This window comes from Engystomops pustulosus, chromosome 1 (assembly GCF_040894005.1).
Source record: "Engystomops pustulosus chromosome 1, aEngPut4.maternal, whole genome shotgun sequence".
NCBI classification, from domain to species: domain Eukaryota; kingdom Metazoa; phylum Chordata; class Amphibia; order Anura; family Leptodactylidae; genus Engystomops; species Engystomops pustulosus.
Genome location: NC_092411.1, coordinates 117921659 through 118046906, shown reverse-complemented (window position 1 = coordinate 118046906; position 125248 = coordinate 117921659). Strand labels below are relative to the sequence as shown.

At 40.5% G+C, this 125248-nt stretch overlaps 1 protein-coding gene across 2 annotated transcripts; it reads right to left on the bottom strand.

Annotated features, from left to right (window-relative positions):
- Positions 1-19976: 19976 nt before the first annotated feature.
- APBA1 (amyloid beta precursor protein binding family A member 1) lies at positions 19977-112261 on the bottom strand. Of its 2 annotated transcripts, XM_072151146.1 has the most exons (13): positions 111932-112260; positions 64077-65265; positions 50691-50786; positions 49146-49185; positions 44215-44360; positions 42566-42598; positions 40639-40725; positions 39659-39844; positions 34182-34361; positions 32513-32725; positions 31832-31951; positions 28459-28599; positions 19977-24690 (listed from the first exon to the last, which is right to left on the bottom strand). In XM_072151146.1, exons 2-13 carry the CDS (start codon positions 65226-65228, stop codon positions 24619-24621), a joined length of 2466 nt encoding a protein of 821 aa, XP_072007247.1. In that variant the 5' UTR covers positions 65229-65265; positions 111932-112260; the 3' UTR covers positions 19977-24618. The 2 variants fall into 2 exon arrangements, with proteins under 2 accessions (XP_072007247.1, XP_072007257.1); XM_072151156.1 differs by lacking the exon at positions 42566-42598 and having other exon boundaries at positions 111932-112261.
- Between the last annotated feature and the right edge of the window lie 12987 nt (positions 112262-125248).

The following is a 125248-nucleotide window of genomic DNA, read 5'->3' as shown; positions in this document are numbered from 1 at the left end:
GTGAAGAAACCTGAGTGATGTGCCATGAGTGACATATGATACAGAATATAATGCCTATTCCATATACTGTGCTTGGTGCATATTACGTATAAATGCTAAACTTAAATACGTGAAGATACCTACTATGATCGAGGGGAAATTCTGACCCCTAATATGATAAAGTATCCACCAAGAAAAAAGTGAAAGGTGGAGAGAAAAGGTAGAGATGTAAAAAATGGAATCTCTATGCATGTGAAAACTAGATAAAGGGGGGGGGGGATGGTATGTGTATGTAAACATAATGCAAATAACACATAAATGTCACAAAAACGCAAACTCCATGTAAAAGCAAATGCCACAAGAACGCAAATGCACTACAAAAAGCACCTAAATGCAATTGTCATGTAAACAAAAGTGCCACGTAAACACAAATGCCATGTGAATGCAAATGTGCCACAAAGACAGAGTAAATGCAATGTAAACATAACTGAAATGCCAGGTAAATGTAAACGCCAGGTAAACGCAAATGCAAATTAAACTCCACATGAAAGCTAATGCAAAGCAAATGCCACATGAACACAATTGCCATGTTAACCCAAATGCCATGTGAATGCAAATGCAAAAGAAACGCCACAAGAACGCAAATGCACCACATACAGCACATAAATGCAAATGGCATGTAAAGGCGAACTCCACATTAACGCAGATGCAACCAAAAGACACGTGAATCCAAATGCATTGCAAGCGCCATATAAATGGAAGTGCAACATAAGCGCTGAATAAACACAAGAAAAACAGCACAAAATTACAAACACTAAAATGCAAGTGCAAATGTAAAAGTCCTGATTGCGTAAATGTAAAGTAAATATATTTACATTATGTTTATGTTTATATTGCTTTTGCAGTAAAATTTTGTTTTGCGTCTGCGTTCACATCACTTTTACATGTCATTATTTGCATTTACATCACGTTTGGGGAATGTGTGTGAACTCTGCCACTAGATGCACATCGAAAAATCACAGCTCACTATTGTTCACAGCAGCTTTTCTGACGTTGCCTGCTGCTGACTGGACAGTGTAAGAGAAGATTATCATAACACTCCTCCAGCTCCCCATCACTGACAGAACATAGATTACAATGGTCAAATACCAGGACTGATATCTCCGCAACTGTGAGGGCTAGAAAGATGCTCGGATGCTCCTCTTCTCCCTGTGGCTCCAGGCTCGGCTTCCCGGCAGACTGCAAGAGGCACTTCTATGTGCGCTGCCAATGCACACATACCATGACGCAGTTGATTACATCATAGTATGTGTCATAGACGTGCCTTTTGCAGTCCGACAGGAAGCCGGGCCTGGAGCTGCAGGGAGAAGAGGGGTGTTAGAGGTGAGAATAGAGTTCTTTACTTTAAGGTCTTTTGGATGCGGCGAAGACCGGGCCGTGGAACACCCACAGGACCACTGATGTATATTACACGGTTACAAAAATTATATGTCTGGGTATTGTCTGAACTGAACAAAAGTTTTAGTTATTTTAGCAACATTGCATGTTTTGCATGGTTAAGTACTAGAGATGAGCGAACATGCTCGTCCGAGCTTGATGCTCGGTCGAGCATTAGGGTACTCGAAACTGCTCGTTACTCGGACGAATACTTCGCCCGCTCGAGAAAATGGCAGCTCCCGCCGTTTTGCTTTTTGGCGGCCAGAAACAGAGCCAATCACAAGCCAGGAGACTCTGCACTCCACCCAGCATGACGTGGTACCCTTACACGTCGATAGCAGTGGTTGGCTGGCCAGATCAGGTGACCCTGGGATAGACTAGCCGCTGGCCGCGCTGCTCGGATCATTCTGTCTCTGGATGCCGCTAGGGAGAGAGCTGCTGCTGCTCAGGGAAAGCGTTAGGGTGTTCTATTAGCTTACTGTTAGGCAGGAGTGATTCTCAAAGAACCCAACAGCCCTTCTTAGGGCTACAATAACGTTCTACTTTTTTTATTTTAATTTGCATCTTTTACCATTTTGTGAGGAATTAGCAGGGGGACTTGCTACCGTTGTGTTTAGCTCTTAGTGGCACACATATCCATAGCAAAGACCGAAGTGGGAAAATTCAGTAGGGGTTGGATTTCTATTAGGCAATAACTCAGTGTCATCTCATCTGGCATAGTACTGTGCTTCCTTTGATACTTGGCTAGAAAATAGCCATAGGAGAATACAAACAGCTTCTTGAAGCCTACAGTAGCGTTCTATATATTTGATTTCTGGTTGATCTGCTGGTGGCTGTAGTTTCTGCAGTGCATGTACTTGCCAATTCTGAGCAATTTGTAGTGAGACTTGCGACCGCTGTGTTCTGCGCTTAGTGGCGCACATATCCATAGCAAAGGCTGAAGTGGCAAAATTCAGTAGGGGTTGGATTTCTATTAGGCAATAACTCAGTGTCATCTCATCTGGCATAGTACTGTGCTTCCTTTGATACTTGGCTAGAAAATAGCCATAGGAGAATACAAACAGCTTCTTGAAGCCTACAGTAGCGTTCTATATATTTGATTTCTGGTTGATCTGCTGGTGGCTGTAGTTTCTGCAGTGCATGTACTTGCCAATTCTGAGCAATTTGTAGTGAGACTTGCGACCGCTGTGTTCTGCGCTTAGTGGCGCACATATCCATAGCAAAGGCTGAAGTGGCAAAATTAAGTAGGGGTTGGATTTCTATTAGGCAATAACTCAGTGTCATCTCATCTGGCATAGTACTGTGCTTCCTTTGATACTTGGCTAGAAAATAGCCATAGGAGAATACAAACAGCTTCTTGAAGCCTACAGTAGCGTTCTATATATTTGATTTCTGGTTGATCTGCTGGTGGCTGTAGTTTCTGCAGTGCATGTACTTGCCAATTCTGAGCAATTTGTAGTGAGACTTGCGACCGCTGTGTTCTGCGCTTAGTGGCGCACATATCCATAGCAAAGGCCGAAGTGGCAAAATTCAGTAGGGGTTGGATTTCTATTAGGCAATAACTCAGTGTCATCTCATCTGGCATAGTACTGTGCTTCCTTTGATACTTGGCTAGAAAATAGCCATAGGAGAATACAAACAGCTTCTTGAAGCCTACAGTAGCGTTCTATATATTTGATTTCTGGTTGATCTGCTGGTGGCTGTAGTTTCTGCAGTGCATGTACTTGCCAATTCTGAGCAATTTGTAGTGGGACTTGCGACCGCTGTGTTCTGCGCTTAGTGGCGCACATATCCATAGCAAAGGCCGAAGTGGCAAAATTCAGTAGGGGTTGGATTTCTATTAGGCAATAACTCAGTGTCATCTCATCCGGCATAGTACTGTGCTTCCTTTGATACTTGGCTAGAAAATAGCCATAGGAGAATACAAACAGCTTCTTGATCTTGAAGCCTACAGTAGCGTTCTATATATTTGATTTCTGGTTGATCTGCTGGTGGCTGTAGTTTCTGCAGTGCATGTACTTGCCAATTCTGAGCAATTTGTAGTGAGACTTGCGACCGCTGTGTTCTGCGCTTAGTGGCGCACATATCCATAGCAAAGACCGAAGTGGCAAAATTCAGTAGGGGTTGGATTTCTATTAGGCAATAACTCAGTGTCATCTCATCTGGCATAGTACTGTGCTTCCTTTGATACTTGGCTAGAAAATAGCCATAGGAGAATACAAACAGCTTCTTGAAGCCTACAGTAGCGTTCTATATATTTGATTTCTGGTTGATCTGCTGGTGGCTGTAGTTTCTGCAGTGCATGTACTTGCCAATTCTGAGCAATTTGTAGTGGGACTTGCGACCGCTGTGTTCTGCGCTTAGTGGCGCACATATCCATAGCAAAGGCCGAAGTGGCAAAATTCAGTAGGGGTTGGATTTCTATTAGGCAATAACTCAGTGTCATCTCATCTGGCATAGTACTGTGCTTCCTTTGATACTTGGCTAGAAAATAGCCATAGGAGAATACAAACAGCTTCTTGAAGCCTACAGTAGCGTTCTATATATTTGATTTCTGGTTGATCTGCTGGTGGCTGTAGTTTCTGCAGTGCATGTACTTGCCAATTCTGAGCAATTTGTAGTGAGACTTGCGACCGCTGTGTTCTGCGCTTAGTGGCGCACATATCCATAGCAAAGGCCGAAGTGGCAAAATTCAGTAGGGGTTGGATTTCTATTAGGCAATAACTCAGTGTCATCTCATCTGGCATAGTACTGTGCTTCCTTTGATACTTGGCTAGAAAATAGCCATAGGAGAATACAAACAGCTTCTTGAAGCCTACAGTAGCGTTCTATATATTTGATTTCTGGTTGATCTGCTGGTGGCTGTAGTTTCTGCAGTGCATGTACTTGCCAATTCTGAGCAATTTGTAGTGGGACTTGCGACCGCTGTGTTCTGCGCTTAGTGGCGCACATATCCATAGCAAAGGCCGAAGTGGCAAAATTCAGTAGGGGTTGGATTTCTATTAGGCAATAACTCAGTGTCATCTCATCTGGCATAGTACTGTGCTTCCTTTGATACTTGGCTAGAAAATAGCCATAGCAATAGGATAGCATTGTTTGGTTTTAAAAACTCAAAAAAAAACAAAAAACACAAAAAAAAAAAAAAAAAACACAAAAAAAAAAAAAAAAAAGTAAAAAAAAAAATAAAGTTATAACTCTCATTTTAAAAATGTTTAACCCGAGGGCTAGGGGTAGAGGACGAGGGCGGGGACGTGGGCGTCCAACTACTGCAGGGGTCAGAGGCCGTGGTCCTGGGCGGGGTGAGACACCACCTGCTGATGAGGGAGCAGGGGAACGCCGCAGAGCTACACTCCCTAGGTTCATGTCTGAAGTTACTGGGACTCGTGGTAGAGCACTGTTGAGGCCAGAACAGTGCGAACAGGTGATGTCGTGGATTGCTGACAATGCTTCGAGCAATTTGTCCACCACCAGTCAGTCTTCCACGCAGTCCACCCATGTCACCGAAATCGCCACTCCTCCAGCTCCTGCACCTCAGCCTCCTCCCCCCCAGTCTGCCCCCTCCCAGGAAAATTTGGCATTTGAACCGGCATACTCTGAGGAACTGTTTTCTGGACCCTTCCCACAGTCACAAACCACTTGTCCGGTTGCTGCTGAGCAATTTTCCGATGCCCAGGTTTTCCACCAGTCACAGTCTGTGGGTGATGATGACCTTCTTGACGTAGTGGAAGTGTGTAAAGAGGTGTCCGACGATGAGGAGACACGGTTGTCAGACAGTGGGGAAGTTGTTGTCAGGGCAGGAAGTCCGAGGGGGGAGCAGACTGAGGGATCGGAGGATGATGAGGTGACAGACCCAAGCTGGGTTGAGAGGCCGGGTGAACACAGTGCTTCTGAGACGGAGGAGAGTCCTCGACCTGAACAGGTTGGAAGAGGCAGTGGTGGGGCCAGACGGAGAGGCAGGGCCAGAGCTGGTGCATCAGCGCCACTGTCAACTAGTGAAGCTCCCGTGGTGAGGGCTCTTGCGGCGAGGGCTAGATCTTCAGAAGTGTGGAGGTTCTTTAAGGAAACACCGGATGACCGACGGACTGTGGTGTGCAACATTTGCCAAACCAGGCTCAGCAGGGGTTCCACCACTACTAGCTTAACTACCACCAGTATGCGCAGGCATATGAATGCTAAGCACCCCACTCAGTGGCAACAAGCCCGTTCACCTCCGGCCGTGCACACCACTGCTCCTTCCCCTGTGTCAGCTGCTAGTCAGCCCCCTGCCCAGGACCCTGCCACAAAAACCCCATCGTCGCCTCCACGATCCTCCACAGCATCCACCAGCGTTCAGCTCTCCATACCCCAGACGCTGGAGCGGAAACGCAAATATAGTGCAACCCACCCGCACGCCCAAGCCCTTAATGTGCACATCTCCAGATTGCTTAGCCTGGAGATGCTGCCCTATAGGCTAGTAGAGACCGAGGCCTTTCGCAACCTCATGGCGGCGGCCGCCCCTCGGTATTCGGTCCCCAGCCGCCACTACTTTTCCCGATGTGCCGTCCCAGCCCTGCACCAGCACGTGTCAGACAACATCATCCGTGCCCTGACCAACGCCGTTTCTGACAAGGTCCACCTGACCACGGACACGTGGACGAGTGCTGCCGGGCAGGGCCACTATATATCGCTGACGGCACATTGGGTTAACTTGGTGGAGGCTGGGACCGAGTCTGACCCTGGGGCTGCTCATATACTGCCGACGCCGAGGATTGCGGGGCCTACCTCGGTCCAGGTGTTTCAGGCCTACTATGCCTCCTCCTCCTCCCACCCCTCCTCCACCTCCTCCTCCGAACTACCATCCGTGGGCACGGCGCCATCAGTCGGTAGCTCTAGGCACAGCAGCAGTGCCGTCGCTAAGCGACAGCAGGCGGTGCTCAAACTGCTGAGCCTAGGCGACAAAAGGCACACCGCCCAAGAGCTATTACAGGGCATCACGGCGCAGACTGATCTGTGGCTGGCACCGCTGAACCTCAAGCCGGGAATGGTTGTGTGTGACAACGGCCGTAACCTGGTGGCGGCTCTGCAACTCGGCAGACTGACACATGTGCCATGCCTGGCCCATGTGTTAAATCTGATAGTGCAGCGTTTCCTCAAGACATACCCCAATCTGTCTGATTTGCTCACGAAGGTGCGCCGCATCTGTGCGCATTTCAGGAAGTCCAGCCCAGATGCTGCCACTCTCAGGGCAGCGCAGCGCCGCCTCCAACTGCCCGCTCACCGACTGTTGTGCGACGTGCCCACGAGGTGGAATTCAACACTGACCATGTTATCCAGAGTTTACCAGCAGCGCAGAGCGATTGTAGACTGCCAGATGTCAACTTCCACCAGAACTGGTAGTCAGGTCAGTCAGCTTCCTCAAGTCTACAATGAGGAGTGGACGTGGATGTCTGATATCTGTCAGGTGCTGAGTAACTTTGAGGAGTCAACACAGATGGTCAGTGGCGATGCCGCCATCATCAGCCTCACCATCCCGCTGCTTGGCCTGTTGAAAAACTCTCTGGTCAGCATGAAGTCGGAAGCTTTGCGCTCGTCACAAGAGACGGGGGAAGAATATTCCCTTGTTGATAGCCAAAGCACCCTGAGGTCTGTTTCTCAGCGCATATCGGAGGAGGTGGAGGTGGAGGAGGATGAGGAGGAAGAGGAGGAGAATGTTGGCGAGACACAAGAGGGGACCATTGTTGAGTCCTTCACTGTTCAGCGTGTATGGGCAGAAGAAGAGGAGTTGGAGGAGTTGGAGGAGGAGGAAATGGACAGTCAGGCCAGTGAGGGGAGTGAATTCTTACGCGTTGGTACTCTGGCGCATATGGCAGATTTCATGCTAGGCTGCCTATCCCGTGACCCTCGCGTTCAAAGAATTTATTCCAGCACCGATTACTGGGTGTTCACTCTCCTGGACCCACGGTACAAGCAAAATCTTCCCACTCTCATCCCTGGAGAGGAAAGGAGTGTGAGAATGCATGAATACCAGCAGGCCCTGGTGCACAAGCTGAAACAGTATTTCCCTTCTGACAGCGCTAGCGGCAGAGTGCGTAGTTCTGCGGGACAAGTAGCGAGGGAGAGTAGGCGAGCAGGCAGCTTGTCCAGCACTGGCAAGGGTACGCTTTACAAGGCTTTTGCCAGCTTTATGTCACCCCAGCAAGACACTGTCACCTGTCCCCAGTCTCGGCAGAGTAGGGCTGATCTTTACAGAAAGATGGTGAGGGAGTACGTAGCTGACCATACCATCGTCCTAAATGATCACACAGCTCCCTACAACTACTGGGTTTCAAAGCTGGACATGTGGCACGAACTGGCGCTCTACGCCTTGGAGGTTCTTGCCTGCCCTGCCGCTAGCGTCTTGTCCGAGCGGGTTTTCAGTGCAGCTGGTGGCATCATCACCGATAAGCGTACACGCCTGTCGACTGACAGCGCTGACAGGCTGACGCTTATCAAGATGAATAAAGCATGGATTTCTCCTAATTTCCAATCTCCAGCAGGTGAAGGAAGCTCAACCTGAATAATTTATCCACTCCTCCTCCTCCTCCTCATTTTCCTCCTTCTCCTGCTCTTTGTACAGTAAAGCAGAGGAAACTGGCTATTTTTTGACAGGGCCCACTGGCTCTACCTATAGTACTTTATGCATTTAATTTTTCTGGAGGGCCACCTACCCGGTCCTCTGTTTGAAACAATTTTTGTGAGTGCCACATACAGGCACTCAATCTATTCCATTTTTCTGGAGGGCCACCTACCCGGTCCTCTGTTTTAAAAAATTTTTGGGACTGCCACATACAGGCACTCAATCTATTCCATTTTACTGCAGGGCCACCTACCTGCTCCTCTGGTTTGAACAATTTTTGGGACTGCCACATACAGGCACTCAATCTATTCCATTTTACTGGAGGGCCACCTACCTGCTCCTCTGGTTTGAAACATTTTTGGGACTGCCACATACAGGCACTCAATCTATTCCATTTTACTGCAGGGCCACCTACCTGCTCCTCTGGTTTGAACAATTTTTGGGACTGCCACATACAGGCACTCAATCTATTCCATTTTACTGCAGGGCCACCTACCTGCTCCTCTGGTTTGAACAATTTTTGGGACTGCCACATACAGGCACTCAATCTATTCCATTTTACTGCAGGGCCACCTACCTGCTCCTCTGGTTTGAACAATTTTTGGGACTGCCACATACAGGCACTCAATCTATTCCATTTTACTGCAGGGCCACCTACCTGCTCCTCTGGTTTGAACAATTTTTGGGACTGCCACATACAGGCACTCAATCTATTCCATTTTACTGCAGGGCCACCTACCTGCTCCTCTGGTTTGAACAATTTTTGGGACTGCCACATACAGGCACTCAATCTATTCCATTTTACTGCAGGGCCACCTACCTGCTCCTCTGGTTTGAACAATTTTTGGGACTGCCACATACAGGCACTCAATCTATTCCATTTTACTGCAGGGCCACCTACCTGCTCCTCTGGTTTGAACAATTTTTGGGACTGCCACATACAGGCACTCAATCTATTCCATTTTACTGGAGGGCCACCTACCTGCTCCTCTGGTTTGAAACATTTTTGGGACTGCCACATACAGGCACTCAATCTATTCCATTTTACTGCAGGGCCACCTACCTGCTCCTCTGGTTTGAACAATTTTTGGGACTGCCACATACAGGCACTCAATCTATTCCATTTTACTGGAGGGCCACCTACCTGCTCCTCTGGTTTGAAACATTTTTGGGACTGCCACATACAGGCACTCAATCTATTCCATTTTACTGCAGGGCCACCTACCTGCTCCTCTGGTTTGAACAATTTTTGGGACTGCCACATACAGGCACTCAATCTATTCCATTTTACTGCAGGGCCACCTACCTGCTCCTCTGGTTTGAACAATTTTTGGGACTGCCACATACAGGCACTCAATCTATTCCATTTTACTGCAGGGCCACCTACCTGCTCCTCTGGTTTGAACAATTTTTGGGACTGCCACATACAGGCACTCAATCTATTCCATTTTACTGGAGGGCCACCTACCTGCTCCTCTGGTTTGAAACATTTTTGGGACTGCCACATACAGGCACTCAATCTATCCCATTTTACTGGAGGGCCACCTACCTGCTCCTCTGGTTTGAAAAATGTTTGGGACTGCCACATACAGGCACTATCCAAATTAAATTGTCTCCATAGCAGCCTCCACACGTTGTCTCCATTGCTACCTCCAAAAGTCGTCCATATAGCTGCCTCCATACATCGTCCCTTTATCAAACGAGGTGTGTCAGGCAGAAATTTGGGTTGTTTTCATGGATTCCACATCAAAGTTGTTAACTTTGTCGCCACCCTGCTGTGTAATCCCCAAAATATACTGGCAAACTTTTACCATTTAGGGATATTATTTCAGCGCTTCTTGCGCATCTGTTTACATTCCCCTCACCCGGCATATCCTAAACTTATAAGAACGCTACTACACTTGATCTTATACAAAAGGTTCTTAGAAGTGCTGTTTGGGGAGTAGCCTAGAGACAGGGGCTTGGATTGGCGAAAGCTCGCCTGGCAGCGGAACGCCAGCTCCATGCGCATCATGCGCTTCTTGCGCATCTGTTTACATTCCCCTCACCCGCCATATCCCAAACTTATAAGAACGCTACTACACTTAACTTGGTGCAGGCTGGGACCGAGTCTGACCCTGGGGCTGGTCATATACTGCCGACGCAGAGAATTGCGGGGCCTACCTCGGTCCAGGTCTCAAAGGCCTACTATACCTCCTCCCACCCCTCCTCCACCTCCTCCTCCTCCGAATTACCATCCGTGGGCATGGCGCCATCAGTCGGTAGCTCTAGGCACAGCAGCAGTGCCGTCGCTAAGCGACAGCAGGCGGTGCTGAAACTGCTGAGCCTAGGCGATAAAAGGCACACCGCCCAAGAGCTATTACAGGGCATTCCACATCAAAGTTGTTAACTTTGTCGCCACCCTGCTGTGTAATCCCCAAAATATACTTGCAAACTTTTACCATTTAGGGATATTATTTCAGCGCTTCTTGCGCATCTGTTTACATTCCCCTCACCCGGCATATCCTAAACTTATAAGAACGCTACTACACTTGATCTTATACAAAAGGTTCTTAGAAGTGCTGTTTGGGGAGTAGCCTAGAGACAGGGGCTTGGATTGGCGAAAGCTCGCCTGGCAGCGGAGCGCCAGCTCCATGCCAAGATCCAACTAACATAGTTTTAACTGCAGCACCTTTAATCTACTACTAGTTCACTGCCTCCATACATCGTCCCCTTATCAAACGAGCTGTGTCAGGCAGAATTTTGGGTTGTTTTCATGGCTTCCATGTTAACTTTGTCGCCACCCTGCTGTGTAATCCACAAAATATACTGGCAAACTTTTATCATGTACCGATATTATTTGAGCGCTTCTTGCTCACCTCCTTTGGTTCCTCTCTGCCACCCATTGGTTTGAAGCCTGAGTCCATTTAGGGTATGTCGCCATGACACTCTCTAGCCTGCTGCCGCTGCCTCTGCATGCCGTCCCCTATAGTGTCAGGGTCAATTATTGGATGTTTTAGATGCTATCTAGCTTCATTCTGTCACTCTGTCATGGCCATGCTGTTGCCCATAATTTTGGCATAATGGTGCGATTATGCAGCCTCAGAGGCATCCATGCATGCTGCCCCTGCTGTTTCCTGTCCATTTCCGTGGTGTTTCCATCCTTTTCTGAGGTTCCCAGGTGTTTGGCCAAGCTTCCCTGTGCAGAGCCTTGGTCCCCTTGAAAAATGCTCGAGTCTCCCATTGACTTCAATGGGGTTCGTTATTCGAGACGAGCACTCGAGCATCGGGAAAAGTTCGTCTCGAATAACGAGTACCCGAGCATTTTAGTGTTCGCTCATCTCTATTAAGTACCAAATTTAAAGAACCCTCTCATACGTAACCACATGTTACTTATTGAAGAAAAAATACTAGGTGAAATGATATTGCCTATTTTAAGTGATCTCTTAGTTACTATTCTGCATCCTTTCTAAAGTATGACTATTAATTTCTCATCCTCCACCAAAATAAAGTTATTTATTTACTGTTTTTAAATTGAGTAAACACTTTGTTGTATTGTAGTTTTTTTCTTAACAGTAACTTGTTTCTGTTGTAATTACTCCTCTCTATTTTTCATACAAACTTTTGCTCTTTGTCACGACCACCTTAGATATTTTCCTTTTTTTACAATCTTTTCTCAATATCATTCACTTTCTCCTCATAATCTGCAGAATGACTACAATTTCTTTTTGTTTGTGTAAATTTATGAAATGGAATTGCCTTAATTGTGTGGATGGGATGTGCACAAAGTGTGAGTAATGCAGTTATAGGAGTTATCATGTAGCTCTTTGATGAACACCAGTACAGTAGACATATTGCCACCCCCTCCATATTATCAGAATATCTTCTATGTATCTGCCGCACTGGTTTATAGAGTTACAAAAAGGGATGTCAAGGGTGTTTATATTATTATTATATTATTATTATATGTGTTATATTGCTCCTCCCACCACGCCATTACCAGGTTGGGCAATAACAGGGAGTATTTTTCACCCATTGTTTGAAGATGAAAAGTAGAACTGAATGAGAAGAAATTATGGGTCATTAAATACCATGTAAGTTTAGTCATGAATAGTTTGTGGTTTTGATCATACTCACTGTATTTATTCAAATAATGGTCAAATGCTACGCTATCGGGTATGCAATTATATAAAGACACCACATCACACCGTACCCAACAACAAGTTATGTGTCCATGTCATGACTCTCATGACACTAAGTACGCCTCCTATATCTTGTAAATATGCTGATATCCTTTTAACTAAGGGTTGTTATTGTATATCCAGGAATTTACAAACTTTCTCATTTAGGGAATTTATCCCAGATATGATAGCATTCATTCTAGACTGAGCTCTTGATAAAAATAGGAGTTAGGAACGTAAAAAAAAAAAAATATCTTTTGAGTTGCATATTTTTCCCGCATTCATCCAGCCCAGTTATAATGATTATAGACCTTTGTTCAGCAAAATTAAAGCCTGAAAAATTATTTGTCAGCATAACATGATTATCATTTATTTGTTTATTACATTAATTTCCAGGATTGGTCAAAAAGGTCTCTCTCTGTATGTTCAGGTATGAATTTGATTTTTATTCCACTCTCAAGCATATAAACAATGTCTTTTGATAAAAATGTTCAGGAGCAAGGGTGTATGTGACATATTTATGATGTCCATCTCTACTTTATTTATTTCTGGATACGCTGACTCCAAAGTTTCCACTGGAGTCGCGGATAAGTTTTTGTACTTCCTTCCTCCTCACCTTTCTTGAGGGTCAAGAATTAAGAAAATATCAATATATATTTATTCCAAAGAAAAAGTGTAAAAAAATAATTTAATTCTAACTTACTGCCAGATAAAATTGATGAAGCTTACAGTGGAATATGAAGAAAATAAGTTACAAGAGATATAGACAGAAATTTATCAATTTAAAGCACATATACAGACACAATAAGACTCAACTACAATGGAGGAAACTCCGGAAAAAAAAATAATAATAAATGATTTTTAGAGTGGAATAATGACAAGTAAAAAGAATAGATGTAAGAGTGACTGTTACAAGTATCTTCACAACCACATATATGAATGGGCTAGGAGAGATTATCCAGGATCTACCTCAAAATCAATCCTTAAAAATGTTATAGAAAAACTAAAAGATATCTAGCAAAGTGAAATTAAATTCTTCAGAAGCTGAAACATCAGAAGTTAATGTATCCACATGGATATACAAACATCAAAAGGCATCGTCTTCTTATTACAACAAACCCAAAACAACAAGAAAACCTAAAAAAAAAGGTGGGGGGATTGTAGTACAAAAGGAACTAATCAGTGGAAACTTGTAAGAAACGCAACCAGAAATAAATAGACTTATAGACTTATTTTCCACTCTCAAATAATAGCAGTGTTAAAATGCTAGCAAACACTGCACTGCCATACTTTTTTCCAACAGTGAATAAAAGTGGTCCAGTCAGAGAAAAGTTAAGGATATCATAAAAATAAATCACAACATACTGATCCATAAGATTTCAAAAGGTATCGTTAACAAACTGTTGGAAATTGCAGGTGCCACCAAATATTCAAAATGGCCTTTTAGAGTATTAGACATGGCCATCTCCTTCTCTGATTTTAGGCCCTCGTGGAGGTCACCAACTAGTAAGAAATCGGAGTGGATATTGGTTTTTCACCATAATGTTATTTAGTCCACAGTAGTCAATAAATGTTCTGCGTCCACCCACTTTCTTGTCAACAAACCCGACCCCAGGGACAGATGTGCCCCTTCTGCTGTCCCAGATGTACACGAAGCTGCTTAAACCCTCACAGATGACTATTCACATTCCCATTTGGACTTTCCTTAACTTGGAAGGTGTCTTCAATACGTCTACTTGTCAGCAGTCTGGGCAACCCTGGAGTTGTGGGATATCTCCTTCCCTTATTTTCTAACACTTCAGAGGTTAGCTACTTAGAAGAGTCTCTACCCTTCGCCTCTACCTACTGCCCAATTCTGTGATACCCTTAATCTATCACTTTATAATAACCCAAAGAATAGTTCAACAGGCGGCATTATTTTTTCCAAATTCAGAGCACGCTTACTTTTAATTGTTGCCAAAAAAAAACTTACTGTTTTTGAAGTGAAATGATATTCTGGTTTATCAGCTGTAATAATCTCTATTTCTCAGAGAGACACTAGTTGCTGTCAATAGAAGTCTTACTGAGAGAATCTACTTTACCACTAGATGGCATGGGGGAGCCATGTACTGAGCCAGTAATTTCAGTTTACTATATTCTAATGTGTAATACAAACACATCACTAGGAAGGATTAGTGCAGAAAAATCATGATAAAACCTAGGGTCCATTATAATAATAGTTACCAGCAATCAATAGACGGTCATATGTTGTTTTTATGTATATATGCCTGAACAGGAAATATGACTGGGATTTTTTTATTGCCTTCAATTCCCTTTTTCAAAATATGAAAACAAATGTTTTGTGTTAAGGTATAGGTGCAAATTGTACCCTTCTACCAGTTTAGCAGCGCACTGCTTGTACCCTCCTCCCCAATGGAGGAAAGAAATGTGATATACACTCACCGGCCACTTTATTAGGTACACCATGCTAGTAACGGGTTGGACCCCCTTTTGCCTTCAGAACTGCCTCAATTCTTCGTGGCATAGATTCAACAAGGTGCTGGAAACATTCCTCAGAGATTTTGGTCCATATTGACATGATGGCATCACACAGTTGCCGCAGATTTGTCGGCTGCACATCCATGATGCGAATCTCCTGTTCCACCACATCACAAAGATGCTCTATTGGATTGAGATCTGGTGACTGTGGAGGCCATTTGAGTACAGTGAACTCATTGTCATGTTCAAGAAACCAGTCTGAGATGATTCCAGCTTTATGACATGGCGCATAATCCTGCTGAAAGTAGCCATCAGATGTTGGGTACATTGTGGTCATAAATGGATGGACATGGTCAGCAACAATACTCAGGTAGGCTGTGGCGTTGCAACGATGCTCAATTGGTACCAAGGGGCCCAAAGAGTGCCAAGAAAATATTCCCCACACCATGACACCACCACCACCAGCCTGAACCGTTGATAAAAGGCAGGATGGATCCATGCTTTCATGTTGTTGACACCAAATTCTGACCCTTCCATCCGAATGTGGCAGCAGAAATCGAGACTCATCAGACCAAGCAACATTTTTCCAATCTTCTACTGTCCAATTTCGATGAGCTTGTGCAAATTGTAGCCTCAGTTTCCTGTTCTTAGCTGAAAGGAGTGGCACCAGGTGTGGTCTTCTGCTGCTGTAGCCCATCTGCCTCAAAGTTCGACGTACTGTGCGTTCATAGATGCTCTTCTGCCTACCTTGGTTGTAACGGGTGGCGATTTGAGTCACTGTTGCCTTTCTATCAGCTCGAACCAGTCTGCCCATTCTCCTCTGACCTCTGGCATCAACAAGGCATTTCCGCCCACAGAACTGCCGCTCACTGGATGTTTTTTCTTTTTCGGACCATTCTCTGTAAACCCTAGAGAGTTTCTGAAATACTCAGACCAGCCCTTCTGGCACCAACAACCGTGCCACGTTCAAAGGCACTCAAATCACCTTTCTTCCCCATACTGATGCTTGGTTTGAACTGCAGGAGATTGTCTTGACCATGTCTAGTTGCCACCATGTGATTGGCTGATTAGAAATTAAGTGTTAACGAGCAGTTGGACAGGTGTACCTAATAAAGTGGCCGGTGAGTGTATATATATGCACAGAGAGGATGTTACCTACCTACGGCTTTCACTGTGTGCTCCAAATAACTTCAATTAATTATTCGGGCCAGTACAATAATAAAGCAATTTATATATGTTTTATTAGGCTTTAACCCCTCCCGGACAAGGACCATACTATTACAGGCTTAGCCCTCTCACCCACCCTAACACCTGCGATTGGTGCCAGCAGGAATTTAAAGCTGCCGGAGGCATTTAAATCCCACATGCTCGCCACCATATTGGTTTTTATCACCGGGTGGCGGCAATTGGTTACTGGGATAGCCAGGAATCTATACTAGGCTCCCAGACCTGTCATTCAACCTGATCTCTAAGCATCTTAGCAAATGCTAAGAGGTCACTAGCAAGGCTGCCATATACTGCGATACTGCAGTTAAAATAGCCCTTGGAAGTCTAAAAAATTTGAAAAAAAAAATAAAGTTAAAAAATATAAAAACCTAAAAGTCCCCTTGAACTGATGTAAAAATAAACAGTAAAAAATCATAAACATGTTAGGTATTGCCGTGTCCCAAAATGTCAGATCTATCAAAATATAATAATGGTCATATTCCCAGCGTTTAGCCCTGTAACCAAAATTAGCTCTCAAATGTTCAAAATGCTACTTTTTTTGCCATTTTGCAACATATAAAATTTTTTATAAACAGTCATCAAAAGGTTGTGCAGTCCTCAAAACCGTAGCAATGAATACGTAATCTCCTCTTGCAAAAAACAATTCCCCAGCTCCGTACACCGAAGTATGAAAATGCCATTAGCACCAGAAGATGGCAAAATGAAGATCCCCGTGATCGCATTGACCTAAAGAATAAAGTAGACATGTCATTTGGGGCTCACAGTGAAAGCCGTGAAAAACAAGCCTGCAAGAAAATGTTGCTAATGAGTTTTTTAATTAAATAAAAAAAAAATTGGAATGTTTTTCCTGCTTCCCAGTACATGGGAATAATAAACAGTGAAAAAAGGGAAAGATGTGAAAAAATTAAAATCTTTGGTACAAAAAAATGTATTTCTTTTGCCATCTTCGCATAACTTTTTCATAACTCATTGACCTGGACAAGGTATCATTTTTTTGAAGGACGAAATGACGTTTACATTGGTACCATTTTGAGGACTGTACGACCTTTTGAACACTTAAATGTTTTATGTGTTGTAAAATGGCGAAAAAGGGGCATTTAGGAAGTTTAGGCACTATTTTTCCTTACGGGGTTCACCATCAGGAATAAACCTTTTTAGATTTTGCTAGGTCAGGACTGGGATGCGCAATACCTAACATGTTTATGATGTCTATTTTTATATCAGTTTTAGGGAAAGGGGGGCGATTTTTATTTTTAGGTTTTTTAATTTTTACATTTTTTATTACTGTATTTGCAGACCTCCTACCATATACTTCAACAAACTGTATGCAGGCTTTCATACGTCTTGCACTGAGGAGAGGCTTATGTTTGCATTCTCTGCCATAAAGCCCCAACTGGTGGCGGGCTACAGTGAACTTTTTCCCATCTCCCTCCTGCATCTCTGGAGCTCTGCCACAGTGATGTTGTGGGTTCTTCTTTACCTCTCTCACCAAGGCTCTTCTCCCACGTTTTCTTAGTTTGGCTGGATGACTAGGTCCAGGAACAGTTGTGGTCCTCTACCATCAGATTAGTGATGGTGGATGTGTCCTAGGAATTCTTTTATTATAACTCTACATCCTGTGATTGCAGAAAAATAGAGTTAAAGGAGTTATGCAAATTAGCCAGGGCCTCTCAGGCTACATCACCCAATCGCCGTAGGGAATCTAGTATTTTAATGTACACCCTTTGTAGTGCTTGCAACCACACCTGTAAACCTATCTATGCATGGGGCGGCCAGGGGGGGGCATAACCAGGCAGGGCCTCTAGCATTATGCAGGGTGTGCATACAATAAAATACTAGGCTCCCTGAGTTGCTTGAGTGATGTAGTTATGCTAATTTGCTGAACTTTTATAGCTCTATATTTGTGCGATCGCGGTATAAAGAGTACAATGTTCAACAGTACAACTAGGACATATGTATCATCACTAAAGTGATGATAGATGTCCTTTAAAGTGATTGCTGGGAATAATTTTTTTTTACATATGGCTTTGGGAGCTTTAAAAATAATAAATCTCTTTTCACAGTCCTGTTCAGCCTTGGTGTCATCCATCACTGCCTTTTTTCTATTTCTATACAGAAGCCAGTGGTGCCCCTCAGACCACTGCTGGACAACCCCTTTAAGTTGAACATTAGATTATCACTTTCCTCTGTAATCAGCATAAACATGGAGAAAATACAATACAATTGGAAGGAACTTCTTTATTAACCGTAACAGGTGTAATTAAATAAATAGAAAATTCCCATTATGTTGTTCTTCCCTGGTCAAACCTGCCATTTCTATATTTTCTGTTTCAAAAAATTGTTTATTTCTGTTATGTAATTTAAATGTCAAATTTTTCATATCCATTTTTATTAGATGTCAATTAAAAAAAATAAGCCAAATGAGAACCTCTATAGTAGTGGAAGTGACTAAACCACAATTTTTAATCATTGTAACATAAAACCAGTAAAGAATTAGGGATCTCCCCCTAATATGCTGGATAAAGTAAGCCTTGTATCCAGTCTAGAGGGAAATCAGACTACTGGTGGCAAGGGTCTATTCACTTCATTAAAAAAAAATTAATCCCCCACAAGGTGAGGCTTCATGCATTTACGTCTTTGTGGGAATGCTTTCAGCAAACCTAACAAAGATAAAATCGAACCATAAAACCTTTAACTATACTAAGGAAGAAATTGACACTATATTCAACCCAGAAAAGGACAAAGGAGTCATAATAAAACCTTTTGATAAGGGGGGCAACATTGTTGTTCTTGACGGTAGAAAGTACTGGCCCATACTCTGAATGGGTGACATAAAAGGCAGAAGAAGGACCCAGTCCCCTAATAACATACAGAAAGTCACAATCCATTCAGGATCTATTAGCCGAAAGCCTTTTTGTGCCCCCAAAGATGGCAGGTACATGGCTCAACAGGAAGATCAGCGGTTACTACATATGTGGGGGAAGTATAGCATGCCGATACTTACAGACTGTTAAGTACTGTTAAAGAGGGAAAATGTTCACGATCAATGACTATATTATCTGCAAAAGCTGTGGGGTGATCTACAGAGCCACATGCAAGTGTGAATAAGAGTACGTAGGAAAAACATCCAAAGAACTTCGTAGAAAACTCCTGGGAGACATAATGCATAAAAGATATAAACCTCTCTCTTTGCACCAGTTTTCCGCCTGACCTTGAACTCGAAAGAATGTGCAAACTGCTTGCACATGTACTTATAAAGTGTCTGCGCCAGTTTTGTTTCACGGTTCCACCGTGTCCATTAACTAGTAACTGCATTGAGAAGAACCTCAGAAGTAACTGAAGTAACTCAGTAAATCCAGTGAGATTGTAATGAGTTCTGCAAAGTGTGTGGATAGAAGACAGTATAAGGATTATCTTGACAGCTTCCATCACATGGAGGCACATTGAGCATGGAAGAGGTAGTAGAAACCAACAGTGAAATAGTTACATGAATTGTGTAGTCTGTGCTGTGTGTGCACTAAAGGTAAACAACTTTCCTGCTGTGCAGATATTGTTAGAGAACAGAGGCTGGGGGGAGAGGTGCTCCAGAGGAGTATATGACACAATTTTAGGTGCAGACAGAGACAGAGAAAGTTCTGCAGAACCGCAAACTGGAATGAAGAGGCTGGTAGGGAATGGGGAGAGCTTCTACATCACTATTCTTTGCTGGAGACTATTACATCCACAGATCTGTACCACACAGCTTTTCAGCTAGACAGAGAAACGCATGCTGCAGATTCACAAGCTGTTACAATGTGCAGGGAGCACAGGGAGCTTTGGTCTAGTACTTTATCTATATAGTATGCTTGGGACTAGTACTGTATTTAGGTAGTATGTGGTTTGGTTTTGGTATTGTGTCTATTTAGCAACTACAATGCTGTGCTTGAGTATACTAATGATTCAATTGTCTGTCAAGTCTGTAAGGCAATAAAATAACTCAGGTAGCATAAATTTACCTATGTGGAGGCAGGGAGGAAATGTTCTAAGAGTGAAATAGACAAGACCATTCCATAGAAGAAGTTACAATACACAAGGACACAACAGTAATTCTGAACACTATCACTTGTACTCATCATTTTTCTTTATTATTATTATTACTATTGTTGTTGTTGCAAATGTTACAGACATCAGCAAGCGCTCAGTTAAATAAAAGATATATAGCAGAGTAGATACACCACAACAATCAATGCGAATCAATGGAACCGTTACAGCTGCATCACAGATAAAAAGGGGTCAGGGATCTGTGACAAAGCCGTCAGAGGAATTACATTCAGTAGTTGTGCAGTATCAACATTCCTGGCTCACATTGATTCCTTTTATGTTTGCTGTTTACAAAGAACAATATTGTTACAAATACATTACTTTCCCAGCGATTTACAATAATTTCTATTCGACCCTCTTTACAGAACAATAATATAACTGCATATTCTAAGTACTCTGCTAGGTATGTACAAAACGCCTGTTGATGCAGCTGGGATTTTATGAGACAAAAAAAAGAAATGACCAGGATTTCTAAGCTGTTTATACCCAGTCAGAGTCACGTAAACTTAAAACTGCATATGAGTAAAACATTACATAATCGTATAAGGAAGTTTAAGAAATGTGAATAAGACAGCAGTGCACTGGTTGTATAAGAGGCTCATGGTGGACTGTAAAATAGAAACATGAACTATTGCAACTTTATTCGGATGGGCTGCGGTTTGTACAGCACTGTGCTTCCCTGTGAGGATCTTAAGACAGTGACACTTGTGCTCTTCATTGTGACAATGACACAATTAAAAAAAACAGCAAGTTCTTAAAGTGGTATACATTTTATATTGGGCAAGCGATCAGCATTCATGCTTGCAACAAATGTTACAATACACTTTGATGATGGAAGGTAAAATAATCAGTCAGAAGTTCTGCTTCTAGACCTCCATCTATTATAACTTTCCAGGGCAGAAATTAGGCTGAAAACACTTTATTCTGATTTCATTATGAATATTTTACTAACTACATCCCTATTCTCTTCATGTAGCAAATATGTCAGATATTGCACAGAGTTACAACCTTTGAACATAAAAATGAAGTGTGTACAATAAAAATGAGAAATATAGGTAGAAACCATTTTATAACCATGGTAGACTAAAACCCAAAATAACAACCTGGGTAAGTTAAAAAAAAATTCATTTCTGTTACCCTTGAGGCCATACATCACACTTGATAATGCAACAATAGGACAAGACCCCTACTCAGCCATTGTCTCTTGGCACACAATGTAGTAAATTGTCCTATTTCTTGTGTTAAAACATTATGTGCATTAAATATATTATTAAGAAAAGAAAGCATTCTGGATTTCATTTTTTTTGTGTGGATTGGGTTATTATGACAATGGTTTGTCCTGGGCTCTTAATTCAACCCTATTTATATTGCAGTTGACCCCAGGCATTAGAAAGTCTACCTTAAGAGACAGTGGGCCCAGTTTTGGTTGGACCTATCTTTGTTACTATTCCCATAACAATTGAGTTTCATCTTTAGTGCAGTTTTTTGTTGCTCTCTCTTGTTACTTATGAGTAGATAGCCAAGTAGATGTTAACAATTGGAGTGCAGGGAGAGCCTAAATGGCCGTCTGGCAGTTTTATTGGTGACAGGAACTGTGCAGGGAAAGACCCAAATTGTTAATCACCCAGTTAGTAAATGGCTCAATTTCTAACAGTAATTACAAAGGATCTGCACAAAAAGATAAATCAAAATTGTATTAAATTATACATTTCAGGGTAGATGACAAGTCCTCCTAAACAATTAAGGGGGTCTGGAATCCGGCCAGAGGTTACAAAAAGGGTCGTGGAGGTGGATCTTTGCTGCTGTGTAAAATAAAACCCATTTTTGTACAAGCAGAAAACAAACTTGAAATTCATACGTTTGAATTCCTTCCCAGTGGATTGATCCCCTCAATATAACCATTTATATCTGACATGTCAAGTCAAAAGCTATAACCATGAACAGTTTTTTATGTGTTCTTGAAGGAAACTTGTTGGTCTGCTTTAATCAATGGCAGCATCAAACCTTGGTCCTTACTTACTATTAAGAGTAAATTTATCCTTGGCACTGCCTGACAGCTCCAGGTCTCTTAGATTAACATGAACCGTTATTATTTCGGAAAATACCCTAATAAATAAATAAATACATTACCAATTCTATCAATAGCAACACTCCAAAGGAAGCACCAGCTCTCTAAGAAGCTAATAAATGATCTTCACACCTTATTAATAAACCCTGTTATACAGTTGAACACAAATATCTACATCACAATATAAATATTAATTGCATTATATCAACTTGGTCCCCTTTAAGTTAAACCAAACATTTCTTTCAGTTTTAAATATTATATTTTCTCTTCCTATTAACCCACAGTTATGATTAAACAGTATGACTATTTAGTCATATTGCTCCCAGCTGAGGGGACCAATTAGTCATGTAAGTGGGATGAAAATTACTAAGCATCATTTTTATGTAAACTTGTCCTTTTAAAATCAGAAAAACTTCATCCTAATAGTGTTTATTTGTATGCACATAATATTGCATATCGATGACATGTACACAGTCTAATTATTGTGTAAACCAAGTTAGCTGGAAGCAGTCAAATACTATGGGGTCTACAGCCTCACATTCTGCAATGTCAATACAGAGATATTAGCTTAGAGCCAGTGATAATAACTGAGCTTATATAAGCTTCATCATTAGAAACTTGTATAAATATTTGGGGTATAACCCTAGTAATAATTTACTGATTTCTAGACATACAGCCCAATGCTGATTATTGAAGGAAATCTACCACTTAATTTAACTTCTACAAAGCACCACCAGTGCCGGCTCATTCCATTTAAAAATTACTTTATTTTTTATGTAAATTTTGCTGAAGGGCTCTGAGAGGATGTTACCGTTACCCGCTGCCTCCTTCTGTCCTCCCCCTAAATGACATCAATGCTGGCTACATTAGCAGACAACAGGAGGGGGTTAGAGGGAAGAGGCATTGGGCAGGTTTTAAGTGGAGGGGCATAATACCGGAGCCATTCAGTGAAACTGTCATAATGTTAAAAGTGATTTTTAAAAGGAAGACGACAGCTTTTATCTAGGATAATGATATTCCGGCACTGGTTGAGCTTTATGGAGGTTAAATTAAGTAGAAGTTTTCTCAAGTGGAAAATTTTCTTGTGAAACTTGTGAAAAGACGTGCTGGCTCAAAATTAACATGCCACCTATATTCTCAACTCTCAGGCCTAGTAAACAGATCACCCCCATTCTGCCGGAGCCTACATGCCATTAATGCAGCTTGTTATATTAATCTATTAACATTAACAATAGTAAAAGGTAAACAAATCCTAAACATTGTAACAACAGTCTAATTAAGCCTAATTTATTATGTCTGGCACCGCTTCTTAAATAGAGCAAATCACACTTGAAAGGGTAGTTAATCAGCAGCATTTGTAGGGCTTAACTGCACAAAAAAAATGTGTGATGGATGTCCATAACCACACAAAATAATATATATATGGAAACAGTATTCTGTTCAATGTAGACAGAATGTACAACAGATAATCTGATACAGCGGTCTTTGATCAGAATTAGACTAAAATTGCCTGGTTCTGCTTTGGGGTCCTTAAGATTTTGGAAACAATGAACCCTAATAGTTTACCAACATATCCTGTTCCATGAAGATCAATCACTTGGTATCTAGAGTGATAGATGTAAAACCACACAACCATGAGTTCCTAAAGTGTCAACATCTGAAAAAGAAACTATTCTTAATTCTTTATTCTGCAGCCTCCTCAAATGCATCCAACTTTATGTGGAGCCTACATATCCAGCTAAATTACCGTAATCATCCACAGTATGGATACATTATATTGTGCAAATAAGCCATGTTTGTTATTTGGAATTTAACTTCACTATATGTGATAAGCAAACAGAGCCAGGTTCAAACATTTTCATACCTTGTATGAAATAAATGAAGGTAGAATTATATATTGAAGAATAGTAAGTGGTTGTCTATTCATAGAAATATGATTTGATATCTACATCAAGCTACTCATAGAATGCCACCTGTTACTGAATCATATTGCAAGATTCTCCATTGAGTTTCAACAGTGCTTTGATACAGTGAACACCACAGAAGCACACAAAGTATAACTTGTAAATTCGAGGTGACCCAGAGCTTCATGCACAGCCTTCCGAGTTGTAACTAAGATTCAGTCCTGCTACTTTATTATTGTGACACATGCATTAGGGCTATTTTTGTTACGTATGATATTAAGAACTGGCCAATTTCGGATGTTAGAACTACAGGTGCATGAGACAACACGATTATATCAACCAAGTGTGCACAATAAATAGTAGCCCAAAAAGCCTATTAGAACAAACTCCTTATGGACCAGTTACAGGCATGGGACCTTCTGAGGCTCAAGACATTCTATAGCACACAGAAGCTGTAAGGTGTCCTTCTGACATCATAAATTAGCTTAGTCATTAGTGGAGTATGTTTCCTTCAACGTCATGACTTTGTGTAAGATATTCATTTCATGGGCATAGAGAAAATGGGACAAAAAAATAAAAAATAATAATGTTCCCGGAGATGTTACTGTAGACACAAAGGCAGCACTAGGAAAACAACCACAGGTGAGGCCAACTGTCCTCCATGCATGTTGTAAAGCAGCAGAGAGGTCATCAGATGTAAACTGGTTGCTCCTGTGCAGTCAGAAGTCGGTACATGGCTGCTGGCATGGTCTTCATATGTATCTAAGGAGAGAAAGAAAATACAAAATATAGCAGAGAGTTTTGTAAAAGCTTAACTGCAGGATCTCATAAATGTTTTAGAGAGTATATTATATCTATATCTTTCATGATAAAATAATGGCCACCAAATGGAGTTGGTCCATACTTTGCTGAAGTTGCTTCCAGAGTAAAGAACTTGGTAAACAGTGTTGAAATAATAAATAGGAGATTTAATTGTTTCATCATGTGGCAGTTGTTTCCTATCAGTTTTTGTGGCCTATTGGATCCTAATGTCTGTTTGATCTAAATATCCACAACATAATATAAGCTTTTAAGAACAAACAAAAGATGGAATTATTTGTTGGAAATGTGGTATCCTAAAGTTAACCATATATTTCCTATTTGAACTATTTCCTAATTGAACCTTAAAGGACATCTACCACCAGATTAATGGTGGTAGGGTGTCCTAAATAGGCTGCTTGTTATGTCTGCTCCCCCTGCGGAAGGCCGGGGAACTAGAATCCTGCCGGTGAAGCTGTGAGAGCTGTGCTCTCTCCTAGTTCCCCGGCAGTCTGGGGAAGGGTGAGGCGCTTGGGCGCCGTCTGCCTGAGTTCCCCTGGCACCTTTACAAAGTTATTATTTAGGCAATAAAAACGCAGAAATACATGTAAAGCACAGTTCCCCCATCCCCTATACATAACAAGCAGCCTATTTAGGACACGAGCACCAGTTATCTGGTGGTAGATGTCCTTTAAAGAGGACTGTTTAGTCTTCTTAGTAAACAAAAAAATTCTCTTCCTTATAACAATTTTGGAGCTTTCTTAAAGGAAATCTGCCATTTCATGCATTATGAACAAAACATACCTTGAGAATAATGTAGCTACACTGATGCAGAAACATATCTTTTTTAATCCCTGAGTTGAGTGGTTTTGCTGAAAAAACAATTATAAGATTCAGGACCTTGGGAAAGCTGCAGTGCTTTCAGCCTGCAGTTCTTAAACACATTGGATGGAGCTTCCTGAACTGTTCAGACATGACTAAACAACCTGAGCAAGATCACTCTTACACAGCAGCTGGGGGATTGATTACTTCTGCCTGTGTCAGGCACAACACAGTGATTAGATCATTCTCTGAAGCAGTGCATACTTAATGTGAGAGGAGAAGTACCAGAGAGTCACAGAAGTGACATAGCCTAATTATCATAATGTTATAATGTTTTTTTCACAAAAGCCTCTCATCTCAGGGATTAAAACAAGATATGTTTCTGCAACAGTGTAGCGACAGCATTCTCAACGTATGTTTTCTTCATAATGCATGAAATCAAATCATAGATTTCCTTTTAGGATCTTCATTGTGCTGTTTCTCTGGTATACTTAACTCCAGATCCAGAAAGTGCCATGTGCAGGATTTCCAATTTTTTTACTTCCTCTACTTTTTAGTTTTTCTGTTTCCAGAGCTATATGATGTCTGTGGGATAGATTGCATATGGCCGCTTTGTGGTTCATAAGCTCTCTCGTACAGTCTTAATGACAATATGACAGTCAGTAGGGGATTACAATCAACATTGACAACTATCAGTCACTATCACGATGTGTAAGGATGTGCTAAGATCAGTAACTCATTTATTGATATCTCTATATCTGATGGTTTATCACACCATCTCCAAGACTTCTAAGTGTAGTAAGTAAGTAAGCAAAATCTTGTTCTTGAATCTTTTCCTACAGAACCATTTATCAATAACATGCTGCCCGCAGATGACACTGTATTTTCATGGGGATAGGTTGCCTTTAGACATGCTCTGCTTGGGCTTAATGAGGAGAGTGGAATAAGCCAATTTCAAACTCCTTCATCTTCTGCAGTAATAGATAAACTGATCAATCAAATGATTGGGAGGCCACCATATAAATTTGATGCCAAAATAGGGTTCAGATAACTTCAAGGAAACAAGCACTGACAGAACCCCAGTGTAAGCCACCAAGCTCGTTAGTACAGCCCATACCACTTATGTTTGCCTATGTGGTATTATGTTTAGCCCTTTGTGTGGTAATACTGGTTAATCTACTAAGTTTAGTGTATTTGGCTATTAAAAGCATTTACTATCAAATACTGTATATATTCCTGTATAAGCTGTATTCAGCACAAAAAATTAGCTGAAAAATGTCACCTCATTGACCTCAGTCAATAAAAAAAATAAACTTATATACTCACCCTCCGGCGAACTCGATGCTCAGTGCGGCTCCCCGATGTTGGCATGGCTCCTCTTATTTCTTTGGTCTTCTGTAAAAGCCGGCATAGACGCGCCATGTTATCTGCCAGCCGGCGCATACTATGCCGTCATCAGCGGCCGCATCATAGTATGCCCCAGCCAGCAGATAACATGGCCGCGTCTATGCCAGCTGTTACAGAAGACCAAAGAATTAAGAGGAGCCTCAGGGAAGACAGAAGAGGAGCCGCGCCGACATCGGGGAGCCGGGCTGAGCATCGGGCCGCCGGAGGGTGAGTATATAAGTTTATTTTTTTGTAAGTGCTTGGTGGGCTGGCTGTATAATACAGGGGGAAGGCTGGGTGTATACTACAGGGGGCAGGCTGGCTGTATACTACAGGGAGCAGGCTGGCTGTATACTACAGGGATCAGGCTGGCTGTATACTACAGGGATCAGGCTGGCTGTATACTACAGGGAGCAGGCTGGCTGTATACTACAGGGAGCAGGCTGGCTGTATACTACAGGGAGCAGGCTGGCTGTATACTACAGGGAGCAGGCTGGCTGTATACTACAGGGAGCAGGCTGGCTGTATACTACAGGGAGCAGGCTGGCTGTATACTACAGGGGGCAGGCTGGCTGTATACTACAGGGGGCAGGCTGGCTGTATACTACATGGGGCAGGCTGGCTGTATACTACATGGGGCAGGCTGGCTGTATACTACAGGGGGCAGGCTGGCTGTATACTACAAGGGGCAGGCGGGGTGTATACTACAGGGGGCAGGCGGGGTGTATACTACAGGGGTCAGGCTGGCTGTATACTACAGGGGTCAGGCTGGCTGTATACTAAAGGGGGGTGGTTGGCTGTAGACTACAGGGGGCTGGTTGGCTGTAGACTACAGGGGGCTGGCTGGCTGTATTATACAAGGGGCTGGCTGGCTGTATTATACAGGGGGCTGGCTGGCTGTATTATACAGGGGGCTGGCTGGCTGTATACTACAGGGGTAGGCTGGCTGTATTATACAGGGGGCTGGCTGGCTGTATACTACAGGGGTAGGCTGGCTATCTACTACAGGGGGCAGGCTGGTTGTATTCTACAGGGGGCAGGCTGGTTGTATTCTACAGGGGGCAGGCATGTTGAATACAATAGGGAGCTGGCTGTATACTACAGGGGGATTGCTGGCTGTATACTACAGGTGGCAGGCTGGCTGTATACTACAGGGGGCAGCCTGGCTTTATACTACAGGGGGCAGGCTGGCTGTATACTACTGGGAGCTGGCTGGCTATATACTACTGGTGACTTGCTGGCTATATACTGGGGGGGGGGCTGTAACCAATGCATTTACCACCTTCGGCTTATTCTTGAGTCAATAGGTGTTCCAAATCTTTGGTGGTAAAATTAGGGGCCTCGGCTTATACGCAGGTCGGCTTATACCTGAGTATATACAGTAATTATCAGCTAATAATAACTGGGTATAAGTACGTTCATTCTCTGTGTAAGAGTAAATCCTATGAGTGAAATAGCTATAAGATCGAGTAGGCACTCTTAACTACACAATATGAACAATAATAAGGACAGGTCTTTCCTTACCTCACCAACTGCATTGGAGAGAATATGGACTATCTTCTCATGAGGAGTCGCTACAACACTCTGTCCATTAATTTCTATAATACGATGACCCACTCGTACACCACCTCGTTCTGCAATACCTCCTCGCATCAGGCTGCAAATCTGAACAAATGAGAGTGATAATTAAGCACATAGGGATTTGCCAAAACAAGTTTTACTTTGCCTTGCTTATACGTTTAGGTACTCTGACCAAAAGCAGTGTAATTGACAAGTAAACGCTATCATGCCATTTTATTACAGGCTTTTCTTATCCGGCTTTCCCTCTGCATGATAAGTCCTACCTTATTGCTTAGATCAGTACGATCATGAAGATGCCAAAAGTATATAGTTTTGTTAAGGCACACGAACGTGTCCCCGCCATACCATAGCATGGCGGCCACACGTCGGCACCTGGAAGAGGAGGAGCGGTGAGCACCGCTTACCCCGCCCTCTCCGTAGCAATTTATGGTGCATATCTCCCGGCTACGGAACAGTATGGCGACGCACGTGTGCTGCACCATACTCTCCCGTACGGCGCCGTGAGCCCATATATACAGACCTATTTTCTTTAAGAATATAGTATGAAGAAAGATTTTTACATGAATCAAGCTTATGTGGTAGATTTGAGGAGGATGCCTCTTCATTGGCATACTGGAGATGGCCATTTGCCATACTCTGCAATCCTCATCAGCCCACAGAAATAAAAGACCTAGAAGTGTGCCTGTGCGAGTGCCACTTCATTTAGAACAGTAACAATGACCCTTGTCATCATCATTATGGTTCCAGTGGTCCTAGCAATCTACAACTTATCTATCATCCTATGCTTAGAGTGTTATTTTTAAGGCCCAAAAGGGACTCTATTCTATGGTAAGGGGATTATTTTAATATGTGGGCAAATAAAACATATCCTCTAACCTTAAGGCAACTCTTATACTGGTGGCAGGCCACGGAATTTGATTACACTGCTTCTTTTTAGTTAATCTAACTTAAAATAAGTTGTGTAATAGTTAAAGGGGTATTCCAGGAATATGAATCTCTGATACAAAACCCCATAATGCTGTAATTAAATGAATACAACAAAACTCAGTTTAATTTACTCAATAGTTTACTTTTATGATATACAAAATGTTAAAATTAGATGGAATTATCTCCACCCATGGCCACCACATTATACTACATCTCACATCTCACATCTCAGTAACAGCTCCTGCCATTCAGGCTCTGCTCCAAGTGATGATGTAACAGATTGTCCTGCTCTGTTATCATAGTAATGATGTGTAACTACACATTCCCTCACTGATATGTGTCTCACCAGCACACTGACCATACTGGATGCACTGCAAGCAACCAACTGCAGCCCAACATCGTGATGATAACATGAGCTGCCCAGGTTGGTGCAGGACAAGTGATGTGGAGATGTGACCAATGCCCTTCTTTTCTGTGTCTCCTCCACAGGGACAAAATCCCAGAACTGATTAAAGGGCCAGTAGCATTTTAATTCTCCATTATTTAAGCAAAACAAATTACATAAAAGCTTATATTTTAAAGACCCATTTAAATATGACTTATGCATATTCCTGGAACACCCGTTTAAAGTGTCTCAACTACATGGCTCCCAGAGATGTGGACAAGTGTGTTCAGGATCTTTTCTTTGAAAATTTGCTTTTTTCCCTGAAGACCTGTTAAGATAACAGTCACCAGAAAATTGATATTCTCAAACACATGAGTGTCCTGCCTGTGTAATCAACTGTCTGTGCTTCTATTTAAGTTTTAGCTTTTTCTCACCAATGCTGCGGCATAATAGACAGCACTAGCAGCGTGTGAACAAAAGCTAATAATAAACCCAGCAAATTATTCATATCTGCATGAGAATCTTAGTTATAAATACTCAAGGGAAAGCAATGGCGCTGTGAATCCTTCAGTGCTCAATGTTCATTTCAAGCCACAAATTGCAGTTTATGAATATGATGATTATATATGTTTGGAGCACTGATTATCCAGGTAGAAATTACTTTTAAGAATAGTACAGATGTCCAGTTGTGTTTTTAAAATTGGATTTTGATTTTCATAAAGTTGCATTTTGTAGAAAACTGATCTGTACTTTCCCGTTTGGGCACATTCTCAATTTAGACTAAAAAGACATGCATTTGAATCCCTATCCTCTTTTCAACAATAGTGCGGAAATCATGTGTGGGTCAGATATATCACATATGTTTCTAGTCAATTAAGTGACTTGTAATGTAGATTTTCTAGCAGCTCTCACCTTATCTAGAAGCAGTGGTGACCTTGCTGTTGTTACTCACTGCTTTCCCCTATCTCTTCTTAAAACCTCTATGCAAGCTAACACCTCAGTGCACTTCTGTCCATCTCTCCAGCAAGACAGAGCAGAAGCCCACTGTATCTCCTGTGCTGCAGCAGTGAAAAAAAACCTGTGATGACATTATGATGGGGAAGCGGAGAGAATCTTGCTCTGGCTTATGCATTTTTACAAATACAGCTTTTTCTTCACTGTTACAGGAATCTATACTGATCTGCAACAACCAGATCAACAGAGAACCATGGAGAGTAAACTCTGTTTTATTAATTTGTACTCCTGCTCTCTGAAAACAAGAAGTAGGGCACTCAACCATGCCAAATCATGATGTCATCAAGGTCCTTTACAAGTTGAAATAATTTCCAATAGGTCCCTAAAAATATTACTATAAATCCTAAATTTAGTTATCCCTTTAATGAGTAGAGACAATAGGGGTCATTTACTAAGGGCCCGATTCGCGGTTTCCCGACATGTTACCCGAATATTTCCGATTTGCGCCGATTTTCCCTGTATTGCCCGGGATTTTGGCGCTTGCAATCGGCATGCGCGCAACGGAAATGGGGGGGGCGTGGCCGAACGAAAACCCGACGTATTAGGAAAACCCGCAGCATTTAAAAATGGAAAATGTGTCGCTTGGGACGCGCTTACCTTCAGTTGGTCCGGGTCGGGGAATTTCAGGGCATCCGGATGCTTTTCAGCACAGCAGCGCCACCTGGTGGACGACGGAGGAACTACCTTGATGAATCCCAGCCGGACCCGAATCCACCGCAGAGAACGCGCCGCTGGATCGCGAACGGAACGGGTAAGTAAATCTGCCCCAATGAGAAGGTTTATCATTGCTTCTTCGCCATTTTATGGCATAGAAGCACTGAAATAATCATCATTTCTTGTGCACTGCAAGAAATTGCAATTAATGCTGGGACTAAGCCATCTCCACACATGTGGGCCTGGAGAAGGTGTGACGGGGAAGCAGCTGTAGGTGGAGACGGCCAGCATGGGCCGCAGGTTTATATGCAAACCTACAAAGTATGGGTCACTCACAATTCCATTCTGTACACTGAAGCCCAGCTGGTATCTAAGGTCAGGTCTTCGAATTAAGACAGTTGTAACTGGAGGACATCTCACAATATTCAGCTTCACTCTGGACTGGTTCTTTAGGCCCTATGAGAGATACAATATGAAAGTTATGTATGCCTATGTTCATTTAAGCAGATATTGACCCTGTGCAGGGGGATTGTGGTAACTTACCCACCCACGGGTCCTTATAGACTGGTGGTTTAGTGTCACAAATCGCCCTGTACCTCCATGCCCACAATTAAAAAAAAAATCTTTGACACTTTCCACATTTGGGTAAGGTTTGGGATTTTTTTGACAGCAGCAACAGAATGATAACACACAGGGAAATGTGGGACACTAATCAACAAGTCCGTAATATATCAAGTGGGTGGCTGCACTGGTGTACAAGGGGATATAAAAGGGAAATAATCACAATTCCTGGTGGTTCGCAAGGAATGGCGACTATTTCAGGGCTTGTATGCCAAGAGTGCTTTATTATTCTTTTATATATTGGATAACAATCAATATTGTTATGCTGACAAATATAATATATATGCCTTTTATCAAATCATGTAAATATACTGTATGGCCTATAGTAAAAAACCAGCCAAGAATGGACAATAGACAAATTGATTATAGTGAATTCATAGTGAATTAGTATTTTACCTTTATAATGCTCTGACAAGTGGATAGTGGTAAACCAACTAAACTGGTGCCATTAATGGACATGATTTGATCCCCAATATTTAATTTTCCTGATTTCTCAGCCGGCCCTCCATGCATCATATTAGCAATAATAACTGTAGGTAGAATGGAGCCCCAACCAGATTCTACAATCACAACACCAAGGATTTCACCCTTTTGTTTTTCTATAAAAACCTGAAAGACAAAGTGAAATGATGTTGGATTTATACATAAAATATTTAGCATCATAACAGAAAATTATGAACATTTCAGGAGGTTTACTGAGCATTATAAATCACTGGCATATAAATGTTTTTACCGTACTTTATAGGCAACAAACCAAGAAGAAATCAAAAATTTAACACAACTATGCATTCTGTAATGACAGTGGCCTGCTAACTTCATCTAAAAGTCTCATATGAGTTTGACACCATAAGGTACTTTTAAAAAGAGCTGGTACCTAAACTGCAGGATCTTTACCTTATTATATCAAGGCATGAATAAGATTATATATTTTCTGAATCAGATAGCTGAAATGGTGATGGCTAGAAGGTGTATTTCATTATGTAGTGATTAGAACCGCCACAAAAGTGTTCCTACTAGTAAACCAGAAACCAGTTATGGGTGTCAAAGGATATGTATGAACAACAGCGGCTAGCTGCCTCTGTCTGCTGTGATCCTACAGAGATGCTGATGCAGCGACCTCAGAATATTAATGATGGCTATAACAGAAAGCAGTAACAGTTCATCAGAGCTTGTTATACACCTCATATGGGCACATGAACTGCAGAGCTTCATCATTAAGCAATAAAAAAGGCATTTAGTGATGAAGGATGTTTTACATTTGATTATATTGTCAGCTCCGGGGATTGGGGTTACATACCTAGGGAACATATGGAACCAGGATAGGCTATGGGAGAAAGCCAAACTAGTAGAGAAGAAATGGTACTCTGGAAAACCTCTGCTGGCAGCAGGACTTTGGCAAATCAGGAGGCCATGCACATATTACTGTATGCAGACTCCTCTGTAAACACCACTCCCATATCACTGGTTGGATGGGTGTTTGGGGATGTCCTTGGCATGCTCCTCTTACACTTGACATGGGAGTAGTGTTTACAGAGGGGCATTCATATAGTAATGAATACACAGCCCCCGTGGGAGTGACTGAAAAGGGAGTGGTGGTGTGGGGAGCATTTGCTATAATTTGCAACAAGATCCTGGAGCAAATGAAAACAGAATTCTTGGCCAGGCGGGTCCAGGGGTAGAATTCTTCTTTGCCTCATGCACCAGATTTGGAACCTCTTATTATATGCAGCTCGTTGTGCATCAGCAGGCTGAATGTCAAGACTGGTACACGATGAGCCAGCACACGATGCATCTGAAATAGGACCAGACTATAGCAAACATTTGCAAATACAAAGGTCCGCGCTCCAGCCAGCCCCACTCCCCGTATGCCCCCTTGGTGTGAAGGCATAGGCAGAAAAGGAAAACTGGTGTACAAGCCATAATAAATGCCCCATTGCCATAATGTGTAAGCATTGTTTTGGTATCAAGACGGGGATCTACACAACATGAGGCAGATTATAAATGCCTGACTTGTTTCCAGTTTTACATGGGGTAAGCACAGCATGCAGTAGATCAGAATACCTACATCTTTGCAGTTCTCAGACTTGGAGAAGTGGATGAGGTCATCATTATACATATCCTGGGTATTGAGCAAATCGCTGTATTCCTTCTGGCTCAGATCTTCTGGGTTGATGCCATTAGCTCTCAGGAATTCCTGGTAAGCAACGCTAAAGGCCTGACCTATAGACTGAGCAATAAGCTGGGCCTGCACATAAAGAGCATAGAAAAGAATTAAAATACAGAAACGTGGTGTTCATCCCATGTGTGTACAATTCAGGTCATGTCCCCTTTATTCACAATAAAACATATGTGGAAGTCCATGCTGAGAAATAAGGAGATCAGTAGGAGAGAAATCCACAGTGGTTAATTTAATATGGCTTACCGACCAGTTTCTTATTTACACAACGGCAATCTGGAACTTCCACCTCATTTATTATTGCCAAGCGCCAAAAATAGTTATACTATTTTTTTGGCGCTCATATAGTACATCTGTGTACCAAGTACAATACGTCTGTGTGCCACAATCTATTACAGTGTAGAAGCCAACAGTTAGTCGGAAATACCACTATTGTGTCCTACGACACGGGAAATAAATTCTGCCCAGTGTTTTTAACACGTTATCTTATTATTAATAAGGAATCAATTAAGGTACCGTTTTAGAATCAACATATAGTAGTAAATTGGTTTCCAGGATATAAGATTGATGGTCTATCCTTAGAAGCCATCAATGTATGCACAGCAGCATGAATATGTTGTGCATCAGCTAATGCTCAACCCCATTTACTTTACTGAGCTGTTATACCAAACCTTTAGGTTGCTCTAGGTTCTCAAATTCCCTTTCATGTCCGGCTCACTCTGCCTGTCTGGTAAATAATGTGCATGTATGCTCAAAACCATCACAGCGCATGTGCACAGAGGTCATGGGAAAGGAGGGATGGAGAAGAAGTAGCAAACACTCTCCTCTTCTCTTAATGAAGGTATGTTTGGCCCCACAATTAAGGGCTTCATATGGAGTTTTATGAAGTGGTTTATAAGATGTGGAGAGGGTTGATTGATATATATGTACTAGTTTTGATAAAACTCCACCAATTATTCTTACTAGTGAAGTTTATTTATCATTATGGCATAAAAACTCAAAATAAAACAAAACCGTCATAAGAATTAAGCATTTGGTAACACAATATAATTGGATATGTGTATATTGTATGTTTAAAGGAAAATACTAAATATGAGATAGGACTGAAGAATTGCTATGAAGAGATTCCGCTATGTGTATAAGCTGGGCACAATTCCTCTCTTCTATGCACCTAATTAGCATCCATCTTTACAAACTGCCGCAAACAGTCTGCAGGCAAGGACACAGTCAGCGACCAAGTATGACCTGCTGGCAAGGTCAGCCAACTCCTATCTATTTGGGCATTTTCTGCCCCGTTCTAATTACAGCTGTGTCCCTGCTCGGTGCTCGTGCTGGGCTGTCACGTTGGCTGAACACTGGCAAAAAAGCATCAGCACAGGAAATAGCAGCAGCTAGCAAAGAGCCTGCACTAAGGACATTCCCCAGTGGTGAAGAGGTAAAGATAATACAATTACATTCTATTTATGTAGCAGCATAATATTTAGAATAGCCAAGCTAATAGAAACTGACATCTATGTCATTAATTTCCACAGGAATGGAAATTTTCAGGGCTCTATATTCCACAGTGATCGAGGACAAAATTAAACCCACATAAATATGAAAGATGATTACTAATTATAACCAGCCTAGCAATAAATGAAAGTACGGAATATTTATACAGGCGGTCCCCTACTTAAAGACACCCGACTTACAGACAACTCATAGTTACAGACGGACCCCTCTGCCCACTGTGACCTCTGGTGAAGCTCTCTGGATGCTTTAAAATAGTCCCAGATTGCAATAATCAGCTTAAAATTGTCTGCAATGAAGCTTTATTGATAATTCTTGGTCCTATTACAGCAAAAAAATTTGAAACTCCAATTGTCACTGGGGCAAAAAAAAAAAATTGTCGGGAACTACAATGATAAAATATACAGTTTCGACTTACATACAAATTCAACTTAAGAACAAACCTACAGTCCCTATCTTGTATGTAACCCGGGGACTGCCTGTAGATGTACACCTTATAGAGATTCTGAAAGTTACATTACACTCTACTAACAACCAGGTCTATCTGCTGATTTATCTGCTTCTCAGAGCTTAATATCTCATTCTAATTGGGTTTGCTTCTCTCTAAGGTCTATAATTATTTTGTGGAGCATATAGGCACACATTGCTCATGTAGGGGCATATTTGTAAAAGATTGGGGGATAAATTCTGCACTAGTTATCTGCAGTAATTAACATACTAATAGCCACTGGGGATTCTGCTGTGGTTAACCTACATTGTCCCTAATGTCCCTGGCTTAAAGGAGAATTCTCTCCAAAACTTAAATGACTGACAACATCCAATGACATAGTTATGAACTATGAAGTCATATGCATGTGTCTTACTGATGGTTCCAAAGACAGGGCTCAACCATAAGGCCAACTGCAAACGAACATTATTTTGCAGAGCCGGCTAGCCAGTGTTTCAACAACGTTCAACATTGTTCTTTATGGGCTCATACACATAGCAGTAGTTTACACAACCGTGCATGCTGCGATTGCCCAAGCTGCAAATTATAGACCAGTGATGGCAAACCTCTTTGAGGGCAAATGTCCAAACTCCAAAAAAAACCTACTAATTTATTGCAAATATGGCAATTGAAGCAATAACTTATTGCTCCCTGCTTGGTCACAGCTCTTGTATTGGCGTCCTGAGGATAGGAATACAGTAGAAAAGTAAAAAGTATGAGGAGAAATTCAGATTATTTTTGTAGCCAGCCTCCAGGGCCCCCTGAAGAGGAAGAATTGCAAAACTTAGTGCAGGAGCACAAAATAAAATTTAACCCTGTCCACACCTCCAACAATGGCAGCCAAGGATGTGTTGCTTTAAAAGCACTGAGCTGTGTGGTTTGGGACTGCAAGCAGAGACCGTTAGTCTGGTCTTGAAAACTATATGCTGGGGTAATGGCCTGGGTGCCAACAGAGATGGCTCTGAGTGCCACTTCTGGCACCCGTTCCATAGGTTCGCCACCACTGTTATAGACCATTCCAATTTCTACTGTCATTGGCTTGTGAGTGGACTTCAAGCCCATTGTTTGTGGTCTGGGAGCACACAATGGTTGAGATTTATTAATCTACGACAGAATCCTGTAGTAATTCACACTAAAAAAAACTGTCTGCACAACATTTATAAAGGGTTTTAAAGAGAACCCGTCATGCAAAATAACCCCCCTAATCTAAATAGATTTTCATAAACTGCCATTAGAAAGCATTGCCTCTATCCCGTACACAAAACAAGTGAAAACATTTCCACTATATCTTATATGTGTGTAGTCACCATTCCTGTTTCTGGCTATCAATAACGGATATTGTAACAAATTGCTGACATGTGAAGACCTTATTTGTGTGAAGAGGTGTGAGTTCAAAAACCTGTGTTTCTGCAGTCAAAACAGTCATATGATTGCCCCAAGATGTCAGCTGTATTGTAAGGTATAGGTCACATACTTGGTGCGCTTAAAACCACAATGGAGAAAAGGTGTGAATTCAGTTTCTCAGGTGAAAATGTTGATTAAATATGCTTTAAGTGATGAAAATGTGACTGCATCAAAAATGCATATGTTTTCCTACAGCTTTAACCTACAATGTAAATGCAAATAGTTATAAAGGGGGGTCAACTGAATGGAAACATTGCAATGGACTACAGCTCACCTCCCAAGTTTCACTTTTTCTGGACATAGCAGTCTGTTTGGGCGCCTAAAGTATAATCCAAAAAATAATTTGAAAAATCCAGCTTCCAAATGTGGCATAAAGGGGTCTACCGTATATACTCGTGTATTAGCCGTGTTTTTCAGCACAAAAAATGTGCTGAAAAACCTCACCTAGGCCTATACACGAGTCAATTTTTAAAAAACGTACATACTCACCCTCTGGCATCCGATGCTCCACGCGGCTCCCGATCCTCGCCGCGGCTCCCGGCGGCTCCTCTTCTATCTTCTCTGTGCTGTAGTCGCCGGCAGAGATGTCTATGATGCGTCGGTGTCGCCGCTGATGACGTCATAGTGTGTGTTGGCCGGCAGATCGCGTGGACGCATCTCTGCGGTTACTGCAGCACAGAGAAGATAGAAGAGGAGCCGCCGGGAGCTGCGCTGAGGATCAGGAGCCTTGTGGAGCATCGGGGCATTGGAGGGTGAGTATGTAAGTTTATTCTTTATGTGTTGGGCGGGCTGGCTGTATACTACATGGGGCTGGCAGGCTGTATACTACATGGGGCTGGCAGGCTGTATGCTACATGGGGCTGGCAGGCTGTATGCTACGTGGGGGCTGGCAGGCTGTATGCTACGTGGGGGCTGGCTGTATACTACATGTGGGCTGGCAGGCTATATACTACATGGGGGCTGGCATGTTGTATACTACAGGGGGGCTGGCTCTATACTACTGGGGGCTGGCTGGCTCTATACTACCGGGGGCTGGCTGGCTCTATACTACCGGGGGCTGGCTGGCTCTATACTACCGGGGGCTGGCTGGCTATATACTACCGGGGGCTGGCTGGCCATATACTACTGATGGCTAGCTTGCTATGTACTACAGGGGGCTGGCTGGCTATATACTGGAGGCTGTGACCAATGCATTTCCCACCATCGGCTTATATTCGAGTCAATAGGTTTTCCCAGTTTTTGGTGGTTAAATTAGGGGTCTTGGCTTATACTTGGGTCGGCTTATACTGGAGTAAATACGGGAGTTTAAAATCCACTTTATTAGGAAAAGAAATTTAAAAACATGGATGGACATCATTAATACACAAGTCTGTCGCATTTCGAATCACTAGGGTCCTTAATGATAGCCATAGTCCGAAACGTGTCAGACTTATGTATTAGCGACGTCTATCCACGTTTTTTTCCTAATAAAGTGAATGCTAAACTAAACACATATCTTCCAAGCTTGCGTGCTGGGTTTTTCAAATTATTTTTTGAATGGAAACAAGCCTAGTATCTACAAAAATGTTCTGTATAGGTAAATGTCACCCAAGTAGATGTGTAAATAAACAGTTAATACATGTTAATAGAGATAATGTATGTTGGATCACAGGGAAGCCCACAAATTTCCTACCAAAGGCAAAGTGCAATATTATTATCATATGTATAATAAGTGTATAGAACATGGTCATGGGCACACACACGTATGAACACATACCAACAGCCCATGACAAACCAAAACTTCACATATGTTATTAATATAAAAATGTGGAAAAAATAGAGATATGATTTTGGCTGCTAATTGGTAGTGCTTTGGTAATTTAGTATAAAATGTTCTAATAAGTGTATAATTCACTTCTTATACATTGTTAGTCCAAGAAATGCTAACTATTAAATGTAAGGAGTATACAGGTCACATGCAACTTACGTCCTCAGACTCAAAGACATGGCAGATCATCTTGTATTGTCTTTTTCCATCTTGGGATGGGTGAGAGGCCTCCACATTATCCTGAGAATTGCTCCTTGGCATTCGCCTGCGTGCCATAAGGACCACAATATTCCCAATGTCAGCAATGTATGAAATAGTCCTCAAAGGGTGATCCATCATTGTCTCCTACAGGGTATAAACAGGAAAGTTTTCAGATGAGTCCTACTAGGAAATAGCCTCTTCCTAATTAGACTACTAATGCACACAGAGTCAGAACTGTGCTACACAACAGCTTACATTCTTGTCTCAATGTCAAAGATGACAATCAACCAGCTACAAGGCATAAAAAGACCCAGTTTTCATCAGCAAGAACATTGCCTTATACTTTTCTGAGGAGTTAACAGAGCGTAAATCCAAGCCTGGCCTCAAGAATCAATAATGAGAAGCGATTGCCAAGCATCCAATGGATAGAATAGTGTAAATTTAGTGTAAATAATATACTATCTCATCAGAAGAAATACAAAATACATAATAGAATACTAAAATGTATTTTGATAAAATAAAACAGATGAGATTTATATTCCTCCAATGTAGATACATCCATGCTGGTAACTCTGCACATGAAACTAATTGTAGCTAGTACTAGTAGCCACCTCTCCATGGACTGCTATTGTACTCTGTATTCCCATACCTCTTTAATCAATTCTAGCAAAATAGTATAGAATAGTATAGGGGAGAAATGCGCCTTATAAACGGAAAAGAGACAGTACCTTCTTCTACAACATGTATGTCCCCTTGCATCAGGAATGAAAAATCATCTTTTATTTTTTTGTAGGATGCAGTCAGACAGTCAGGTGCCTCCTGCAATCAGTTTGCTCTGCCCACTCCATGAATCTGGCCCAGCCCTGCCTCCTAGATCTCCAGATGGAGAGAGAATGGTATCACAACTTGAGCCTAACAGGGGTAATTAGCTTCATTACCTGTGTATCTGCATTCAATACTTTTATTCTTTGAGTAGAAATAAACAAGTCCACTTCAGTCATTGGCTGTGCTTCCCCTTCTGCAGCCTGCAAAAATGGCAAGATAAGACATATTACTTGCAAATTTACATATGTTGTATACAGGAGGTGGAACTGAACACAAGATACGAAATCAGAACGATAGATTCAAATAAATCATATGTGTATCATACTTTAGCAATCTCTTGGGTATTTGTCATATTTTTACTACTATTACTATGTTTGGTTTTTTAAAGGGAACCTGTCAGCAGGGTGCTATTTTTTATCAGGACACAGGTTGCCATAGACAAAGTACTGTATATACCAAATATATATTTTTTAATTCTGTGTTATATTGTGTTTGAAATAAACAAATGCTTCAGCTTGAGATCCAGATAAGAAAATTTGAAATGATAACTTCTGTCTGCTCTGTAAAATATTCACTGCTCTGCTCGTCACTCTTTTCCCCCTGATGATGTGTCAGCTCGCTGCAGACACTCTCTCCCTCCGGCATCTCTGTGCAAGGAGAGGATGTGGGAAGTGCAGGAGCCAGCAGAGCAGTGAATATATTAAAGCACAGACAGAAGTTGTCATTTGAAATTTCCCTCTCTGGAACTCAGGCTGAAGCATCTGGCAGTGAACCAGGTAAAGTTTAACATACTTTGTTTCAAACACCATATAACGCAGACATTTTTTTAAACCATACTTGCCATTATTTGGATTCCCTTTAACTGAACTTCTCAAGCTATAATAGCACTTTCAGAGAAGGGTCTATCTAAGGATGGCATATTATACTTACTGATTATTTATTCTATGTTGTGTTCTTTTCTAAAACTGGAGGAGTCTTATTTTGCGCTGGCATATAAGGGAAATCTCTGCCACTCCTATGCTACCGGATACATAAAGAGGCTTATGCCTCCAAATGTATCCGGATGGGCGGCCGCAAAGCCTATATTTTTATGCCTGGTCCTATCTGTTGTAGAAACATGCACAGCAAAGAACTTCCAGCTAATATACATATTTTTAAAACTTCCTTTTTGGACTTTATAAAGATAAATATGCATTCAGAATCACGTTGCCATGATTCCCCCATAAGTGACGCTGATTTATCAACTCACACTTTTTAATTTTCTTTAAAAGCCATGATGGTTTGATAAATGTATTTAAAAAATTTACTTTTATCTTGCTTTGGCCATTCTGTATCAGATCTGTGTTGGATAATTGTGCTGGTTGCCATTAACAGCTTTCTTGACAATGTATAAATTAATCTGAAACATCATCCTAGGGAGGAGATTAGATTTTTTCCTAGACTAAAAGTACAGTATGTAGTATGTAAAGCAATCATCCCAAAAAGCAAATCAGTACAGAATGCTCAATGCAGACATTAAGCCAGCAGCACATCCTGGGAAGTGTGAGATCCAATCTAAAATCAGCATAATTTATTCTAGACACAACTCTGGACAAACATGGAATATGGGACATGCTGTGAGTAAGACCAGTATAAATTTAGGAAAGCACTGCCATTCATATGTAGATTCACAGTCACAGGGAGTGCTTGTGAAAAATTTGGTGACATTATGTTGCAGATTCCTTTAGGGGACATACACATACGCACATACACTCACAGCTTTATATATTAGATATACAGAAGTATGTGTCCTGATACAGGATACAGCATACAGGAATCCTAAATTTAGCAAAAAAAATCAAGGTGTTCAATGTATGGCCATAACAGATGTGAATGACTTAATGGGCAGTGGTTAATGGTTATACTGTATGTAGACTGAAGTCAAAGGATAGCTTTTACAGAAAAGATGACATATCAAGATAAGAAAATGCAAAATAAAACGTAAAATAATAAAAAATAAAATAGCAAGCATAACAACATAGTGATGAGATTGTACTGCACCTTCTTCCTGCTTTTGGCTAATTTCTGGGCCATCTGCTTAGCATGAAATAAACAGAGACAGGAATATGGTTAGAGAATAAGTTACAGATACTAATTCTAATCAGGGGAATATAGGGGGCAGCTACTGACAATGTAAGACAGAACTTGATAGACTACCATTATCAGTTACAGTGCATTTGGAATGACAAATATGGTTAAGCACTGATTTATTACATACTCCATAGTTGTGTTGTTCCTTTTTTAAATCTATTCCGGCATGTATTATGTGTAATACATAAAACAAAAAATGGCTAAATAACCTCAGAAACCACAGGAAAAAAAGGAAATTGGCCTGTATGGAACATGAACTTAACGGTAATGGAAATAACTCATATTGATATATGGATGTAGCATTGTAAAAATGATGAAGATGCAGGGTATGTAAACCTTCATCCCTGTACAGTGGGCAATACAGATAGAAACATAGCAGTTTTCTTAAAGAATTGTCTCATCACAGACATAGGTTGCATTTCATTAGAAAATATATAAGAGTTATCCATTGTTATGCCTTTTACACACCAGAGCAAATTGCGGGTCATAAAATCTGAACCCCAATGATAGGTCCTTTTAATATTCTACTATTGTCTGTGAAGAAAGAACCCTTTAAAAGAAACCTACAATCAAAATCAAGCATGATAAACCAAGGACACTTACTCATAGATCCAGACGTCATGGGGGTTATTTATCATATAATCGTATGATTAGCCGAGCATCCAGCACAGCAGGATACAACAAGAGACTCCAGCCACTTGCTGTATCTGGCGGGGGCCTGCACAGAGTTTATTTCTACCCCAGGCCCTACCTGGCGTAGAAATAAATGCAGCCTGTGACTTTTCACGTATGAAAAGTACGTTTTGTCACCGGCTGCACGGATACAGGAACACCCTGCGCCAACCCACTACTGGCGGGCCGCTCCCGCCTCCACCCTTCACACCCCCCTTTCGGAAAGGGGAAAAGAATCGCAAGTGCTAGCAATAAGTGCCACATAAGCCCTGGTAGATACCCCCCCCCCCCATATCTCTGGTAATCTTCTTATATTTGTTATCCATGGCCTCTTTCTTTCTAAAATCAACTTTTAAAATGATGCTAAGGAGCCTTAGGGACTACCCTACCCCCTCTGTGAATTGGCTCAATGACTGTTATACTGTCTCCCCCCCCCCCCCGCTCCACCAGCACTGATAATACAAAAGGAAGGGCTCACTGCACAAGTAGTGAGGGAGCAGGGGAAAGGGATGCAGTCTGTAAAGCCAGATCAGAGATGGGCTAGGGTAGTCCTTCAGACTCATTAGCATAATTTTAAAAGCTGATTTAGAAGGAACAAGGCTATGAATAACAAATATAGGAATATTACAACAGTCACAATGTCTGGATCAGAGTAAGTGCCCCTGGTTTATCATGATGGATTTTAATGTTAGATTTCCTTTAATATTTTACAAAGAATGAGAGAACCATAGTCAATTACATATTAATAAACTGAATGCAACTTTTTCAAAAAGTTCCAACTGATTTGTGTTACTTTTACGTCTACTAACAAGACTGTGGAAAGATGGGTAAATATCATGGGCTGATCACAGTATAATCTCTATATACAAAAAAGTTTAGCCCCTTACCTTAATCCGACTAACTGCTTCTTGTGCTTGCATCATGCGCACATTCTTAGATGGCGTTTTGTCAGACAGTAGCTGAGTGGAGCCAAGGTAATTGGCAGCAAATATTATGCCATCAATTAAATCTTCTGGATCACAAGGCCCAGGAACTGGAAGAAAATGTATATATATATATAAAAACACACACACACACACATATATATATTTACATTAAATATAAACTAACTATTTTAGCAAGCAAAGGATATGTATTTTATAGACAATTTTAGTCCACAAACTGCCACCAACTTCATACCCAGGATGGGGACAGGACCATATTGACTTGCTTCTACATTCTTATAGAATCATCAATACACAGAAAAAGAACTTTCAATGCTGTATCCAAAATGACTTGAGTCATAGGGTAAAGAAGAGTCACGCAGAGGTGTCCCTCCTGTCTTCAGGAATAGAGAGCCTTCATAAGAGGCATTCAAAAGCTCCCAAACTGTACTAATGTAAGGAACATCAATAATACCAGGAAAGGTTATCCCAGAATGGGTCTTTTCTGTCTCCTCTTTACTGGGCATTGGCAGCATTCAAAGTTCTTTTTTTAGCATATTTCAGAACCAAAATATACAAGAGCACCATTGAGAACTTGTGCCGTAGATTATATGTTACTGTTGGTCTGTGGGCATAAATCCTCACAATAGTTTCCATTTAATAAACAAAAAAGCCATTGTACAGTGACTTACATATGCTAAATAAATGTTTATTTCTTTCATGATACCATGCCACAAATGTTAAACTAAAGGTTTATTTTTTAATGTCAATAATTAAGAGATATAAAGTTTTTCTATCGGGTTTGAATATCCAGCACCATTACAACACTACTGTGATACATCATCTGTTGCAAAGGCAGAATACAAGCTGGTTCCCTTATTAAATTGTATACAGCAGAACGACAGAGCCACATACGGTCCATGGACATGCAATGTCATATAGGTGCATGGCCAGGGGCGTGTGAAATATCGAGTTGTGCACCTTTGTGACATCACATGATCATAGACAGATTTCTATCCACCAAAGTAAATAATTAAGCTTCTTATTGAATGACAGCAAACAGAGATCTAGAAAAAAGTGAAAAATTGAAACAGAAAGTATCTTGCAAATTTGTATAACTTTTCATCATACAACCAACAAGAGCTAGACAACCCCTTTAAGCTCTACATTAATGGGAGACCTAAAAAGTTGTTTGTATTACATAGTATGTGTGATATAAAGATAACTACTTAGTAAAAGCAAAAAGCACCACACTATAATAAGAATTATTAAAAACGATCTACAGCTACCTCTTAATACATACTTCAGCTAGATACAGGAGCCCTGCTGATTTTAAAAATGCCTTTGTCAGAATTCTAAATCATTTCAGTACTTTATTTTTTTTAAAATTCACATTACCTGGCTCCCTGCCAGTGGTGTGTGCTGAGTCAGCTGCAGCAGCATATGTCTCACTCGTTCTGCTTTTGCATTCTTACATCCCCCCATTATTCATCCAGGATGATGTGGGGGAAAGGAATGCATGAGGCGTTGCTGCATCTGCCCCCTTCCCTCTTTCTGGAACCACATTCTGCAGCCAGGTAATGTGAACTAAAGTTTTATAAAGTAGAGGCAGTATACAGAATGTAGATAAAGGCATTTTCAAAATCAACATTGCATAGGCTATTGAAACCTGTCACCAGCTAAAAATGATTTTCCTGGTTTTAGGTTTGCTTTAATTTTTAAGGTAGGAACATCTCTTGTAAAGTCAGCTATTTTGCTTATACCATCTATCTTTACTCACTTAATATGAAAAAGTCTACAACATAGAAAAGGTGACCAGATTCTTCACAAATATCAATTCAATTATTCTCAGGGTCACACACCTTTAATACAATTTTAAAAAGCTTGCAGCACAATGGAACAGAAAACAAGTTCAGCAGAATGTCATCAGTGAAGTGGACCAGGGGTCAGTGTTCCTTGCTCTTCCTATTAAAATGGGAACCCTGCTGAAAAACTGTATTCCTCTAGTAAAACAGGAATTGGCAAGCCTGTGGTGATAAATACTCGTCAAGTTGGAGGGAATAGCATCCCCTGGAAATAACGGTAATTATGTGACATAAATTTGCTCAGCTTCACAGTAAGAAAAAAAAATGAAGATGTATACTTCTTAATCATCCTAATGATCAGATACTGTCACGTAGTGATGGAAACTTACATTGATTTACAGTCAATAGTAAGATAATTCTTGCTGACCTGTACAATGTAGACTGGTTTTATATGATTTATCTCTGGCAGAGTGTCACTAACTTTTTCAATAGGTTTTAATTTTTGTTTAATTATTTTTAAATGGGAAACAATGGGTGGCATGTCTAGAAACAGCAAATGCCTTATGGCAGTGGTGGCGAACCTATGGCACGGGTGCCAGAGGTGGCACTCGGAGCCCTTTCTGTGGGCACCCAGCACAGAATTTACCAGATAGGATCAAGGCTTCCTCCTTCAGTCCAAGAAAGCCCAGGGCGCGCCATGCTCAGTGCTATTTTAAAGTGACACCTATTTTCTGCCAGGACTACAGGAGTAGCGAGTAGGTGTGGGCAGAGATGGATTATCTTTGGAGATCCTGCTTTGGGTCCCCTGATTCTTCCTGTTCAGGGGAGCCTGGAGGGGAAGCTACAATCCAAATGTCTCCTGCTTTCTATTATATTGGTGTCCTCAGGACGCCAATGCGATTGAAACTTGTGATACAGCAGAGATCAAGTGGTTACTACTCAAACTGTCATGTTGGCACTTTGCAACATAAAAGTGGGTTTTGGTTGTAGTTTGGGCACTCTGTCTCTAAAAGGTTCGCCATCACTGCCTTATGGTAACCTATGTTTAACTAATTCCGAGGACAGTTTAGGGAGAGGTCATCTTGCTATGTCATTTTTATTTAACTTGCCTGGTATATAGTTTATTACACCCTTGTCATTATGAAGAAAACATTTTATGGTGCCTTATAGATAGTGATGGTTGTGATTAGTCATAGACTTGCTATTCTTCTACCAAGGACAGAGCTTGTGGACGGTGCCTAAACTACTTCATTGATCAGATCACCGGATACTGTACCAATTCCAGAAAACTGGCCGCACTTATTGTCCCATGGAAATCACAGATGAATCCAAAGTTGCTGGGTGCAACAGCCAAATACCCAGTGACTGAACTGTACACTGAGTTTTTTTTTCATCATCACTTACCTTTAAGGGTATATTATTATATTTTACGGGCAGAAGATTTTTAGAAGATTTATCCACCTAATTTTCAGAAATCTTTATAATTTTACTTGATCCAATTCAGTACTTTTACTTAAAAGTTATGTGCCTCTATATACACTACCTTTGTTAAAAAAATAATTAAAAAGGACCTGACAGATCGATTGGGGACCTCAAAGTATTTAAGGGTCGTTTAATCAACCTTTACTCACATCTCCATATTTCATACTGGCGACTCCTCTCACATTGTGTTAAGTGATGCCTGAATATAATCTGGCTTCATTGCACATGTAAAGTACCTATGGTGCTTCTACAGTGAAGCTGGGGTGTACTATACCAGCTTCACTTGTCACACCCCGCAGGTGCCAAGGGAAAGCGCCCACATAATAATTCCTCAGGGTGATTTGGGACACTAAACCACCAGTCCATATGGGCATGTGGGTGGTTTTGTGTCCCAAATCACCCTGACATGTTCCCTTTAAACACATATGATGTTCACTTCATGTAGTAAAATAAGATACAGCTTGTTGTATCAAGAGTTTTCTAGAGCTTTTTTTTCTTGCATACGGAAAGCATAATTTCCAAATTGCTGCAACTTTTGGTTGTGGGGCGCTCCCTAGCACTTGTCACATTGGGGCTCATTAACCAATGTGACATTAACCATTAACTTTCGCCCGTTACCCGATGATTTCCAATTTGGGCCGAATTGCCCCGGGATTGTGCCGCAAGTGAACGGATTTTGACGCATCGGCGCCGGCTTTTACGTGACAGAAGTCGGGGGCTTGGCAGTCGGACAACCCGACGGATTCGGAAAAACCCCGGAATTTAAAAAAGCATTTGTGTCGCTAGGTTAGCACTTACATGCACCGGGACAAAGAAGGTGAACTCCGGCGGACCTCGGTGTAGCAGCGACACCTTTTGGATATCAGGCGCACAGACCTTAGTGAATCCCGGCAGACCCGAATCCTCGTCAGAGAGCGCGCCGCTGGATCGCAACTGGACCAGGTAAGTAAATGTGCCCCATTATCTTCTGTGTGTATGGATTTTACATGAGCAAGCACAGCTGAGCTTTCGCGCTCTGCTCCCCCCTTACTTCTTCATTCACACGGCTGTTAGCATCCTAAAGAAATAGTGGTTTCTCGCCTCTCTTCCATGTGTTTTACTTACAATATATCAGCACACAGAGAAATTAATTTCTAAGGATCTCAGACTTTAATGATCAGCTGTACTGTGTCTGTAATTAAGCTTTATTGATAATCCTTGTTTCTATGACAACACAAAATTTTGAAAATCCAATTGTCACAGGGACAAAAAAAAATAGCGTCTGGAGCTACAATTATAAAATATACCAGTTCCAACTTGCATACAAATTCAACTAAAGAACCAACCTAAAGAACCTATCATGTAGGTTACCTGGGGATTGCTCGTACATATAAGTGTACAGAATCTAATAAATCTAATAGGTCTAATAAATTAAGCTCTTTAAATAATGACAAAAATGTGTAATGTTTGCTAAAGACATATAATTCACAAGGGTATAAAACATAATATACAAAACAAAATAAACCTGATTCAGTCCAGATTTGATCCAGAAAAATATAAAATGTTATATATAATATGTTCACTGTCCGGGAATTTTTGCTTATGAAGGCGATCAATTGTCATTCTTACCTTCTACATAGGTTGGGAATGAAGCCAGGCTCTTTCTGGACTGTAATTAAGACAAACAATATTTGTTTCACACACAAGCAAGACATATGCAGCAAGGTCAAATACAATAGCATCATGCCCATGTCACAAAAATGACAACAAATGCAGTTCGACAGCCGCTTGTTAAGAAAAATTAGACTATTCTTTAACTATTAGTGGTTATTATGGAGTTGGGCACAGACGTGCTTTATTAGTTAGTTGCAGTAATTAGAGAATTCAGGGTTGTATCCACAGGCTCCTGGACTAACACTGCATGCTACCTCATGAAGTTACTGCCTAGAAGACTGTCAGAAGGTCACAGGATTTCCAGGGGCTGAAACTGAAGCATGGTCCATTTATAACATTTAGAAGATTAAAGTATTGCACCTTATAAAATTGGTAACAGACACATTTCGCTGACTTCTCTACTAACATGAAACAGAAAACCACATCCCAGCCTTGCTGTAATAGGATGGTCCTTTATTGTATTCAAATTACATCAACCAGGGCTAACTGCAATGTGTTTCTGGTGCTTGTGGCACCTTTAATCATTGCTGGCCATGTGTGATGTAATTTTAATAAAGTAAACGACTCTCAGCAAGGTTATGTCCTTTCTCACCTGTTTACTTATGAAAAATATCCCCAAAAGTCAGACAGATATGCCTCGCCTTAGCTGTATAACAAAAATGTGATTGGAGCTTCACAGGCTGTTACACTGTCTCACTCTCCCGCTCTGCTCCGTCAGCACTTCCCCCGTCCCTCTGCCTGCTATAATCACACTACAGCAGAGGAATGTACAGCACACAGGGGAAGAGGGAAGTGTTACTTGCACAGTGTAACAACATGTGAAGCTACAACACAGACAGGTTTGCAGTTAACATACAGGATTCTTTTGTTTGCATTATTGAAATGACCTCTTCAATAATGGCTCTATGGAGGCTCAATGGGACCTCTGACGCAACTAACTACATACCCTAACGCAGTATCACTACATTTACATAGGTACAGAACCATTTGAGCTAACCTTGCAGGAAAATTGTCAGGATCCCTTTACCTCAAGTCTATTCTGTGAACCCCAGAAGCATTATCAATATGGTGCATAAAAAATTGACTAACACAAGAGGCTATGGAAGCAAATGGAAAAACATAACAAAATAAACTCGTACACTTGTCAGTGTCCTGCAGAAATATCTTGTCACCTGCAGCAGTAATGTTTTCATAATGTGATGAGCAACAACAGATCCTGACTATAAAAGGAACCAACTTATATATGTTATGTTACTTATCATTTTGCCTGACGTCACTAGGGAGCCAATATCTGGCCCCATTAATAAACAGAACTTGACTGTGAAATTCAGTGGCAAAGTAGGGTAACTGAGAACAGGCCTGGAAGGAGAGGGGCAAAATATTGCTTGTTATTTTATTTATTTTCTAATGTTGGGTTTTAACTCTCCCAAAGGTTGCGTGTTAGGGTAGTCTGTGAATAAAAGCCACAGAGAGCCATTTTTTTTAGGAAAGTAAGCCTACCTCTTTATTAGAAGATTCCGCCGAATCACCGGCATTCTGACGATGTTGTCGGTTAGTGGATTCTGCTCCCTGCGTAGAAGAATCTGGAGACGGCGACTGCACAAAAATAGAAAATATACATGATGATTGACCTAAGCAGATATGGATGTCTTGAAAATAGGTTTTTGCTGCTACTTATAATAGTGAAACAAACATGGTAACATGGAATAAAATATAACCCATAGTATAGAGAGGGCCAGATCTTGGACAGTTATTTGTTTGTCAGTTGAGCTGCAGTTACCAGACAGTAAAAATGTGTATAGATTTAAGTAAGAGTCCCTATTCTTAGGCTCCTTCCACACGAACGTATGGTCCAGGGTGCGGGCATAGCATACGTTCAGCTGGAGAGGTAAAGGGGTTAGCGCTCCTCACCCCTCCCCTCTCCTTGGGAGCCGTGCAGCCAGGCCGTACTTACAGGCGACGCCATATACATCATGTGCAAGGGATTTTACATTGGTTAAGAGGCAGAAAATGTACTTGCTGCTAATCTAAAAATCTGCATTTCATGTGTATACGGAAAGTTTCAAAATGTCATTAATTTTTAAATCTATTGTTATCTAGGCTGCATTTTTCACATGCAACTCCAGATTGTTTGAGGGGTCTCCTTAAAGTTGGGCTGGGATTGTTTTTTGGAGATATCCAGCTCCAAACTATAAAACCAAATTTTTCTCAAGAGTACAGATTCTCTCTATCTATCATATCCTCCACAGACAGGGCATCAAGATTTTTTTAAAAAAGGAATTACATAAATAAAGCAGCAATGTTGTTAGCTTTTTGATCTAGAGGAATAGAGAATTTCTTATTTTCCATTACAGGTATAAATAAAATGTGCTTGAATTTGTATGTGTTTTCTGTTTTGCATGACAAGTAGCTGAAGTAATTTCTAGTTTAAAATCATATTTTCTTTTCCTCCAAAAAAGCTCGGTCTGAAAGTATTCATGACAAAGGGAGGAAAAAACCTGGCAACAACCATTTGCAACAGATTTACCGATGTAGCAGAGCTTAGTAGCAGGGGAAAAATGTGTACACTCCAGCTAGTGCTTATTATGGTTACATTCTGAAGACAGCCCTAAATTGCATTAAGTTTAAATATAATAGACACATGTTTCATGGTAGTAGCTTAGCGCCAAATAAAAGTACAGGAGAGCTCTGTGCAGAAATTATATATATGGAGATACTGAGGTACACTTTATCACAGATGTGCTGTCTATGTAGACATAATGAAAGGATTTTGCTAAAGTCAGATGCACCAAAATTATGTATGCAACTCCAAAATTGTGTCGCATTTCAGGAGATCTATGCACTTGATGCTAAAATCAACAGACTATTCATTCAGGTTTATATTTTTGTATTGCGGCACCTTTAAGTGACATAATATGGCAACATATTAGTGCACCACTATTTTATCACCTGGGGTGCAAAGTAATGAACTACCTGCACAAAATATTTTTTGCCAATCCATACTGGTGTTTTATGACATTGTAAATTCAAATGAAGATTAACTAAAACTTGAATGAAATCCTCCCACTTAGTGGTGTGCTCTTCCAGACAGGAACAGAATCAAAGTGCAGTAACAAAGATTGTATGCAGTAGCACACAATTCCTTAAGGGTTATTCCCATCTCGGAATTTACTTTTCATTTAATTCAGCTGCCATATATACACATTTCTTCAATTGTTTGTTATTAAAAAAGATGCTCCTGCGTGAAGATAATTTCCCATAAATAAGGCCATAATGTTCCTTAGATAGGACCACCCCTACACCCTGCAGCAGTGGCAAGACGTGCTATTGAGATGCCTGACCACCTTGATTCAGCATTTATTATCCTGCCAAGACCTTAATCGTATATCATCTATACTGTCTATAGGTCCCAGAAGGTAGATTTCTCATAGATAGTTAGAGAACACATGACCCTCCATCTGTGACCATTTTATGGACAGTAATGTCAGGCGGGGGAGGTAAAAGACGGAGCAGAACTTTTAACAGATGTATATCAGTAAATTACCTAATAACCTGCCGCCACAATTACACAAAACATGACATAAAGTGGCCAACCCGCTAACATAACCTAGATATAGACCACTGTGTTACAGAATACCTAGAGAAAGACAGATATGTACATCCATACAGTGAAGTATTACTTGCAATGACCAGAATCTGTTTCCACAATCCGTCCTTTTTTAAATCAGATCATTTTTATTGAACACCATCTTGAACAAACAAAACATTTCTGTAGAAGAAAATATCACAGGTAATGTAAAGCTCCACATCCCTACTCAGCTAGTCTATGGAGTACAGAATCAAATTCAGGTGGTACACACTGGCCAATACAATGGAGCGCATTTACTTACCTGTCCACATCGCGATCCTCGATCCGGAATGTCAGACAATCATGGATTGTGCCACGATTCACTGAGATCGTGCGCCCGATTTCCTGCATGTGTCGCTCCCCACTCAGGACAGCCGGAGTTCACATTCTTCTTCCTAGTGTATGTAAGTGCATGGCTTGCAACACAATTTTAAGGTTAAATCCCGTGCTCAGTCCAAATCCCACAGATCGTCTGATGGCCGCCCCCCCTGATTTCTGTTGCATGGAAGCGGGCGCTGATGCGTCAAAATCCGATCGCGTGTGACACAATCCCCTTCTAAATGCCTATTGCGTGATCCCTGAAAACTCGGAAAACCCGACGGAAATGCAGCCGCGGGACCCTTAGTAAATAAGCCCCAATGTATCAGGTAGTCACACAAATAGAGACGCTACAACCGGACAACCAAACAAAAGGTAATATTAACCCAGAAGAAACATCACAATCAGTCCTATTTAGGTATCCCATAAATGTGCCCAATGTGCAGACCCCACATGTCTGTGTCATGTAACTGAGTGGCTTACGTAATCCTAGCAGTCATCAGATATTTTAGTCCCATGAATGACACCACAAGTCCATAGCCACAAAAGCATTGTAGATAGAGGTCAAATAAACTAATATAACTTAGATGTGAGCAGAATTTCAAATGCATGTAAGAAAATGGTATGACAATATGTCACATTCTATGAACAAATACAAAATAATCAAATGGAGGAATACCCATTTTAATTGTTATTCAAAGATAAATAATCATTAAAATAATCAGCAAAGCATTTTGCACTGAGAAATATTGTAAAGGTCAAGATTTAGAAACTGCCAATTTTCTTCCTATAGCCCCTTTACAAAGTTTACCATTTATAAAGACAAACTACACAAGTACCTGACATCTCTTTTCTTCTATACACATGTGAGAGAGACACAGACATCAGCTACACGAGAACCGGACATTCTCTCTTCTCCTATACACATGTGAAAGGTGAGTACATCAGCTACACAAGTACCTGACATGTTCTGCTATACACATGGCTGGATCCTTTAGCAGTCGAATCTCTCACAAACACACAGGCTGCAGGGGGCACAGAAGCCAACACCATAAAGCACATAGAAGCAGCCAGAACCAGGAGTGTCACATCATTATACAGGTTGTCAGTCAAGCACTGGGGGTTTGGCTGTGCCTCACGCTCATGAATAAGCTGGACTGCTGAATATGATAACAGCTTATTGGACTCATGTCAGGTCATTTGCTTTCAGCTTTAGGACCTGATTGTTTATAAGAAACCAACCAAGTTTGAGGTGGTTGGTTTTTAATAAGGTTGCTCAAGGGACTGCATAAACATAAGATAACAGCCTGACTACAAATGTAGATTAACTATATATTCATTCACTATGAACTTGCTGCTGCTATTAACTCTGCTGTACACTGCATAGAAATAACAGGGAAAAAACATAGGCCAAGATATAGGCACCTATTGTGCATGGACTACAATAGGCGCATGGAGTGATACAGTGCCACACACCAATGCTCCAATTTTTTTTTTGGTGCACTTTGCTTAATGCTGATGGTGCATCACAGTAATAAATGTAGCACAAACTAGAAATAAACACCACGTCCTAAAAGTGCAGAGTTTTAAAAAGTATCAGAAAAAATGCAACCGGCAAACAATTGTGGCACATGAACAAAATACATGTGCAAGCTCCAAAGACACATTTTTCATGCAAATGTGGACAAAATACACAATAATATTACAATGTTTCTATAATTGACTGCTAATCTGAAGCAAAACAAAACTTTTACAGTAATTTTTATTGCATAAATCAATAGTAAAGGTGATGATAGAAAACTTTCCAATATATCTTATTAACTAAAAATGTCCTATTATTTCTCCCCCCTCCTCCTTATCTGCAGTTTGTGTAAAAACATAGGAAAAGTTTATTATTCACATTTATAAATTTAGGAAGTAGAGAAAAAATTGTAAATTACAAAGTTCACCTGCTCCATTATCGTACTTTATGCAATTAAAAAAAAAAACGAAATAAAGTAAACCTAATGCCGGGATTGTTAAAAAAAAATTTTGCTGCAAACTCAGAAATGTTGCTATATATGTTGTCAGCAAGAATGTTCTATGCATACTATTATGTTTTCTGTTATTATTAGCACAGTTAAGCATTAGCATACTTATAACAGTTAAGGGGTATTATGAGTAAAAGTAATACCGGGGAGTATTGAGTAGAAAAGAAAAAGGGGTAAACCATCAGGAGTGGCCCTGCCACTAATGCATCAATAAGATCATTTTGATAAGATAAAAATTGAGTGGATCTGGAATGTGGGGTGATTTGGCAACTGGGCGATTACTTTCTAAAGAGTGTTCTCACCACAGGCACAGCATATTAACAGAATAAGCCAGAATATTTGGTTGTGGGTGTCTAATCACTGGTGGGACCAACTGCTGCCTAAGATAAAAATGTTGTGGTCTCTTTGGCTCATAGCTGTCCAGGGCTACTTCCCTGGGGAAATTTACAGTAACTCATCCCTAGGCAAAGTAACAGTAACAGATTAGCTATACTCTTAGAAGGTGCAAAAACTAAAGCTACTTTTGACTAGTATGATTCCCCAAAGAAGAGGTATAATGGTAAGCTTTGAGCCTGTCTTGTGTAGCCTCCAAAAACTAATAGGAATTAAATAATTGAGATGTCTACATACAAAACAGATATAAAGTTACAAGCAGGCAAGCATTACACAGCAAAAACATTAGGGCTTTATAATATTCCACAATAATAACTTACATCTTCATCACGACATTCAGCTTGGTAGTTCCAAAAATTCTCCATTGAACTATTGTGGGTAGGACGACAACGGATAAAATAATCAGATGTTTCCAAGAGCAGTTAAGATACTCTGGTGTATTTCTAAAGATCTACTAGTACTATAACTAAAGAATACAGGACAAAGTAATTGGAGTACAGTTACACCACAGTTATTTCAGCTCTTATCAATTACTTTCCTGTAAATTTTACATGAATCTAGCCGGATTGTTTTCCACAACCTGTGGAGGACAAGTAGACGTGTGTCTTTCTTTGGATATAGGCTGTATACAAATCTTCTAAGAAAGGTTTGGCATTTTTGAACTGTACAGACTGATGGAAGTCATGTTTTGAGGAACCTAATAGACTGTATAGGAACAAATACCGTTATTTAAGCAAACATATCATATGATTGAAATGTAAACCAACTACAATCTACTGGCAGATACTTAGGTAAGAGCGAGGCAACTACTCTGTCTCAGATGCTTCCTTGAATCAGCTGTATAGCTCATGGGATTAATTCTTTAAAACGGTTTTCAAGCTGGATATAGAACAGAATGTACACAGAATCGTGGGTTATATTATAACAGTGTCTTCTCTGTAGTGAATATGTTAATGCGCCAATACTGTAGTCAGGATAGGCTTCTGTCTATAATGGCAATGGTCATCTACTGCTGTTGCACATACTCTATTCCCTCCGCTAGAGTCCAGGTGAATGGGGTGCTTTTTGATGGGTTCCATATTAGCAATAGCACCCACAGGGCCCGCTTTTGTCCCTCTGCCCTCTCCTTCTGTGTCTATCCCTCACTCCTGATGTACAGAACTGAGTCCCAAAAGTCCCCCATTACCTCCTGTTTTCAGTTACCAACTTTAATTTAATGGTACAGGGTTCCCTTGAAGCTGCATGCCCTTATTCCAAGCTTATTACTGCTAGACCCTACTTGCTGTTGCTTTGTGCTAATGAGGACTCCATTTAACATACAATAAGAATATCAGCAAAAAGTTAGTTTGTTTTCAATAATTTTATGAAAAGTATGTACAGTAAACGTGTGGCCAGGACTCCTTTTGCATGAATAAGTGCATCAATGCAACATGGCATGGAAACGATTAGCTGATGGCATTGCAGAGGTGTTATGGAGATCCAGGTTGCTTTGATAGAAGCTTTCAGCTCATCTGCATTGTTGGGTGTGGTGTGTCTTCCTCTTGACAATACCCCATAGATTCTCTCAGGTGAACTTGCTGACCAATCAAGCCCAGTGATACTGTGGTTATTAAACCAGGTATTGGTACTTTTGGCATTGTAGACTGGTGCCAAGTCCTGCTGGAAAGTGAAAATTCCTTTATGAAGTGCTCTAAAATTTCCTGATAGACAGCTGCGCCAACTTTGCTCTTGATAAAGCACAGTGGACCCCCAAACCATCACTGATTGTGGAAACTTCACACTAGACCTCAAGCAGCTTGGATTGTGCCTCTCCGCTCTTCCTTCAGACTCTGGAACCTTGATTTCCAAATGTAATGCAAAATTTACTATTATTTCGGAAAACAACACCTTGGACCACTGAGCAATATCCGTTTTTTTTTCCCTTGACCCAAGTAGGGCGCTTCTGGCATTGTCTATTGGTCAGGAGTGGCTTGGAATGCTACACTTGTAGCCAATGTCCTGAATACATCTGTGTGTGGCTCTTGAAGCACAGCAGTAGTAAAGTCCTAGAGGATCTCGTCCAAATTTTTTCTTAACAATCATATCAAGGCTGCAGTTATCCAGATTGCTTGTGCACATTTTTCTATCACATTTTCCTTCCACTCCAACTTTCCCTTAATATGCTTTGATACAGTACTCTGTGAACTTTAGCTATGACCTTTAGAAATGACTGACTTCTAGATATCTGTGAAGACAGCAGTCTTCCCCATGACTGTGTGGCCTACTAAAACAGACTAAGGGACCTTTTAAAACGCTTAGGAAATCTTTGTAGGTGTTTTGGGTTACATAATCATCAACATTAACATAAAAACACTTGAAAAAGTTCACTCTGTAATGTCTCAATATAATATATGAAATTCACTTAATGGAATTACTGTAAACAAAATAACTTTTTGCTAATATTCTAATTTATTGAGAAGCACTTGTATTTAGTTCAGGAAATGCAGAGCTTTTAGAACGGGCTCCTACCATATAAATGTAAACACAATGATAAGTAGAGCTAATAAGGACAATGATAGGGTTTCATTTTGCATTTTAACGAGTTGCATTGTAAATGAGCGGCGCTTAGGTCTGTCCTATTAGAAGCTCTAAGTAAACTCATCACAGTGTTAGAAAAGTATTATTTAACCAATTCTCTAATATATTCTGAAAGGAACCTTTTGAAGCAGAGGTAGTATTTAACTCCTTAAAAAACCCCAATCATATTATTTAAGCATGACTAATCTTTTATGTACTCATGCACACACACTGTTACCAAGGCATTTGGAAGTGAATGATTCAACCTCCCTTTTGTTGCTGTTTGCATGTTCACACAAATTGTACATCAGGAGGTCTGTGCCTTTTATGTTGTATGATATAAAATATGTTGAAATCAAGAATAAGAAAAATATAAACAATATTTCATAACCTAAAAAGCTTATTAAAGTAAATGCTCTGCAGCTTACAGGACTGAACCTATTGGGGGGGTTTATCAGGACTTGTGCACCAGTTTATGGGCGCACGGCCAGGAATTGCACATATTTTTCCCTTTATGCCACCTCCATGCCAAATGGCAATGCACACTACCTATAGCTTGCGTCAGGCTGCAGCAATATGCTACACCAGGAGGCACCTGGCACAGAACTGTCTGATGATGCAACCCCCTCCCGATAGATCCAACTGGTGCTGGGGTACAGGGCTCACTTCATATGCTGGTGCACCAAGTGCCAGCTACTGATAATTCCCCTCTATATTCCTAGATCTTTGAAAGGAGCAATAATGTTTTTTTTCCTATTTTTCAAAAGAATAATTATTTCATCATTAACAGGAGACTATAGGAGAGTCACAGGCCCTGATTTCTAAGCCCCTGTGCAAGTTTTCTGTCTGACTTTTCTTTTCAGTGCAAAGTGCTTGCACATGTATTTAAGAAGTGTTGCAATGGCCGATCCGGTGCTCAGTCCGACAGAAATTGAAAGTCCGACAGAAATGTGTTGCATTTCACCAAAAAAAGTGGTGCATTCTGTAAGGGCAGTGCAGAGGGCTCCAGATTCATGAAGAACATGCGCCAGAAATCCTGAATCTGGCACCCTCTGCACACTACACAGGCAAACTGCAGATTTTATGTAAATGTGGGACATAGTGTTTAGGGGTGGAGGGATGGGGTTTATAAAGCGTGTGACTTTATAGTCTTTAGGAGTGCAGGCAATTGTGCCTCAAGTAGTGGAGTGAGGATACAAGCTTTACCGACTGTTATCCTGCCTCAGTACTTGTGCAGTGTGTAGGATGTGCTCAAGCTCATCATCATCATTTTAAAAGTTTATTTAAGAAGGAAGGAGGGCATGGATAACAAATATAAGAAGCTTACCACATTCATTATGCTTGGATCTATAAGTAAGTGCCCCTGGTTAATCATGCTTGATTTTGATGGTAAATTACCTTGAAATCCAAAAATGTACATGAGTTGCAATTTGGGTTAATATCATGGCATTTTCATTTTATGGGTTATCTGTAATGGTGAGTTCTAGCTTCCAAATTTTACACCAACAATTGTGCAATGGTTGTTGCAGCCCTAGAAGACTTGTTATACTCAAATTCATTAGTTTCCACAACGGAACTCACTAAACTGGCCCAAAATTTTGGCACATGTTGTAAAGAAACTTGCTGCATAGCCAGGCTGCTCTAAAAGGCTGCTCTAGTTTTTAGAGTTCTGTCTCTGTGACTGATTCTCTTTAACAACATCAGTACACAGATTTTTCAGAATAATTACTGTACTTCACTCATGTGTGCTATATAAAGATTATTTTGATTTATTTAAGATTACGTAAAAAACTATGTTAATACAAGCCAATAGGTAACAATCATTTAACAGATTTTCAGAATTTATTTTAAAAATTCTCTATTGGAAATTGACTAAAGGACACTGTTGCTTAGGCTTTCAGGACAACATATTTTATTTTGTTTTTCTATGCTCAACAATACTTTTTTTAATTTACCATTTGAAATAAGGCTTATTCACACAAAAGGAGGGCTTGCTTTTGTGGTTAGGGTTGTATTTTTCAATGTTTTAATTTTAGGGGAGAAAAAAATATAATGAAAAAATGTATTAATACTTTCCTGTGGAGGGGGAGAAAAAAAATCGGCTATTTTGACACCTGTTTTCTAATCAGAACAGTTACACTGTTCACCAAAAAGTATAATATTTGTGCTAATATTATTTTGCAGGTTAGTGCAATTGAAGAGACACCAAATATGTACAGTTTTTTATGTTTTATGTTTTACTGCTCTTTAAAAAGAACACATTTGTTTTTTGGAAACAGGAAGCACAAAAATGGCAATTTCACCAGTTTTTTTAAATTTTATATGCCCTTCCCAGAACAGGTATAATAACATAATATTCTCCAAGCCGAGGTCATTAGGGACTTGGCAATACCCACTTTGTGTTTTTTTAAATTATTTCGTTTTTCTACCCAATATTGTATTACTTATTTTCTATTATTTTATAAAACTTTACTTAGCTTCATTTTTTGTCCCACTAGGGACTTACACTTGTGATAGTACTATTATAATATTATGCCAGATTTGGCATAATGCACAACAACAAAAAATTATATACACAGATTGAGGAAAAACTATGCAGCGGAAAAGGAGGGGAAGTCACACTGGATGTTTCTCGTAGTGGTTTCATACTGTATATAATCAGTAAGTCAAAACCAGTAGAAACAAATGAATGCACAGTACACATAAAAAGCTGATGCCATGACACTGTGCATGCATTTGACGTGGCCTGTAATGTGCCAACCTGTCAATCAAACTTGTTGGTAGAGCAGCCAGTAGAGCAGCCAACAGGTTCCACTCACCTTCACAGGAACACAACAGGTACTTTACCCACATAATGAAAACCTTTAGAAAAACTAGAAAAACCTGGACAAATGATTGGGTTAGGTGTAGGTTTATTAGCAATATTTACAAACTTTCAGTTTCAACAAATTAGAAAAGAGCCATGTAAACAGCTTAGCACATCTTAAATAACTTCACAAAATTCAACACATACATTTTAATGACCATTGCAGTTCCCGATTTATTCAAATTCTTCAGAAATGCTTTCAGTACTTTTGGCAATTTCCTGAGAAATCTTAGAACATTTCCCTTGGCTAGAAGTCCATTAATATTCTTTAGTTTCCATGCTTCAATTAGCTTCTTCTAATACCACCGAAGGTTTTTTCATGGGGTTTACATTTGAGGACTGTGATGGTCACTCCAAAGTCTTCAAGAACTTTATCTGGAAATAAGTCTTGGTGACGTTTGAGTTATGATTGGGATTATTTTTTTGTTGGAAAGTCCTATGAGGCTCATGTTCAGTTGCTTTGTTTTTTTCACAGGATTTCAAGATATATAATTGAAACTATTTTGCCATCAGATAGTGTAGGTTTCCAGTGCCAGAGGTAGTAAAGAAGTCCATGGGCATTGATAAGCCACCACCATTCCGCACTGTAGGAAGACTGTTCTTTTTCAGGGTACGTTTCAGTTCTTTCTCCAGACATGCAACATGCAAAAGGATTTGTCACCACTCTACAAAACAGAATCCCAAAACCCTATCTACTTTATTTATGTGGTTTTGGGTTAGTAGATCTTGTACTCTGAGTACATAGAAACATTTAGTGGGCGAGGTATACAAAGAAAAACGTACCAGAAGGGTGCTAAACACTTTTTAGATGGCTGTATGACTTGGACAACCAGAAATAGAGAACAATTCTATTAAAAGCTATTGACACATTCACATGTTTAATTGTCGTGACTCATCCTGCGTTTGCACTCATCCAGCTTTGGCAATAAATGCTATTCAGTTCCTCAGTATCATATGCTAGAGCGGAACATTCATTTTGTGCAGGTAGCATCGCTCATGTCCTGGTTTTTATATTCCAAGAGATTAGGCAATAAAATAACATTTCAGCACAAGTTCACTGATGATTCAGCACACAGCCATCTGCTTAATGCAATTAAATACGCAATGTTAACGAGACAATTTTAAAGCTGGGTATATATCTGCCCATTCCAGAGCAATGCATTTTATGACGTGGTAAGACACAGCAGCAGTCCAGGGCTCAGAGGAGCTCTATTTTCTGCCCTCTTTCCTTGCTCATTTATTGTAACGTTCATTGTACACCTGAAACCTGTTCAATAATGCAAAGCAGGTTTCTTATCGTCACATGAATTATTGATCAGGGGGACAAAAGAGTAGACAGAAAACACAGCCTTATTTTGCTAGGAACCTGCAGACAAAATAAGGACCTGTTTTAATATGCAGTTTGTGCTTTGTAAGTCGGAAAATGGGGTGTTACCCGAACATTTAAGATTGTTCCTTATAAAATACATACTACCGCTTTCTCCAAATTAATGGAGCAACAGGTCAAGTGTGCGCCCTTCTGCTGATTTATTCTATATGGCACTGATGAAGATAGCCGAGCCCTGATTTTGGCTTTTTTCTGCAGTCCCGTAGACAGTGTATGAAGCAGCTGGAAACTCCATTCACTACACGTTAGCTACAGCTGTAGATAGGGCAAGCATATGGTAGTTGTCAATCAATGAGACTACAATGTAAAGTAGAGTAGAGAGAGGTCTCCTACAATAGCGTGACCATGAACGCAATGGTCGGCCACCACTAAACTGTCTACATATCTCTGCTGCTAGAGACCGAATTCACATGACAAAGGGAGGTGGACAATGAGTTAGTGGTAGCGAAATCCTTGGATGTTTATGGCATTTTCTTATATTTGCAGTACATAGTAGGCATCCTGATTAGAAAGGCATTTGACAAAGACTGTGACAAAACACACATTAGGCATCTGGTGGAAGCCTTATTTTTGACTATCCTCAAGGCTACTGGTACATTATGTGACATGTTCATATTCACACAAATGCTTTATGATTTATATCTATTTGGTCTGCTGCTACTGAATTTAGTAGAATTGACCAACATGAATGCTACTTAATCAATTCAGGACCAGGCCCTTTTATAGTCCAGGCCTTTTTGGTGTTTTCTAAAAGCCATACCTTTTTCTAATTACAGAACTGTATGAGGGCATGTTATTTGCAAGACAAAATATACTTCCTATAGATACCAATTTATATTCTCTGCAATGTACTGGAAAGCTCAAGAAAAAAAAAATCCAAACTAAGAAAGCCCCAGTTACACCATTTTCTAGCGGGCTTTGACAATACGCTTTTCAGTGTGCATTACAAATAACGCATTCCTTGATTCTTTGGGTCAGTACGATCATGGAGATACTGTAATAATGTAATTTCTTGTAGGATGAGCTGGCATTTTCATTCATGCTATTTTAGAACCTCACAACCTTATGATCACTTATTATTCAAATTGTTACAAGTGACAATTTGGATGTTGCTAATACCTAAGGAGTGGTTTAAATTTTTGCTTTTTTATATTGTTTGAGTCCCAAAGTGGTCTGAAAGCTCATACTATATACTGCAATTTAACTGTATTTAGTGTGTTGTGAATACAATGCTGAAAGCCAGGGTCCAGGAGTGGTAATTGCAGACAGCAGACATCTTCCTTCTCCATACCCCCTTAACAGCACCGTGATGTATAGGTATGTCATAGTATGTCAGTGGGTTAATGAAATGAGTGATAATGGTAACCAATTCAATAACAAATTGGAAGGGGGGTAAAATCCGAATCAACACATACTGCATAGCCCAAAGAATAAGCTCTATTTGCTATTGAGGCCAGGAGCCCAGGATCTGCAGCTCAACTAATATTACTGAATCAACTGAATTCAATTTCTTGAAGTTCGACTTCAGGCAAAACATATAAATAGAGTAAAGATTTATAATGTCTATGGTAATATATAAACTGTAACTCACTGTATTTGCTACAAGTAAACATTTCTATGTTCTACCACCAAATCAAGCTCTAAAGCAAGAAAACTCCACAAAAGTTTAAAGTAAGCCAGAAGTGCTATTGTTAAGAGACATACTTACATCTCCACCTAGTGGCCTTTGGTCATCACAGTCCTTGGTTGGACTGATATCCTGCCTCATAACCCAAATAGGCTCCTTTGGCTCATCAGGAGTATAAGGGGAGCGTATTGTCCTAGTTTTCACTTCCTCTATAGCTTCCTTAATGTCCTTGATAGCAAGTGAAATGGCATCACGCTTTTCCTTACTGTACCTTTGCACCATTTCTACAGCATTAGCAGCAGTTTTTGAGGCAGAAGAGAGGTTTCCATTAGTGACATGCCCTCCAACCTTGGAGTGATCAGGTAGGTCCATGCTTTGTTCTGCTTCCGGCATATCCTCAGCTGCCTTGTCTAGGCTTTGAGAGCTCATACTTTGTTTGACTTCTGCCACAATTTGATCAATATCTTCTTCTTGCTCATAGCTGTCCATCCTTGGGTATGGAGCAAACTCAGCCTCCTTTTCAGGGCTGTCCGACTCTCCATCAGATCGCTCATCATAATGATGGAGACGGGCTCCCAGGGCCTCTTTTCGATAATTGTCAGCTTCTTCTCTCTCCTGTTCATAAAGGCGGAGGCCTTCCCTGATGTCCAAATCAGGAGTGTCTCCTATTTCCTCATAGACATGTTCATGCATTCCATAATCGGCATAAGGTTCTGCATATTGTTCATCCTCACCCCTGTGAAATAATCTGTGTGTGTAGACATAACCAGAGTAAGCTGCACTTATGGCCTCCTCCTGGTCCATACCGTGAAAATGTAAGTGATTGGGGAGAGTTCTGTTATGTAGGGCCTCACCATGCTCTGCCTCAGCGTTCTCTGTGTATTCCTCAGATTCTGGTCTGTACTGAACAGCATAGGCATTCTCATCCTCATTTTCCTGAGCTCTGTCAAGGTCATATCCATCTACTTGACCGGCAATGACATCCCCCTCTGCAGTATCTGTGTGATTGTGAAACCCACTCTCTGTGCTTGCGGATCTTGCAAGTGTTCCTTCTTCGTCTTGTCCAGACTGCCCATCCTGCTCTCCAGTATGCCGTGAGTTAGGACATGCGTACGGATGTTGTTCTTCTTCAACCTCTGGAAGTTCAAGGTCAGCTTCCACGGACTCGTTGATGTCTGCATTTGCAGGCTCATCACTTCCCTCCACCTCCTGTGCTCCGTCTAAGTGGTTCATGGCAGATTTTAGGGTGTTCACACTATTAACATCTTGTCTGCAAGAAACATAAAAAAATGAAAGTAAGACATTAGTTTAATAATAAAACTAACAATCTCTACTAGTTTAGAAATATTTATGGTTCTGGTATTATAGAAACTAAAGGCAGTTGTGAGTATAGAGTCAAATTGATAACTATTGTATTATGCTGGCAGCAGCAAAGAGAAAAAAATTAATACCAGAATTGGAGGAAAAGTTCACAAAGGGGCAAGATACTGAATACATAAATAATAAAAAGAATTTTTAAAAAACCCTTATGTTATTTAAATTCCACTAAGTAGTCTGTTACAATCTAGAATCATGCAACAGAATGCTTCCCTCACTTTTTGCACCTTTGAGCCTGTCTGTATTCATGTAAATGCCCCAAGGCGTGAGAAATGCACTAAAAGCTGCCTCCCCCTTGTGATGTATTTACTCACATACACTTTCCTCACAGAAGGCTGCAGACGCTGCAGGATACAAACATAATTGTCAAACCCGGTCCAAACCATTCCAGGGAATGACTGCAGCAAATAAACAGGCTTCTAAAAATGATAAAACCTCGGCTCACATGGTATAAAAAACTGATTCAATTTTCTGGTGGAAATAGAGCCATATAATCACTATCTACCCATCTATCTTCCCTTTTTTCTATCTATTTTATATCTAAGCAGTAGCTGTTGCCATAATACATTTATACAGTCATGAGAAAAAGGATGTGCCCCCTATTTCAATTCTATGGGGTTACGTATCAGGACGTAATAAACAATATTTTGTCCTTTGAAGTCCTTAACATTAGGGAAAAACAAGCTCAGATGAGCAGATTCCTCTGCGTCATTATTTAATAATAAAGGCCTACATTCGGTAGGAGTGTGTAAAACATTAAAGGGGTTGGCCACAAATATAAATTTTACCAAAGTAAGAACAATCGCCTAATAGCCTCACTGATATTGTGATTTTTACTTATCTCTGTAGGAATCCACTGGCACTGCTTTTGGGACTTCCTTAGACACCCCTTGTCCTGCAGGTCAGAGGGCCTTGCGGTCATTACTGAATGCACCCCACTTCGTGAACACTACTCCCATATCATTGGTTGGGGGCCTTCAGATAGCCTTGGCACAGGACTCCAACCAGTGACATAGTTGATTATCCTAATCTATCCATAAAAATATCTAAACAGGTTCTGACATATGTTATTACTCAATCTAACTAATTTACCTCTTCTATCTCTTTTTTATATGTCTCTTCCTCTCTTGAGACCTAGTTGCATTCATAATATATATGGCAGTGATGGTGAACCTTTTGGAGACAGAGTGCCCAAGCTACAACCAAAACCCACTTGTATGTCGCAAAGTGCCAACATGACAATTTAAGCAGTAACTTATTGATCCCTGCTGCATCACATGTTTTAATCTTATTGGTGTCCTAAGTTCACTAAAAGAATAGAAAGATGGAGAAATTTGGATTGTAGTTTCCCTTCAGGGTCCCTTGAAAAGGAAGAATCAGGGGACCCAGAACAGGAGCTTAGATGACAATCCCATCTCTATCCACACCTTCTCACTCCTCCTGTAGTCCTGGCAGCCAAAGATGTCAATTTAAAATAGCGCTGAGCATGCCACGTTGTGGGCTGTATTGAAAGCCTTGAGTCAATCTCGCAAACTCTGTGTTGGGGTGAAGTCCTGGGTGCCCACAGAAAGGGCTCTGAGTGCCACCTCTGGCACCTGTGCCATAGGTTGGCCACCACTGATATATGGTAACTTATATCTAGTATATATTTTATATCTCTAGCTTATCTATCGATTTTTGGCATTATTTAATCTATCAATTATCTATTGCTCTCTCTTTTTTCTCTAAACCTCCGTAAATATCTATCTCCCTAATTTATGTCCATTATTTATCTATTATCTATCAATAAATTTATCTCTATCTATATATTTATCTAACCAAAAAGGGTAAATGGCATACTATAATCATAAGAATGTTCATGCAATCTGACCACAAGTACCACCGCCTCTTTATCGGTTTCTTTTGAATTTGAATCTATCCGCTGTAATATAGATACAATTCCTGGCATAGGGTCAATTGCAACTCTTTCTACCCTTATGCCACCTTCAGTGATGGAGTGGGATGGCATGGGGCATTCCCGCCCAGTGCCTGCGCTCTATGTGTAGCCTGCACCTGTTCATGGCACAGGTCATAGCACACTTCTACACCAGACAGAACCTGGTGCAGAATTATCCAACAGTTCATCCACCCATTGGATAAATTGGGAGGCCAAGGCCTCTCTACATATCCGACACACGCAGGGGGGTGGGATTAACAACATAGGGCAGCACGGGGGCTGAGTGGGTAGCACTTTTGCCTAGCAGTGCTGGGGTCCTAGGTTCAAGTCCCACCCAGGTCAACATCTGCGAAGAGTTTTTATGTTTCTCCGTGTTTACATGGGTTTCCCCGGGGTACTCCGGTTTCCTCCCACACTCCAAAGCAGATTGTTTAGATTGTGAGCCCCATGGGGAGAGGGACCCATTTGGCTAGCTCGGTGCAGCGCTGCGTAATCTGTAGGCGCTATACAAATAAAGGAATTATTATTATTACCCTGGTGCAATAACTCTTATATAAATGTTTAATTTTAGATCTTTTTTAGATATAATTTTAGATTCATTTAAAAAATTCTAGAACAAGATTTCAACATTTTTATAAAAACAACAATTTAACTACAACTTCTTTATGCTTACAGGAATCAAAAGGGATATCCTTTTTTATCCAAATGGAACACACATATACTACTTCTGCAGAGAAGCATTAGATTTATAAGGTTAGATTTAATATCATTTGGCACGAGGTTGCCTCTCTCTATTATCGAAGCAGCTGAGCAATGTATGATGACAAATTGCCAGATTTGCACTAGCAATGTGATTTACAGTTCCAGAAGGGGCACTCGCATGGCTGATTGATTCCCCTGCCATAAACAGATAGCATCACACAGCCCCATAAAATATAGATGGCCTTGCTGCTGGAGACATTAAGAGTGACTCACAGAACTCAGGGGTGTTTTGTATACCATAGTTATTTTGCTGAAATCTGCAGAACAGAAATTGAAAAAGAATCATGGAATAAGTAGTACATGAGCACAAAGCAATGATGTCTGTCGTAAATATGTGTACAGTGTCCTACAAGAATATGTCAAACATGCAGCCTTGGGACTAGACAGTTCTCTTTACCAGACCGATTTCTTACTGTCTTAAAGGGGATCTCCCAGACCCCAAATTACCTTGCAGGTAAAAGCATGCCGTACCCACGCCTGGTGAATTGAGAAGCTCCCTTGCATAGTGATAAAAAAATTTTGTTTTTCCTCTAGAATAACAGATTGTTGGGAAACATAAAAAAGTTTGCCTGGCTAATGTTTATCCAATTCCCCAACACCATACTGTTTTAAGTTGTAAGTTGATTTGGGAGCTTATAGTATCTGTTATGTTATTCAGTAAGGTTAGGCTCACATCTCATTTTTTGCATTCGTATAGGTCTAAATATTGACAAAAACTGATACCAAAAACTGATACAATGCATATGTCAGCATCCATTTTTACACTTAAAACACATACTTTTTTTAAAATAAGAGAATTTTAAGATCCATATTTGGATGGAATTGATGCATTCGTTGTAACACTTTATGCATACCTCGTCCATAGATGGCAATTGTTTTCCAATAGGACATTTAAAAAAACACAGCAGCCCACATTTTTCTCAACCAAAAAAAAAACAAAACAAAACAAAAAAAAGGTACAGACGGACAGGACAACAAACATACACTGTGCATTCATCTTGTCTATAGACAAGTTTTTTTTTTCAGGGAAAACGTGTCCGTCCTTAACCAAGGGACTGCCTGTACATATCCCCTTTATTCTTTGGGTCAGTACAATAATTATTTCTTTATTCTTTTAGAGATGGAATCTTTGTTAAGAGCATTTCTTTGTTTTGCTTTAATGCAAATTCTTTGGAATTTGCATTTGTTTTTCCTACCACCACATTCTCATAAATAATAAATGTTTTGATAGTTTGGGTATTTTGGGACACAGAGTTTTTGTTTTAACCATATCTTTTAATTTTATTTAATGTGTAATTATGTCCAACTGAATTATGTAATGATTAAAACAGATACCCTATCAGGGAATAACCAGACACAAGGCTGTAGCCTTGCTCACCTCCAAAAAAACTTTATTTTGTTAATATGTAAATTACCCCCAGTAGCCTCTGCAGGTAATTTACATATTACTAAAATTAAGTTTTTAAAAAGTTACGTCAGGTTCCAGGATTATTAAATTACAGATTATAGCAGAGACAGGCAGAAGGAATATATCATCAGATCTACATCACGGCAGGTTTCCTTTAATGTCTAACATCTTCTTAAAGTCAAATTGGGCACATAATCTGCTAAACTGGCAAAATAATTTACTGAAACACAATCATACTCAATTATAGCAGACATCAAGTATTAAATAATTTTTTTTATAGTTTCCCGTATGAAAGCAAACAGTAGTATAGTAAGGAGGTATGGATTGATTTTCTCTTAAAGAATGCACTTATATGTTATTAACTCATACCTTACTGTAGACGGCATCCCTAATCTTCTATGCACAACAAAGCCCCAATACACAATGAAACAAGCAGCATTCCCAATTCTACACATGCTTGGTATCTTTGTGGGGCAGTGTAGATAAATACCAATGCACTGTTATAAAATGTTCTCAAAGTCCCCAGTGACAAGAGAGAGACATCACTGCTATGAATCGAATGCAATGGACGTTGAAGTAATCGTGCTTGGAATAAAGTGCTGGTTTCTGGTAAGCCTGTCATAGCGTCTGCATCACAGCATCAGCTGAATCATTTGTATGGGCAGGAATGTAATAGATTCATCTGAATGCAAATCTAAGGTGATATCCACGCTCCTGCAATTGAGAAACACAAAATGAAGCTTGTAAAATGAAGACTAAAAAATGAAGCAGTGTCCTTGAAACCTGGTGTACTGACACCTATATTGTGTTCCTGGTGTTTTATGGAGCTGAAAGTCTGACATTTACAAAATAAATTGAACAGGGCAGAAGGAACTGTAAACCTTCACATCTCATAGCAATAAGTAACAAGGTGCACACGTCCAATGACTATATGTCAGAACTGAGGGATATTGGTGATAATAAATAACAAATATTAATGTTGGGTAAAAAAATCAATAAGCATGGAATCAATAGTTATAGAAAATATATAATAAAAAAGCTAATAATTTATAAAGAAAGATTTGACCAAATCCCAGGGAACAGGACTTCTATCAATATCTTCTATGTAAGACTTAATAATATATATAGCAGAGAGGAAAAAAAAGGGATACTGTATATCCTAAAATTTGACCAATGTATACTGTGCTACAAGCAGAAAAGCAGCCGGCACCAAGCCTAAAAAATATTTTATAAATAAGCATAAAAAGAGGCTGGCACTAGTATACAAGGTAAATTTGATAGATTTTGTAAATTAATGTTATGGGTTACATACAAGTACACACATATAGCATTTCATAACATAAAAAAATTAAAAATTGGTTTGATGTGACACTACAGGCGGTCCCCTACTTAAAGACTCCCGACTTACAGACCCATAGTTACAAACAGACCCCTCTGACCTTTGTTGAAGCTCTCTGAATGCTTTACTATAGTCCCAGATTGCAATAATCAGCTGTAAGGTGTCTGTAATGAAGCTTTATTGATATTCATTGGTCCCATTACAGAAAAAAATGTTTAAAATCCAATTGTCACTGGGGCCAAATTTTTTTTTGTCTGGATCTACAATTATAAAATATACAGTTTCGACTTACATACAAATTCAACTTAAGAACAAACCTCCGGACCCTATCTTGTACGTAACCCGGGGACTGCTTGTATATAGTATATGGTAATTGTCTTAGACAGTGGACAATTGTTAAAAATTGTTAGTAAAAACACAAATATATTAGTGAAAAGCACAAATGAGTACAAAAATATTCTTCCGTTATTCACAGTATATCTGTATGTAGATCAATGTCACGATGTCTTAGCCTCATGTGTATGCGTTAGCTCTCAATTATATTTGGAGTATCACAAGGCATCACCTCCCCTGCTTTATAATACCTGCATGAACAATGTGATTAGAGGGCAAATTGTTGGTAGGTTTATTTTAGGCAATGATCAAGAACAAGTCATTGGGATCATCTGCCCATGCCAATGGCCCCACATTTATTTCTCACCTTTTCCTTTTTTTGCCTTTTTAAAATGATTAAACAATTTTTAAAGTATTTTTCTATGTTTTACAGAGCCTGGGTTGAAAACTTCTATTCAATATTCATACACTTTTAGACCAATGTATATCGCAATGGACTGAGGCATTTATTGATCACAAAGTCCAAAAACTGTGTCCCAAACGTGATGATTCATTTTCCATAGCCTTACTATTATTATCTAATATTAAAATATTGTTAATAGAGCAAAATTAAATGAAATTGAAAGAACTAGCTCAGAACTCCTGATGAGACCATGTATTTGGCAAAACATGTTGCCTATGCTGACTTTTAATGACAGCACATAAATCTTGTGACATGAATAAACAGCAGTGACACCAACTATAAAATAAGTGAAGCCATTGTGGAACTGAAAAATGAACATATTTAAAGTCATATGAAGTTCTGATAGCCAGTTGGTTATATGGTACACATTAAGCACAGATTGACTGTGAGTGTCTCTATATTCAACATCTGATGCTACAGAATGCATGTGGGAATTTAAAGAAAACGTGTTCTGGGTACCATAAACAATTAACAGTTTGGAGGTGTTAGCATATACATGTCAGACATATCTTTCTATGGGTGTTCTTGCTGCTCCATCACTTTTTAACATTTTTATATTTATGTTAATTAAGTAGAAGAGGGTGTAGCCAGGCCCTTCAGGCTCTGGATACACTGCCTAATCCACGCAGCCCTCCAGCCCCTTTACCCTAATTCACTACCTGCTATTCACTAATGTGATCTAAAGCTCTTCAAATCTCATGCTAGATAATTTTTTCAGTCTAGTCATTGAGGGGTTAAGGGGTTGTGTACTTGTTTTTTATTGAAGCAATAAGCCGTGTGAACAAAATATTAATAATGTTAAAATAACGAAAATGTTGCTGGTAAAATTTGGTAAAAAGTTTGGGCTTGGGTCCATGTAGTTTCAGAGTGGTGACAACCAGTGTGGCAGTTCTCTAGTGTTATACTAGGTTTCTGCAGACCAGAGGTTGGTGGCCTACAGCAATCTATTGAGTTCCATATAATTCTAGATCAGTATTAAATAAAGGAGTCCTTGGTGCAATCTCACAGTTGTGGTAAACATTGTGATATGCTTTACTTGACCCTTCCCTGTGTGCATTGCTGCAGGGAGGTTTTTTGTGCTCATATTTTCACTTAGGACCCCTTTCCTTTCATATACAATCCACAGAACAAATTTACTCACAATACGGCTGAGCACTGCTTAACAGCACAAGCTTTTAAGGCAAACACATACAGAATTACTGGGGCGGAAGTCAATGCATTAGCTTCAGTATTCATAATAAACTTGCACTAAAATTAGCTTTAGCTTTTATACATTAAGTTTCCTACTCAATGACCCATATAATCATTGGAAACATCTATGCACGGAATGGAAAAAAACCTGAATCCAGAAAAGTATTGGAAGTATCATATATTGGGAGAAAAGAACAAGTAAACTAGTAGTATGTATCTTCACAGAAAAGCTGGATGAAAGCAAAATGAATTAGGGCCGCTCCAATACCAGAATTTTGAGTGCAGATGATACCCAGAGATTACGATACCAATTCTATTCTTTCAAGAAAAGCAAAAAATATTATCTGAATTCATAGTTAAGGGTGCGGTCAAATGTGGCATTTACATTGGGTAAGAAATGGGAAGCAAACATTTTGGGTTGGGGCCCGGACAAATCGCATTCACGTTTCCAATGAAATGCATTTGATCAGTGACGATCAATCAGCATTTTACAAGGAGAGATTTAGTTTTTTAGGACAGTTTATATGTATTGTAATGGTTGTCCTGGTAATGTTAATATAAAATGTATAATTTATTTTGTGTCTTATGCATTTTCATTAATTCAATTTAACTGTATTAATTAAGGATAATGTAGTGATGCATAGAGAATTCTCTAAGAAGATTCATCAGTATATACCAATGCATTGAGCTTGTTCCACAGTGTATGGAGGAGGAGTATGATATTTTCAGAAATACAAATAACTCCTAGGTGTATATAGTGTCAATAGACATATATTTATACAAGAAAATCATTACAGCCAGTTTGTTCTAACACCCCAGTCCAGAATATGGCTGTCGTCCCATTCCCCACCTGTCCAGACTATGGCCGTCATCTCCCAACTGAACACGAATCCCAAAGTGGCCCCCAATTTGAAATGTTTTATTTAAATTTGTATTTCCTTTTTGGAGTGGGGGGATTTAAAACTTTTTATTTGTTTTTATTTAATTTTTTTTTTTAGGCTGGGGCTCCACTTTGCAGGGAACACATTATATATGTCCCCTGCTGTTAAATACAGATTACAGATACAAATCACGGATCTCCCTACTGTCACAGCGCTGTGGGGAACTGCTGTGATAGGGGACTTATAATATCATACACCTGTCACAGTACAGGATCGGGCTGGCAAACAGACAGCTCGATCCTGCCAATGGCATTGTGTGCAGAAGTGCGCACTGTCATTGGGACGAGCAGCATCCAGTTACATGGGCTCAAATCCTGTCTGGGCAAAAAATATTTAAGGGGAACCTGTCACCACAAACATCCATTATAAACCTAAAACAATACCTTAGAGACAGGGATACAGGCATACTAATGATTCTATTGAGGTTCCTGTACGATTCCACCATGCCGTAAAAACATCTTTTGTTCCTCCTCAGTTGACTCCTGTATCCAGTCAAGGAAGCGGGAGAGCTCTCAGGTCCAGTCAAGCTCTCCCCGCCTCCTTTCTTCTCCATGTTACCACCCGCCCCTCCCCAATGGCAGTGCAGGCACGGTGTGCCTGTATGTTTCAAGCCGGCCTGCTCATCCCCTGCTACCACCTCAGGCGCACCGTGCACTTTCAAATTGATGCACGGCCGCCTTGCTCTTAATTGTGGCGGTACTGCACAATGTTTACACAATACAGGTGCACTGCACATGCACCGCCATCAAGAGTGGGCGGGTAGTGACGTGGGGAACAGGGTGTGGTGTACCTGAGGAGTTAGCTGGAGTTAGACAAGCAGGCCAGCTTTAAAAGATACAGGCACACAGCACATACACCCCCATCAAAAAAATGCGTGGGTAGTGGTTTGGAGAAGAGCGCCGGGCGGATGGGCAGTGCAGTGGGACGTTCAGGTAGCTAGACGGCAGAGAGGAGGTGGGGAGAGCACTCTCCCAGCCTTCCTGACTGCATACAGGAGTCAACTGAGGAATAAAATATGTTTTTACATCACAGCGGAATCACACAGAAACCTCAACAGTATCATTGGAATGCCTGTATCCCTGTCTCTAAGGTACTGTGTGAAGTTTATTATGGAGGTTTGTGGTAACAGGTTCAGTTTAATGGAATAAAGTGAAATAATTTTGAGACCTTGTGTCAGGGGAGGCCCTCAGAGATATAGAAACGCCATAAGGACAGTTCATGATATTTCCCTGATGATGTGGTCCCTGCTCTGCCGCCACCCCACACATCTATTCAAAGGATTCCCTGACCCGACACATCTATTTAAAGGATTCCCTGCCCAATGTCTCCTCAGGGGAATCCCCTGCAGACAACTACTGAGAGTATGAGAGTAGAAGAGCACCAGTCATTCAGCACCGAAAATGACAGAAACCCAGTTTTGGGCCACTCTGAGTTTGAAAGTATGGAACAAGTATCAAGGTTGTAAGGTTTTAAGATAACTAAGCAATGAGTGGTGTGGGTATATAAATACTCTCCCGTATTATTCTTCAATATCATGTCTCAATTGCATAAATATGTTAAAACAGGCTTTGGACTCAGTAAGTCAGACCTCCAACTCGTCAATTTCCCAAACTTCGACTCTGACTCCAGCTCCACCAAAATGGTCACCAACGCTGACTCCACAAGCCTGATTTCCTGGTCACTCTAGTAGTGTTTTAGATAAATGAGGACATTCCTTCCTAGTGCCTTATTCCTCTAATCTATAGCAGAGCTTCACTCTTGAGCATGTACATAAAGTGCAGCTAATCTTAACTAAAAGGGGATCAAGGGTACACAAATCATGCCGACAGGCCACGTGCCGCCTGGCAAGCCATGAGTTACGGTCCGCACCACAATGAATGTCAAAGTCCAATGACACTTCCATAATTAATGTAAAACAACTGATGGAAGCATTCATTGGTGCAAGAGGCTGAGTAGTAGTGAGTGGAGCTAAGAAGTGTCCTGACTTTTGACACAGGTTGTATTCATCAAGATCACGACCCAGAACAGAGCGCCCACAGGAGAGGACCCAGAAGTGGTAAGAACTTGTCAGCTGTACTGCATTGTTTCCGGGTCCTCTCCTGCTCCTGGCACAGTTCTGCTCCAGGTCCTGATACCGCTGCATATAACCAGCAGGGGACATAGGGCGCATGGAGGAGAGTAGACCTGCAGTCAGTGTGGTGCAGAGAGGAGAAGAAAAGCCAGGAAAGGCTGCTCTGGGGTTATTAGTTTTATGCTCTGGGGTTCCCCATTTTTTTTCTGTTTTGGAGGTCTTCCGCATCAGTATGTGTCTGCTCTGTAGGTCTCAAATGTTGTTAGTCTGCTATGAAGTCTCCAGTATTGTTATTCTGCTATGGGGTCTCCAGTATTTTTCTGCTCTAGGTAGAAAAATATTGGTATTGGTAAATTTATGCTCTGGGGGGTCTCGAGTACTAATATCTGCTCTGGGGTCTGTACTGACATTATTGTCTGCTCTGAATGTAGTATTTAGTTGCTGGGGTGGGATTTTCTGTATTGTGGCATTTAGAATTTCTGGGTTGGCATTTTGTGTTGTAATAAATGTTGTTCACACCTGGTCTAAATCCCTAGATCAGGAATAGACAGGCATTTAAAGAAAATTTCAAAACTTATTATATGTTGGTGGTGGCAGTACATTTTACCACAACTGGAGTCCACCAAAATTGTCACCAAGTCCGACTCCACAGTCCTGGTTAAAACTATAGTGATTGTCAATATGAAAAACAAAATGAAAACTGAAGGCAAAAAAGTAGCTCAAGTGGTAAATACAGATAAAAGGTAAGTCAATACAGTGTCTAGTCTGAGCATTATCTTATCAGGGGAAATATTTGACTGTTGTTGTTATGACAATGTGTATGATATCGATTTACCTGCATACTCTATCATTCACTTGTTTACTAGAACTACTGCAAGTAAAAAGCCTTGCAGTCAGGGATGTGACAACATCTAGTAAGCAGATGTACCTGAAGGGTTCTCCTGGGAGCAGCAATTCTATTAACTGAGCTTTGCATGTGACAAACACAAATGGTTCTGTAAAACAGGCAAATTATTTCCATACCAAGGGGGTAATGTGTTTACCAGAAGGGTAATGTTTTTGAGACATTGCTCATCTAAAAAATGTACGAGAAGCGGAAATGTCCTTAGCTACTAGAGAAACTTGGTTCTTTATAATATATCCATTACTGGATATGTTATAACCAGTCGTGTTATTAAAAACATTCTCTTTCTTTCCTACATAAAATGTATACCAAAATGCAACAAAATACAAATTTTTTAACAAAATTTTTATTTTTTACTTGAATTCTGAAAATAACATAGATATTTATAAGTGTATCATGATCATTTTCAAACTCTGCAACTGACTATGTTTAAATAATATGATCTTGAATTAAAATAATTTTATTTAAATGTTTTTTAATAATATAGGCCATTTTTAAATAGAAGCCCAAGAAGGAAGACTACCCCTTGTACAGAGTGGTCTGGGTTGAGCAGTAAAGAAGTGGTAAAAAAATTCTGTGTCTATATAGAAATTCTACAAATATGTTTTTTCCTAATGCCATAATTTCTTTAATATTGTCCTTCCTATTGTCTTATTGTTCTTGCTTCTATTGTGTGCTGGGTTAAACAGATATGAATCATTCTCTCAACAGTTGAATAACTGTGAACAATGATGCTTAGGTCACACAAACTTGCAGAGAAATTAAAAAAATCAATGGGGGAGATCTATCAGAGGTGTCTGAGGTAAAACTGTTCTAGTTGCCCATGGAAACCAATCAGAGCTCAGCTGTAAATTTATAAACAGCTGTAAGAAAATTGAAGATGAGCTCTGATTAGTTTCTTTAGTAAACAGCTCCTAGCGCCGTTTTTATAGGTGACAGGTCCTCTTTAAGATGGAGATATTAGAGCCAAATATATGTGTATGCAGGAAACAACAAATGATAAAATATGGTTGTATGTGACTAATCAATTCAATTTTCTTTTTTATTCAACAATTCATTTTTCTTTTACAATTAAAAGAGATAGAAGACCTAAAGCACAATCTTAGCTGGATATGAAAATGTCTATATCTGCAGGATCGAGCATAACTGCAGCTTCACCAAGTCAGCAAGGTGAAAAGTCCTTCAGCTTCGTAAATGTAAATTAAGGTTAATATTATCTGAACAAGATACAGTACATGTCCGGAAAGAGACAATAAACCTGGGTTTAAGAGTGATATTTCACAATCTTTCACTCTTTTATTTCCTGGTTAAAATAAAAGACTACGGAGCACATGTATTTTTGTTTTTGCTTAGCTTATTCGTGCACTTTTGATACTTTATTTGCGCAACACAACCTCCCCTAAAAGTTTCCCATTGTCTAGATTTCTGCAGTGCACCATGAGTTATCACCCAATTCCAGGTGTGAAAGTTGGAATCAATCAATACCTGCTCTTGTTAGGCATCATTTAAATCTGTTTTAAATTTTTTGGGACTTTTTTGTGTCTCTTGTTAAAAAAGTTTAAAATTCACTAAAGATATTAGGGGGAATTTGTTAAAAGGAAACCTACCACCACGGATCTACCTATTTAGGGCTAATCCTTTACTCCACTCTATCTTTTATAAACTTTTATCAGGGTAATATGCAAATTTTCTAAAGAGGCTACTGGTGGAGTAGTCAGAGCTGAGGGTACACAGTGCAGCTACTCCACGCCCAAGTAGCCTCCTTAGAAAATTTGCATATTATAAAAGATAGAGTGGAGTAAAGGATTAGCCCTAAAAAGGGCTATCCTTACAAACGTTAGATGCAACTACCACCTAATCTACCTATGGTGGTAGGTTTCCTTTAAGTCTGGTGTTTAAATGGCAGTTTTTTAATTTCCCTTGCCAGCACCTGTATGTACTTTTGCAATCTTATAGAATTGCTTTTAGTTTTCAAAGGTAAAATGGCCTATGGATTCATTAGCCTACATGGAAAAAAGTCAAGTGTTTTTCCATTAGCAAAATTCTCAGGCTTCCAGCACATCTAGATCCTTTGGGTAAAGGTGCTTACTTTACCATGACAGCAAGTTAATAAGAACATTCACAAGAGAACAAGAACCATTTCTTTAGGCACAGTTTAACAGGAACTAAAAAAAAATACAAATAAATATGAATGCCCTGGTAATAAAATTGATTTAGGTCAAACCAAATAAAAGAATGAGGACAATAAATTGGAAATAAACAAATGGCAAGTAAATCCTATAAGTCTGTCAGCACTTAAAGTGTACCTATTGTTATTTATTACATTACTGATGGGTATAAGCGTGGACATAAAACTTCAAACTGAGATCTTTATCAGCTTCCAGAAAATGTGAAGTTTCTCTGCAAACCGAGCGTCTGTGTAGAGTATTGTGAATAGAGGGCAGGTAGGAGGGGGATGCAGCTGCAGTCTGAAGGGACTGTGTTTTATTTAAAGTGTAGCTAAACTTTTAACAAAATTGCATAAATGAGCATCTGAGAGATAAAAGAGACCGAGGAAGTGTCCAATGACTTAACTCTTTACAGTCTGATCTTCTTGGATCACCAAGCAAAATATTCTCTAGTTATGGAAAGTTGATATTTAGCACATGTCCTTATCTATCTATTGTGTATAGATTTTAAGCTTTCAAAAGCACTGCACACTAATGAAGAAGAAAGTAACAGAAAACAGAGAAGCTATTTTCTTAATGAAGTATATTACAAAGCTTAAAGAGGTTGTTAACTCCGAGATTGCCTGCTCAATCCTGTCAGGGGCAGTTTAAAAAAAATGAGGTCACTCTTCGGGGGGTTTTACTGTGCTACTATCATAGGGGCTCAGCAGATGCAACATAGCACCTGAGATCTGTACCAGCAAAATCTGCCCAACAAAAGCCGAGTTGCGCTCCTTCCCTTCCGAACCCCGCAGTGCACCACTGCTGCAGTTACAGACCATGTGTCAGATATTACTGCGCTGTAGAGAAACTGGGTAACAAACCATGGGGAAAATTTCCTATTTTACCCCTTCTAAAACTACAATTTTGGTGGAGGACAAAAGAAAAAAGTACTTTGGAAAAAAATTCACTCATGTGAGCCAATGCTAATCAGTGGTGCCAAAATGATCATTATACCGCTTGATAAACCTTGATCAACCTATTTTCCAATATATTAATATTTGAGGAACTTTTCAAATCCTTAGTTGCACTTTAAAACAAAGTTGTCAATATCTGCCCTCCAACAGCTCAATGGGCCACTTTTTCTTCTGTGCCCTATTGCAGACCCGGTTTACAGTGGGGCATTGTCATACTCAGGAGAAACAGAACTACATAGTCTGAGATATTTAGAATAATAATTATTCTTTATTTATATAGAGCCTACAGATTACGCACGTGCTGCACAAAGCATGCCAAATTGATCCCTGTCCTGTTGGGTCTCACAATCTAATCAACTTACCAGTATGTTTTGGAATGTGGGAAGAAACTTAAAACCCCTTATGAATAGGAATCACACATTTTGAAAAAAATTCTCCAAGTTTTAAATTTTTTACAACAATATTTTAACCACAATTTACCACTTATGTGAAGTACAACTTGTGACGAAATAAAACTATCTGAAATTAACCTTGGGTCCAACTTGATTGCCCAATAATTGCATTTCTTGGAGGAAAAGGAGATCAAACTTTGCTTCTGTAATATGTGCAAAGTGTGTCTGGCTAGAAATAATATTTAATTTCCTCATAAAATTTTCAATTCTGCTCCATTTGTTCTGCTAATAGATTTATAAAATTGTAAATTGAAAGTAAGAAAGGGCAGAGTTAGACTGCGTTATGCAGTCCTTTGCTGTGCTAGATTTGTCATAGTAAAAGACTGTCCAGTCATACGTTGTACCTCCTATGATTTGGCTTAGTTTACTGTCGAAAACGGCATTTAAGAAAGCCTTTTAGTGAAAATTATGACGAAATTCTCTGGGAACCAGATTGATAAATCTCCCCACTTTTCCTGTGTTAGTCCTCCTCTAAATGTGCTTACAGATAATTCATGGTAACACCCACTTGACTAACTATAATAATAATCTTTATTTCTATAGCGCCATCATATACCATAGCGCTTTACAAATCATAGGGGCAAATAAAATATGACACAACAATAGGAATGAGGGCCCTGCTCACAAGAGCTTACAGTCTATGAGGATGAGGGGGTGGCACAAGAGCTTACAGTCTATGAGGATGAGGGGGTGAAACAAGAGCTTACAGTCTATGAGGATGAGTGGGCGACACAAGAGCTTACAGTCTATGAGGATGAGGGGGTGACACAACAGCTTACAGTCTATGAGGATGAGGGGGTGACACAAGTGCTTACAGTCCATGAGGATGAGGGGGTGACACAAGAACTTACAGTCTGTGAGGATGAGGGTGGGCTCAAGAGCTTACAGTCTATGAGGATGAGGGTGGGCTCAAGAGCTTACAGTCAAAATAAAAATCTTGGACGAATAAGAAAGCAATGGCTAAAATATATTGTATATATATTGAACCAAAAACATTCCAATATAGTCATGAAGACACTGAATGTAATCTTCTGAACAGAATTCATGAAATGTAGATTCAGAAGACTCAAATTACAGTATAGTGTAAGGCACATAAAGAACTGTATTACTTTAGATGAACAATCATATGATGATAATGACCACCATTTAGAATAATGTTGTCCTCAAATGAAGTGATTGATAGACAGAACTAGCAATTCATTGAAAAAATACCTAAGCATTACAAGGATCGACACATCGGTCTAGCTATGTATGTGGTAGATAGATATTAAGGTATCTGTTACCCTAAATGTGCCATCAAAAAATCCTCATCGTATATTTGGAACACATCTAGAACAAGTAAAAGTGCCAAAAGAAACACCAAAGCTGGCTAATAATACTAAATAGAATGCCAGCTTCCTGTAAGTAGATAATGATTCCTATCTACTACACGTAAATTTAGACTTGTCAATCACTGAGCAGAAATGAATAATCATATGCGGAGCGGGATCCAAGGGCCCATTTTACATAACGGCATTGCAGCATATAATACAGGGTGGATAGACATCATGCCTTTAGGTAATTCTTAACAGCTACATTGATTTCTCAGGAGGCTGAAACTGATTCAACTGGTAGTTGTTTCCAAGGAAGGCTAGCATCAATATGGATAACATGTCAACCAGACCTGTCACTATGGCATATAGCACTTGTGTTGAATTTGACATTCATTACAATATAATGTCCAATCTGCCTGCATGTAGGACAATGACAGTGCACAAATATAAGGCATTGAATGCAGGAACAATTCAGCACAATTTTGATAATTTACTGTACTTTAGTCCCAGGCTACAATAAACAGCTATGACTGTTTGTAATTAGGTGTCTGTAATTAGGATTTATTGTTAATCCTGGTTCTTATGACAACGCAACATTTTTAAATCCAAGTCACAGAGACCAAAAAAAAATTCACCTTAAGAACAAACCTATAGAACCTATCTTGTATGTAACCTGGGGACTGCCTGTACTATTAAGTTTGGATAGATATTTAGGCATTTACCTAATTTTAAGGGGCTTCCAGGCACTTTAAATATTACTGACCTCTCCATAGATTAGGGCTACCTAAAAGCTGCATGCATTGATACCTGCATACTGGTACACTACAGTCATAACCAAAAGCAGGCAGTTTGAACTTCAGGTGAAGTTCTCATTCACTTCTATGAAAGCTTTTCCTGCAGTTTTGATGTGCGTAAAATACACTATAGACAGAAATGTCCGCTTCCGAATGTAGTGTACCAGCTGTCATCTCCCCGCTTATCAACTGATAATGATCTTCCTATGGATAGGCCACTATAAGTTAAAGGAAATCTACCATCTAAATTCATAACTTATAAAGCCTTGTCACCGACAATCCACTTTTTATGGTGTACCTTTTCCTATGATGCTTTGCAAAAATATTAATATGTGTTTTTGCCTGTGCAGCCGAAAACTGGAGAGGCTTTGGTGCTGCCCCCAGAGTAGAGATGACCCAAATTTTAATTACGGGTCCAATGTTCGGGTACGGACATGTTGCCTGATTGGTGGCCATATAGATAATCTGGCAAATTGATGACCCTACATACTAGCTAACTTAAAAGCAATCCCGCACATCTCTACCCCAAAGCACTGTCAGCTTATTAACCTATCTTTTTTAGATAAAGGAGACTCTAAAAAATTATTGCAAGGCCAGATCTTGCGTCAAGGTGCAAAGTACATTCAATCTTTATAACGCTGCTTTATAATGGAAGATTAAAGTACAGAAAAACCGTTTAATCCAATTAATATTATAGGATTTTTAGAAAAATGTTTACTTGTTTTCAGAACAATTTCATAAAAAGTAAATTGACATTGTCTGACTGTATAATGTTAAAATGTATAAACATAAATGAAAGCATAGGGACATTTTGTTTCATAGAACCATTTCATACGGAAAAAAGAATGCAATACCCAGCAGAACATCCCAAATTATGGCACGACGGGTCTAAAAAAGCTTGAAAATAGTTCAACCGTCTCGAAACAATGGACCTTTTTCTGTAAACTGGCAAAACGGAGAGAAGAAAGGCCTCTGAAAAAATGCTAAGCTGCTTCTTAAACGAGCAGATCATCCTCCTATTGTTCAAAGTAAAATCAATGCTTTGGTTTCAGCTTCAGCCGTTATCAGACACATTTAATGATGAAACATATCCGATCTTTAAATAATGTCAGACAGGGGAAGAGAAGAAAAGTATTTTAGTAATCCCCGAGAACGATTAAAAGCTTTACAGATGCTGTGTAATACACACTGAACGTTCACACAATAAAGAACTGGCAAGATCAAAAGTAATTTAAAAGGTGGACAGATGGAACAGATTTCTAACTGGAAAAAAAATTTGCTGACATCATGTATACCGTAACCCATCTATAACACAGCTAGGTTATAGGAATATATTTCTTCCGTTCAACCATGGCCCCATGCTGATGAGCACCCATCAGTCCTTTCATGCTCACAGGGAACATTTTATCAAATGTTTGTCAAAATCATGTAAGTAGTGCAAGCAATGTTATAATACGATTAGTACATTATAATAAGATTAGAATCCTCCAAGAAGCTGATAGTAAGAGGACCCTTTCCTTCAAACAACAATGGCGTGATATGAAAAGAAGACAGATCTCTAATCCACCTCTTTTTGTGATTGAGTTTCTTCAGATGGATACAAATAGAGACTGTAGAGTTAAAATGTCGATAATGTTCTGAGTGAAGGAAAATGTATTGTAGTATTGGATTTAACGATGGATAAGGAAATCAAGAGACAATCAGGTAATATTATTTCTTCTTCATACTAAATTGCTGCGTGAAAGCAACACCATGCCGTTGTCAATGTTAAAAATACATCTCAGATTCCGATATAAACCTTTCATTCAATGGACAACGGATTGTGAATTGGAACCCACTTCTTCGTAAGATTGATTACAAAGCATAACATAAAATGACATAGCTAAATATATGTACACTCATACTCACTCAAACACGTTTCCCTTTTCACCACCCTTAATGAATTATATACATCATATATCATTGACCATACACTGGGTTTAAAATGGCATTCCAAAAACAAAAAGAATTTCATCTGGAGGGTCTTAATTTTGTTCTTGGAAATAATTTATTTTCGTTCCACCACAACATATACGAGGGCGGTTCAATAAGTACCTGTGTTAGAAATGAAGACACCATTTTTTCAAAAAAATTGTATTTTATTTTTCAACATACCGTATATACTCAAGTATAAGCCGACTGAGTATAAGCCGAGACCCCTAATTTTACCAAAAATTTGGAAAACCTATTGACTCGCGTATAAGCCTAAGTTGGGAAATGAATTGGTCACAGCCCCCCCCCCCAGTGTATAACTAGCCAGCCCCTGTAGTATATAGCCAGCCCCCAGTAGTATACAGACAGCCCCCAGTAGTATACAGCCAGCCTGCCCCATGGAGTATACAGCCAGCCTGCCCCATGTACTATACAGCCAGCCCCATGTAGTATACAGCCAGCCCCATGTAGTATACAGCCAGCCCCATGTAGTATACAGCCAGACGATGCCCGTCGCAGCTCCCCGAAGTTCCTGTCCCAGCGGCTCCGCTTCTTTCTTCTCTTTGTTACAGCCAGCAGAGACACGTCCATGTGATCTGCTGGCCGGTGCACACTATAACGTCCTCAGCATGGACTCGACTACCAGCTAATTACAGCGCAGAGAAGAAAGAAGAGGAGCTGCGACAAGCATCAGGAACCGCAACGAGGATTCGGAGCCGAAAAGAGCATCGGGGACACCGGAGGATGAGTGTGTAAGTATATTTGTTTATTTTTTTTGTTGACTCGTGTATAAGCCGGGGTGGGGTTTTTCAGCACATTTTTTTGTGCTGAAAAACTCGGCTTATACAGGAGTATATACAGTAGTCCCCTTTTAGAAAGATACACTTCTCCCAACGTTCCTGCCATTTTTTTAACCCCTCCAAAAAATAAGATTTGTCAAACTCTCCAAAATACGCCTCTGTCTCGGCGATGACTTCCTCTTTTGAGCTAAAATTTTTTTCCCGTGAGCCATTTCTTCATGTTAGGGAACAAGAAAAAGTTGCAGGGAGCCAGATTGGGTGAATACAGGGGTGCAGCAGCAATTCATAACGCAATTCATGCTGTTTGGTGGCGACAACTCCAGATGAATGTGCTGGTGCATTGTCGTGTTGAAAGAGCACCTTCTTTTTCGCCAGAGGCGCCCGTGTCTCCTTCAATTTTTTGTCGAAGCGGTCCAATAACTCACTGTAGTATTGTCCAGCGATCGCTCTTCCTTTTTCTAAAAAAAAATCCATGAGGATGACGCAGTTCGCATCCCAAAATATAGTTGCCATAACCTTTCCAGCCTATGGGACCGTCTTCGCCTTCTTTGGAGCAGATTCAACGGGGGAAACCCATTGTTTTGATTATTTCTTAGTTTCTGGTGTGTAATGAAGAATCCAAGTTTCATCAACGGTGACAACTGGACGCAAAAACTCCTTCAGATCTCGCTTAAATTGCTCCAAACACTGCTCGAAGTTAACAGCCGCATCCGCTTGTTGTCCATCGCGAGCAATCGCAGCACCCATCAGGCCGACAATTTTGTTATTGCCAGCTTATCATGTAAAATATTAATTGCCGTTAAGGTGGACACACCTACGGCCTCTGCTACTTTGCACACTTTCATTCGTCGATCAGCGAGTATCATGTTGTGGACTTTTTGAATGATTTCCTCAGTAACCACGTCTGCCGGGCGTCCTGGTCGCTCCTCATCAAAAACGGATGTTCGCCCACATTTAAATTCGTTGAACCAATATCCAACTGTGGTCATAGATGGAGAAGTGTCCCTATAAACAGCACCCAACGTTGCTTTTATCCCATCCAAAAACAAAAAGCGAATTACCGAACGATACTGCTCTTTTTCCATCTTAGCGAAAATCACAAAACACGTCTTTACTCAAATGGCTGCCAAATCCAAACTAACCTATCAATCAGTCTGCAATTTTGTTTTGCCGTCGTTTAATAGATGGCAGCACACGATGATAACACCAACTTCCCTCAGGCATGCCCTCTGTCCTCAAACATGGGTACTTATTGAACCTCCCTCGTATATCAGGAGGGTGGCACTGTAAAGGGCACTGATGTGGTCTCTATTTTTGCCAATCAATACTTGGGTATCCATTCCCAATGCGTTACAATGGGAGGATATTATTTCAGATTGAAGATTCCCTCCTTTTTGTTGATTTTCTCAATGCTAACTTTTGAGGTTTTAAAGGGGTTTTCCCATTTCAGCAAATCAATGTTATTGTTTGTATAATGAAAAGTTATACAATTTTCCAATAAACTGTCTGTATCAATTACTCACAGTTTTCTAGATCTCTGCTTGCTTACATTCTACTCAAAGCTTCATTGTTTGTTTATTTCCAGTGGATAGAAATCTGGCCATGGTCACACAGGTTCACAGCTCGTTATATCACATAGAGTAATCACAGCTGTGTGATATAACGAGCTGTGCACCTGCGTGACAATGGTCAGATTTCTGTCCACTGGAAATAAACAATGAAGAAGCTTTCAATAGCCGGACAGCAAGCAGAGATCTAGAAAACTGTGAGAAATTGATACAGAATGTTTATTGGAAAATTCTATAACTTTTCATTACTCAAACAATAACATTTATTTGCTGAATTGGAACACCCCTTTAACTTTACATTTCATATGAACAACAAAACGATTGACTTTTTGGATATCACTATATTTTAACGGGGTCATGAAATTCACAATAAGACCTTTTAAAGGAAGACAATACAAATAGTTATTTAGCTTTCAAACACTAAAAAAGAATGGAAAGAAAATATCCCCTATAGCCAGCTTAAGAGGGTCCAATAGAACAGATTTTCTCAATCAATCTCCTCTAATCTCATCCGTCTAATCACAGTTAATCTGTCTCAAGAAATTTGTTTGCATCCAAAAAATAAATCTACGAATGATAACTCCCAATAGGATTATAGGTGTAACTTTTTTACTACCTATAATTCCCAACATAAAGATATATACTCCAAAAGAATTGGTATACATTATGAACCGATTCCATTCTATATAAAATTCTATGTGAAAAAACAGGTGTTACATTATCTAGGAGCAGTCAATTACACAATCAACTTGCACCTAGTATTCGGAGACAGCATACAAAAAGTATACCTCCCGACCATAGCGACGTCGGTAGTTTTAGGTGCTGAGACAGTAGATATCTTGGCTGTGACAGTAAGAAAGAGAAGGTACTTTAGTTCTTCCACTTCAGGGAAGAGAGTTTTCCTATTACATCAAAACTTAGGCTGGGTTCACACCTAGTTTTTTGTTCACACCTCGTCATACGTTGTCAGAACACGCCAGGAGGATTTCAACGTGTCCTCAAGATGTATGGCACAGATGTCTGGTACGTCGCCCTCGGACCTCCATACCCTATGAATGCATGGAGAGGAGTGTACATTGACAGCAACCAGCGATTGGCTGATGAAGATGAACAGGGAGTTCTCCTAGTGATGTCACTGTCGTTCCTCCGCTTGGCGGGGTTGTGAGGAGAGATGTAATACACTGCATCTGCTCCCCATAGCTGCCCATTGCCTTCTCTGAGCGTATACATTGCTCAGGCAGAGGCTACAGGATGAAAAGCCACAGCTTGCTACAGCTTTCCACCCTGCATTTATGAACGTACAGGATGTTTAGTGGCCAGAAGAAGGCAACAACTATGCCTCCATCTGCCACTACTTGTCAATGTATAGGCTAAACATATATGTCGGGTGCTCTCCCAACGTATACATTTAGCATATACAAAAAACATGATGTGAACCCAGCCTCAAATGTAAATTCAGTTATCTATGTAAATTGACTGTATTGGTTCAAAACAATATGTCAGGAAAATTATTCTAATGCTGCATAATAGATTGAACGCCCACAGAAATAATGTAAAAAACAAGTTTATTAAACAAGGGTTATCGAGACATATTACACTTCATGATAATGGAGACTGTAGCTGCATTCGCGTCACTCCAATCGACTATATCCCTGAGACCTGAAATGATTGATTTAAAAAGCTAAAGAAAAATTTTGATTTTTTGGATGTTTAAGCTAGCTTCACTTAATCATCAAGAGCTCAATGAGCTTTCAGAAACTATACTAGTGTAATTTGTAAGTCATTATATCTGTAAAGCACATGTCTAGATTTATATTCTTATATATAGCATTGTATATATATGTCATCTAATAAACTATTACTTACAAGTGGCAATATATTCTGTTATGTGTGATGGTAAATACATGGAATGAGTTTTTCAAAAGAGCCAAACCTGCCTCCGACTGTTTTTCTCCCTATATATTGCCCTCTGTTATTCCAGAATAGCTTTTTTTGTCTGGACCTGTCCTGCTTCCGTTGTCATTCTAAACCAGGGGTAGGGAACCTATGGCTCGGGAGCCAGATATGGCTCTTTTGTTGGCTGCATCTGGCTCTCAGACAGCCGTGGCTACCTATCTGGTAGCCGCCGGTCTTTATAGGAACCCAGGAAGTGGGCAGCGCCAGTCAGCAGGGCACTGGCCCTTTAAATCTGCATGTGTCGGCGCATGCTGGCCAGCTGGGACGCGAGCCAGAAAGTGGTGGGTTGAGTGAGCTCAGAAAGGAGAACCGCCATGGAGAGGGGCACAGGTGTGCCTGCGATCCGAGACCTAGATCGCAGGGGCATCCGTGACACTAGGACTACCTATCTACTGGGGGGCATGTGCATATGATACGGCTCTTACGGAATAACATTTTAAAATATGTGGCGTTCATGGCTCTCTCAGCCAAAAAGGTTCCTGACCCCTGTTCTAAACTATCCTGTTGTGATCAGATTCAATTCATTATTAGTTTTCACTATGGAAGTAGCACCATGAGATATGTACACATCTGTTATATATATTTATTGATTTGTTTTTAGTATATTTAGGTCCAAACGGGGAAGATGTATGTATAGATGATTTACAAGTGAGATTATACAAACATAATAGAATATTTTGATATCTTTTAGATCTTTTTAATTCCCTATAGAATATGTTTAATAATATTTCTATAAATTGTTGTAATTATAAAAACTGAAATTTTTATTTTTGGTATTTAGCTCCTCCTACTATGCCTTCATATCATCTGAGTTCCCGAGTAGGAGTTTATATATATTTAGCTACTTTATTTTATGTTATGCTTTGTAAATAACCTGATGAAGAAGTGGGTTCCACTTTGAAATGGGTTGTCCTTTGAATAAAAGCTTGATACTGGAATCTGAGATGTATCTTCACTATTGATAATGTTGCATACACCTTAAACCTTGTTCACACTTTTTGTATTTGAGGTAATACATTGTTAGGGCACATTCACATGGCCGTCTGCGGGGACGTACATGCGGCCGAAAATTTGCGGCCACATGTACGTCCCCATAGACTGCAATAGCGGCGCGGCGCAGATGCGGTGCCACACAAGCAGAAAACTTAAGTCCTGATGTGAACAAATACCTATTAGCACTAGCACAACTCATGAAAATAATGGGGTCCATCAGATTTTCTATATGGTGTCCAGTATTTTAAATGCAGGACCTTTGTATCCATGATTTGTAATGGAATTAGTGATAAAGACTCTTAATGGAACCACTACTATACATGTAAACACAGCCTCAAATAAGGAAAAATAGTAAATTACAGAAGAGAAGGAATGACCATGGTGTCCTTTCAATAATATTTCTTATATTGCCCACAATTTGAAATTTGAACCTTCCCTTAAAGGTGGCCATACATATTAGAGGGTGTGTGTTGAGGAGGGGGTAAGGGGGTCCCCACAATATGTTTCTTTCCTATATAGAGCCTGGTACAGATTTTCTATGAAAAGCATGTACAGGCAGTCCCCTACTTAAGGATACCTGACTCACAGACGACTTCTAGTTAAAGACAGACCCCTCAGCCCACTGTGACCTTTGGTGAAGCTCTCTGGATGCTCTCCTTTAGTCACTGGCTGCAATGATCAGCTGTAAGGTGTTTGTAGTGAAGCTCAATTGATAATCCTTGGTCCCAATACAGCAAAAAATTTTGAAACTCCAATTGTCACTGGGGCAAAAAAAAAATTTGTCTGGAGCTACAATTATAAAATATACAGTTCCAAATTACATACAAATTTAACTTAAGTACAAACCCAAGGAACCTATCTTGTACGTAACCCGGGGACTGCCTGTAATCTAATCTCTCAAATTTGATTAATGAATTTCGAGTGAGAGAGAAGATTTAGGAAGAACAGAACTGTGAGAGTTATAGTAAATTGAGATGTTTTTTTTTTCTAATAGGATGTACTGTATGTGATACACATATAGATCTTGTTTGCTGATTTGTACAAGGTTTCTTTTCATTTTCACAATGACAGTTCTCCAAGTTTACTTTAAATTCTGATCATCTTCTTAAGCGCCAGTACAGTTTACCCAGGATAATGAAATTCAAGTATGTCTGCACTAGAAATAAGCCTTACTAGCCAGATGCAATGTCCATGTGGAATAATTACTAACAATGCATCTTCATGCTTTAATACACAGGTAATTAGCTTAATCACACATCTTATTTAATTTCTTGAGAATATTGGTTGCAACAGAGAAGATTTTTTAAAGGATCAAGCAATAAAAAGGCTTTGTATAACATTTACAGCGTTGAGAGCACAATGTCACAATAACAACGGCAGACTATAAAATGCATTTATATGAGGCGTCATTTTAGCACAATTGTCCAGAGGGTTATGAACATTATGGAGGCTGGAAAAATACAGCAGTAATATTAATGACACTTGCAAATAAAAACCATCTGCATATTGCCTATCAGACCTTGAACACATCACTTAATCTCCCTTTGCCTCAGGGAGAAGGAGATAGATGTGGATATTGAAATCTGCATATTTTAACAGCAGCATGTTCCAAAAATATTGTGACATATTTGAAAAGGTATCACTTAAGGAATGTGTTGGGATTCGGAGGTTGAATTAGAAGATGATTCTGAACGAGGCTGTATCTACATGGCAAAGTGGCAATGAGGCAATGTTATGAGATAGCAAAGCGTGTAAATCCCTAGTATTGTGTTACATCTCCATGTAAACAGACAGGTACTATGGGGGGGGGGGCATTTATTAGTGCTTCTAAGGCAGTTTGTGGCACAGCAGCACTGCAATAATGTTTTGTTATGAATTCTAAAAAATGTTTTTATGCAAAACTATGTCAGGTGTCTCTTGGTGTATCCACCACTACAGGATGTAGGGGTTGGCCTTTAAGATTAAATCCCCCCTATATGTTTTGGGTGAAGGACCGCTACTATGAATGTTTTCTCCTAATCACTACTGGGTGTAAACATGCACACTCCTTTGTCAGTTAAGCAAATTGTTAAAGGGAACATGTCACCACATTCTTCACCAAAACAGCTAGTTTCAGGTTTCCATAGAGTTCTGTTAACTAACTGACACCCTTCTTTTAGCTAACAGTTGTTTCCCTCACATCCCAATAAAATCAGAGTTATAAACTTGTCTGGCATCCAGGGATATCTATAGCGAGTTGAGGAGGGTGTGAATTTTTCTGCAGCTCATCTCTATCATAACAGGTCCTCAATCTCCTAACATTAAGTAACTGTTTCCCATGCATATATCTGATCACATGAGATCACAGCAGCCTGCATGGACTTCTACTCCTCTCCATTGCCTCTAGACTACTGTGATTCCATGTGGTCAAGTGCATGCATGGGCTACAGTTTCCTTATGTTAGGATGCTAAAGGACCTGTGATGATGTCACCATGGTCACATGACATTACTGCTGCATGTTGAGAAAGCATGGGGATGAGCTGCTTGATTCAGCCTGAGGAGGCCAAGTCCACCTTGACGGACTCTAGATATCCCTGGATATCAGGTAGTTTAAAACTCAGATTTTATGGGAATCTAAAGGGAAAACAAGTTTTAGCTAAAAGAAGGGTGTCAGTTAATCAGGCTCTCTGGGAACCTAGCAGTATTTGTGAAAATGTGGTGACAGGTTCCCTTTAATGAAGATATAACAATTATCATATATTAGAATAAAGAATAGCAGAATAGGGATGTGCTGCTGACAACATTGATACAGTATGTAAAAGGAAAGATCTAAGGTTGTTCTTAGTAAAATCATCAATACTACTAGAAGAAACTGGTCAATTCTGCCGCCACTTATATTGTTTAATGCGTTTGATCACAAAGGAGCATTAAGAACCTTTACAACCAAAATAACCCTTTCTTCTTGCCATTTTTGCGTTACATTCTTTTGTATTCTTTTCTGCAGCTACATCTCCCAGGGCTTCCCCAGACACTAGGCTCTAAAATGCAACTAAATAATTTTTTTCCCAGCCAAGAATTTGAACCCACAACCTTGAAAAAAAAATTTTCACGTACGTACGCCATCCGTTATTTTCACATATGCAAAAAAACTGATGGGTTTCTAATCTTCTTGCCCTGACCAGTTAGTTGCCTAGCAACATTTGAGAACAAAACACTCTGCATATGGTTGTCATGCATGTGCCGTCCATTTTTGCGGATGTATGTGGTCCACATGTGAGACAAAATAACGCATGCTGCAATTTTTTTCTCACAGTCTGGTCATTCATGAAAAAAAAATGGACATGTGAAGAGTCCATAGGAAACAGTGGGTCCGTTTGCCATCCGCTAAAAAAGGATAGCACATGGACATTAAAAGCGCTGTCTAAATGAGCCCTAAATTATACTGTATACAGTATTTTTCGGACTATAAGGCGCACCATCAATAAATGCCTGCTAAAACGTCTAGGTTCATATATAAGGCTCACCGGATTATAAGGCGCACCTGATTATAAGGCTGAACGACTAGCAGGTGGCAGACCTGTGCACAGTTCAAGGCAGCTGTTGTCTGTCTGTTGTCACTTCATATATAAGGCACACTGGACTAGTCCGAAAAATACGGTTGTCTACTATTTTATATTAACATTACTAGGTTAACCTTTACAAACACATATACTAAACTGCCATAAAACACTAAAGCTATCCTCACAAATCATTGGCTGACCGTTACTGATCGCATGTACTTCAAAGGAAATGTGTATGCGATCAGACTGAGCCCCGCCCCCAGATGTTTGTACTGCATTTCTAATCGCAATGTAAACGCCCCATGTGACCGCACCCTAAACATTCAGATAATACTTTTTTTCTTTTCGTAAAATATCTTATCGGTATCGAGTATCATGATACTTTTCCAGGCATTGTAGTGCACTCAAAATTCTAGTATAGGTTCAACCCTATAGGAAATACTCACAGGCTCCCAGTTATTGTTTATTAAGCTTCTTACAAAAAAGACCATCTAGTGCAGTGGTTCTCAACCTTTCTAATGCTTGACCCCGCAATACAGTTCATCATGCTGTGGTGACCCCAAACCATGCAACTCGCAGTAAAAACACAGTAAAATTGTGGCTCCGATGGCTTTAGGCGACCCCCGGTTTTGGTTGTTCGACCCCCGCTGGGGTCCCGACCCACAGGTTGAGAACCACTGATCTAGTGTAAAACAGTAAATTGAAGGCAAGAAGGAGGGAGATGCAGCTGGAACCCCTCACTTTTTCCATGTGTTTACCATGGAGAACAAGGGACCCTTATTTTTGGGATTGGACATATATTGTCAAACCTGTGGATATCCCTATTCACGGGTTTGAGATATGCCCAAGCCCAAATATCTGCAGTTTTTCACATCCTCACCATATTTAAATTTAGATTGTTGAGGCTGGGAAGAGGCCACTGGTATTGGCTTCTCTACCCTGTGAACAAATGAAAACATGTGCACTGGTTCCCTATCAGCAAATAATTGATATTGTGTTTTGAAAAGTTTTACTATTTTTCAATATACTTTCTGTATCAATTCCTGTTTTCTAGGTCTCTTTTTACAAAATCTTCAGAGTATGGTGAGAGCATAAAGTAGAGAAGCAGAGGAGGATCATTATTATATAATGTAATTAAATAATGTGCAATACTTTATATCACTCCAAATCACTTTATATCACTAATTATAAGAATGTAATTACAAAAGAAAATGTATATGTACAGGTCAAAACAAGCTGAAGCAAAAAGACAGGAGTCAATCACAACACTTTTAGGGAAGCATTATGGACAACATCAGCAGATATTTAAAGGGGTATTCCAGGAATCAGCATAATTCATATGCAAATGGATACTCAAAATATAAGCTACTGTGTAATTAGTTGTTATTTAAAATTTTGCTCCCCTTAGCAGAAAATGCTGATAACATACACTGTAATGAAGAATTAAAATGTTACTGGCCCTTTAATCAGTCAGTTAATTTCCTCCGCGTGGTCCGTTGCAGAGCATACACAGGACAGAAGATGGCCACTGGTCACATGTCCAAATCACATGTCCTGCACCTGCCTGGGCAGGTCATGTGATCACCACTATGTTTGGCTGTTGTCGGTTGGTTGAAGTGCATCCAGTATGGCGTGTGTTTTGCTGATGGCAGTTACACATCATTACTATGGTAACAGCAAGAAAGCCTGCTAGATCATCATTGGGAGCAGAGCATAAGAGGGAGGAGGAGGAGTTACTGAGAACTAAAGGATCATGGAACTTGTATTTTCCAGTGGTGGCCATCTTGGTGATAACTCCACCTACTTTAGAGAGGCCATAAATTTTCTAAATCATAAAATCAAACAATTTAAGCTCCATTTTGTGACTAATGACATTGAGCATTGTTGTATTCATTTATTTTTACCATCATGGGTTTTTGTGTCAGACGTTCATATTCCCGGAATACCCCTTTAAGCATTTGCTATTATGTGTCAGGATCTAGTATTTGAGTCACACAACTGGAAGGAACTAAAGATTTTAAACCTATGGGGATATTTCAAAATGCAAGTCAAGGGTTCAGACTGAGGCATACATATATTAAATTGGAGGCTGGGGTATTTTAACACTTGGCTTATATTTGGAGTTGATTGGGTAAAAGGCCATTTTAATACATGGTCATTCATGACCTGTAAACGTGCGGCGGTCCGATGACAAATTGCTTGTAATTGCTTGTTTTTTTATATGTTGTGGAAAATTATTGTTTTTGTCAGCGCATCCTCTTGTGTAGAAAGGTGATGTACCGCTGACAAAAATGCTAATTGAGGGGAACTAAAATTACATGAATGCCTATTAACCCTTTAAAACATTTGACTGTGTGTCTTGCTAAATTGCCAATTAATCTGTAAGTATAAATGGGATTCAGAGCCAACGCAATGTACGGCACTATATTCACAGAAAACACTTTACATAAAAGGTTTGATAGGTTTGTTGTTAAGTTGAAAAATTTTATACTGTCATATCTATAGCAAATCAAGTATTATTAACCCCTTAACGCTCTGCGCCATAGCTCTACGGCGCAGAGGTATAAGCGATGTATGAAGAGGGCTCACGGGCTAAGTCCTCTTCATACAAAGGTGGGTTTTTTTGCATATTGCAGAAAATCCCCACCGCTAATAACCGCGGTCGGTGCTTGCACCGATCGCGGCTATTAACCCCTCCGTTGCCGCCAGCAAAGTCGTCGGCATTTAAAAGACGGCGCCGCCATCTTTGTTACGATTGCCGCGCCCCGAACGTCATCACTTTACTCACTGGGACTGTAGTAATCTTCTTATTTTTGTGATCTTCTAAAATAAACTTCTAAAATAAACCTTCTACAATAAACTTTTTAATCATGCAACTGTTGTGTCAACAAATCCCTTCCATGCTGTAACTTCACAGGAAGTTTCAGTGTTTCACCTGCCCTCTCTACTCCCTCAGCACTTCCTGATGACATATCACTACAGCAGAGGAAGCATCAGCACACAGTGGGAGGGGCATTTCCTCTCAAACACTGCATCAGCCTGTGAATGTAACCCCTTAAGGACGCAGGGTATTTTCGCTTATTTCTCGCTCTCCATCTTCAAAAATCCATAACTTTTTCATTTTTCCGCGTACAGAGCTGTGTGACGGCTTATTTATTCCATGCCATGTAGTGTGAAGCCGTAAAAAAATTCCAAATGTGGAAAAATTGGGAAAAAAACGCGTGTGCGTCACATTCTTGTGGGCTCAGGTTTTACAACTTTGACTCTGCGCTCCAAATAACACCTCTACTTTATTCTTTGGTTCGGTACGATCGCGATGATCCCAAATTTATACAGGTTTTATTGCGTTTTAATACATTTTCAAATCACAAAGGGAGCCCTTTTAGGACTGCCAAGGCAAAGTACTAATTTATTTATAAAGCTGTCCTAAGACAGGATAGAGCCTTAACGGTCAGGCCTAAAACATAACTTTTATTATGTCTATAAAAATTATAGTAGATTATTTATCACACTTGTGAATTTAAAATACGCAAGTCTGAGGCTGCTGATTAACCTAATATCATTTGTAATGCTGGGTATTCACTCAGCCTATAGGTACATCGACGGGTCTCTGCAGTGACCCGTTACAGAAGCAGCCTCAAACAAGTCAAATTAAAAGATAGACAGTAGCCCCCCCGACATGTTTCGCCGGATAACCAGCGTCATCAGGGGATCGGGGCTAATGGTTTGTGGGAGGAGCCAGGGTAGGTATATATCACTTCAGGGTGGGACTACTTGTTAATTAGCACCAATAGTTCAAAGTCAACAATGGGGTTGCCTAGCATTGTGATATTGACCACTATGCCGACCAATAGCCGCTCGAAAGGTCAACAAAGATGGTGCACAATATCCAGGAAGTGACTCACATGCCCTGTGACTATGAACTCATTGGTTCAGTGATATTTGGGCACGCCCAATGATACTTATGGTACCTCTTACCTTATTCGTTACCAAGATGGCATATTCCGATTGGATTGAAGAATATCAACACAGAGTACTTGCTCAACAATTGGCACTGACCTGTGACACGGTACTACTGTCATATCTCATTGGATGACGCCAACCGCTGAGGGCATCTCTACTTTATTCTTTGGTTTGGTACGATCGCGATGATCCCAAATTTATACAGGTTTTATTGCGTTTTAATACATTTTCAAAAATTAAACAAAAGTGTACAAAAAAGAAATAAAATTTTTGCCATCTTCTGACGCTAATAACTTTTTCATACTTTGGCGCACAGAGCTGTGCGATATGTCATTTTTTTTGCGAAATGAGCCAACGTTTTCATTGCTATCATTTTGAGGACTGTGCACCATTTTGATAATTTTTTTATTACATTTTTTATGCCATGTAAAAAAGGTGTAAAAGTCGCGTTTCGGACATTTGGGCGCCATTTCCCGTCTCGGAAGTCACCGCCGGCTGTAACCGTTTTTAAATTTTTATAGATCAGGCATTTTGGGACGCGGCAATACCTAATGTGTCTGTGATTTTTACTATTTATTATATTTTATATCAGTTCTAGGGAAAGGGGGGCGATTTGAACTTTTAATATTTTATTATTTTTTTACATTTTTCAACTTTTTTTTTCTTTTTTTTTTCACTATTTCTTAGACCATCTAGGGTACATTAACCCTTGGTCTGATCGTTTCTACCATATACTGCAATACAACTGTATCACAATATATGGCATTTCTGCAGAAGCCATGTAGCCTCGGGTCAAACGAAGACCCGAGGCTACCATGGCAACCGATTACATGACGTTCGGGGGAGCGACGATCGAAGGTAAGATGGCGGCGCCCATCTTTGCCGGCTGCAAATAAAAGGTTAACACCCGCGACCGCGGGTGTTAGCGATGAGTCTTTGAGTCTCTGTAGTCGATGAGTCTCTGTACGAAGAGGGCTCAGCCCATGAGCCCTCTTCATACACCCTTCACAGCTCTGTGGCGGATATATCCACCACGGAGCGTGAAGGGGTTAAAGCACAGAGGGGCTCTGGTAATGCCCCACAATGCCCTTCAGGCTCATTAGCATTTAGCTAATGGTTTCAAAAGATGATTTTAGAAGAAAGGAGGACATGGATAACGAATATAAGAAGATTAACACAGTCACAGTGTCTGGATCTAAGTGAGTAGCCCTGGTTTTTCATGCTCGAGTTTGATTTTTCACAATGAATTTGTCTTGGTGGCATTAGTCATGGATACATATACACTACATTCTGTAAGTGAACTGTTAAAAAGTAGAACGTGTCCTAGTAGTGCCCATTCTTACTCATAAATTCTTCATTTAGACAGCAAAAAGAAATGGCTCCGTGAAAGATCCATAGCCATATATCCATTTTAATGTAGCTATTAGTTATTAAAAATAAATAACTTTGAACATTGTACTGTACTCATTTCCCTGGTAGAAATCCAGAAAGCTGTGCACATGTTGGTGCTTTTAATTGTTTTTAAATGTCTTGGCTTAGATTATTTCATGTATATATTTTTGCTATAATAAAAATTGTAACTGCATTGTCTACCGACTCACTGAGCATATCATTCTGTTTTGACGTGTAGTACTATCTTTGTGGTCCATCGCACTTTTTGTCCAATAACCCAACATTTTTAAAAATCCAATGGCCACAGTGACCAAAAAAGTTCCGGCTGGGATTACAATGATAAAATATACAGTTCCGACTTACATACAAATTCAACTTAAGAACAAGCCTACAGACCCTATCTTGTATGTAACCTGGGGAATGCCTGTATTCAAATGACAAGTCATGGGGAGGAGAAGACTCACAGTGGGCTGTACAAGACTGCTCGACTACTAAAAAAGTTAGTTTGTGATGATTTACTACTCGTGTGGAACATTATTTAAACCCACTGTGACTGTTCTCTAATCTCATGACCCTTTGCAGGACATTTACATTCAAAGATATACTTTAAGCTTGATACTAAATCTCTGAGAATATAGAAGGACATCATTGTGATCCAGTCATTGACCTTTTTTGACAGCCTGTGGGCCTCAATTCAGATGACAGGTTCCCTTAAAGTAAGCGTCCAGAAATAAATGTGTGCATCAATAATGGAGAAGCTTAAGATCAATAACAAGTCCTACAGAAACCCATATATAATATATGTACATTTCAGCAGTCTACTGGCTCAAATATCTATCAGTTTTCTAAATCTAAAAATAATATTCTGTTTATGATACATTATTATACATTGTACATTATTATTATATGCCAATCTTATACAATTGTGTACAAGGCAAATGATATATGTCTAACTAAAATGCAAATGAATACTTTTATAATAACATTTCCTAACATCTCATGGAGAGGGGTGTAGTGCTTGTTCTTGAGGACATTGTTGTGGTTGATGGCTTCAGATACCCTGACTCAAAGGTGTATATTATTTGACATCTCCTATAAAATTTCTATTTAACCATGTTATATAGCATGTAACATAAATACAATGGGGCATATTTATCAGGACCTCTGTGTCCCTTCAGTGGAGTGTGAAGGGGCGTGAGGGGCGGGGCAGCCGGCCAGGAGTGGGCTGGCACAGGGTGTCAATCCCTGCCGTCAGCGACTTTTAGGTGTAGAGTAAACGCGGCGCAGCATCCTGCCCCGATATGTCAAGAGGCTTTCGCCTCTTGATGTATCCCGCTACGACTAAAAGCGCCAGCGTATGATAAATGTCTCCCAATATCACAGTCTTCTCCGGCCTTCTTCACATGATGTATAACTCTGCAGTCACATATAGACTAAGGCTCTATTCACACTGACGTCTCTCTGTGCAGCCATTGCCGTCTATGGGGGATGTAGTCTGAATGTACGCTAGCCCAGTTACCAAATGCATATCAGTTTCCATATTCATATCATATTACTCCAGTAGTACACAATAAAACTTCTTTTGCTGTATCCTGCTGGTCATCCCCATAGACAGCTTTCATTAAGTATCCACAAATAATTTTTAGGTGGAAATTAGAATATGACATGCTGTATTTCGAAAACATTGGATCTTCATGCAATGCAAAGATGTCAATGCAACTCTATAGGTATTTTACTAATTCTGATCGGTGGGGAAATCTTTAAGACTCCAGTGATCACATGAGGTCCTTAGTTACCTTTGAGAATGTATGAAGAGTCATATAATTAAAGGAAATTTACCATTTGATTTATTGCACAATGAACAAAACTGCAGCTACACGGATGCAGACGCATATTTTGTTTAATCCATGAGCTGAGTGGTTTTGCTGAAAAAACAATTATAACATTCAGGACCTTGATGGGTGCTGCCATACATAAACACATTACACGTGGAGCTTCCTGAACTGTCCAGACAGGACTAATCAACCTGAGCTGGATCACTCATAGACAGCAGCTAGGGGATGGTGCAGCGATTGATTACTTCTGCCTGTCAGGCACAACAGTGCATACTTAATGTGAGACAAAAAGCGCCAGAACCAGGCACAGAAGCAACAGAACTTCATTATCATAATTTTATAATAGTGTTTTCGGCAAAACCACTCACATTAGGGATTAACCAAGATATGCTTCTGCATCAGTGTAGCTACAGCATTCTCGAGATATGTTTGGTTTGTAATGCATAAAAATAAAAAATGGTGGATTTTCTTTAAATCAAGGACAAGTCCATTTGTAATCCCCAGACCAGTAGTGGCTTCTCTAGCCTATGAAATATGTAATTTAACATGCTTAGTATTTATTCCCCCATACATGATAATTGTACCATTGAAAAGGACCTATCGCCAACTTCACAAACTCTGAACATTAGCATCCTATTATGCGACACTCCACTGCACAGTTGGAACTTTTTCTCTAGCTTAACCACTGCCAAGCAATTAGTTATTTTACTTTCAGAACACACTATGTTAATTAGATAGCCAAGGGCCGCCCCCGACAGTTTTAGCATACAATATGCATATTAGCTGGTAAAAGGTGACAGCGCTGTGGAACCCATTAAAGAATGCAAAGCGTGGGAATTGGTGCATGTATGAAAGGTCCTCTTAAAGAGAATCAGCAACAGAAACTCTGTTTTCCCCTGTTTCCCCCAAGAATAAAATATTATTATTATTCAAGCTTTAAAACATCAGGCCTCACCTAAAAATAAGACCTAGTGGCAGTCATTGCTCCCCCACATTATACATTAGGATTAGTAGATCATTTAGATACTGCAAGAGGTTGTGACATGGGTGAAGAATTAACAGGATAAAATTTTGTCCAAGTTCTCCTAATTTTTCCCCCCTTTCCCATCCCCTCCCTTTCCTGACCACTATGGCACTAATCTAGCGTGCCTTGGTGACGGATATATGTTTTCAATTTGTTTAGATTCAATCTCTTCCAGTTGTTTATATAGTTTATCAGCCTGTTCTATCTTAGGGGCCTCTTTTTCTATCCACTGTATTAAAATAGCTTTTTTGGCGGCTAATAATTTCATATGAGTCTTTTTCAGTCCAGTAACTGCTTATGGAAGGACAGGTCCATAAACAGTGGGTAATATTTGCTTTATTTTGCTTACATTTTGGACATGCTTTCTAGTCGTTAAGATGCATATCTACGTTAAAGGCTCTATATGCTCTGTGTATTACGGTATTTAAAATTGAATTTCCCTCCAAATTTATGGCTGTTCTTATCATATACATGCCTTTTACCATCCTACACCATATTTCTTGCATTTCCATATTATGAAAATTGTCATCCTTCCACTTAATACTGACATTTGTATACCTGTCTTTTATTATTTATTTACATTCAAATGTATTAATTCACTATATAATCTTGATAGGATCTTATGGCCTGGTGTACGTATTCATTTTTCTAATTTATCATTATTATTTTTCATTTCATTGATATCTTTTCTTGAAAAGAGATGTTTAATAATGTTAACCAGATGTATATAAAATGGCAAATTGTGAATTCTTGTTCATGGAAAAATAAGACATCCCCTGAAAATAAGACCTAGCGCCTCTATAAAGGACATTTACCAGCACATTTAGGGCTGGTAGACCGTCACCAAATGCATGCTCATTACCTCAGGAGTTAATTGGGAGTCCTTCTGGCACTACTGCTACCCCAGAATATCCACTTTATAACGTTATCGATATGAGCCGGAGGCGCTCACAGCTCCATTAGCCGAGCGCCTCCTGGCTCTGTCGGTAGATTATTTATTCACACACCCTCATTGATATTCCCCTCAGGAAGGCCAGCTGTAAGCTTATAAAGTGGACATTGGTGGTGGTGGATGTCCTTTAATCGCAAAAATTCATATACTCTCTTATATTTTTGGGTTATAAATTACACTAATAAATCACAAAGATAGACCAAAAAATCAGTACTGCACCTACGGGTATCTGCACCCATCCCCTGCACATGAACATGCAGTACAATGGATGGTAGTCATTAAATCATAATGAAATATGTTGCGAGGAGTACTGGAACACTGATTCATACAGCCTTGTCATGCAAGGACTCCCGTGCACTGCACTGTACTGGGACTAAGGAGGTTTGTGTGATGGGGGCCTGGATCCGCAGTGTAATTCAGTAGCAGTATAGTGTATGGGATTTGACAATCATTTGACACACATTGCAGGAAAAAAATCTGCAGCTGAAAAGGTATATTTTTGATCTGCAGCAAGTAAGTGACATGTTAGTTATTTCTGCGGGTCATGGTGTGGACTGCCCCCTGGCTGCCCCAAAATGGCAGAATTATATACCGTATTTTTCGGACTATAAGGCGCACCATCAATAAATGCCTGCTAAAATGTCTAGGTTTATATATAAGGCGCACCGGATTATAAGGCGCACCCGATTATAAGGATGAATGACCAGCAGGTTGCAGACCTGTGCACAGTTCAAGGCAGATGTTGTCTATAAGTATGGTTCATATATAAGACGCACCTTTGATTTCTGAGAAAATAAAAGGATTATTGTGCGCCTTATAGTTCGAAAAATACGGTACATCTGAAACCAGATGAATAAGGGTGGTTTCTGATGCATGCGGAAGGGCTGTGGCATTATCACTGATGTAAATCCTGCAGCCATTCTGCAATCTAAACTAGTTGACTCCTCTATTAAAACACATGTAACACATGTAAATTTAAACTGCTGCCCCAGTTTATTTTACATTTGTAAGAAAGTAAATGTCTATTTTAATAGGGAAAGTGAGAATTTAGTTTGTGTTATAAAGTAAACAGAAGTGAATGTAGCCTGCTAGGCAATACATAGGTATGACAACAGTAGTGGATGTATTTTGCCAGTTCAGCAGCAGCTATTGTGGCTTCCTATAATTTAGGCATACATTATCCCTCTATGACAATGCCCTACAATGTATTTACAGACTGTATTCAACAAGAGCCATTCAGCCACTCCACACATTCATTGTGAATGGTCATCATTTATCATTTTGTTTGCAGGAATTAGGAGAACTAATTGCATGTTTTGCCACAAAAGATTGATAGATGGCTTCTTCACAATACTCAGCTATACAAATGTTTCAATTGTTGGCGTTTGCCTAATAGCAGCCCTGAGCGAGGTCTACACAAGTGTTTTCTTTCAGCATGTCTTTTTCCTCTTTTCTAAACACTGATCCAAACTAATTGGACAAATGTGCATACATTTGCATTGGATTTTCCATTAACTACTGTTGTAGGCAGCCTGCATTTGCAGACTTTGCAGAATCTTGCAGATTCAAGAAAAACAGGAATAAACATGCAGAAATATGGACACCAGTTCGAAATATGATCCAAAAATATACACATATTTATGGGGCCATCCAGAGTCTACAATATGATATATGGCACCTAATAATTATTGTTTTTCTTACAGTGTGCAGACCAGTTTACCCTTGTGTTGAGGTTTTCCATTACACTCTCTAGTTTTGGAGGACAACAGAAACTTAAAATGGAATGCAATGGCCCAGAAGAGCAGGTTGCGGCACTGGCGCACCCTGGTCTCTAATATTCTGGTGCACCCTGTACTGCACTGGAAAGGAGCACCATATTGCACCATGTTGAGTTGCTGATTTAAATTTGTAGTACACTCCGACCAAGCAGTAATAATTAATTTGACATGCTTTGTGCAATGCTGCGTAATCTGTAGGTGCTATATAAATAAAGAATTATTATTATATTATTATTAATATGCCTCTTGTCGGACACAGTGCAGCCACGACACAAAACTGGCGCAGACACGTTATAAATACATGTGCAAGCTCAAAAGACTTTATTTTCAAAACAGAAAATGTAATAGAACCGGCCTAAAGTCTTTTGTTCACCTTCCAATTTATAGAAGATTACCTTCCGCTATGCTTCCATTATTAATAGATTAAAAAAACACCCTATTGATATTTTCCACTATTTAATAATTTAAAGGGGAAGTTAATCCACCAAATGCAGGTGTGAAGCCACACAAGGTGCTTGCATTGCATTTAGAAATGCAATGCAAGCACACAGGGGGTGGGCCTCAGCCCAATTGCATATGTGTTTCCATGCAATTGTTAACCAGCACCTGGTGTCTTTCATTGTTTTGCATTCACCGCACCCTTAGCTTTAACCCTTTCTTGCATCAGGATGTACTGTTAAGTCCTGTAACTGCCATGATTGGTACTGGCAGTTGGATGGCCAATCGGTGCAAAAAAGTTATTGGCATCAGAATCTGGAAAATGGCAAATAATTTTTGTACTAAAGATCTTATTTTTTTTTTTTTTTAAATCTACTAAAACCTAATAAAATCTATAAAAATTTTGTATTTCTGTGATCCTACCAACCCAAATAATAAAGGGGAAGCGTCATTTGGAGCACAGAATGAAAGCCATAAGAACAGAGCCCACAAGAAAACTTTCCAGTAGATTGCACAGATTAAATGGTGCTGAGTCCAGTATGGGTTATGACTTGCCTATTAATAAAAGTAACTAGCAGACTTTTTAAAAATTTAGAACATGGCAAGGGGCACTCATAACAGAATTGTTGTGGGTTAGGGCTAAAATACACGTGTCATGACTACACTGCCAGGATGGAACTCATCATATTGATATATAATCATTACAGTTTTGGCTCTGTTACATATCAGGGAAGCTGGAATTTTCTAACTATGTTATATGTCGATATCATGGACTGATCATGGCAATTGATTTTTAGCCCCTAACTGCAGAAGAATCAGAGAACCTGCAGTCATATACATTAAGTTAGTGGATGAGATTTATACAAATGACAAGAATGCAATAAAAACGTATTCAAAATGATCTAAAAACACATCCAAACATAGCATGTGAACGCAGCCTTAGTTCTCCATATTTTGACAGAAACAATACTATAAAAACTTCAACCAGAAAATATTGCATTGGTACGAATTCCGCAGCTGTATGTCTCATAAGGGATGTTAACAGGACCTAAATATAAGTTACAAAATAAAGTAGTCTTGACTGAATGAACTCCCCTTTTCATTTTCATAAGCTTTTTTATACATGAAGTCCAATATGTTATTTCATTTGAAGTTCTGGGCATTTTCATTTTGGCATAACCTGCTTGATATCTCACTTTCCAGCACGTTGGCAGAGCAGCGCCAGCTGGGTGTAATTGACTGAAATTCGACAATCCTTTTCCTAGTTGTATAAAAGCTAAACCATGGAAGTGCAGGTTGTTAATGCTAACATTTAAATATTTAAAGCACATAAATAATGTGAAATAATGCAGAAAATCTACGGCCAGTCAGGCATGGCTAGAGATATGCACATCCTTTTGTATCCTTTACAATCTTTCCCTTTGCATGCAGTTTAGAGGTCTATTGTACACAACACTGGACTTTTGTTAAAATGACAGCGTTGACAGCTCAATTTTAAATGGATGAAAAAAGCAAAAGATAACTCATGACGATATGGATGCGAGACTGAAAAAGATTAAGGATCACACAAACACATCGGGCACAGCTATGTCAGCAGAAAACTAGGCCTCTGGAGCAGTAAGAGACCTCCCATATATGCATGTACAAGTAGAGAAAATCCATGTCATTATGTGGAGAGAAATAAAAATAATATGTGTCCATAAAAGAGTGTGAATAAAAATGCAATTCACCTGTCAGTTTATTTTTTGTGTATATGTCCTGCTTTCGCTGGTTTGTCGTCATGTTTGTGCCAAAATATGCCATTTTAGTCTATGAAGGAGTTAAAAACGAGAAGATATCAGGATTTAATCAGTATTTACATTTAGTAGAATTTTTTCTATTAGGAAAAAAGGATTCATTTTTGAAAAGGATAAACAAAACACATTGGGGTGATTTATTTAGCACTTACTCGTAGATCCATGCATGGTGACTGTGGCAATCTTCTAATATTTGTTATCTAAGTCCTCCTTCCTTCTAAAACCAACTTTTATAATTATGCTAATGAGTCTGAGGGCTATGTTGGGTGTTACCTTAACACCTCCATTGTCCTCCCTCTCCCTCTGTCTTATGTAATCTTAGCAGAGGAAGTTATAGCACACAGTAGGAGGGGGAAGTGCTCCTGCAGAATGTATCAACCTGTGAAGCTGCAACACAGAGGGGCTTTGGTAATGCCCCACAAAGCCCTTCTGGCATAATTTTAAAAGTTGATTTTAGAAGGTAGGAGGTCATGGATAACAAATATAACAAGATTACCACAGTCACAGTTCATGGATCTATGAGTAAGTGTCTCTGGTTTACCATGCTTGATTTTGAAAAAGTTTTAAAAAGGCCTGCAATTTCTCCAACCCTGCAGTAGACAAATGAAAGGACAGGTATGTAACACATTGATGTTGCGATTTGATAAATGGCTGAGCACATTAAGAATTCACAATACTGTAATTCCATATTTATATGGTATGGATGTAATATTGGCAAGGCATATAGCTGAACTCATGAAAACTGAAAGGAGGTGTCAACTTTGAATTATCTGCTTCAGGACTCTTATGAAAAACTTTCAGCCCAGTGCTGTCTGTGAAAAGACAGATAGCAGACAGACAACGCGTCACTTTTTAATTTTGAGATACAGCAGCCTGTGAAAAAAATAGTTCCAAGCTCTGTTTTTCTCTCATCTCAGACTCTCCAATGCAATTATATAGAGATGTCCGTATGCAGTCCGTAATAGCTGGAGAATAAGAGGACAGCATCCATATTTTGTGGATGCAAAGTATGACACATGAAGGGCACATAGATCAGATGTAGGTTGGACACTAAACAAAACATGGATGTACAAAGGTCCATTTTTTATGGTCCACAAAACAGACCAGTCCTGTTAAAAAGTTTTTACGGACACGTGTTAGCTGTATTTTTATATTTCTGCTGATAACATACAGGACAAAAACAACAGACCCTGGGGCTGTTGTTTGCATCCCGTTTAAAACTTTGTGCAGTGTGCATATAGCCTTAAAGGAAACCTACCACTTGTAGTGGCAGGTTTCTGCTGGAAATACCGGGCACCAGCTCAGGGTGAGCTGGTGCCGGAGCTTATTTTTGTTAGTGTTTTAAACCGCGGTATCGCGGTTTAAAACACTTTTTAAACTTTATAGCCGGCGCAGGGAGGTACGCGCTCGGCGCTTACCATGCACGCGGCTCTCATTCACTTCCTATGTAGCCGCACGCATGGTAAGCGCCGAGCGCGTACCTCCCTGCGCCGGCTATAAAGTTTAAAAAGTGTTTTAAACCGCGATACCGCGGTTTAAAACACTAACAAAAATAAGCTCCGCCACCAGCTCACCCTGAGCTGGTGCCTGGTATTTCCAGCAGAAACCTGCCACTTCAAGTGGTAGGTTTTCTTTAACTGTAGTCAGAAGTACATATGATGGAAGCCCTTTCCCTCTGGCGCTGCCAGATACATCAAGAGGCTAGATGTGTAGAGCAGGTGGCAAAAACTGCACAAAAACCTGGGTAGCATGAGTCAGGAACACCCCAAGCCGGCCCCATTCCACCATCTGATAAAAACGGATGTCAGACTGATGTAAATTGGCCGTAAGACACAACGTCAGTTTTTCATTAAAAAAAAAAAAGGAAACAAAGAGGTACCACAAAAGGAAGAGCAGCTAATCACTGAGAGTCTGGACTTGACTACTTATAACTGTGGGGCAGATTCTTCTCTAGATCTCCTATTACATATTCCTACTAGCCTTGAAGACAGCCCTGGGGACCCAAGCTTCTGTGTCAAGAAGGGCTCAAAGATTATGTGATAAAAACAATAATATATGCATTTTTTTCACTATACAGTAACAGAGCATGATATAGACATACTGTATCTTGTCCATGGATTTCTCTATGCACTATTCAGATGATTGGGACAAAAATGTGCGAACATACCCTTAGTGTGCAAACGTAGAGCCTTCCAGAGAGTTTTGGTTATCTTTCACACTCCCACATGAATGTTTGCCAAACAGAAGTCACAATTTGCACTTAAGATTTCACATTTATATCAGTAATTGGAGTGGAGCTTTTTGCCCTCCTCAAGTGAGGCGATTTAAGGTTTAAAAGGAAGCCACATAACAACATGGTAAACTAGTACATCTGTGAGAGTCAGCAGAAAAAAGGTGCCTTGAGATGGGGCACAGCAGGAGTCCTGACGCTAAATCTAGGGAACCAAAATTTATAAACGTTGAATGATTTGATGCTACTTGGTGTTGACAAAAAAAAAAAAATGAACGCAGGGCCGCTGTTTAAGCTCCAGCACAATGAAGCACCATCTGCCATTAACTGCTGGTTATTATAAGATGTGTCAAAAACAAGAATATCAGAAAAACAAGCAATTGATAGGGTAGAAGCATGATAGTGAGTGTACACAGCAAGTCGGGGTTCGGTTTGTTTGCCTATGCGTAGGCACAATACAAGTGGCAATATCCAATTTCCAGTTCCTGAATAACCGGCCAAGGTATAGGTCACAAGTGTGAACATAAATTACCAGATCTAAAGAAGAACTGAAACCTAACATTTCATAATCTATACAATACAAGTGTGTATCTAAAGAACATAACTACATAGTTTACTGTAAACTAGGTATCAAAAGGTAGTGATTTTTAGCTGCTTCGCCTAAGACATCAGAGATCAACAGTACACCTTAGCATTTGTTTTGTTAGCTGAGCTCTGTTTGTTTTAAGGCTATTGTCACCAATTGTTAACTTTATCTTTGAATTTCAGTAACATTAAAAAGTTACCAGTGTTAGGAGTTCAGGGTCTCCTTCACAGACACATATTTAATACATTGTACTATTAAAGAATAAAAAAGAAAATGAATGGAGCCAAGTTGATACCACACATTTTTTGGAAGATAGCAGCCATGTTTTTCAAGCCCTTCACAGCCACTTAACCACTGTTAGGCACCTGCATTTTGCTCTGTAATATAACACTTCTAGTAGTCACCAGTTTTTTTACTTGCCCTTCCACTTTTTTATTCCCTGCTTCAAGACCTGACTGCCGGAGGCATTGATGTACATGCAGAATGTAAATCCCCCCACCACCGCCCCCCAAGGCCAGTTAGGTACGTGCCATCATGCGAAGGCATGAACAGGATATGATCCACTGCATCGAAGCACAACAAAACAAAAACAAAAACTCAGAACTAAATTGTATGACTGGTTTTTATGAATGCTATATTTTTCCATTTTAAGGCAGCAGCCATTTGGCTTCCTATGGAGAGCCGCTTTTATCTTCTGCATCTATCCGCATGCTCATCTGGGTTATGGCCAGGGTGAGCACACATTCTTCTGCAAGGTGCTTTAGTGTATTGGTTCAATAAAATATCAGCTGAAGCTCACATGGTGTAATAGGGATGATGAGAAAGCTTCAGATCAACAACATACTGTCAACTGTCTCTCCATGTACATGAGGAAAAGGGGCCCCTTTTCTAGATTAGCAGGGTCTCAGTGGTTAGACCTCCACTGATCAACAAAATATTTTCACACGTTCAGTCTGCATTCACACATTGGGCTTCCCCTTTGATCACATGTGGAGGTAACATTGCGTTTGCTAAGTGTTCAGAAGCAGTTTTTAAAGCCAAAATCGGGTGTGGGCCATAATGGGTGAGAACATATAATGGAGAGATGCTATTGCTCCTTTTTCATCATCAAAAACTGCATGTGAAAAACTGAATGGGGAAACACTCCCTGAAGGTGAGGCTGCTTGAATAGGTGGAGTTAGGCAGGAGTTCAGAGAGCTGTGTTTGATCCAAGAAACCTGGTCAGAACCATCCATGGTTGTGTCAACTAAACTAACTATGCCACAGTGTTTAATGATGCAGGGAGCCACATCATGTACACCACTTTACTGATCTCAGAGTTACAGTCTACTGGCTATTCCAAAGTGAATGAGTGCATCCAGCTGAATCATTCATGGTCAGTCTGGGAAAAGCAGCATATGGACCATGTTTCCAATACTGGCCTTAACCTTCCACCCTTCTAATACTGAAGAATAGGTCCTTAATTTTTAAGACCCCTGACAAACCCATTTATACTGCACAATACAAACAGTCCCCAAGAATGCCAATTCTCCACAACATTGAAGTGTTATTGTGATGCTGAATTGCGTTGTGCCAATGATGGTAGAAAACAATCAGGGCGTGCTGGCACTGCTCAGTGCTTGACGCACACATTTCTAATTAGGTTAGATGGCCGCTGCACCATTATTACATTACTGCTGCTAGAACCTAGGACCATCAGTGATGTACATCTTTATTCACATCACACTCCAGAATTCCTCTCCTCTCACCTGCTGTTCATGTTTGTTTTACAGTATTTGTCATTTCGTATGTTTACGGCACCTTGTTTAGAAAGCGCTGCAGAATATGACAACACAATCTAAATAAAGGTTATTATTAGCTGCCAATAGGAAAGGCTTGGCACAGAAATCCATACATGGGGAGATTGTACCCATAGACTATCATTTAAAAAAATGTGCCAGGATATGTTGGTATATATTTCTATGCTTTTAAGGGAAAACACATACTATGTAGCGCACATATGAGCTCCGATAAATGTATAGGCGTCTATACAGTCTTAATGTAAACAGAACATTGGAGCATTATGGGAGCATTGCAGAACTTGACTGCACTGTATATATAACATCCACACAATGAATGTCAGGTAAGGACAGGGGTAACCTTGTTAAATTAAAACTACTTCAGTTCTGCTGAGTTTATCTTCTCTATCTCATATTCATATCTCTCCTATCCATCAATCCCATCTCTATGTATCAATGTATGTGAAGGACACCTTATGCTAGAGTTCAGTTTTCATGCTGAAGCAGGGAGCAGTGTGAACAGGGTCTAGAAGCACCATGGAGTGAAGCCATGTGTGACTGCTAGTGGTGGCTACAGCCTATCCATGTCACAACAAATGCCTATACATCACAATGAGTGCCAGCCTCCTGCCATGTGCTCATACAGCTCAATTACAGACTGCCCCTCCCCTCCAACCCTAATCACAGCATGATGCCATAAACACACCTCGGTGGCAGGCTGGCACAGGGCACCAGAATTAACCCTTTAGTCCCATGCACCCCTCACTCTGTGAGGCAGGCCTCTGCATCATTCCTTCCCCAGTGTCCACAGCAGATGCTGCAGCCTCCCTCCCTATAGCAGCCTGTGCACATTAGGCCATCTGCTCCTGCAGCGGCCCACACCTCTCCCTGAGAGGTACATCTAGCCCTCAGCTCCATGAGCACTCACCCATAAAGCCCTGGATGGAGGCTGCTCGCCCGGAGTAAATGACAGCGGGTGCGGCGGTGGGCATCACACTGCAGGCAGGAGAGCTGGGTGCTAGCAGGAGAGCCGGTGCCAGCTCAGGGAGTGAGGGCTGAGGGCTGCTCTTCCATCTGATTCCACCATCTTCCACCTCCTCCTCCTTTTCTTCTTCTGCAGCCACCAGCAGCCCCGGCTGAGCGCTCCGCCTCTCTCCCGGTGACATCAGCCTGGCCCGGGCACTCCCAGCTCTACCTATAGGGTGCCATTGTCTCCGCTATACAGGACGCCCAGGCTGGCACCTGACAGGGAAAAGACTGGAAACCTGTCACACAGCCGCTCAATTCTATAGACATATAACTATACAATGCTATATAGTGTTACAGTATAAAAGCGCTATCACACATAACTGCCTCATAACCCATAACCCAGAACATCAGACAATGACAGGGGAGGGGGCATTTATCATAAGGGACATTTACTAGAGTCTGTGGGGCCATTTATGAAGCGAAAATTGGTGCAATAATATTGCAAACCCCGGGTTTGTGTTGTTTGCACTCTATTTGCACTAAAAGTTTTGCGCAAATGGAGTTTTTTGCCACCCTCACCAGTTGGGGGTGCACGGGGAATAATTTGACTCTACTGGGGATAACTGTAGCAAACTGTGCTGAATACATGTGGGGGCCAGCATCTCCTCATATATTCGGCCCATGCTGCATAGGGATTAATGATGGGAAGTCCGGCTCTTATTACTGACCTGGCTCATAAGGCTCAGATCAGGGGCGTAACTTGAGGGGGTGCAGAGGTTGCGGTCGCACCCGGGCCCTAGAGGTTTAGAGGGCCCCTATGGTGTCACTATCCCATATGAGAAGACTTACACTATAAACCATACATTAAATTCGGGGTCCTGGCACAGACTTTGCACTGGGGCCCATCAGCTTCTAGTTATGCCACTGGCTCAGATCACTAAGAAGAGACCCCTTTTTTGACTCCCGATTAAATGTATAATAGGGAGCCTCAGACCAGTCAATCACCCCTCTCCACATCACTTTTAATACGATTTTTATAGGGTTAAAGGGGGTGTGGTTACCCGATTAGGGGCAGGGTTAAGTGAGCCATTGGCACACTGCAGGGAACCGACTCCCATCGTTCACGCAAAAGAGGCAGCTCTTAGTGCCGGCTTGTTCGTGAATGACCCATCACTAACAGGGATAAGGGGATATCAAGAAAATTACAGTCTTAATAAAAGCAAAAATCTTTTTACATTCAGTTGCACCATATTTATTACATTTTTGGTAGGTTATATAAAACATAATGACACTCTCAGCACTGATATATCTCAGGTATAACAAACGCAGGGTCAGCTCTGCTATATGTCAACTATAACACACACAGTCAGCTTGGTTATACCTCCTTCCCCTTCTATAAAAATCTTATCTGTAGTTTGTAGAGATGCTTGTCGGCAGGTAGTGAGTTAGAGTTCCTCTTGTAATGCGGGGGTAGGGGGCAGAGAGCACTGCATTGTGCAGACAAGAGAAGCTATTCATGAGAAGAATCTGCCCTGCCCCACTGAAGTCAGAAGATTTACGGTTGGATACCGGGACATCCAAAATTGCATACACCAGGACTGATAGAGGCAGGTTGGAATTATATCTGTAAAATTAGAACTTGTTTATAACAGTGAATCAGAGAATGTGTTATTTTGTTATTCTTAGTATATTTAAAAATATCACCAGGAATGTCATATTTAGCTTGTGACAGGTTCCAATAACATATTCTGATTTTAAAAATATCTGAATGTATTCTGAAAACTGCCACTTGGCCACTAGGGTGGAGGGAGCTGGATTAGTGTGGAGGAGAAGAAGAATGCAAGAGGACACTGAGACACGGACTCACAGGCCAACAAAGGCATTTTTTAAATCATCATAGCAAAGGCTATTGAACTATTGGAACCTATCACCAGCTAAAAATTACATTCCTGGTGACAGGTTCACTTTAAGATCGCGGTACTTGGTTTGTATAACCTTGAGTTAAATACAATAGTGCTCCTCAGGGTTGACACCATTTGTGGATAGGTGGATCACTTGTAAGTATTCTTCAGATAAAATTTAACACCTAAGTGAATAAATGTATATATGGAAGATGGACTAAATGTCCCGATGATATACCCTTTTAAGAAGGATTTCAACTTAAGGATAAACTTAATTTAATGGCTGCGGTATATATCTTTATTTTATGGGTTCTATATAATTCTTTCAGAGCGGAAATATATATTATATATATTATATTATAATATATATTATAATATATAACAGAGTGGTCAGTTGTGTTGTGAGGAGTATATTTTATTTAGTTTTCTAGGTGACAATATACAAAAAGTGACTGTGGTATTTTTAGGGGAGCATTGTGGAGAATTGTTGCAATAAGGCAAATAAATCTGGGGAGAAATTCAACAAAAAGAAGTCATGGCCAGGATAAATTTTGCTAAAATTGCATAGCTATATTACCAGATACAATTGGCTAACTTGGATTGATCTGGAACCTGTCACCAGAGACCCTCTTTTACTCTCCCCAATTTTCACACAGTATATTTACAAACAGTTTTTATGAAAATTCTGCCATTTTTATTTCATCTAATAAATTAGATCAAAGTTTACCTGTGTCCTAGCCAGCTTGTGTCCTGGTTAACCAGGCATGTTCAGCAAGGAGCAGAGTCCGTTCCCCCTCCTCCGGAAAATGCTGTCATCTGGCCCTTTTAAAAAAATCCTCCCTTCTCCCAGTCATTCTTTGCCCCATTTCCTTTCTTCTCTTATCACTGACCACAGCAAGCGAATCTTGCACTTACACTGTCCGCACCTTCTTCTGGACATGCACAGATACAGTGGAGACAGCTGTCCTGTCCTCATCTGCGTATACGCCACATCGCGCACTGGGTTGCTAGACAGCAAGGCACCAACATGTATGCATACAAGCATGTGGTGTGGCGGGTGTGCAGATGTCTCCACTGTATCTGCACATGTCCAGACTCTGCTCCTTGCTGAACATGCCCCAAGGACCCAGGACACAAGGTGGCAGGTAGTACGGTAAACTTTAATCTAATTTATCATTTGAACTAAAAATGGCATAACTTTTATAAAAACTGTTTGGGGGCATGCTGTTTAGTGTCTGTATGGACAACGGGGAGTCTAAACGAGGTCACTTGTGACAGGTTCCCTTTAACAAGAGCATCCCCAGTGTGTGGAAGAAGAATAATTGTTGTTACAGAGAGTAAGAAAAGAAAATGTCCAGTGCAGAGGGAAAAAAAATATATAAATATCAATTATGTGACAGCATTGAGGGTGTCATGGCTGCTCCCGCATCCCATATGGTGGGTCACAGGCTCACCTCTGCCCCTCGCTGCCTGCTCGAAGATTTAAAGGCCAGCACATCGCTGATTGGCGCTGGCCATCCCCAGGAATTTGGAAAAAAGCTGGCCTCTCCCAGCATTCCCCGCTGGATCTTTGTTCCCAGTGCCTCTGAAAAGAGCTCTTTCATGCGATTTGCTGTGTCTCCGAATTCCGGTTGTGACCCTGGTTCCTTTATTGACTCTGATCCTGTGCTGCCTGTCCTGAAATTCCGCTACGTCCCCAATTCCGATCCTGTGTTGCATGTATCCACCTCCTGCCTGTCCCCACCACGGGTTTGCATCACGAATCTGTACTTCGCAATGGCCGCTACTAGTCCAATCTGTTTTGCAGCGGGCTCTGGTGAAAACCAGGTACCACTTAGACTCCGGTCCCAGGTGTCAGCTTACATCATCGTCCGCAGTGGTACAGAGAATCCACTACCTCTGATCCTGAGATGGACTTCTAAAAGCCAATTAAAGAGAAATATAACAAGGCATATTTTAGACAGTTTATAGACTGTCTGGATTTTCTTACATTGCACTGCAAATTGTCATGTTGGTTTTAGGGGCACCGTAATAGCTGTGGAAACGAAAGAAGTATACGGTCCAGCCAGTCTCCAAACACCAGGTATCTTTATTCAAAGTTGCATCATAGGATAAAATCCACTCAGACAGATGGTCACAAAGGCCTACGCGTTTCAGGCAGACAACCTGCCCTTAGTCATGGCTAACATACACTGTTTAAAATCCACATATATATAGTGATACAGACAATCAAATAATTGAATGTAACGCCCCCACAGGTGGAGCTTCATCACATCCGGTGCCGCCCCTAGAGCAAACAACAGTTGTGCCGGAACATATATAACATGACATGAACAATGATAATAGTTAACATCAGCAATACCCAAGTGGCACAACATTAGTGGCATTAATAAAGCGTAAATTCGCCCCATACATTGTGTGCAGAATCAATTCTTTGCCGTTCGGCTCGGTCATGTGATGCGTGTCAGCTGACACATCCGAATCACATGGTCTACAGTCATGTGACCAGCCGACGGTTACATAGCAACAGACAACTACATCGGGTTCCGGACATCGGGGTGGCATATCTTGTAAGAGTGACATCACAATGGAGCTCAGAGAGATCTCCCGTCGACATCGCAGCGGAGGCCCACAGAGAACCGCACGAGGACGAAAGGCCCGGGCAGCCACCCTGAGGGACCACGCGGCGTAGCCGAGAAGACTCCCCCGCATCATGTTACAAGTCTATAATAAATGAAACAAAATTGTAAGTGAGGTAAAAACAATAAGTATGCAAAATAAGATAAAAAACCGTGGTAAGGGCCAACGACATGCATAACAGCATTAGGTATAAATGGGAGCAGAGAAACGTAAAAAACTGTCAGTACATAGCAAAGAGAGAGGTAGCCGGGGCTAATAATGATACATTAATTCCCTCTTAATATTCAAACCTTGAGGGGAAGACGTACTCAAGGTAAAAATCCAATACGCCTCCCTATTAGCCAGGCGGGCTCCAATGTTGCCCCCCCTGATATTGTTGTGAACCTTCTCTATTGCATATGCACTCAGTGTGTGGGTGTCTCCGTTGTGTACCTTGACAAAATGTTGTGATGCTCCAGATAGATTACGGCCTGTGGGGTTCAGGATGTCATGTAAATGTTCTGAAAATCTGACTTTAAATTAGCCTGGGGGCACTCACCAAGGGCCAGACGGAGCAGATTTTTGTCAAGGATCCAGTAGTACCCATAATCCATGCCCTCCCCAAGACCCATAAAGGGCTGACACCACCCCCCCATGCGCCCCATCGTTTCGGGCATCGGATCTCTTGGTGAAAACTTATGTAGTTGGCTGGACTGGGTACTACAACCTCTAGTACGACGAGTTCCTGGCTTCCTTCAGGACTCACGCGATGTCCTGCAGGCATTTGATGGTTTACGCTGGGGTAATGGTTTCCATTGGCTCAGCTGTGACGTGGTGTCATTGTACACCTCTATTCCCCATAGCGTAGCTCTTAGGGCACTCCAGTTTCACCTGGATAAATACACCAAATACACCCTTGAGTTTAAAGAGTTTGTTATTTTGACTTGTCAGTTCTTAATCACACATAATTATTTTATGTTTGACCAGGCTTACTATCTACAGACCAAAGGGGTTAGCATGGGGGCTAAGTTTTCACCATCATTGGCGAATCTGACCATGTCATGGTGGGAGGAGTGCACGATCTACTCCCCCGAAAATCCGTTTTTTGATTGCATAGAGTGGTATGGCAGGTACATCGACGATATTTTGATCGTCTGGCGTGGAGGGGTACCTACCATACCACTCTTTGTTGACTATCTGAATGACAACACTGTCAATCTAAAATTTACATTTGCCACCCATCCCAACGAGATTTCCTTTCTAGATTTAACACTCTCGGGCACCTGTGGGGATAGTGTTGCCACAAAAACATACCGTAAACCCACGGCTGGCAACACTATTCTGCATGCTAAATCCCAACATCCACCACATACGATACGGGCCATTCCAGTGGGGGAACTGACAAGGGCCAAGAGAAATTGCAATAACACCATTACATTTTGTGCGGTGGCAGCGAGTGTCTGTAACAGACTCAGGAATAGAGGATATCCCAAGTGGACATTGAAGAGAGCCTGTGGTAAGGTCATTAACAGGGACAGACGTAGCCTCTTGTATCCACAACAACCTACCCATAACAAAAATCGAAATCATGCCCCGGTTCCAACATTGGTTTTGCAGTATAGCCCACAATTCAAGGCTATTTCCAACATAGTCCACCAGCATCTGCCCCTACTCAAAACTGACCCTAAGTTGGAGAGGATTCTAGACGACGGATGCAGAATTGTCTGTAGAAAAGGTCAAAGTTTAGCTAACATTTTGTCTCCTTCCCTCTTCTCCACCACAGTGACCCAGACCTGGTTGGCCACACAGGGCTTTTATAAATGTGGTGCATCTCGTTGCCTCACGTGCAAATTTTTCACTCATAAAAAGAAACATTTCTTTTCCAGTGATGGTGAGAAAAAGTTTCCTATTAGGAAACTTTTGAATTGTAACTCGATAAATGTTATGTACATTATACAATGCAACACATGCAATTTAATGTATGTAGGGCATACCACCCGTAATTTAAAGTCAGATTTTCAGAACATTTACATGACATCCTGAACCCCACAGGCCGTAATCTATCTGGAGCATCACAACATTTTGTCAAGGTACACAACGGAGACACCCACACACTGAGTGCATATGCAATAGAGAAGGTTCACAACAATATCAGGGGGGCAACATTGGAGCCCGCCTGGCTAATAGGGAGGCGTATTGGATTTTTACCTTGAGTACGTCTTCCCCTCAAGGTTTGAATATTAAGAGGGAATTAATGTATCATTATTAGCCCCGGCTACCTCTCTCTTTGCTATGTACTGACAGTTTTTTACGTTTCTCTGCTCCCATTTATACCTAATGCTGTTATGCATGTCGTTGGCCCTTGCCACGGTTTTTTATCTTATTTTGCATACTTATTGTTTTTACCTCACTTACAATTTTGTTTCATTTATTATAGACTTGTAACATGATGCGGGGGAGTCTTCTCGGCCACGCCGCGTGGTCCCTCATGGTGGCTGCCCGGGCCTTTCGTCTTCGTGCGGTTCTCTGTGGGCCTCCGCTGCGATGTCGACGGGAGATCTCTCTGAGCTCCATTGTGATGTCACTCTTACAAGATATGCCACCCCGATGTCCGGAACCCGATGTAGTTGTCTGTTGCTATGTAACCGTCGGCTGGTCACGTGACTGTAGACCATGTGATTCATATGTGTCAGCTGACACGCATCACATGACCGAGCCGAACGGCAAATAATTGATTCTGCACACAATGTATGGGGCGAATTTACGCTTTATTAATGCCACTAATGTTGTGCCACTTGGGTATTGCTGATGTTAACTATTATCATTGTTCATGTCATGTTATATATGTTCCGGCACAACTGTTGTTTGCTCTAGGGGCGGCACCGGATGTGATGAAGCTCCACCTGTGGGGGCGTTACATTTGATTATTTGATTGTCTGTATCACTATATATATGTGGATTTTAAACAGTGTATGTTAGCCATGACTAAGGGCAGGTTGTCTGCCTGAAACGCGTAGGCCTTTGTGACCATCTGTCTGAGTGGATTTTATCCTATGATGCAACTTTGAATAAAGATACCTGGTGTTTGGAGACTGGCTGGACCGTATACTTCTTTCGTTTCCATGATTGTTTGCCCCAGCAGAGGGGTGGTCCGTGACAGAGTCGACACTTCACAGGAGGGGTGAGCTGGCATCCATGTGCCTTTTCATTTACCGTAATAGCTGTACATTGAAGCACTGGACATGTAACATCTCTATCTACATGTTGCCACCTATTTGTACATGTAAGAACATTACTGTATTCTTTATTTGGACTTTGAAATTATACTGGTCTATTTTATTTATGAGATACACTCACATATATTTACACACAGTTAATCATTGCCTTTGGCTTTTATCTCTGATAATAATTGGTTCACACCCACGGAGATTGTTTTATGATGTCACATCCTGTTGGCTTTAATTAGTGCTCACTGTTTTGTTATTGCTTGATAAAGGTTAAGTAGAAAAAAATGTTGCTGTCTGTAATAAAATGTTGATGCTGGCTTTTGGCATTTTATGTCAAAATAAATAATATAGTAAAAACAACTTACATGTTTTTTCCATTCCAATGCCAGATGTATTTTTGAAGCTTCTGCTTGTCATATGATGTATGTTGCGGTGCAGGTCACTACTGCAGCCAATCATTGATCTCATACATCCACAGAGGGTGGAATCTGTTTGGCAAAGGATGCATGAAATACATCCTGTTTTCAGAGGGCTATAACTTCAGATCTGTGGCACCTAGAATCTCATTCATTCATATTGTTTCGTTTGACTGTCATTACTCTGTAATGTCTTATATATGTTCCCCAGAATCTGTAAAGCGCTACAGAACTTGATGGCGTTATATAAATAAAGATTATTATCTCACTTATTTTTACTTCAGGAGGTGTCAGGGAATTAGAGAAATTTCCTGTTTGAATTGAAAATTTCAGGTGCAATTTTTATATATAACAATCACTTCTAACAACAGTTTAACATTTAATATCTCCGGTTCACTGGCACCTAGAAACATAAATTTATATGAAAGAGTAGATTCTAGGTGCCATGGATCCAAAGTTATAGCCCTTATAAGGGTACCTCCCCTCCACCTTCTTAGATGGCAGGCAGCAGGGGATAATTTGGAGGAGGATGCAGAGAGAAGCTGCTCACACCTCACAGATAAAGTAAATATTGACTTGATCTGTTGCAAAATTTTGATAAGGGATAACATCAACTAATGTTTAAAGGGAACCTGTCACCAGAAGAGCCATTTTTAGCACTCCCCCAGTCCCCACAGAGCACAGTACATTCACTGCCAAAGTGTTTTTGTATAAAAAATTGGTTTTACAGAAAAAAAGATATGTTATATTGTACCTTTCATTAGCATCTGCTGTGTGACTAGGCAGTTGCCAATTAGGAGGGTCTGGAAAGGAGCAGTCCCCCCCCACCCTTGGGGAACAGCTGCTCCGTGTGACCTTTTCAAATATATGAAAACACCCATCACTGGGCTTAGCGACGCCCCCTGCTCCTCTACAGCCAATCCCGAGTGATGGGAGTTATTCATATATTTAAAAAGGTCACATGTTTCCCAAGGGTGGGGGGGAACTGCTCCTTTCCAGCCCCTCCTAATTGGCAACTGCCTAGTCACACAGCAGATGCTAATGAAAGGTACAATATAACATATCTTTGTTTCTGTAAAACCAATTTTTTATACAAAAATACTTTGACAGTGTATGTTCTATGCTCTGTGGGGACTGGGGGAGTGCTAAAAATGTCTCTCCTGGTGACAGGTTCCCTTTAAGTTTTGTACCCTCTCCTACCCAGAACAATCTTGCTCTCTTATTGTTTTATATTGAGTGATCTTTTTTTTAGGTCAATTGAACGAAACAATGAACATTCGATACTCTTCGCCTAATGTGACTATATATCAACCCGCAAACATGTCCAAAAAGTTATACGTAACACAAAAAAACACACACACACATTCCTGAATAAAGTTTTTATTTCACACCATCCTCCATTATTTATACCTATGTTATGGTGTTCTCAAATTCTTATGAACCACGGAAGGTTATTGCGCTTCTAATACAATGGTACACATATTACACCCATCTAAAAATGACCTTTTTTTTATCTCATTAGCTTGGTGTATAAATATCTAAGGGCACATTTATTTACCCCATCCCCGTAGTTCATCAAAAGTTCGTTGTCCGCGATTTCTTAAGATCGTGCGCCCAATATCCTGTGCATGTGTTGCTTCCCCCTTCAGGTCTGACAGAGTTCACCATCTTTTTAGCAGTGCATGTAAGTGCTTGGGCTTGCGACACAATTTGAAAGTCAAATCTTGCACTCAGTTCGAATCAGTCGGATCGTCTGACGGCATGCCCCCTAAATTGTGTTGCATGGAAGCCAGCACAGCTGCACCAAAAAATCCATGCACAAGCACTTGTTAAATACCTGTGCAAGCCATGTAATCCCTGAAAAAGGCGCACAGTCTGATGAAAGTGCGCTCCGCGATCCTTATTAAATGATCCCCATAGTGTTGTATTTGGGTTACGGCTGTGTAAGGCAGTATACAATACTGTATTTGTGAGAAGCTCAGTACTCTGTGGATTTAATGTTCCCTTTTCTCCATATTTTGGTGAATTTACAATTGTGGGGTATGTGTGAGCTTTTCGCATCTTACTGTTTTTTTGGAAATTACACTTTCTTTAGTTAAGCAGACTTGATTTGTACATATTTTAGTGGAAATTTTGAATTTTCATGGAATTTCTAGTGTGTAGACCTCCACTCTGTGAGTTTTATGTAAAAAAATTATGTTTTCATTGGATTTTCAATGCATTTCAGCTTTAGTAATTTTGTGATGATTTATTCATGTGAACATATTACAATGAGGTATCTGTGAAGTCTGACGGTGCAGTTTAGTTCCGTACCTTAGCTTCTGAACTAGCCTGGAATGAAGCGACCTCGGTCCTTTAAAAAAAGGACTTTCAGGACAGATCAAAAACGCCCTTTCTGCATGAAACATGCCATCTTCTCTGAGTGGTCTCATCTCCCTGGCCACTCAGATTGACATCCAGTTCTCAGAGCGCTTGGAGGAACAGCAGCTTGAACAAACCCAGCCCAGGACCCACTTGGCTCCAGTCTTCCAAAGACCACCGCTGCCTTCCTCCGTGTCTGCTCCAGAGGAGTCTATGCAGGGGGTTAGAGCTCATCTGTCATCTCAAGAGCGCTCCAGACGAAGACAGGAGAACCTCTGCCTCTATTGTGCCAGCTCGGAGCACTTTCTTGAGACTTGTCCAGTCCCTCCCCAGAGTTCGGAAAACGCACGCACTTAGGGTTCTGGGGTTCTTTGTGAGAACAAAGCTTCTCCATGCCTGAATGTCCCAGTTGCCCTCAGCTTTGGAACTAGTGACCAGTTTCAAGTTTCAGCCTTCCTGGATTCCCGCTCTGCAGGAAATTTTGTGGATGCTGCCCAGGTCCCCCAGCATTATCTCCCTGTGGTTCGGCTAGAGAAGCTGCTTGCCAGACTGTTGTTCTATGTCCTACCCCAATCCACATCTTCTGTTGTACTGTGTCTCCCGTGGTTGCAATGACATGCTTCTGTGCTCAACTGGCGTGCCGGTGAAGTTCTTCGCTGGGGACTGGAATGCCAGTGTCGCTGTTTTTTGGCACCTCATCCCGTATCCACCATGGTTTCTCAGGTGTCCACCAAGTCACTGGTGGGTCTCCCTGCTTCATGCATGGACTTTGCAGACGTTTTCTCGGAGAAGCAAGCAGAGACTCTGCTGCCACACCGGCTCTATGACTGCCCTACAGACTTGATGCCAGGCACATCTCCACCACGGGGTCGAGTGTATCCACTATATTTACCCAAAACCGTGGCTATGTCGGCCTATGTGAAGGAGAATCTACAGAAGGGGTTTATAGTTGAAGTCCACTTCGGCTGCCAGTGCTGGATTCTTCTATGTGGCCAAGAAGGATAGCTCTCTCTGTCCATGCATTGACTAGCACAGCCTTAATAAAGTGACGGTGAAGAACCACTACCCACACCCTCTGATTATGTAACTTTTTGATCGTCTACGCGGTGCCAAGGTTTTCACCAAGCTGGATCTGCGGGGATCATATAATCTCATCCGTATCCGTGAAAGTGCTGAATGTAAGACCGCCTTCAATACTCAAGACGGCACTTTGAGTACCTTGTTTTGCCCTTTGGACAATGTAATGCACCAGAAGTGTTCCAAGAGTTGCCATCGACATTTTCAGAGACTTACTTTATACCTGTGTTGTCTATCCAGACGATATCCTGGTGTTCTCCACGGACCTTGAGTCCCAACAGGCCCATGTACGTCAAGTTCTCAGGTGCCTAAGGGCCAATCGCCTATATACCAAATTCGAAAAGTTGCAATTTTACCAAAAGAGTCTTCCTTTCCTCGGATACATCATCTCTGACAAGGGACTACAGATGGATCCTGCCAAGTTGTCTGCTGTACTTCAGTGGCCACGCCCAGTAGGACTTTGTGCTCTCTAATGATTCCTGGGCTTCACTAAATACTACCGGCAGTTCATACCACACTTCTCCCTCGCTTCTCCCATTGTGGCGCTAACCAAGAAGAACGCTAATCCTAAACTCTGGCCTCCAGTGGTTAAAGAAGCTTTCTCCAAGCTGAGGTCTGCCTTTGCCTCTGCTCCCGTTCTCACGCCTCTGATGCTCAGAAACCATTCCGGTTAGAGGTTAACGTCTCCTCAATTGGTGCTAGAGCTGTTCTCACCCAGAAAGGGCCTAAAGGTCAAATGCTCATGTGCGGCTTTCTCTCTAAAACCTTTTCAGCCGCAGAAATCGGGAGCTTCTGGTGATAAAGCTTGCTTTGGAAGAATGGCATTAACTTCTGGAAGGAGCTCGTCATCTAGTCAGTATCTTTACTAATCAGAAAAACCTCCTGCATCTCCAGACTGCTCAGTGTTTCAATACATGACAGGCTTGTCGGTCCCTGTTCTTCTCCCGCTTCAATTTCCTGATACATTTCCATCTTGCTGAGAAGAGTGTTAAGGCTGATGTCCTCTCTCTTGCCTCTAATGTCATTGTGGAAGGACCTGCTCCTCATCATATTGTTCCACCTGAATGGCTGGTTCTCACTGCTCCTGTGGATCTATGGCAGCTTCTTCCTGGCAAGACCTATGTCCGACCAGCTCTTCGGAAGAGGATACTAACTTGGGGATATTACTCTAGTGTGGCTGGGCACCCTGAGGTGCAGAGATCTGTTGCTCTCATATCTCGTTTCTACTGGTGGTCGGATCTGGTTAAGGATGTACAAGGTTTTGTGGGCTCCTCCACTTCCTGTGCCCATAACAAGTCATCATGCCTCAAACGTACAGGTCTACTTTTGCCATTGCAGATACCCCAGTTGACCATGGACTCACATTGCCATGGACTTTGTTACGGATCTTCCGCCACCTTTCGGTAGTACCGTCATCTGGGTGGTTACAGACCTGTTTTCAAAGATGTCCCACTTTATTCTTCTGCCTGGTCTGCAGTCTTCTCTTGCCAGCTTGTTCTACCTCCTCATCTTCCCACTTCATGATCTCCTCTGCATATTGTGTCGGACCGGGGATCCAGTTTGTTTCTCAGTGGGAGGAAGACAAAGGTTATAAGCCACAGAGAATGGACCAAAGAATCAAAGGACCAAGTTTGTAGCTGAGAATTTTCAGCTGGATGTATCTAGAAGACAGCCA

Bases quoted from the DNA above. Each gene is read 5' to 3' on its own strand.
- APBA1 (XM_072151146.1), bottom strand. From the start codon at position 65,228: ATGAACCACTTAGACGGAGCACAGGAGGTGGAGGGAAGTGATGAGCCT. The intron at 42,599-44,214 runs GTAAGGGGCTAA...CATGCTAAGCAG, and splicing joins AAGCAGTTAGTCGGATTAAG to ATGGCCCAGAAATTAGCCAA. The intron at 32,726-34,181 runs GTAGGTATTCTG...TTTGTCTTTCAG, and splicing joins AGTCTGAGAACTGCAAAGAT to GTTTTTATAGAAAAACAAAA.